At 44.4% G+C, this 144,179-nt stretch overlaps 1 protein-coding gene across 1 annotated transcript; it reads left to right on the forward strand.

Annotated features, from left to right (window-relative positions):
• The first annotated feature begins 13,521 nt into the window (after window positions 1-13,521).
• Window positions 13,522-98,608, forward strand: KCNK9 (potassium two pore domain channel subfamily K member 9). Its single transcript, XM_075743259.1, has 2 exons — window positions 13,522-14,113; window positions 97,405-98,608. Exons 1-2 carry the CDS (start codon window positions 13,522-13,524, stop codon window positions 98,244-98,246), a joined length of 1,434 nt encoding a protein of 477 aa, XP_075599374.1. The 3' UTR covers window positions 98,247-98,608.
• The last annotated feature ends 45,571 nt before the right edge of the window (window positions 98,609-144,179 follow it).

Raw genomic sequence — 144,179 nt, forward strand, 5'->3', positions numbered from 1 at the left:
ATCCCTGGAAGTGTTCAAGACCAGGTTGGATGAGGCTTTGGGCAATGTGGTCTAGTGGAGGGTGTCCCTGCCCATGGCAGGGGGTTGGAACTAGATGATCTTTAAGGTCCCTTCCAACCCAAACCAGTCTATGATTCTATAATTTCTCATAAGAACATGTTTCCTCACAAAGGAAATTCCCTGTTTCTAGTAGGAATACTGTAAAAAGAGAATCCTTGCCTCACATTAAAAATTTTTGTTGTTACCAATCCAGTAGAGAGAATTCCCTAAGATCTTACAGTCTAGGAGACTGCTTTGATCTTATATTAGAGATATATAATATCTGACAATTTTAGTGGTTTATCGTCTGTGTAATTGGATGCAGTGAGTGGATTGGGCCAAATTCTCAGCAGGTGTAAATCGACATAGTTGGCAGCTTTGAAGCTGTGCATTTTCTCCAGTTTCTATCAGCTAAAGATATCAGTATGACTGAGATCATCATGTAGTGGTTTGAAATCTCATTTGTGTGGTCCTGGCCAGGGAGCAGTCTCAGGAAAACCTGGTTCCCGTAGGTACTAGACAGAGGCACATGGGGAGGCAGATTTGGCTCCTGTTTATAGGCTTTGTGTCTGCTTTGATTTGACTGAGGTTTCTGATCCGCAAAGATTTTCTGTGTGCTCCTGGTCAGTGCTGTAATTTTGCTAAGATGCAGTTCTCTCTCTGTAAGACGAGGATAGTAATTCAGCACTGAATTTCTCCTCACTCAAGTGATGCAAAGAGAAATCCATTAATGTGAAGCATTTAGGTAATAGAGTAATGGTGGCTATGAGCATCACAAATACCTGGGTCTAGTCCTGCAGAGGGATGCACTCATATTTATATGGAGATAAGAGCCATATTTTTCTATTTGCTACCAAACCATTTGATGTTCTGTGTTGAAAAAGCACAAGACACGGAAATAAATATCCTAATTGCAGTTCCAGAGAAGAATCGTGTGGAAATAAAGAATGGAAAATTGGAAAGTGCTGTTTTAACTTCTGTTGTCGTTTTCTCTGCTAAGCTATGGGAAGGTTTTGAAAAATAAAAGCGCTGTTTTGTGGCTCCTGCTCTCCCTCTGTAATCATCCCCTCTCCTTTGCTGTAAAGCATCATGACAGTGTGGCAGTTAATAGTGATCTCACATAGCATTAAATTCTCCCTTCTTCCTCAGGTCCCTCAGACTCTGCTCCAGGTCAGGCCTGGAGCTCCTGTCCCATTCCTTAACCACACAAGTTGTGCTAGGATGGATTTAACGACATGTTCATAATAGATGTTTTGGGCTAAATCTTAAATGTCTTTTCATTCATTCTCAGACTCCGCTCATGCAAACTTCCAGTGAAACCAGTCATTTCCACCAAAACCAGACTTTTGATTTACTAGACTTCAAGACACACAGAGAATCAAGCATCTGCCCTACATGACGTTTGGGTATAGCATCGGGTTATAGGTTTTTCTTCTCGTATGTGAAGAAACTGAGGCCCAGAGGAGTGCAGGCAGATGCACCGTGCTGTACAGTCACCCTGTGCAGAGCCAGGAACACAGACTTATGGTGGCATCCCATGAAGGGCATCCACAACTTTTCAGTTGTGGCATGGCAGAAGTGATTTTTAGTGACGAATTGCACGAGCTGGTGGCATCGGGGGTCAGCAGGCAAACTGAACCCAGGAAAGTGAGAGACATGGAAATAGGTATGGAGTCAGGAGAGGAAGAGCAAGATAAACAGAGCACGAGGGCCAGAGTAACTGCGAGGTGGGAGTAGAAGTTGGATGATGGCGGAGGATGTGATAACAGATGAGGCTGCTATAAGAAGCCTCAACTATTAGTAGTATGTCAGTCTTCTGTTTTACTTAGCAGTGTGCTGGAAAGTGTGATGAATTCAATCTTGTGTAGCTTGTGGAAAGGCAGCTCTATGTACATTTGAAATGCAGAAGATGCCGCGATCTGGAGTGGATCTGAGCCCCTGTTTTATCTTGCACATCTGACATTTACTGTTGAAGGAAGCCTGCAGGAGGAAATGGAATGCAGTTTATTTCACGTTTATATGAAAAACATTCAATCATATGCCCTGCTGTTCATACAGTTGCTAAGAGGATGAGATTGATAGTAAGTGGTCTTATGAAGCTATCAAGCAGCTTCATATTCAGACCTCAGATTTCTGTCTTTTCAATCATCCCAAAACAGGCCTTTTCAGGACTTTCCAATCTACCCAATGGGACTTTTCAATCTGCCAGAAATTATTTTCCTTGCCAAGATGCAGAAAACCAAAAAGGCCCAACTCACTTCTTCGCCATCTCCTTTGCCTGACTCAGCAGGCCAGAAATACCATTTGCCATTTTCTTGTGCACTTTTGACCTGCAACTGCTGCCTGTTACAGGCAGGTAAGAGAGCAGGTTCAAGTGAGGAAGAGCTCAGCACCATCCCAAGCACACACGCTGTAGAACCAGGGCCAGCTCCAGCCTCGCTACTTGGCCAACCCTAACCACAAGCTTTTTGCTGGCCTAGCGACATTGCCCGGGGGTGTGAGGAGGTGTGAACAGTGACTGTCTAGCTACGCTGGCACCGAGTCCTAAAAGCAGTGCAGTTATACAGCTAAAGCTGTGTGCTGCAATCAGACAGCTTGCTTTGCTGATGGGGAAAAGCTACTAAGCTTGTGCAAAGCTCTGCTTTGCAGGCAGGAGTCTGCGGGTACTTGCAAAGATGCTTTGCCCCTATGGTTTAGCAGTAGGGAAATGCATCTGCTGTAGGCATAAATTTAATCCTAGGGAAAGTCTATTTAAGCAGCAAATTTCCCTCCTGAACAGTGTGTCCTGAGCAGTCTTTTCAGAAGAATGGTGGGAAGGGTAGTTTGGGAGGGGCATTAGTGTTAATGCCCCTCAGCTATCAGCACACACAAGGGTTCTCCAGTTGCACTCAGGGAGGTTGGGATCAGAAAACTGAGGAGCTGGTGGAGTCCTGGCTCTTTTTTCCCTCACACCATCAGCTTGACACACAAGCACAAGCAAAAGCCTCTGCAGTCTTATGTCCATGTAAGAAAAAAAGCCCTAGCAAGAGATGTGCTCAGAAATCTTCAAGGCACAATGCCTGTTGGAATCAGAGTTTGGGTCTGAGAGCCCACTTTATTCTGCCAGTACAGTGGTAACTTCACTGAACGTAATGTGCCTTTCCCAAGAATCCACTAGATTTTGAACACGGCATGACAGACTGCATGACATGACATCTGCCGCCCTGGGGAAACTAAAATGCAAGGGCTATCTGTTCCCTCCTCTACTTTGTTGCCTTCAAGAAAAAATGCCAAGGGGATTCAGCCAGAGTGTCCAGACAGCTGGAAAAGCTGCAGACACAGCTGAAGTGGACATTGATAAACATTTTCTGCAGCTCTGACTGCAATTTTTTTTTCTGCCCAGTGCCAAATGGCTGATTGCACCAACCATCTCCCTCCTAGCCCATCATCCTCAGCTCCTAATTTCTCTCTCCACTCTCTTTCTCAGTCTCCCACACCTTCTTTCCAATCTGCTTTTTTCCCCCATCTAGATTAGATCCCCTGCATGACAACCATCACCGTCATCCTCTTTGCTGTCTTCATGCATTCTGCCCTTACCACCGATCTCTTCTATCATCTCCCACATGCAGATCGTGAGCCATCAGTGGCAGCAGTCCCTAGTCATGGCTGGTCCTTCAAGATGGCCTTACTGAACTTGGTGAGCAGTCAAGCATCTCTAAATCTACTAGTAAGCATAGTTTTTCACCTCCTACTCTGCTTAAAAGGAGTGTGGATTGTTAAGCAAAACCATGGGTATCGGTGTGATGAGATGCGACACCATGCAGGTATAAAGGCAGCAGCACCATACAATGAGAAGTCATCATTTTTGGTAGTCAAGAGAGACAAAACCACAGAAATTATCACTCTATTTAGATATTATTATAACCTTATTCAGTCAATCAGACTGGCCTGTACTGAGCAACCACAAGGAAGAAATGCCATCCAACGTACTGCTGGGATAGTTAGGATATGGCAACCTGCATTTGGTTCATGCTTTGCCACTAATTCATTTGTTGGGCTTGTAACCATATAACAATGCTGTGCTTCAGAGCAACCATCTGCAAACGGAGTATAGTACTTACTGAATCACAGGCATGTTGTGAGGTTTCATCAATCAATTGTGGTTTTAAAAGGACTCTCAACTCCTGGCCCAAAAGTGTAAATCATCATAATTTATGTCCTTGTTAGAATTTTTTTATACAAGTCTTTGTCCTATTCTTTTCTCGTAACAAATGTACACCAGGTCAATTCTCAGTGGGTTACTCCTGATTTAAATGTGTGTAACAGAGCTGAGAATCAAATCCTTCATCTTCAGCCAGAGGAAGGCTTTTAATACTGTAGCCACTTACACACCCTCGAAAATGGAAACTATTTAAAAGCCTTATTTGACTTCAACAGCAGGAAAATGTGCACCTCACTTTCCTCAGCATCAATCCTTTTTAAAGCATATTGTGTGTTTACAAGCTGTCTGGAGCACTGAAATTGATTTTAGAGCTGGGCAGTTATTATAGGTTCATTTTCCCTCCCTCCTCCAGTTTCAAAATAAGTGATAATATGAGGTGGTGGGAAATTCTCTCCATGAGATGGTATTGCCTTTGCCCTGACTCTCTGAGTTTCTTAGGAAAGGTTTTCACTAGAGTATATATCCTGCTTGATCTCTACAAGTAAAACTATAATCTTCCTTTCAAAGAAACAGTTTAGCCTTGTGTGTATATACAGGTTGGAATTTATTTTGGAAAATAGCTGTAAGAAACTCTGGCACAGCTAACTGTAATTGAATTAGCTGGGGTTTAAGCTACTGCTATGCTCTAACTTGCATTTCAACACAGTCAGATACTGTAATAACAATATTTAGCATCAATTTCTTAATTACTAGTTAGTCCAGCCACTGCCTGATTTTGGTAAGATAAAGCTGACACTTCCAGCACGTCTGTGAAGAAGAGGGAAGATGCTGTTCTTCCACCTGCTCTACAACAGGTTGGCTTGCTTGGCCTTAGTCTGTCCTAGGTAGACTCCAAAGCTGCACCCACAATTGGAGCTTTCAGGGATGATGTTGGAGTATTCAGACCTTGGACCACTGAGGCAGGTTTGCAAGAGATGCAAGTGGAGGCAGTGGGGACACCCCATAGGTTGTCCATCTTCGTTTGTGAAAGATCTAGACGAAGGCTGCAGCTGGATACCCCACTTGCCACAGGCTTTCTCTATGGTTTTGGTAAATCTCTCTGTTCCGTACCTGAAAAATGGTATATACAGGAGGAAAATGTTTGCTGGAAAAAGTTTTTCCATTACTGGGAGGCGATCAGGTCATAAATGATGGGAATAGAGGCCAGAAAAAAATATGTTAGAACAAAATGCACTCTGAAAATTATGGAGGTATCTGAAGGGTGAGTGTATTCATGTGTCCTCAAACAAGGAAAAAAAATAGAAGGAGGTGTGGAAGAGCCCACTCAATCTCTTCCAAATAAAAAAGATTCATATATATCAACCACTTATTCAAAGGAGATAAAACCTAGGTCTTGCTGCTCAAGCAGTCAACACAGAGAAGCCAGTAAGGTAAATCAGCACATTTTATTCAGCCTTATTTGAAATAGTCCAAGTAACATGGAGTCTTTTCTTCTGGACAAGACAATTCCACAGCAAATATTCATGATAGCCCCTAGTTTCCTTGTACAGTGGCATCCCATCAGTAACAGTTGTAGCTTATGGAACTAGCCAGGAAGCCCCCTAAGCAATCAATTTCCTCCTTCAGTGGTGATGTGAACACAATGCACACTCCCACAAATTCATTCAGAAGTTGTTGCATCAAATTACAGTACCCGTTGCTACAGGAAGACTGTTGTCTCTCCCAGCGCTCTGGATCTTTGCAGCTTAGTTACCTTTGGTGATGATGCAGAAGGCTGTACCAGTACAGGGATCTTCCGTTCTACTTTGTCAGGGTTCTCCTTGAAGAGTTATTCAGTGGCAATTTTGGTACACAAGGTAGTAATCTAAAATATGCATCAAATATTACATTGAGGCATCAGCTGCAGCAAATGCAAAAGTGACAGTCAGACTGTGAGCATTTGGTAATCTACAAATAGATCTGGAAGTCACATTGGCTCAGGAAACTTAGGTGGAGTCAATTCAGGAGCAAATGCATCAATAATCAACACCTTTGCTGTATTAATTTCTTCAAGGCAGCCTGTTCCTCTATAGCATTGCTACAAGACGTGCATACATTACCATCAGTGACTGATGCTGTCCCCTTAGCTGCTCATGTTTAATGAAAGCTTTGTACCTATATATAAATTCTGTGTTTGAGTGAAACATCTTCCAAATCCTTCACAGCAGTTCTGGAAGAGACCTTTGGCTTGTATACCGAGAAGTGAACTCACCCTTTCCGCCATGCGCAAGCTCTGCAGAATAAAAATGATACATGAATATAAAAATAGAACAGAAGAGACTATTTAGGTTGGACCAGATGCTCACATTCCTGCCACCTAGGTTGATTTAATATTAGTGAATTCCCTGTAAAAAGAAACGAGTGTGGGAAAAAATACGAAGCGTAGGTCTGATCCTGTTCTTTTCTCCCACGTGTGAACTTGCTTCACACAAGCACCCTCTCCCTAAGTCAATGAGACTCTTCGTGCATGTTTTCTGTCACTGCTGATTACTTTCAAGAGCACTGTCATGTTGCAGGCACAGGGGAGATGGAGGCAAGAATTAAAGCACCAGTCCCCTGTTCTACCTTCTTCTGCATAAACACTGCTTGAGGAAGGGAACGCTATTAAATCATTTGAGACCTGCCTCAGCATATCCAATAGAGGTTGCACTCCTTTGAACATCAATGGGAAAAAAGTACAAAGAATAAAATGAGAGCTGCACAGGGAAGGTTCCCTCCTCCATCATTTTCCTCAGCTACTGCTCTAATGACACAGGTGTATTCACCTAGTAACCCGCGCTCGGCTTCCTCTTGCAGTCAGCCAAATAAGTCCATGGTCCACGAACACTTCAGTGACTGTGTAAATGCACACGGCTGGCGGAAGCAAAGGACAAGAGAGCTTGTGAAGCTAAAGGGAAGTCTGGCTCCTTACGATCCAGTCTCTAACGCTCGTCGTGATACTCTTTGCATTCTTGATAACAGCCTGATCCAAAGGCCACCAGAGCTGATAGATTTGGCTGTGATAGGCTTGGAGTCGGGCATCGCATTTTTAAACTAAGCCACTTCCCAGTTGTTAAAATTGCAGTGTGTACCTCAGTGCTGCAGCCGCATTGTGAAGGACAGCCTTCATTCATGGGCAGATCGTTTCGTGAATGAGTTTCTTAAACTTGCAAGGAAGAATTATTATGGAGACCTCTGGTGAGCTATTCTTAATCACTGAAAATGCAGTGTTTTTCTTACGCATCCCGAACCTCAGTGGGTGTTGGAATTGCTACAGATCCGAAGCACTCCTCTCATGTAAACAGTGTGGCAACAACCCCTCCTTCTGTGTGACCACCTTCCACCAGTAATTACCTATTGCCACTCAGAAGAACATCCACAGTGAATTTCAGCACCCATCAGGTGTTGATATGCATCTCTTGCTTGAGTATCTACGGTTCCTTAGGGCATGCAGCACTGGAGAGGACAATGCCTCAAATGTTACTTTTATTGTAGTAATTCAAAGAAATCCCCAGAAGGGCTACACCTCTGCCTTGCTTGTCTGTAGGCAAAGAATTAGGCCCGGAGCCGCTTACTCTTCTTGCCATGGCAGATAGATGGGGAAGCCACACAGAGCTGTCACGTTACACCCCTACGTGGGGATTGCGGCTAAACTTCAAAAGTTCTACCAAACCATGGGTAGCATGGAGAAATTACACAGTTCACTCTCTCTTCCAGCACAGGGGACCATCGAAGGAAGCCTGGTCCGAGCAAACAAGAGGGAGTGCTCTTCCTGCTCTGAATAACAGATCTTCTGAAGACCTCCGAAGCGGAGGATGAGGATTTTTGCTGAGGATGGAAAAATTGTAGCTGGATTCAGGAAGAGAGAGGACAAATGCCTGGGAGAAAGATCCATCATGGATCACTAAATAGAGCAACTAACTGAGGCTTGGAAAATCCCCTAAATTAAGATAGTCTGAGATTAGGAGAGTATATAAGGAGGTAAAAAAGAATCACATATACTTGTGCCATTTGCATTTCTCCATACATGTCTGCTACGGCCTCTGCAGAAGAGAGACTTCTGGGCTAAAAGAACCGTGGACCTGGACCAGAACTGCCATTCTGACCATCTTCATGCCACTGTTTCAAGAGAAAGAAAATTGTCACCTTGATTATCTGTGTAGAAAAAGAAACAGGTTAGATAATTTTCTTTCCAGATTTGATCATGTTTTTTGGGTCATTTTTCTCGTTTGGGGGCTTTTTTTCCTTATCTGGTTTGTTGTGACTCCTGTGGTTCAGCTGGAAGATGGTTCATGGATTGACAGTTCTCAGACCCTTCTGCAGAGAGAGACATTAGATCTCTCTCAAGGAGCATATCGCTGAGAGGTCAACATGAGCATTTAGAGAGCAACTGGAGAGGTCCACAAAAGCAACTCAGAAGCCACTTGCCCTTATGGCTAGCTCTTGCCTTACTCACAGAGTAAACTCAAGGTAAAACAGGAGACCTGCTATGATACAGCAGCACCCACACACTCTTACCTTGATGGAGGAGACTTCTAACCCTCACTGGCTTCTTGTAGAGGGAGAAGGTAAAATATTGGGTTAGCAGAGCTGCCAGCAGCCAGGACAACCACGGCACAGCTCAGGGCTATCTTCCAGCCTGCTTGCTCTCCTTCAAGTTAGACTAAACTGAGAGGAACTAAGATATGTGTTGACACTTTGAGTTAATCTTCCTTTTGGTGACTAATCAAGGTTTACTCCTTCAGTAGCTCTGTCTACAACCGTCCAGGCCCTCGGTCACTTTTCCACAGAATAAAAGACATTTTTTTTACCTTATGGAGAAAACTTCTGGCCAGGAAAGATCTTTTTAGCCACTTCCATCTATATTAAAGAGAGAAAAGCTCTTTGCTCATGCCTCACCCCTCCGATCCTTTCCAAGCCAACTTTACAAAGACTAGATTTCTAGATTCTTCATCTTTATGGTTTCCTTTTCCTTCAGTTATGCCGTGCACGCCTGGGTCCCGATCCTGCACTCAGGCTGACAATGAACTTTGTGTTCCTAGGTGTATGTGTCTCTGCCTCTCACTTGGGTGATGCCAGCTCAGCCTGGCACTCTGGCAGAGCGCGTGAACTGAGCCATTGATCATCCTGTCCAACGTCAATCCTTCTCCCTGAAGTCTGCCTGACTGTTCTGCTGTAGATGGAAGCATTGAAGGACACTTCTCTCTGGACGTTATTTGCTCTGTGGTTCAAAATACAGACTTCCATTGGTGAGTCTGGATGAGCAAAGACTGGTCCTCAGAGAGGTGGATACTTTCTTGGCAACAAAGTCAGCAAAAAAGAAGAAAATCCCAAATGCTTGTAGATGTAAATAGATGTTTAAAAAGTGACTGTGACTTTTTTCTAAGCAATGCTGAAACCTTTGCAAGTACACAGAACTACAAATATTTCCCATTCCAAAACCCCAGTAAAATGCTAATACGCAGATATTTGTCTATCAGCACTACCAATTTGCAGCTTGACACTGCAGCCTGACCAGAAGTCTGCAAGCTCATGGCCGTGCCTGTACCCTCTGTGACTGTCACGCTGCTCTGTGCCCAGAAATCCCATGGAGACCTTGTCCCTTCCCAGCTGCCCACAGGCTCCGCTTCGACCCCACGCTAACCACCACTTTCCAGCTAAAGGTTAATTACTCCAGGGGACGTTTCCATCCAAGCTGTTGCCCGCAGGTTGCAATCCCTGCCTGAGCGCTATTTTTAGACCAGCTCCTTCATTGCTATTGATCCCAGTCACCCTCTGTTAATTAGATACACACAACACACACAGCATTTGCAACTCATTTATCAATTCTGTTCAGCACCTCCCTCCCCTGAGATGTAATTTGGAGCCCTCCTTGAATCATGCTATTGATCTTTCCCAGCAACTTTGCTATAAGATTCTCTGTGTTGCAAACTATTTATAGATTATTCTTCTTCTCCTGCGATCCCTTGGGGAATCAGAAATGGGCAACGGTAATCAGACTTCTATTTTTAAGGAGTTGATCGAAACCAGATATTTCCTCTTTTCTCCTTCTTTCCCCTCCTTCCCCCTGTTGCTGTTATGCACAGGCCTCCTTCGGCAGGCGAGACCTTCCTGCTCAGTGAGGTGCTGTAACGATTCCGGCAATGCTCAGGTGATGTGATGCGGAATTTGGCCTGGGTGAAATCTTGTTCACTGAATTAATGAAATTAATTCCTCCTCCTCCCTGTGTCCAAGATTTTCATGAAGGGCTTTATGACCTGTTTTGTCTGCTCAGCTTGAGGTGCTCCTTTCAGAGGGCCCCAGTCTCACAAATTCCCTTCTCAGTCTGCAGATTTGATCCATTTGGAAGGGTTCCCATTGTCCCCTTGTACCTCAGGAAGGGCATCCAAAGGCCTTAGACAATGTGTAGTCAGGAGTGAGATAGACGGAGTTGCTTTTAGGGATGGAGGACGACAGTAACAAGCCTTGCGGTCCAAGGATTTGAGAAAGACCTAAATGAGGGAACACCACCTGAGGCTCAGAGAAGTCAGAAGCAGCTCAGTCTTCACTGAGTAATGTTGAAAATCCCAGCTCTAATGCAGGAGGGGGCCTACAGTTACCACAAGGTGACAAAAAAAGCCTTGTCTCAGGGAATACATGAAAGCAGCCCCAGGCTTCCATGGTGGCACCTGCTGTTGAAAATCTGATGGTGAAGTGGGAGAAAGGTGTGCCTAGAGGAGCTGGGCAGGATACGGGGAGGGCCACTGGCCTGGAGCCGTGGGTTCACAGTGGGCCTGGGGCGTCCATGGGGACTGTGGCCCCTGTCAGCGGGGCGGTGACTCAGGAGGCTGCGTGGTGCGGAGCAGGGCTGGTTCCTCTGAGCCTCTGGGAAGGTGGCACTGTGCGTGCATGTTGCGTGCGAGGACCTAGGAGCGTGCCTGTGTTTGGGGAGGTTGTGCTGGGATTGGGGAAGGGGCTGTGTGGTGCGCACGGGAGGGGGGCAGTGTGTGGAGGGCTGTGGTGTGTGGAGGGCTGTGGTGTGTTTGTGCAGTGTGCAGGGCTGTGTGTTGGGGGGAGGCTTTTGTGTGAGTGATCCTGCGGTGAGGTTGGCTGGAGACTGCGGGGGCTGTGTGTGTGTGGGGGGGGGCTGTGTGTGTGTGGCTATGGTGTAGAGCTGTGGTGTGGGGGGGCTTTGTGTGTGAATGGAGCTGTGGGGTGTGGGTGTGGGGCTGTGTGTGTGTGTGGCCATGGTGTGGAGCTGTGGTGTGTGGGGCTCGAGTGTGGAGCAGTGGAGGAGCCTGTGGTGTACAAGGCAGTGTGTGTGTGGGCTTAGTGTGTGAATGGAGCTGTGGGGTGTGTGTGCAGGGCCGTGGTGCGGAGCTGCCGTGTGTGTGGGGCAGTGTGGGTGCGGAGCTGCGTGAGTGGAGCTGCGGTGCGTGGGGCTGTGGTGTTTGGAGCTCTGCCTGCGTGGAGGGGGGAGGGCGTGACGCGAAGCCGTGCCGTGTGCGGCCGCGGTGTGTAGAACCGCGGTGTGTGGGGCTGGTGTGTGCGTGGAGCTGCGGTGTGCGGGACCGCGTGTGCGTGGGGGGAGGGGGGTGCGGTGGTGTCGGAGCTGTGGTGCGTGAGGCAGACCTCAGCGTGGGGCCGCGGTGCAGCCGTCCCCGCAGCGGGCGCAGCGCTGCCTGAGGTGCAGCCCGCCCGGCCGCGTGTGCCGCCCGGCCTCTCCCTCCGTCCCGCCGGCCCCGCTCGCTCCCGCCCCCAGTCTGGGGTGCGGCGGCAGGCGAAGGGGGGGTGTGTGTGTGGGGGGCAACCCACCTGTCCCGGCCGTTACCCGCTGGCCGGCTCGGGGGCTGGAACGGCTGATGCGCGCTGCGCCCGCCCCGCTCCGGGCTGTCCCTGAGGGAGCGCTGCGAGACCGCCCCGCCGCCGCCGCCCGGCCCCGCCGCGCCGCCACCACCACCGCCCGGCCCCGCCACCGCCACCGCCCGGCCCCGCTTGGCGGCCGGGGCGTGGCCAAGCCCGGGGGAGGCGGGAAAGAGCCGCGCCGGGGGAGCCCCTCGGTTTCTCCCTGACAGGGCGGCGCCGACGGGGTTAACCCGCTCCCCGCGGCGGGCCGGGGCGAGCTCCCGCCTCCCGTGGCAGCGCCGGAGCGGACACACTCGCACGCTCACACACACTCACACGCGCAGGCGATGGCTGAGGGGCGCGGGCTCGATTTTCCCCGAGATGATGTCAAGAGCTTGGGAGAAGGAGGAGGAGGAGGAGGAGGACGGTTGCTCTTTTTCTTAACGGCTTTGTTCTAAAATCATCCTAAATAAAGCAGCCCCAGCCCCGAGCGCCGGGGGAGCAGCCGTGAAAGTAGCGGTTTTTTTTTTTTTTTCCTTCTTTTTTTTTTTTTTTTTTTTTAAATTGTCTCCTCATCTCTGGCTTTGTGTCCGCCTGGGGCCGAGCCCCCTCCCCGCGCTCCCGGGCCGCTCTCTCCCGGGGGAAGCCGCCGGCTTTTTTCCGCTCCTCCCGGCAGCCCGAGGTCGGAGGCAGCGCCCGCCGCCGTCCCGCCCCGCCGCTGCCCCGGGCAGGTGCTCCGCCGCTGCCGGCGCGCCCGGCGGGCGCCTCGTCGCTGCGCTCCCGCCTCCCCCGCCCGCCGGCCGGGGCGGCTCCGCGCCGCTCCTCCCGCTCGGCGCGGTTCCTGCGGGGCGCTGGCTCCCCGCCGCCAGGGCCACGCCGGCGGCCCGGCGCCCCCGCCTCCCTCCGGAGCGGCGGCGCGGCCCGCCGCGCCCGGGGATGCTGCCCCCAACTCCCCGCCCGCCGCCTGACACCGCCGCCGCCGCCCTCACCGCGCCGGACGCCGCTCCGCTGCCCGCGCCGCGGCCACCTGCAGCAGCCCGGCTCCCCGCCGCCCGCCTCGCACCGCGGCGGAAGGAATAAAGCGCCCAGCCCGTCCCGACCCGCCCGGCCGGCGCTCCCCCAAGCAGCCGGGGCCGGGGCGGGCCGGGCCCCCGCGGGTCGCCCCCCGACGGCCGGAGCCCGGGCGCCCGCCGCCCCTCGCCCTCTGCGCGGCCCCCCGCGGATGGGCGCGCTGCCGCCGCCCGGCTCCCCCCGGCCCCGCCGCGCCGCCTGAAGAAACTTGGGACGGCGGCGGCCTCCGCCTCCCCGCCGCGCCCCGCCCGGGCTGCGGGGGACCCTTCCCCGCGCCGCCGCGCCAACTTCGCGGGGGGACCCGCCCGCCGCAGGACTCCGGCCCGGGGCCGCCGACCCCTAGGCGGGGCGCCGCCCAGCGCCCCCTTCCCGCGGCGGGGACCCCCTGCCCCTGGCCTCGGTGCTGGGGAGGAGCGGGGGTGCCCTGGATGGCCCTGCGCACTGGGACGGCTTGGTTTGGGCAGGTCCTGCGCAGAGTTTCCCGGCTCCAAGGCACCTGGTCCCGGCGCTCCAGCAGCCTCCTGTGCCTCTCCTCCTCCCAGGAGCCCGAGCAGGCGGGCGGAGAGCGGCCGCCGCCGCAGCACAAGCTGCCCCGGAGCAGCGGCAGCGGCAACGGCGGCGGCGGGCGCCGTCAGCCCCCCCGGCAGCTGCCCCCCTGCTGCGGCTGCTGCGGCCTGTCGGATCCCCGGGCGGCCAGGGGGGGACATGGTCCCCTCACTCGCCCCTTGCTGGCGGCCATGAAGAGGCAGAACGTGCGGACCCTGTCCCTCATCATCTGCACGTTCACCTACCTGCTGGTCGGGGCTGCCGTCTTTGATGCCCTGGAGTCCGACAACGAGATGCGGGAGGAGGAGAAACTCAAAGCCGAGGAGATCCGGCTCAAAGGAAAGTACAACATCACCAGCGAGGACTACCGGCAGCTGGAGTTGGTGATCATGCAGTCCGAGCCGCACCGGGCCGGCGTCCAGTGGAAATTTGCCGGCTCCTTCTACTTTGCCATCACGGTCATCACGACCATCGGTGAGTGTCTCACCTCGGGGAGGCCCTCTGGGTCCAGGGCCAGGGCTGGGGCAAAAGCCCCCTTGGTTGGGAGAAAGGGAGAGGGGCAGGGGGGCCGTGGCAGGCAAAGAGTTAGGTGCTGGATGAGTTTTTTTGTCTTCCCTCCTGTGTTATATAATTCATTGCTCTTCATGGGCACTTGTTGGACCAGGGGTGTCCCGCACCTCTTCCCCTGGAGATGGAGCCTGTGTCCCCTTGGGTGGGACTGGAGAGGAGTGGGACTGGCCTGGTGGGGGGATTGGTGCTGGCCAGGTGGCTACCACTGAACTGTGGCTTGGGTGGCAAGGGGGAGAGGGGAAGAGGCAGGGTGATAGTCTCCCGGGGTTTCCCTCAGGAAGAAGGAGGTCCTGTTGCCATGCTCCCTCCTTGCACCTTTGCTTAAGAGACATGGGAAAAACTTAGGCAAAAGGCGGTTGGATGAGGATGAAAACGATGAGGGCATGGGAACTGGATCAGCTGGGGAAGCCCTTGATGTAGCCAAGCGTAGCCCTGCTTTCGCAAACTTTGTTTTGGTGTTGGCAAGAGCTGCGGTGGGGGTTCCCACAGCTGTGGTCCCATCGCTGGGCCTCTCCTGGGCATTCTCAACCTGTTCCTGAAGTTTTTATTGCACCTGGAGTGTCTGATGTGCCAACAGGTCACAGTCGGCGTCTCCTCTTTGTACGCGCACAGTCCGACAGGCAAAACGATGCCCTCTGTCACATCCGTGCTGCCCAGCTTCCCAGGGTGGTTGAGGGACGGTCACAGGCTGTCATTTTATACTTCTCTGCTTCCCTCAGCTAAAGCGGGGTGTTTCACATAAAGTTTGCTTCCCTGCCATAAAAATAAATACCACGATAACTAGAGGCTGCAGAGTGCACGCAGAACTGTGCTACAACTCTGGCTTTGGCTTGATGAGCAGGTTTGTTCTTCCTGGTTTTGTGTTCATTAAGGTGGGTTCACTGAGGCAGCTGATAATGTTCTTCTCCCAGCGCTTATAGATGCTCCCCCCTTAATATCTGGGGAGATCCGGAAAGACCTCTCTAGCTCAGTGGCTCTTTGATAGTGCATTATATTGAATAGGTCATGAAAGACCAGCTCTCTTATTAATACAGAAAGACTCGATCTTTTTACCAGTTAGGGCTTGTTACAAGAAATTTGCACATTGACACCTGAAGATACTAATATTTTTTAGCAGAACATGCTGTCCCCTGCCCTTTGAGCAGTGTCTACTTACGTTTGTATTTGACTATATTATATCTGGGGCAGTAAAAAATTTCCTTTGAAAGACTCCCTGACAGTATAAAGCCTACTTTACCGTACAAAGATACGATTTTTAAAGGATATTTTCCTCTTCTGTTATTAGATATATTTATATGAAATGCATATATTAATAGGCTATAGAATATGAAGTAGAATGAAACTTTGGCTGATGACTTAGATTTCCTGCTGTTCATTACGATGTCAGAACTCTCCTTCCTCCTTTGGTCACTGATTCTCTCTTCCTCGATCTGTCTCTTGTCATTTATTTGTGCTAAGTGAATATTGGACTGTCATGCCCCTGTGGATTACAACAAGGATTCCACGCACACGCCTGTGTACTCATGGTGCCCTAAACTCTCGTCAAAGGGGTGGCTGCGATACTTTCTGCGTTCTTAGGCTGGGTCGGTGACAGGCTGTTTTTACAGTAGTTTGTGGTTTTGATTGTATTTTACCTGGAAACAAGTACAACTTCCTTGGGAAGCTTTAGCATTTTCTCCTGCAAAGAGCTGGGATTTGTTTGGAAAGCTTGGAGCACCTCAGCGTGCAGAGGATAGCATGCATTTCTGTAGGCAGAGGCGCTTTGGGATGTCAGAATTGTTTAAATTTAAAACGTGTATAGCAACGGGGAACCACTGGGAGGAAGAGTAATGATAAAGAGTGGTGCAGAAAGACAGACATTCTTTAACGATTGTTCATTTGGGAAACTCGGCTCCGGAAGGATACGTGATCTGTCTTTCAAAAGTTTATTAATAGTTACTATCTGCATCTTGCCACATGCACTTCTCTTTTGTGTACCATCTCTTCAGTTCTAAAGTAGCTTTGTGATGTTAACTGATCTACTGGTAGACTGTAAAAGTGAGCATGGAAGGATTTTTTTTTTTTTTTAAATTTCTTATTTATCCTTAAATAATTTGTTTCACAGAGGGGAAAAACCTACTTTCTGTATTTAAGTTCTTAGGAAAATAAGAGATTTCTTCTCTGTGTTTCTTGCACGGGGCAGTGATCTTAAATGCTTTTATTAATCTTGTTGATTATTATTTTGGATCTGACTGTGTGTACGCTCTCTCAGACATTTCCTTCTCCCTCTGAAACCTTCCAGACAGACTTCAAGAAACACATGCAGTGGTGTATGCGTTAGTGAACGTGTTGTAGTCAGTAGGTGCTCCTGCAAAAGTGCATCTAACCAACCATCGCAGGCTGATTTTTGAAACAGAGCGAATAAAAACCCTCCGTTGCCTAATCTAGAGTGGTACATCTATCTCCACAAAACTTCTCTGCAGAGAAGTGCGATAGGAATCAGCGGATCACAAAGCCTAGCAACATGCCTACGATAGCAGACTAATTTATGTCCAACTTAATTGTTCCCCTTGCTATTGCCGTGCTAGCAACATGTCTGAAGCGATTACCTCTTTACCGTGTTGATTTAAACTACCGTGGCTTTAATTTAATCACAGGCGTTTCTCGCTGGCCACGGACCATGAGCCAGCAGCGATCGGTAGCCCAGCCGGGACTACCCGGTTCTTGACCGCCGGGGCCGGGGAGCGCTGCCGGGCGGGCCGGGGCGGGGCGGCCCGTGGTGCTGAAGGGACAGCTCCTCACCGCCGGCTCCGGCCCCCGTCGGGCCACCTCGGCGGCTTGTTGCTTCCTGTGAAAACACATCGTTCAGGTCCTGCTGGGACGGGGGAATGAAAAACCTGAAAGATTCCCGTGTGAGATTTGGTCAGCTCTCATATTTTCTCTCATCTGTGGCATTTGGCTTTATTAGGGGGTGGTAGGGGGTTGTTGCTCACTTGTCAAGTTGAGAACTAAACGACGACACGAGGGCTGATCAAGTAAATGTAAACTGTTTGTTTTTTGGGTTTTTTTTTTCACCTGTGACACAACATTTTTTTCTACTCCCCAGGTGCAACGCTGTTGTTTTCTTTTTTTTTTTAACTGACCCAACAACAACAAAAAAATTAACAACCACAGGTGCTACAACATTCGACAACTCTGCTCTTAAAAGCCATTAGCAGAAGAAAAATACCCTGCTTCCACTAAGTTTTGATCATGTTTGAATTCTGTGAAAGTTTTTAGGTGATCAGAAAGAACTAATAAACTGTTCTTGCCTCTCACCAGTTGCTGAGTTTATTTCAGGACTGTTCTCACTTCAGAGTTAGCTAGTATAATTTCCTATCCATTTCCAGTTACATAGCCATTTCCAGTTACACAGCCAAAATGATGACAGAGAGTGGTTTAATCAAGTCCTCCATCTAGTTATTTGTCTTCTGTGAGATACACTGTAGAATACACCCCAGAGTTCATCAAGAGGCTGGATACGATGAATGAAAACACCAGCTTTTGAAAAGAAAAGGTAATTCCTAGGATTCCTACTAAGTTTTAATGCCCTTTTCTACAGGTTTATAGGAATGACTAAACTGCTTCTGTGTAAGCAGGTGTCAACACTGTCAAAATGTGTTATTGGTATGGATATCGCTCCATCATTTAGGCCTCAAAGGGTGATAGTCATACTTGATTTAACACCACTGAGCTCTAGTAAACACTGAATATTTCTGGAGGCTTGTGCAGAATGTAAAGAACTGAAAGCTGTTTATGTCACCCTAAAATGAACTGAAACAACAAACAGATTGAGGATTTTTATTTATTTATTTTTTCCTGAGAAGTGACTGTAAGGAGAACAAATTTCAGACAGTGTGTGCTGCGAATTGCTAGTCTCTTTTTCTAGCTTTTAGACCTTTATATTCAGTCTCAAACCTACTACAAGCAGTGACTGAGCTATCCTGGTGAACAGAGACCAAGTATTTTTTAAGAATGTGGTACAATACTTGTAATGGTGAAGGGAATATCCACTTATTGAGAGCTGTTGGCTACTAAGTAGCTAAATACTCAGGAACTATCTACATCCAGATGAGGAGATTGCATACTTCTGGTAGACGGTGGCCTGACAGGGAGTTTGGACCTGCATTAATGAACTAAGCAAACACATGCTTAAATGCATTTCAGGATAGTAGTTAAGTCTCCATATCGTTTTTCTGCATCACTTTACCCTTCTGTAAAATGGGTATAAAAATAGCAAGCTGCTACAGTGTTGCGATGTCTCCAATTTGAGTTAGAAAAAGATATAAGTGTTTTCACATGTAAATTATTTTGTCAGTATTGCTCCTCCTTTAAGACCAGCCTCTGGTGTTTTGAGTCTGCTCTTGGTTTTTGATGGATGATAACATTTAAAGGCAGTCCATTGAAAAGCTTTGAATAGGGTATCATGGCAGATGGACAATTTGCAATGGAAAGAAAGAAAGAAAACAAAGGAAGAAGACAAGACATGAAAAGGGAAAGACAGAGAACAAAGACACCAATGTTTTGGTCACTTAACTGCTGCATTCATGACTTACCAGGACCATGAAGGTCATATCTGATATATAAAAAACAAAAAAGGACAGAGTAAATTTAAGCCACTCTATTATTAATAAACTCAGGCGAAGGTAGAAAGCAAGATTTTCTGGTGATATGAATGATTGTAGATGCATTGGAGTAATGAATCTATTCAGTCACACCATCTGAAGCTTCAGTGGAGAATACAGGATGATCAGGACTCGTAATATCTGTTGGTGGTATCTCCCAGGCAAGGAGGAGGTCAGCTTCAGCGAGCCATATGAAGATGAACTGTGCATAGGATTTTGCTTTCTGGCATAACTAAAATATTCTGCAAGATCTTTTTGCACTATATTCTTTGTCTCATGGAGAATTAAAAAAAAAAAAAAATATACCCAAAATAGTGTTCTGCTAACACAGAGGGGACTTTGTGGCTGCTTTGCTCACATGTTCATAGAAACAGTTCTTGAGTTCTTGAAAACTGGTTTTGCAATGATACCTCACATTCCTGCCAGAGGCACGTTAGCAACAGCTTTTTAAAAATCACTGATAAGCAAGGCAAAAATACAACTCAGACTGATGCTGAACTGCAACTTCCTGCTGTATGGCTTACCAGCAGTGCAAATGCAATATCCAGGAAGAGTCTGAAAACAGTTTTGGGGAAGTGTTGAGAAACCTCCAGCCACTCAGCTGGGTGATGGTGTCAGCAGATTTCTTTAGCATAACCAGGCTTGCAAAATTAGTGTCTTGTAGTTTTTTAGGATTTGGTGCCCTTCCATTTCCTCCTAAAACTATTCATATCTTCTTTCTTTAACCGAAGCAAGTGGGATTTCAATTAGGCTCGAGGAAACTCTTTCCAGCTGTCAGGGTGGTTGTGTGCTGGAAGAGATTGCCTAAGGAGACTGTGGAATCTCCATCGTTGGAGCGTTTTAAAAAGAGTTTAGACAAAAATCTGCCAGGAGTGGTTAAGTTATAGCTGCTTTTGCCTTTGGGGAAGAAGATGGACTGGCTGACCTCTTGAAGTCTTTATCAGCCATATGTTCTATGATTTTCTGAATCTTCCTTTTTCCACGTCTCGAGCTCTAATAGTTCCTGGGCTAGCTTGTTTTTCCTGAGAAAGAAAACCAATGATCTTTGAAATTCCATTTTCTCCACTGTATGATCTTTGCTTATTGATTATTTTTCTATGCAGTAAAACCATTTACGTGTCTTTGCAAGTGTCAGCATAGAAATATCTGTGTTTGCCCACTGACAAGGCTGTAAGTTAGAAGTGTCGGTGAGTCTTTTGGGAAAGAAGTTAGCTGAAGAAGAAAATGATCCTGCTCATACAAGGATGGCAAGCAGAAATTTAGAGGGCAGAACTGGGAGGGAGAGGAGGTGTTCTTGACTAAGAATAAAAGAAGATGTTCAGCTGTTAGCTATGGGCTTATGCCTGCTTCCATTAAAAAGAATAAAAGTCCCTTTGCTTTCTCTGGGAACAGCATCAGAACTATGAGGCTTGAACTAAAGGAAAACTGATTAACGGAGAGCTTCCCTTTTGGACACCATAGGTTTTGGGATAGACGCTGCTGGTCTGGCACACAGAAAGACCAGAATGCTGTTGTCTTCCCTTGAAGGCAATCTGAGCTGAGGTGCTTAGTTCCTTCAATGCCGGAGCTTATTCCTTCATAAATGCTGAAAGCCATGCTCATGGCTTCGAGCTGGAGTTACGCAGCACTTTGTATTCAGAATGCTGTACTGACATTAGGTGATTCATCTTCACAACACCTCTGTGTAAAAATTATCCTCAATTTAGAGACAAGAAGATAAAATGACTTTCTGAAGATTCAGGTTGGGAACTATTTCTAATTGCCAAACTGCTCACTTCTCTCTCTTTCAGACCGCATGGCATTAGTTTATAGCCAGATTAAACAGCGAAGATGAACCAAAGGCAGAGATCCACAATGAATTCAAGGTGGTATTAGCAAACTCCTGCAGTTTAGGTCCTCTGACATGCAATAATAGCAGAACCTGGAGCTTTCTTACCTGAAGGAGCATATACAGTTCTGAGTAATTATCTCAGTTATTACTATGCGTCTTCTGTCAAAGGCCCTTTAGGCTTTTAGGTACCCAGTGTCTATGGATTTTACTGAAGATCCTTGACTGGATTCAGATGAAGGCTGCATGAAATATCCCCTTTCCCTGCAACAGATGCTAGCAAGGACGCTTGCTGGTGATGCAGAACTAATCCGTAAGAGTCCTTGCTGCTTCTAAGTTGAACTAAGAGGTTGCTGTGGACTGGCAACAGATGTCTGCTGTGTGCGGCAGGTCTATTCATCTCTTTTTGGCTTATGGATATTTTTGATAGAAGCCATGGACTACTTCCGAAATTTCACATATGTAGATTGCTGTGATGTAAATTAATTTGGATTTGTGACCTTCTCTGGATTATAGTCCATGGAATCTACTGGCTTCAGGTTAAAATGTACGGATAGAGTCCTTCCCCCAGGTTACCTATACCCTGCCAGGCGTCTGAGACTTGATTAGCTTCAACTAACATTGATATTTTTGGTGTTGTAGCTATGGAAGTTTCTTGACTTAAAGTGAGAGGGTTTATGGATTAGGGAATGTTAGGCAAAAAAACCCCCCAGAAATTCAGGCCTGTTGTAAATAATGGAGAGAGTGGTTTAGGTCACAGTAGTTTTGGATCAGGCCATTATTTGACATGAATTCTATGATACAAGGAGCTATATTCTATAGCAAACCAACTCCTGGAAAATATCTATAATAGCAGTTTTCAGTTTTGGGTTTTTTTTAATAATGAAGCAAACAGAGTTTATGGTGTTAAAGCGTATGTTGACTTTGGCATTTATACTGATTTTTATTTTTTTAATTGAAAGTGAAACACTATACTACATGCCTATTGTATACCTTAAACGTAGAGCAAAGAGAAATCTTGAGGAAGAATGTTGATGCTTTTTATTCCATTTATTTGTTTTGGTGGTGTTTTTTTTTATTTTTTATTTTGCTTTCTTTCATTGCTGCCAGACAGTTAACAACCTCTTCTGATCCACTGAGACTTTTTTTTTTTAAAGTGTATTGCACACTTACTTCTTTTCTGTTTCTGGGGAAGAACGTCCTAAGTTTCTGAGCAGTTTTTTTTTTTTTTCTCTTTAAGGAGTTAAGTGACCATTTTTTTAATATCTGGCCAATTGCCACAAGAGGCTTATGCAATCATCGGTTGGCTAAAGGATCCAGTATCCTTTTTAACTGCTTTCATTATGGAGATAATTAGGGCATGTGGGGGAAAGACATACCTCTACTAAGGACTCATGTATCTGTTACTTGTTAGGATGAATAGGAAGGAACAGGCTATATTGTCCTTTCAATTCCCTGACCCAGCAAGAAAGAAGAGTTTCAGAGAAAAGCAGGCAAGTAGTGGGGTTAAAAGATACCCGATGAGAAGCTTGTCTTCTTGCTCTCCCGTCACAGAAGAGGATCGCTCCCTTCGCGAGCGATGTGAGCCTTCTCAGACAGGAAAATTTAACAGAGAGTTTTAGGGCACAGATTGATGAATGAAACCTGCAGCAGCTCTCTCTAATTGTATAGTGCAGAAGATTAGCTACGAGGAAATGTTCATCGACTCCCCATTCAGGGATATTCTTGACATACTGAAGGGAAGGTAAAAAAAGAGATCTACTCCCAAGGCAATTTGCACTGTCAGCAATTTCCAATGTATGCTACCATTAATTCATTACAGACGTGTTTTGGGTGCAGATGGAATATTTTGTTTCTTCCACCCTCTTTTTTTTTCATGTCCTCTGAAGAGGATGTCTTCCTCCTATGTTTAAACCATCACAGGCCATTGCTATGAGAACTGTATCAGGAATTAACTGTTGTAACAAACCTGTGACCACCTGGAGTTTTGAGTTGTCACTTTGCTGCATTTCACACCAACGTGGAACTTTTCAGGACCAAACTCAGTAGGAAAAGGTGTTGAATACTCTTATTTCAAAGGCTTAGGCCTCCATTACTTGAACTAATGAACAGTTGCTGTTAGAATCATAGAATCATTTAGGTTGGAAAGACCTTTAAGATCATTGAGTCCAGCTGTTAATAGTTTGGACTGTATGGTGAAACTGGCCTGACTTCACTCAGTGAAAATAGTGTTATTGGCAATAATAATTTTTAAAAATCTGCAGTTTGGTACTTACGTTAACTTTGCTTTGGAAGCTAGGGGACCTGCAATGAAATGAACTCCAGCAGCAGGAAGGATGTGGAGCCCTGACTGTAAGGCTCTGCATGCAGGCTGTGTCGTACGAGATACTGCATCTGAAACGTTTTAAAACTGTTCGTGAAACAAAGGTGATTGAACTCACCATTACAAACTTGCATCAGAGAAACACCTCATAACCTGCAGAGATGACTTGAAGTCTCAGTGCTCCCCCACCAGTTTTCTGGCCTTTGGGAATTTTTTGGGCTTCCAGATGTAGACCAGGAGTTTTAGAAGAGTTCCTTACAGGATAAAGCATATAGTATTTTTTGCTGAGGACTAGAAACAGTAGAAAAACGCCCTTTCAGCATTATTCAGAATTGTGACATATACTAGGCTGTCAAAAAAGCCTGGATTGCCTTAGACCGCCAAAGAGGGAAAAAGCGTATTTTGGGACATGGAAGTCTGGGGCCCAACGTTTGGGGAGTGAGAGTATCTCGCAACATTTGAAGGGATCTACCCACCATCACTCCACCACTTCCTCCGTAAAAGTCCTTGATTTACTGTTTGTTTGCTCCTGGACACCAAATATGAGTTATCATTGCAGTCTTTTTTTCAATATTACTTAGGTGTGTTAGAAATGAGATAAAGCTAGTTCTAGGCAACTGATAGTTACAACAGCGACACTGGATCCATGCCATTAAATCACCTGCAAATCCCAGAGGTTTGACCTGAATTCTTCAGCTGACCTTTCACCTAATATATTAAGAATTCAGTGATCTTCTCAAACTTTCTCCTCCAGTGTTTCTTCTCTCCTTTGCTGTTTCTTGTGGGAATGAACATCGCAAGAAGAGGAAGGAGATGGTAGCTGTTCAGTCTGTACTGATGCCCTATCAGCTTTTGCATTCTTTTCTGATATTTTTGACTGACAAACAAATAAATGATCATCCAGTCTTTTGGCAGCAAAGGCTTAAGCTCATGATTTGCTCTTAAAACACATCCTGCCTAGTAGTAAAAGGCCTGTTATTTAAAGGGCACTTTTCAAAACAATTAGGGCTTTAGTAGCAATGTGTTTGCCTTAATGAGTGCACTCTGCCAGTCAGAGGAAACAACATAAGCTGATACCTACTGATGTAGGCCAACAGAGGCAAATTAGCAGTGTTACAAGTCAGTTCATGAATGTACTGCGCATCCAAGAGTTTTGTTTTAATGCTTGAGAAGCACTAGATATGATTCAGAATGGCTTCAATTTTGTTTTCTTCCCAAATATCCACATCCAATTATGTTTTCATTTAGAAGCTTTTGTATCACTCCTATGCTTATGATAGCTTAATCTGTATTAAGCATTCAGCTATGGTTTGACTTGTTGGACTGGCACCAAAGATAATTTTTCATGAAGCCTCAGTCTTACTACATTGCTGTTGTTGTACAACGTTTGAAGTCAATGTCCTTACGATGTAGGTAGGTCAGCTGCTGGCATTTTGGTATGACATAGGTTTCTTTTTTTCTTTTTTGAAGGTTTCAAGAGTTATTTCTTTTCTCAAGATGGGCTATAGTAAAGGCTGGTGGTACTGAAGAGGTAGATGCATGGGATGCAAGCTTGGCTCTGAGTATCTAGCGATAGGTATCACAGTGGAAGTTGCTGGCTCTTGAGCATATCTGGTCCCAATTTGGTTGACTAGCTGAAACCTGACTGCAGGTTGGGTGATGAGCAGTTAAAAAAAAGTATTTCCATGATCTCTTTGAAAAGAATCCAGTCTGGGGACCTTTTCAAATCTTATCAAAACCACGGTCTGTTCCTGAAGAACTGGAGTGCGGTACAGTGAATAAGAAAAGCTGTTAAACAACAGCAAGGGAGAATTAGAGTGGCCACAGAGAAAAAAAAAAAAAATCTTTCTAGCAATGATAGTAGTGAAACGCTGAAATGCATTGCCTGGGGAGGGTGTGGGCTCTTCTTTGCTAGGTCTTGAAGAACAGGATAGACAAGCATCTGTCAAGAGTGACCTATGCATACTGTCCTGCCTTGCGGCAAGGTATGGACTAGCCTCCTCCTGCCTTATTTTTAATGGTTCTGTACACACATAGGCTATTTGAAGTTTGTCTTGGATCTTGCTTGGGATCTATGTGAGTTTATCTTGTCCTTTTTTGCTGAAGGTTCCTGCTTCCCTGAGGGATTATCAGTGCATCCTACAATTTTGTCTCCAGCTGAATATCCGGATAAGAATCAAACCTCTTCTCTAAGCAGCAACTGTTCACTGTCAGCAGTGTCACCAGTTTTTTTATGGCTGCTGTTTGAACAGCTCTACCAGTGGCTGTTGCAGGGAAAAACAAACACGCTGCCTATCTTTAAAAAAGGGACAGGAGAGAACACGGGGAGTTAATGCTCAGTCAACCTAAATTTGATACTCAGAAAGATATTTGACCAAGCTGTAAAACAATCAGCGTGAAAGTACGTAGGGGATAACGAGGGACAAGCTGGAACAAATGCAAATTTTTCTTGAGTAAAACTCACGTTGGACTTCTCTGGATTTTTTAATTTTTTATTTCAATAGATAGCTGATAGTGGAGGAGCAGTAGATCTTGACATTTATTACATATGTGGCATTATAATAGCATTGATTTCTCATAATTACAGTAGAAAAACATAGACGGGATTGAATTGCCGCAGGTGGGTGCAAGGTCTTGATGCACACACACTGTGGATTGAGGTTGCGCTGTAGCTGGACTTACTGCATGTGTGAAAAGCACATACAGTCTGCACGTGGTTGTAAATGGGGCAGAAAATACAAACCCAGTTGCCCCCTGCCAAACCTGCTACCAGATAATTTCACAACAGGATAAAAAAAAAAAGCAAAAATATTTGTCAGTAGTTTTCTGTAAAATTGGATGGACATAACATGTACAGTCTTACAAGGATCTGTCTTGTGGTTGGTAGTATTCAATTTTTCCTTTAATGGCTTGTTTGGTAGAACAGAGAGAACACATATTAATTGTGAGAGGGGTGGCTAGTACTTTGGAGGGCAGAAGCAGAATACCAAATGATTTTGATAAATTGTAGAAATGGTCTGAAATCAATATGATGAAATTCAATAAAGACAAGTGCAAAGTATTATGCTGCAGAAGGAAACATAAAATGCACACATAGAAAAATTATGTGAACTGACTATATGCAAGCACTGCAACATCATGCTGATAAAGTGAATTGCAACCTAAATATGAGTCTATGGTGTGAAGTGTTCAAAACAGGCAAGCGCTGGATGTAAGTCACAGAAGGTAGCTATTCTGTTTTGTTGGTATTGATAAGGCTTCAGCTTGAGAACTGAGCCCAGTTTTGGGCATACAGTGTTTTGAGAAAGGAGCAGAAAAATCAAAATGCTAAGAGAAAACTTTTCCTGCATTCAGTGTGAAGTGGACAGACGTTGTTTAGTCTAGAAAAGAAATATATGAAGGGAGGAATAGTAACAGTCTTCAAATACGTGAAAGGTTGTTGTAAAGAGGACAGTGATAAGTTTTTTTCCTGTGTATCTACCCAAGGTTTACTCTTCAGCGTGGCAGATGTAGGTTCATTGTCAGCTGTGAAAACAGCAGTAACATAATCTGCAGGGAACCTCCAGAATGTCAATAGCAGGATATTTATCTGAATAGGTTAAACAGTTGTCCAGCACACATGGGCTTGGTATACTTCAGCCTGCCTCTGATCTGAATGGACTAGGTTGAGGGCCTCCAAACCATGTATTCCTAGGAGTGGGTGGTTGATAGCTCCTATACAGGAGCTGACCGATGAGTTGAGTAACCCCTAAGTGATGGACTGAGGATCTAAACATCCTGTAACAGGTAAATAGTTTATTGAGATTTCTCCCAGCCCTGGACTTCTGGGATTATATACTCTATGGGTGTTTCTGAGTACCGTGCTAAATGTACAGCAACATTTGCTATCTGGCAGTGGACTTCATTACGGTCAAGGCTGAACTTGCCTTTAAGAGAGCTGTTCTGCTAGACCAGGCATCAATATGCATCTTGCAACCCCTGTTCACTTTGCATTTTGGGTTACAAATTCTGTCATGCTGAAACAAAAGAGGTTTCTTCTCTTTCCCTAAATCCCATGCATACAAACCAGCAATTTCCATAACACAGACAATCACCCAATCTGTTATCTTGGCAGACACCAATGCCTTTCTACTTTGGAGGAAGGAAATCTATCCCATAATACACCTGTGCAATATATGGTGATGGTGATTTCGTTGCTAACCCCTGCAGCAATCAGTTTATGCCCTCAAGCATGGGATTTGATTATCCTTGTCATTATCCTAGCTACAAATGTTATTAGCAGCCATAAAATTGTCCATTAAAGGGAGAGGAATTACTTGCCTGCACCAAGGGGAGAACAGATAATTTACTACACAGATTTTAAGCCCAAATGCACTTTTTTTCCAAGAGCCCTCTACACCTTTGTAGAGCCTCCATTTTTGTATTTCAAAACCTCCTTCCTCCTCCATGGACTTCACATCTGTGTCTTTATACCATACCAGTGAGATACATACGTGCCATTCTTGAAACAACCCTGAGATCATGACCATATAGTTCTTCATGTTCCATGGCTTGGATGAATTCTTCCCCAGTTCTGGAAGTGCAGATGCCCAAACTTTGCTTGTGTTGCATAATTTCTAGACTTCAGTGTTGGTCTGGGCTTCATGTACACACAAACAATTCTGAATGCCTTGGGCTGACTTGGCACCCATGGGCTGACTGCACATCTCTGGTTGAGTGTAGGATCAGTTGATCTGCTCCTGGCAGGGTCATTTTTAGAGGTTTTCTTGACACTGCAGTACTAGGTTTTTATGAGAGGAAAAAATGATGCATCACAGGGGCCAAGAAAAGATGCTGTGTCTGAGTGGGTGAGATCCAGGGTAGTGTCTGAAAAATTTCTTTGTCTTCACTGGGACTGGCTGATTCATTCCCTTCCCACCACCCTGTTAATTCTTGTTCATATATCAGTTCACCTAAAGCTGGTTTTTTATTCCCATGTGGTATTGTGTTCCCACCCCCTTCCATCAACAGGGAGTGCGAGAGACCACCTACGTCTTTCCCAACAGACAAAAATGGTGGATCCTGACAGACTGGGCCAGATTCTGATCACAGTTGCTCTCTGTAAATCCTGTGGAACTTGGTTGTTTTGGTGTATTTGTTGGCTTTAAACAGAGATAAATGTGTGCAGAATCTGGTCTGGAGAGCCTGTATTTTGAAGGAAGCATCCCCTCCTACTCACCCAACAAATTCACACACACACGGTGTAGCATCAATATTAGCTCCTGTAGCAAATGGAAAATGTGTAGCTTGAAAGGAACAGAAAATGTTCTCAAACACAGCTTAAAAAAGTAAATAAACATCATATAACCAACTGAATCAATACAGTTCCATATTAGCCATTACAGATATCTCTGGCTTTGTCTCCATCATACTGCATGCATTTCAGTGCTGTGGAAGATGTATAACCTAGGGGATCTCATTTTAGAACTTGGAGATGGTATATTAACTGCAGGGTCTGGGATAGAAGACCTGAGAGAGATTAAATAACAGAAGAGGTTTTCCCCTTCTACCCCACAAAAGAGCATTAACTGAACCAAACAAGTGAGAATACATATCCAAAATGGATATATATTCATGGGTGGTACAACATTATTAGAAACAACTCCTCAAAAGCTCTTTTTTCCTGAGTCATCTCCACTGACTTAAAAAATTACTTTGAAAGAATGAACGTTAGGTTCAGGACATCCAAGAGGGGACAGCGTCTTAGCTTTCTGCATTCTAAAAGCTTTATATTCCTCAGCTGCTCTTCTGCTTGGAGGGAATCCTAGACAGAGGAATGTCCTTATGCTTTCCAGTCTACACCTCATGGCCTTCTTCCTTTACTCTTCACGTCTTCCAACACAATCAGTAATATTCAAGCTATTCTTGTGGGCTTCTCCATTGAATTTGTTAAAGCCAAGCTGCTCTTGGCTGCTGAAGGCATTCCCTCTTCTCTTCTTCCTTTGAGAACTTGATGTCCCTATTGATCCAGGAAGGAAGAGACAGGACTGCGGACTAAGCAGGTGGTTGATGATCTTCCCAACCAGAAGACCGTATCATCACCTATCTCAGTGGAAGTTGTATTAGATTTAAAAGGAGGAAATGCTCCTGTGACCCAGGGCCATTCTTTGGTTGCTTGCCTAATACACGGAATACTGGGAGAACATCCTGTGTCTTTTGAATGGTGACTTTTGCTTCCATTCACAGTGCAGAGCTCTTTGCCAAGGAGAAGCTGGCAAGTTTTCCTGCACAGCACATTGGTAGAGACTTTGAAGAAGAGGAAGAAGCTGAAAATGTCTGCTAGGACAAAAGGGACCATTGCTTTGAATCCTTCATTCAGGTGATTTCCTGAAAGAGAAATGTCTGGTTTTGGTGGTCTTCAGTCTTCCAGTGTTTTAGTTCTGTATATCAGAAAAGGTGTACATGCTCACTGAGTCTGCTGGAGAGCCACAGGAGCTGTGAGCTTCTCTGTTTGCTTTTCTATTAGAAAGATAGTATTACCTGAAATGTAGATTGATAGATAGACAGATAATTTATTTCCTTTTGTGTGTAACCTTTTAATGTGACATGCTCCAACCCTTTTACAAGTGTCCGTAGGCCCTCTGGGTGGTCCACAGCCTTTCATCTTGAAGGGGAAACAGAAGTCTTTTGTCTCTCCTCTGGCTTCTCCATCACTTCCCAACTGCAGTGCTTGATGTCGATCTTGCTGCTCAGAGTGCCTGCAGCGTGCGTGAGACCTGGGGGCCTGGGTTTCTTGTCTCTTTAATGGCATTCTGTGAGCTTGCGTTCAGAGAGAGACAGAAAGATCAAAGGCTGTGCAAGTGCCCTGTGCTTGATTTTGCTTACACCAATATGAATCGATTGACTTCACTGAGTTATGAGGGATTTACAGCTAGGGGAGAACAGATTCTGACCTAATGGCTCCAAAAGAGGCTTTTGAGAGTTGGATGAGCAATGTAATTAGAGCACTGGAACAGACGGATTTTGTGACTCATCTGTGGGTCTGCAGTCTTTTCTTTGCTTCTAGTAGGGTGCTCACTAATGTCACCACACTTTCATTTCATCCATGGGCTGATCTAATGAAGGACCAACCTTTGCTTGAACAGAGATCTCTATTCAGCTGCAAAGCATCCTCTGATCTTCATGTCACTGTGCAAACTTTATTTACTGCAGAGCACCCTAGGAAGGGACCAGCAAGCTCAGGGCCAGACAGTGGGGTAGTGGAAAATTTCTACTTTCTTCCTTTGTTGGACTAAAGCAGAGGATTAAAAGAAATGGAAGTGAGGCAGGGGCCAGGGAGAACGGATTGATGACTGAGCCCACTTACTGATCCCAAATATGTGTCTTAGCAAGGGGCAAAATGGTGGAGCACATGTGCCAACTTCAACCTGCTCTATATATCCAGCTGGAAAGCAGTACATGCATTTTGAAAACAGCAAAGCTCCTTTTCAGAGCTGGTTGGAGATCTGGAGATGAAATATTTTTGTTAGAAGATACAAATTCATTAAGAGTGCAGAGCATTAACTTGGAAAACTTTGTTGAGACCGTTCCCTAAGCTTGAGGAAGAGGAGGTAATAATGCTCAGTGTAAGAGGGACTAAGCATGTGTTGGAGGAGTGGAGGTGAGCATAGTGACAAGGCTCAGGCTTGTCTCCTCCAGGTGTCTGGAGGCTATGCTGGACACAAGGGCCTGATGGAGAGGTGACAGCAGTCAGGAGGTGGAGGTGGTGCAACTTTGGCTGCCAGTTCTCCTTCGGTCCCAGTGCAACAGTAATTGGAGTCAAGGGCCAGCTGTTGCTGTTTGGCTGGTGGTTATGACCATGACAACACAGCAGCAGGGTTGTGTCAGGGCTGAGTAGGCAGAAGTCTCTACCCTGCTGCATACACAGTTCCACCTCTTTCAGCTGAGCTCGAGCTGTGAGACCTCTTCAACACCAGGGCTGTTGCAATGGCAAACAGCAGTGGCCTTGCTTTGGTCCATCAAAGTAACAAGGAGAGGGTAGTTTCAGGGAAGGGTAGGGAGGCAGTGATGCAATGGATTAGAGTTTAGCATGGGACGGGAGGGGTGAATATCTGGCATCATTGAAGGTTCCTCCAGAAAGATTGGAAGCCATTGATATGGGGAACCCAATGAAGGTGCCTACCTTAACATGCAACCCTATCCTTTGTGCCTGTGTGCTATCTTCTGAAGCCTTCAAGATGCCAGTGTGCATCTGCTCCAAAATCACAACTTACTGCAGCTATACGTCTGCTAGATTTAACCTTCTAAGTGGGTTGCTGCTGGTGTGGTACTCAGCACAGATTGTAAGACCCACCTGGGAAGAAGGTGAATTGCTATGTGCTGAATTGTGTGCCTCACCACTTGGCAGTGACAATAGCACAGCTATATCTGCAATTGGATTTGATGTTGGTTTTCTTCTGACTTGCCACTCACTGAAACTTAGAGCCAGTCATGATGATTGGTCCTGTCCTTGGATTCAAGCCCTGCTGCACCAGGCTCTGTACCAGCATGAAATTCAGGATAATTTCAAAAAAGTGTCTAGAAGACCACAGAACTACAGCTCCATTTTCAAAAGTAGCTTTTGCACTTAGGAGGCTTGTTTCCAAGCCAAGTAAGCTCGTACCTGCCAAACACGGGTTTAGAAAACAGGATGGTTGGGGTGTGAAGTCATTTAAGAACATGTGAAAAATATGCCTTTCAGGGCAGTTTAAAAAAAAAGGCTACAGGTGCCTGGTAACTCCAAGTCCTCTGGAGCTACCTGTCACACAGACTTCCCTTGGAAGATTTTCCTCTCCTGTTATTCCTGAGGGAGTAAGTCATCACGTGAAGTATTAATGAAAGCTGCAGTAGGTGCTGCTCTGCTTGTGCCTGGAAGTTAAAGCTGCTCTTTCTGCATGCTGACTCATGAGGTATCAGCTCCTGTTGATATTCACAGGAGCTTGATGAATACCTGTAAAACACAAGAGTAAGTCACTGCCTTGGAGAAATTTCTGTTGCTTTGAGACAAGACACAAATGAGTTCAACAAGTAATAGGATGGAAGAAGAAATCATGAAAATAACTGTTAGGTTCTTCTGATTGCTCTCTTTGCTACTTCTCATTGCTACCATTACTGACTAGCTGAGGATTTTATCCCAAGAAAAATCCTGGCTTCGTGGGTTAGTTCAGGGACATCTTTTGTGTCCAAGAGGCTGTGAGAAACAATGCCCGGAGACATTTTTTTTGAAAAGCCAAAAAGTGCTAGTGACGGCTGGCACAAATGGCATTGCAGATGGGGAAGTGGGTGATGAGAAACGGGAGATGGGAAAGACAGAGCAGGGCTGTGTGGTCATGCAAAATTTGATGTTGTTGGAAAAGTAGAAGCCGACAGAGAGAAGGGTGAAGTTCTTCGGGTATTGTGCTGCTTAGAATGGAAGTGTTAACATCAGTTTTCTTTGATGTTTTTTTCAAGACAGGTGAGAATATCCCACCTGAATGGGGTAGTCTGCAGGTTATGCAACTGCTGTTTAGAACATTTACATCTTGATTGACCTACCCGGGGATACCAGTGGGAATTGGACTTGTCTGAGGGCTTTCTTTATGCTTTGCATGGTTGTGGGGATCTGGATGAGGGATACACTGTCCTTTCCGAAAGTCTGAAGATACAGATATTATTTTTTAAGCCTCCAGAGATAAACACTACCATACGTTTCCAGGCTATTTGCACTACACAACTATCTGTAATATGATCTAATATAACATCAGAGGTTCATACAGCTCACAAAGCTGCAACGTGGGCAGGGTTCGAGCATCCCAGCACAGTGTTGCCTGAGCCTACAGGGGGTGTGTGCTCTCTGCACTATGTTTAGCATCAGCCTTGTTAGTAGCACAGCTCTTTTTAATGGTCAGCAACACTTTTCAGCAAACTTTGGGGTTAAAACTCTGGTGGGACAGTTGTAAACTTCCCACTGTTCTGACCCCGTGAGGTATTTGGCTGTGGAAACAGTCATACCTCAGTAGGATTAGACAATGTCTGAGTAGAAATGCTAGACCTATGGCACTGAACCCAGGTCGTCAATCAATAATCTGCAATCCTAATTTTCCAAGCCCAGATACTTCTTAATGTCTTCAGCTGGATTTGTGGACACCTTCCAGCTTTAGGTGTTTTGAAAACAGACCTCCAAGGAGGGAAGCTGCTATCGCAAATGTGTGGCAGATAGGCTGATGCTTCTGTTTTCACTCTGAAAAGTGGGGGCAGGGCCGTGTAAGCCTTCCTGGAGCTGTTGTCTAGGTTAAACCATGCTCAAGGAGTACTAAATAATGTTGTTATTACTTGTGTGACTGAAGAGTGCAAAATTACCCCGGGGAAGAAGGAACCGGCCAAATCCACTCTCCTGGCTGCATCGCGCTGAAGAAGAATTTTGATGGTGAGCAGCGCAACTCCAAGCTGCCGTGAAGTTCAGCTGCCGTCATTGTAATGCTGGGGCAGACATGCTGCTTCCCCTCCGGATTGTGTATTTTGAGCACGTTTCAGTAGTGCTCTGAGTTAACATTTTTTTTTTTTCTCTTCCTCTACAGTGCCAGTCATTGCCTTTTCTTCATTTTAGTGATTAATTGCTCTAAATACTCCTGCTCCTGGACTGCGGGAGTACAATTTCTGAGCTGTATTTCATTTGAACTTGCTATGCAAGTACAAGCGAACTTGGGGGAGTGCACACTCCCACGTATTGCTAGGTAGAGATGGTTGCCAAAAGGACACCAAGTAAAAGAACAGTTAGTTCTTAAACAAGGGTATAATCTAATAAGCCAAAAAAGAGAAAATTACATACTGGAATCTTCAGTGCCTTCCCCCTCCCCCCCAGTTTCAAAATTTACAGCTAGTACAACCCCTGACTAGAGCAGTGATTTAAATATATATAGGCATCTGTGCTTCTAAGAAAAGGAAGTGTGTCTGTTTGGGGAGCTGTGTGGAATGAGTTGGTGGATCTCAGTCCAACTTCTGGCAGCCAGGTTTTCACATCACTCAAAGCCACCCCCTCGCCCAGCCCCCCCTCCAGGGCTCGTGCCAAGCTCTTCGTCCCTTCCTCATATGATCCCACCTGCCTTAGCACCTTCTGCAGAAACAGAGTGTTTCTTGTTTTCGGCTGTGGGTCCTTCTGCGCTGGTGCTGAGATGTGCTGCTGGATTGTCAGCCCTGCACGTGGAGGGTAGGGTTGGCTGTCTTCTTGCTCTCTCCTCCCATGCGGCCAATCCTTTGCACATCCTTGCGATCCTCAAGTGTTAGACACTTTTAGCCATCCCCATGAGTGGTTTTGCCTGGCATGTGGCATCATCTTTTCAGCATGCTGAAAAGATGCCGACTAGAAGGCACGGTGCTCTCTTGTGTTAGGACCATGACACGTCCCCCGTCACAGGGCAGGCGTGCTGACATGCACCTCTCCTAGGTCCAGTGTTCCAGACGTATCAGGAGCGTGTATGTTGTCTAGGATGTGGTAGGACAGCACCTCTTCACCTTTTCTATACCATGGCTCTGTTTTGTTACAGGCGAAAAGCTTCAGGACTTGTAACAAATTTAGCAGCTCAGAAATGGAAGGTTATTTCATGCTGCCTGGAGGTTACAATTTCCTGCTCGTGTCCTAGGTGGAAAATCCATGGCTTGCTGCTGCCCTCCTTCATCTGTTCTTAGCATGGCCATTGCCAGGACCCTCAATCTGGTCTTGTTTATGTGCTGCTTTCCAAACCTGACTGTGCGAGTTATTTCTTACGAAGCTGTGGCGATGCCTGGGTGTATTTAGCTGTTTAACGATCCTCTTGTGCCCCTTGAAAAGCACAACAGCCTTTTCTGATGAAAGCGGCACTCTGCAGACTGAGTGCTTTTACCTTGACTCAAAAAACTTAAAAAGAAATGTTAATTGCTTTAGTGGTGTTATTGTTGAAGAAGGCACGCTGGGCAGACTAGCTCAGAAAGATGAGTCCTGGTGCTGATAAGGGAGAGAGCAATCTATGCGAGTCTGTGAAAAGTCAGTAGTGCCCAGGGCAAATTCAAAAGTGGAATGGAATTATCTCAGTGATTTGCTTCCTTATTGCTTTTGTCTGGAGATGGCAGAACTGACTGGCATCTCAGGGCTGTGTTAACTTCTGCAATGCTTTGTCACGGGCTCTGGGCTTCTTTGGTGTGCTGCCTGTGCTGCTTTTCTCTGTTATGGCAAGTGGCTAACTGCAATGGAAATGCAAAGGGGAGAGGGAAAAGAGACTTTTTAGGGAATGCATTAGTTACAGGAGTCATGAAGGACATGGGCAAGGTACATGCTTGCTCTTCTCCTAGAAGCGAAGGTGCTGTGGATGGAACAGCACAATGATATTTAATATTCATTCAAACCTGGAAGATTGAATAGGTCAGGAAAAGGTGACACAGCTCTCTGGGGGACGGGGTTCAGACCCAGGATATGCAACCCCAGAAACATGAGGATGTCCCAGCACCTTCCCTTTCCCAGCTCCCATCTGCCATATAGCCAAATCAACATGGCCTTGTAGCTGCTGATGATTTGAGATGTAGATGATGTGTCTTCATGTCTTGGGCTTGCTCTCTTTGGTGCCCAGGTGACCTTCTGATGCCTCTGCTGTTTTGTTTTTGTTTTGGTTTTTTCCCTTTAATTTTTGAGCTCTTCCAATTACAACAGTTGCAGTTTTTCATGTATGCAAAAGCACCCTTCTCTTACCATCTCAACACCTAACACACATCTAGGCATCCTCGGGATCATAAATAGAGGTTACTTGAAGCAAGAGGAGGTAGGGAATGAGCACTTTGTACCTGTGCTATTAAAAATGAGCCATTCTATAGAAAAGGATCCAGCAAGAGAGAGTACAAGGGAGGGAGCATGATGCTGTAGCATGGTGATCAGATGAGGAGGAAGTCTGACTCTGTTTTTTGTCTGCACTGATTCTGGATTTTTTTTTTTTCATTAAATAATGTAACAGTCATGACAATCACATCTCCCAAGCCCCTGAGACAACATTTTGAATTTTACTCTGTGAACTGGACACATAAAGCATAGGCTTTGCTACACATCTGTTCTGGGTGCTCAAGTATCTTACTGCTTCTAGCCCTTAATCTGATGTGCCTCAGTTTCCTACAAGTGAAATAGGTCTAACAGTGCCTCCATCTTCCCCTACATGTGCAGTCTACACTGAGAAAGAATCCTCCCTCATCTTTTACTACATCTGTGCTGTAGATAATATATAGGTACTTGGATGGGGTTTTAAAAGCCTAGCTCAAATCCAACAAACTAATGTGCTATTTCAATTTCTGCATGCACCTGTTACTGTTCTCCAAATTCCTGGATTTTTTTTTTCTTTTACAAATTTATGCTCATTCTCCCCAAAGAGGTTTTAATGGGCAGAGAGAATTAAAGTAGACAGCCTGTAAAAATCCAGACACTTAAGAAAGAGCAGCAACCTAAATTATCATCCCAAGTTATCGCTGTACTGTGTTACTGCTTATCCTACAAAGTGCTGTGAGCTGTGAGGAAGCAGCTGGTTTGTAACGGTAGAACTGATTGGTATCAGGTAGAATCAGAAATGCCCCATTGTATGCTGTGTTGTAAGGGTGGTCTTCTGCGTGAGACCATGGTGGAAGCTCTCCTGGATCAGAGAAATACCTACTGTCTTATGTGGCCACAAACTGGCTATAAATGGCATTTATTTAACAGTATCTCCAACCATACTACAGAGTGCTCACAAAGATAACCTGTAATCAGTTAATCTTAGTGCTGGCTGGTGGGTCAGGAATAAAACTGCATAAAAAGCATCCTCCTAAACAAATGGGAAAGGAAAGTATCTTTGGTTTGTAGATTGGGAAATAAATTGGCCTGAGCCAATCTTGGAAAAAAGGTAGCCTTATGCTCTGCAGGCTTCCAGGCAGCCAAATCATCCCCTACTTGTTTTTTCTTGTTCTATCATTCACTGATAGACTCACGCCCTTTGCAGTACTCTTTTTTTTTTTTTTTTTTTTTTTTTGCTTTTTTTAACTGTATCTCAAGCTATCCTCCTGCCATTTACTTTCTTTTTGATCCTTAGCCCATGTTGTGTCTAGTTCATGAAATGTCTACCTTGGATCTGATGCCGAAGGGTTGGTTATATGGCAGGCAGCTGTTATGTGTCAGAACTGTTGCTGGTAGGTGAGCAGTGATGCCTATTAAAAAGTGCCAATTAATGCTTATGTGAACTATTCGATAGCCTACAAAACTGGGCGCTAGCCTGAGACATTCATAATGTTCCCAGAAAGATCTGGGCTTCAGGTTTCACAGGCAACTGAGAGTATTTAATCCTACCACAAGATAATGTTTTTTTGCTGCCCTGTGACTTTTTATTCAGGAGTAATGAAGACCGTGGCAGTGCTGTAATAGTGCTGTGGCAGAATGTGGCTGTTTGGGTTTAACACCACAGTTGTGATGGTATTTGCGTGGGTTTCCCCTGGTTTTCAAATCGGTCTTTTTTTCTGGGATGGTCCTTCTTTGTACTTGTCATTGCTCCAAAGAGTCCAAGCATTCAAGAGGTGGATGGACTAGTGTGGTAGTAAAGGTAGCGACTTGGGTGAGATTCATGTTATCGCTCTGCTAATGGCTCAGTAAGATGCATAGAGTAGAACAGGTCCAAGGGAGAGGCAAGGAAATAGTGTTATTGGAAGCTTGATGGTGGGACACCAGGATTCAGGTCCTTTGTGAATGGAGCTGTGCCACTCACTCTAATGATGGTGCTTTTCAGCCTGAAATTCCATCCTGCTCCTTAGAATAAAGCTGCACGCCAGGAGTGGTGTATTCCCAAGCAGCGGGGCAAGGGCTGAATTGAAACTTTTAATAAAAATACAGGAAAATTACTGTATATTCAGTATCTATCCTCATTGCTGCAAGGGAATCCAGCTGGGTGTCCCGTATGTCTCCCAGGGGAAGCAGCAACCATCTCTCCAGTGCTGAAGTTGAGCACAATCCCTGTGCAATCAGCTCTGTTCCTAAAGTGAGTGGGGGCTCCTTCATACGTCCCTGCAAATGTAATGGGAACCCCAGAAGTGCACCCTCAGGTCAGCTTCCCTTGGTAAAATCCTAGCAGGAAGAGAGAAGAGCGAATGTCTTGTTCAGCTCAAGTGATGGTGACGGCTCGGTCCTCACAAATTCACTGCAGGTATAGAATCATAGCATAGAATCATAGAATGGGTTGGGTTGGAAGGAACCTCAAAGATCATCTAGTTCCAACCCCCCTGCCATGGGCAGGGACACCCTCCACTAGACCAGGTTGCCCAAAGCCCCATCCAACCTGGCCTGGAACACTTCCAGGGATGGGGCATCCACAGCTTCTCTGAGCAACCTGTTCCAGTGCCTCACCACCCTCACAGTCAAGAATGTCTTCCTAACATCTAATCTAAATCGACCCTCCTTCAGCTTAAACCCATTACCCCTTGTCCTGTCACTATACTTCCTGATAAATAGTCCCTTGCCATCTTTCCTGTAGGCCCTTTCAGGTACTGGAAGGCCGCAATTAGATCCCCGGAGCCTTCTCTTCCCCAGGCTGAACAACCCCAGGTCTCTCAGCCTGTCCTCACAGGAGTTCATAGGTGGTGTGGGCAGGACACTGACTGCTCCCCACACTCCAGAAACCTTGTTACTGCCTCAGAGGGTAATCTAAATATCTATGACAACATTATGGCTGCTTGAGGAAGTTAGCTTTTTTTGGCCACTTGTGAACCAGGTAACTGTGAAAGAAGCCTAAGAAAACTGTACGGTGTTTTAAAAGCTGTGGGTGCAGTCACAGGGATCCTGGACATTTGGGAAGGCAGCTGGCAGGTGGGACCTGATGGGCAGATGAGGGCTCCTCCAGAGCATACCCTGGGCTGTTGATGTAGGAACTTCGTTACGACAATCTTTAGGGAGCCCAGTATTGTGCTTCAGCCAATTCGATGCCATCTAATACATTTTCCAATATCCTGTGAGCAGGAATAATGTAACTGTAGTGCTTTTTCTTTTATCCCTGACATTCATCACAAAGACGAAAGCAATGATGTTGTGACTCAGCCAACCTGAACGAGCCCGACAGTTCGTATCTCTGATGGGTTGGGACTGGGTTATGATATGGAGTCGTTTACTCTTAGTTGGCTTTCAAGCAGTAAGGACTTCAGAAATGTCCCTGGTGAGGTAGGGATGAGGGCACTTAGCAAAAGCTGGTTCTTATCTAACTGACAAAAAAAAGCTGTAAGAAGTTCCTTATTCCTGGTAGAAACGTAACATTGACACAAAGAAGATGGAGTTGGAAAAATGCCTCATTCCAAAGCGTGTTTATCCATGGTAAAGTGCTTCTATAAAAGGCATCTTGGGACTCCATGTTTATTCCCCCTCAATGACTTCTAGACTGGGTTTGCTTGATTTTCAAGTCCACAGTGTTGGTTTTTTTCTTACTGCCAACCATATAAACTCAGCTGGGTTCTGGAAATCAAACAGTACTATCTCCCTCATCACTGTCGCCTCCAGTAATATCCTGCAATCAGCACATGGGAAACAGCTTTCCTGGCAATATCTGAGCCAGTTTAGATACCAGTTCATTCCCCACCACAGTGACCCTATCATGCTAAGAACAGTAAAAAACAGTCCCTCTAAACAAAATCAGAAGACCTGATCTGGGGACATGCCACCTTGAGAAAGAAGGGGCTGCTTTTTACTTCAACATGGTGGTAACTGTGGACTTCTACCTTTTTTTACTGGTTCCCACACTCATATTTAAAGTTCACTGTGGTGAAAAGCTGATGTTTCTGTGCCTGTTTTGTGGTGGTGAAGAGGAAAAGCTCATGTATTTAGTATTTTTCCTCTTTTCAGAAGGTCATGAAGATTCTCCACTTGGTACAGTACAGAATCTGTAGGTTGGGATGTGCTATGTCCTGAAGGCAGCAGCTTGGAGACTGATTGCCAACGGGGAGCATGCAAAGGTGGCATTAGATTTCCATTTGTACCTCTGGGATTTTGGGTGGATGTCTGGGCCAGTCTGGATCTTCAACAGTGTTGTGGGGAGGAGGAGAATGATTTTTGTGAGTTGTTTCTGATGTGGCTTTAAATCCATTTTGTGATTCTGAGGGCTCTTGCTTGTGATCTTGCTCCCAATTTTGGTTCAAGCAAGCTCCGTACATAAAACCACAGAATGGCTTAGGTTGGAAAGGACCTCTGATGGTTGTCAGTCCATGCCTCTCAAAGCAGACCCAGTCCTGAGTTAGAGCCTTGTCCAGTTGTGTTTTGATCAGCTCCAAGGCAGGTTTTTTAACCAGCTGAAGATTTCACATCTTCTTGGCCCCTGTTCTGGTGTTTGCTGTGAAGATTTTTATCCTAATACTGAACTGGAATTTCTCTCTGCAATTTGTCTCTCATTCTGCGGTGCACCTCTGGGTGTACAGCTCTCTCTTTTCTCTTGACCTGCTAGTTATGTTCTTACTAATGCAAACTGGCGTGGTTGGACCTTGTTGCTGCAAGGGCATACCACTGACTCCTCTTCAGCTTGTTGTCCACCAGGACCCTCAGATCTTTTTCTGCAAAGCCGCTCCCTAACCAGCCACGACGATTTTCAGGCCCCTCATGACTATTTCCAGCACTTGCACTTCCAGAGGATCACAGGGGCAAGAGCAAGGGTCCAGGAATCCATTCTAGATGAATATTAGAAGAAAGGAATGGAAAACCTTCAGCAAGGGATCTGTCACCGAGGAGCAGAGCAGAGCTGCTTCCTTTTGTAGCTGAAGTGATGTTTTTTCCCTCCCTTCGTGTAGAGCTGCTAAAATATTGCACAGTATCAGTTGTAACAGCAGCGTTACAATTTGCAAACATGCTATGTTAAGCAGTTAGTGTGAGGCTGCGCGCCGGAGCCTGCAGGTTCCTCGACTGATTTCGTCTGAATCCTTGTAGATGTCAGATGGTTCTGAGAGACTATGCCCATTTTAAACAAAATCTTTGCTTTTACTGGGAAAGATAACTTTCGTTGATGGATTGTTACACTGATGCACAGGCCCAGCATTTGGAGTGAGCTCCTACTTTTTAGCCTGCGTTTTGTGTTTCATAAATTTCTTCAGTTCTTGCTAGTTTTACTGCCTCAAGTAAAGCGTTCGCATCCTCCCAGTATTTACAGTCTGTCATAAAGGCCTCACCACAGGTTACATTTAGTCAACCTATATATTTATTTGACTGTTTTAATCTCCCCTTGTTAGTCAGTTCTTTCATTTCCAACATGGAAATAATTTCTCATGCCTTTCTGTGGATTTCCTTCTCTCGTACAATTAATCATCCTCCCTTTCTGGGCCAGGGGTTGCTGTGGAGAAGCAATCACAGGTGAGCTTTTTGCCTCTTGGTTTTTACCGGAACATTCACGTCAATTATGTTTCATCAGTGATTTTAGTTTTTAACTTTGCCTTCCCTGATGAAAGTGTGAATGCAAGAGTAGTGCAACTACGTCAGCAAGCACTGCATTGAACTTCTGGAACCGAAAGCCACATCTGTAACTTAGGCTGAACTGGAGGAGCAACATGCTGACCGTCTCCATATTTCCCTCTGCTCTTCAGAAACATGGCTTTTCCCAAGCTCAGCTTAACTAACATCAAAGGCCATCACAGCTAAAAGCCCAAAGTCAGACCGACAAGGGGGATGGGGACAGGAGGGTCACAGATTTTCCTTCCCCATGGAGTGAGAGGATGCTTAACATATATGTATTTCCCAGTAGGCTCTTCTGAGCAAGAGGTGTTCAAGGAGTTGTGTTTCACTGAGGCATAGGAATTGGACTGATCTGGTCCTCAGATAATATTGATGGAGATAGCTGGGACAGGCACTGAGTGACCAAGGTGGGAGATGCTGAGATAATTAATTCAGCAGCCGTTTAAATTGCCAGAGGCTCTGAGAGATCACACAGGAGCTGGTGGAAAACGTGCCACCGACTTCAGCATTGCTGCTGGTACTCATGGCGGTGCCTGGGATGCATTGGCAGGGGATCAGGCCCTCTTGTGTGATCCTATACACGGGTACAACTGGTAGCACCCCAAACAGGCACTTGTTGAGAGCAATGTTGCAGGGTCTGATTTGGTTTTGCTCAGCTCCCGTTTTTCTATTTATTCTCGAGCTAGCCCAACAAAACGCTGTGAAATAGATACCTGCTTTTCCAAACTGAATTTCCAGGGGAAGAGGATGCTTATTTCTCAAAGGGAGAGAAGGCTGCTTTCCCCTCCTCTCCTGAATTTCACGGCACAGACAGCGAGATGGAGACAGCCCCGGGGGGGGCGAACTGCGGTTCCCGAGCTCCCCCCAGAGGCGCGCCGGCTCCCCGCCAGCCTCGGCAGGGTCCAATGCTCTTTTTTTCTTATTATTCCTCCTCTTTTCCTTTTATTTATTTCCCAAAGAAAGCCGTAGGTACGTAAAGATGTGCGTGTCCCCCCTCTCCATTTGCCTTCCCCGTGGGTGGATTGTGTTTGTAGAATAAGGCGTCCAGCACCGTCTGTAATGCAAAAAAACCTGCAACCCCCTGGTATTCTCCGATCAATCAGTTGTTTGCGAAGAGGAGAGGAGAGGAGAGGAGAGGAGAGGAGAGGAGAGGAGAGGAGAGGAGAGGAGAGGAGAGGAGAGGAGAGGAGAGGAGAGAAGAGAAGAGAAGAGAAGAGAAGAGAAGAGAAGAGAAGAGAAGAGAAGAGAAGAGAAGAGAAGAGAAGAGAAGAGAAGAGAAGAGAAGAGAAGAGAAGAGAAGAGAGACAGGAAAGGAGAAAGGAAAGGAAGGAAAAGGGAAGGAAAAGAGAAGGGAAGGGAAAGGAAGGCAAGGCAAGGCAAGGCAAGGGAAGGCAAGGCGAAGAAGAGAGGGGAAGGGAACCCTAAAAATGTTATTTTAAACAATTTTAACTGCTTTATTTTTGGTGTTAGCTTTTTAGGAGAGACTTCAAGTTAAAAGGGATTTGCAGATGGCTGAGTGTACAAACACTTCTCATTAGGGCTGTCTGGTTTAGTACAAGCCATCATTGGAGAGAGTGTATAGAAGGCAGAAGAGACACTTGAGCATAATCCTTTGAGGGATGTAGTTGTACTTGGGTTTTGCCTTGAATTTTGCCTTTGGGCATCCTCATACTGGATGTTCCTACTGACTCTGGTTCCCTGGCCAAACTGAACTCCCACTTTTTGGGAGCGCAGTCTCTCGTCTCTTGGTAATGCTTGTTTCTGTCTGAGTCGTTAGGACTTCTGCAGGTTTGAGGGATGCGTTTCATTAAGCTTTGTGGTTTTCTTCTGATTTTGCTGGGGAATTTTGGTTTGATTCCTCCTCTCATCCCACTCCTCTTCCTTTCCTCCCCAAAATGGTGGGTTATGGCAATAAAGAAAAATAAGAAACAGAGAATAGCAACATCAGTTAGACTGCAGTGTGGGGACTGTTTGGTCAGCCTTGTGAGTGGGTGCTGTGGAGGAGAGGGATGATACAGGCATTAGACTGGTGTTTTGTAGGGGCTATTCTAATTACATGGGTTTCATGCAATGGATTTTAGGAGGAGATGCTAATCTTTTCTCAGTACTCGCCTCCCAAGCCCGTGTCATGGTGTTTGGTTAGCATTATGGTGACAGTTGGATGGTCTCATTAGCTTCTCCAAGATGAAGGAGGAGAAGACAGAAATCTTTGTGTTGTCAGCAAGGCCTTGGCCAAGTCCTGGTGAGTCAGTGAACTGAAAGCATCATGCAGTTGAGGAGCTGTGGGGATGCCAATTTATTTGTAGAGAGTTCCCATTTCAGGATGGTAGCTTTTTGACTATCCTTTCTCAGCTTCTATTTGTTTTACTTAACACTCCATAGACACAGTCTTTCCTCCTTTTAAATTTATTATGTATTCAGCTGGGACATGCATAGACTCACAGATTCTTTATTGGATTTCTTTTTGGCACCTGGGCTAGATTTTTACAATGGGCTATGTACTTACTAAGGATTATTTTCTGGTATTTCCTTCTTCATTTTATGGAATCTGACTATACCTGTCCTGCTTGAGCACAAGCTTGAAATCACTCGCCTGATGTGATTCAAGTCACTTAACTGCTTGTAATGGGCAGGGACTAGCATTTGAGGCAGTTTCTTCATGTCTGGCGAGGAGTTTCTTCACTTGTAAGCAAACGTTTTTATTCCAGACTTGAGGCAGAGTGGGAACCAATGTGAGACCATTTGGGAAGTAGGACCTCAAGCCCTGAGTAACCCTGTCAGTGAAAATGTTCTCAGGATACTTGCATGTTTCATGTGGCAAGAAGATGTTTTGTGGTAGAGACAGCTCCATGCTTTGCATGTCACCCAAAGGAAATCTCTAAGGTGCTGTCAGGATGTTCTCCATCAGCATAGGACGAAAGACTAGGTACATTTTTAGGCATTATGTTTTTCAAATCAATGGGATTTATGCAGGATTTTTTTGTCCCTTTATGGTTTGAGTGCTAAAGACTGGAGCATGTTCTTCAGCAACTACATTTGATGTCAGTTCAGCTCCCCTAAAGTGTTATGGCCTGGGGTCACTGCAGCTACTGGTCAGCAGAATAATACTGGTAGACATCAAAGAGGCTTTGGTACCTTTTACAATAAAACATTTACTGGAGCAGACTCGACCTGAAATTGGCTGGTCTGACATTTCTTACCAACAAACCTGCCTCCTTCTCTGTAACCATGAAGCTCAGTGGGGACGGAATTGGAGTGCCTTTCTTTTTCTTCTTTAAAATATAATTTCAAAATTTTTGGTAAATGATAAAAAATTAACAAGGTTTCACGTAGTGATGTGTAAACAAGAAATGTAAACAAGAAATAAATAGCTGGTGGCTAAGTCCTCTGAATGCCATGACTAGTAATGCTCTGTTAGATTAAAAGGACAACGATACCATGTAAAACTTTTTCAGTATGTGTAGATCTCATTCAAAATAAAATATTACATTCAAAATGTGCTGTTTATTAGCCAGTATCTAGTTAAATTTTACCTGTTTAGTGACTATAAAACACTAGAGAATAAAAAACCCCTGTCCCTCATTGAATGTGTCAGTAAGTAAATACAAATCATATTATGTTCTGGTTAATAGCTGTTTAATAAAACAGGGTAAGCAAATGCTGCTTTTATACTTTGCATTTCAAAGACTATAAAAAGGCATAAAACACTGTGGAAAATACACATGTGTTTTGGATAGATGGACTGCTTCTAACTCAGGGAGATTTTAGTACCAGAAGTCATGAGAAAAAGTACACCGAAGTACTTTTTTAAATATATAGTCAAAAACATGTTCAAGATGACCAAAGAATTCCACAGGATTATGTGGAATTAGGTCTCTGTTGATATTTTGTTAAGGTAATGATTTTTTTTTTTACTTTCCAGACTGTAAAATTTCAATAAAATAAAGTGAAATTCAAGAACAGTGACATTCATATTCTGATGGAATTGACTCAAATAATCAATTCCCTTGTCTGAATCATTCAACTTTTCATCAACAGATTCATTTCTCTTCTTTTTTCCCTTGATTTGACTATTCAGAAGTGCCACTACTTTATCAGAATCATAAGAGACCATTTTTAGTATCTTCAGCAAAATGGTGTTTGGTGGGAAGAGGAGATGAAATAGTGAATCCTAACAAAGACAAACAAACTTTTTTTTTTTTTTCCTAGCGAAGGTGTAACTAAAATATTAGGTGAAAGTTATGAGATGTTTAAAATTGAAACAATACTTGCTGTTTGCTCTTTCAATTAGGAATGTCAGTCAATCATGATCTAACTTCCACTCCAGGCCCTCAGTACAACCAGTCACACACATGGCATCAGGAGTCCTAGAAGTACCTGCACTGACCTAGAATCATAGATTCATAGAATAGAATCATAGAATATCTCAAGCTGGAAGAGGTCCATAAGATCGTTGAGTCCAACTCCCTGCTCCTCGCAGGACTACCTAAAACTAAACCATATGACTAAGAGCGTTGTCCAGATGCTCCTTGAACCCGACAGGCTTGGTGCCCTGACTGCTTCCCTGGAGAGCCTGTTCCAGAGATCGACTGCCCCCTCAGCAAAGAAAGTTTTCCTGATGTCCAGTCTCAGCTCCCCCTGATGCAGCTTCATTCCATTTCCTTGTGTCCTATCACTGGTCACCAGAGAGAGGAGATCAGCACCTGCCCGTCTTGAGGAAGGTGTAGACTGTGATGAGGTCACCCCTTAGCCTTCTTTTCTCCAAACTGAACAACCAGAGTGACCTCAGCTGCTCCTCGCAAGTCTTGCCCTCAAGACCTTTTACCATCTTGGTTGCCCTCTTCTGGACACACTCTAATAGTCTGATGTCCTTCTCATATTGAGGTGCCCAAAACTGCACACAGTACTCGAGGTGGGGCCACACCAGTGCAGTGTAGAGTGGGACAATCACCTCCCTCGACTGGCTATCTGTGCTGTGGTTGATGCACCCCAGGACACAGTTGGCCCTTTTGGATCCCAGGACATGCTGTTGACTCATATTCAACTTGCTATCAACCCAAACCCCCAGATCTCTTTCTGCATGGCTGTTCTCCAGCCTCTCATTCCCCAATTTGTATATATGATAATTATTGCTTCTAACACAAATGTGTGATTAATTCATTGTTACCTTATGGTCTTCATTTGTTGGCGCTATCTGCCTAGCTCAGGAAGCCTTCCAGGCCTTATGGTTACATCCCATGGAGTCCTCTCTCAGGACTGTAGAACTAGTGAAGGGCCCTGGGGGCAGCTAGAGCTGCTCGGAGCGCCAGAAAGTCTGCTCCTGCCTATAATAAGAGCATCCTGTACTTGCAGCAAAATTAAACTAGTGCTCAAAAGCTGGAAAGAGAAGGTTTCTCCTGGAAGCCACGTGAGAAGTCAGAACTGTCGGAGTAGCCACACTGGTGTTGTCCTGGCTTTATCTTTCTGTCTAGAAACAGAGGGACAGACAAACTTCTCTGAAAGGTCAGCCCCTGACCTCACGATCCAGTTCAGCGGGTAGATTTGGGGTGGAGATCCTTTTAGTTTTTCTCCTTCTGCCCTTTGTTTTGTTGGGTCATTCTGGGCAACTGGCTTAATTTTTCTGCCTCAGTTTCCTCTTCTAGCTGCAACGTTACCCACTGCCCATCTTTCTGAATCCTTGCTGAGGATTATGTAGAAATACCTCCAAAAGTGCTAACTGATAACCCAAGTGATGAAATGCTGCTGTGCACAATAGTTCATTATTTCGCTGGATGAATTGGCTAGTGACAAATTAGCTAATGCTCAGAACAATTCACTCCAAGGTCCTACTCTAGCTGGGTTTATCAGCCATTGAATTATTAGCCCGGAATATTGTTACATATTAAACAGTGAAGCCATCAAATATGCATCAGGAAAGCCTCTGTTAGCAAGACAGGATGGGTGTAATGCTGTAAGTTGCAGCCAGTGACCACATGAGAACACCTCTCCTGTTTGGTGGCTGCCAACCATTTCGAAGGCAGATTAATGGCGTTTACTCCATTTAAGTGGCTTTGCCATCCTGTCCCTGGCTCCTGTTTCTCTGGCAGTGCTGCAGGGCTGTATGCAGTGACAGGCACGTTCAGAGGTTCTTTCAGCTTCAAGGTGGGATTAATTGTCCTTTGAAGACAGAGCTGAGGCTGAGGGTTGACCACACTCAGCAGCACTGGTTGCTGCCCTGACCACCTCCATCATTTGCGTGGGGTAGGAGTATCAAGCTTGCTCTGTAGACATTTCCCCCAAAACTTTCCTTCCTGCCCCCCTCTTCCCCCAGCTTTCAGTTCAGTGTTTGCCCCAGTTTGGCTTCTCAGCAGAGAAACCTGCGCAGTCGGGCTTGTCCGTACCAGCTTTTTCAAGCCAACGTGAGATGACCTATGTGATGGGGCTTCCTCTGGCTGCTGGTACAAAAGAGGTATTAGGCCCATGTCTGATCCTCACCGGTAATCTGAGGCCAGACATGGTCTTTTCTTTCAAGAACAGTTGCTGAAAAGATTTTAAGGATGTTGTCACAGCTACACTCATGGGCAAATGGAGCAGTTCGGCTGCTTCAGGCTGTGAAGATTTAATTGAGCTCTGAGGGAAGGCTCAAAGCTGAATTCAATCTTTCTCTGATGGAGAGCAAGGTCTGCCATAAATAAATTCTCCTGATGCTTGCCTTCCCTGCTTGCTGGCCATACCAACCCAGGACCAGCTCCGACCCAGTCCAGGGCAGAGTTTGTGCTGAGAAAGGGGCTGTTTGCGACTTCCCACAAGCAAATAAACTATTTTATTCTCTGTTCAGCATGTGAAAAAGACACTCAGAGCAACTGAGCTGCCATTTTTTAATTGCTGTTCCTCTGTAGCTAGAGATTGTGTTGAAATGTCATAGCAAGATTGTTCCTTATAATCGTGCAAGAAGAAAGCGTATGTGGGAGGGATGGGCCAAGAGAGAATAGTTTATCTGTTTTTCTTAGTAATATAAGGATGGCATGTGTATTAATTTTGGAGCAGGCTGTGGAGATTTGTCATAGGACCTCATGGGTCTTACTCCTGAATTTTACCCCTGAATAAATAAATACTCTAGTATGTTTTGAGTCTCAGGTCAATTTTTCAGCCTCCTTACTACCTGGTCGGTCCATCCCTGTAAGGATTACATCTGGACATCCTAAGGGACTAATCGTATGCTGGTTACTTGGAATCAATCCCCCTGGATTTCGGCACAGTAAACACCTCCTAAAATGCCCTTTAAAAAATGCCCTCGGCCCCATGTTGCTGTTGCTAGGTTTGGCAAAGACATCTTCAGCAGCCGGAAGTCCACTGCTGGAACATGGGTTTGTGGGAACCTCTGGAGATGGGCCTCAGAAACCCCGTGATATCATTAGGGATATGTCAAAAAGTGCTTCCATGGAAGAGGATTTTATACAGAGTGTCATGAGCTGACTCGGCTTTGCCTGTGCTTTGCGAACAGGAGAATTTGGGCTGTTCTGCAAAATAATATGTTTTTGTTTAGGATCTGTATTTATTTTTTTTTTATGGAGGAAGAAATACTGAAAATCTCTTAAAACCCAATCTTTCTCTCTTTCGGGCACTTTGGCAAATCCAAGAGGGTCAGATGTCTGAGTAAGGATCAGAACTGCAGGATATTGGTGTGAATGAAGGTTTGGAGAATTTGTAAGGCACCACTTTCTATTACTACAGGGAGATGCTTGCTGAGAAGATATTTTTGCAATCAATCACACAATCTTTCTATGGATTTAACAGGAATTCAGAGAGGTCTCCTGACATCAGATAGTTCATTAACATATTCCCAAACTTCAAGTCTTCTAAAGATTTTGTCTTTTTTTTTTTTTCGAGATCCTCCCCCCTTGTAACATGTCTGAAAGTATTTTCATTCAGATGTAACTGACGTGAGACCAACACTAAGGTGCCAGAAGTATTTAAACTAGAGAAGAGTTATTACAGAATTCAACCTTGAACTACCTGGGGTTACAGGAAAGCTCAGAACTAGGCATGAATTACAGGGAAATAGATGTGAGGTGAGTGATAGGTAATATTCTTGGAGGCTTTATGATTCCAGGAAAGAGGGAAACGTGAAGTGGAAGGTGAGCCAAAATTAGAGACCCTTCAGAGACACTAATAAATCTGAGGGGTGCTGATCAGTGCAAGGTTTGTGAGCAGATTCCCATCTTCTGTGCAATCGAGGGAGAATTCTTTCTAAATCAGTGCATGCTAACCTGGTTCTTACCTTTTATCATCATTTACATGGGCACAAAAGGTGACATAACTCACAGGAGTAATCTGTTTTGGTAGTGTTTTACCAACCCTCTGGAGAGATAAAAATGAAAGCAAACGTCACTGCGGCTATACTGAATTTTGCCCTGTGACTGTGGGATTTCATTGCACAGTTCTAGGTCTTAACATTTTGCAGAGTTCTGGGTCTTAATTCTTTTGCATTTGTGTGACACGACAAAATGAAAGGAATCTAAACCAGCATAGCCTCATCCATACCAAAACTTCCCCCAAATCTAGTGCAAAAATGAACAGGCTGGTGCCTGAACTGGAGCTTATGGATGCTGCACCCCTTCATATGCTGAAACGGTGCTGGGAAGGGATTACCTCTCCCGTAGGAGATCCGGGGTCCCGTGGTGCTGTAATTCTTCCTGGTGGTTTTAGGTACTGCATCAAATAATGCTCTGTGTAGCTTATTGCTGGAGCTGAGGCTCTCTGTGACCTTGGTGAGGTTAATCCTCATGTGTGCTAGTGTGAAAGCAGAATCCAGTCCATATGTTCAGCCTTGCATGTGGCTCCGGGAAGTGCCATGGATGGGTTCAATATTAGAGTCATATCGCTGTCTCCTTGGGTAGGAGGAGACAGCTTGGATGGAAGCTTGCCAGGACTGGAGGGGAAAATGTTAGCTGATATTCATGAAAGCAAGGACATTGATGATTTTTCCTTCTCCCACCTAGGTTAGGCACCTGGAGAACCTGAGGACTTTTCTCTTCCGTTTTGTTTTGTTTAATGAGCAAAGAGATGGAAAGATTGATTTTGATGTAAATGTCAGCTGACAGAATTATAGCCTTGCCAATGCCTTGGGTGCCCTTTTATTTAAAAGAAGCATCTGTGCAAGAATCAGTAACCGCAACAAAGCCAAGGTCTCAGACAGAAAAATGAAAGTGTCTCTAACCAACCACTGAATGCAAAGCACAAGTATGCCTGAATCTGCCTCAGAAACTTCAACTTCTCTTCAAGCTGCAGGATAGGGGCAACAGAGTTTCCTAATCCTCTGACTCACATACTAAATTGTTCTGCAAAGCCTGTGAGCCACGGGATGTATCGCTGTCCCTGGGAGATGAAGGGATGGGACGATTCAGGAATAGTTTACAGTGGGAGATGATGGTGGTTTCTCAAGGGTTGGTCACTCATTTGGCTTTGCTGAGTAATCTGATGCGACTGGTCTCAAGAATCCTGGCTAGTCTCAGGGGTCCTGTGTCCAGTTCTGGGCTCCCCAGTACAAGAGAGACGTGGACATCATAGCGGAGAAACTCCAGCAGAGGACCACAAGGGTGATTAAGGGACTGGAGCATCACTCCTATGAGGAAAGACTGAGAAAGCTGGGACTGTTTAGCCCAAAGAAGAGAACGCTCGGAGGAATCTCATCAATGTATATAAATACCTGAAGGGAGGGTGCAAAGAGGACAGAGCCAGGCTCTTTTCAGTGGTGCCCAGTGATAGGACCACAGGAGGGTCCATCTGAACATAAGGAAACACTTTTTTTACTGTGAGGGTGACCAAGCACTAGCACAGGTTGCCCAGGGAGGTTGTGGAGTCTCCATCTTTGGAGACGTTCAGAACCATCCAGACATGGTCCTGGGCAACTGGCTCTAGGTGGCCCTGCAGGGAGGTGGGGCAAGATGACCTCCAGAGGTCCCTTCCCACCTCAACTATTCTGTGATCCTGTGATTCTTTGTAAAACCAAGGGTTCAATTTACCGAAAGCTGTGGCTCACCTGACCTTGTTCCTGAAATGTAAGTGGCTCATGAACTATTCAGTGCTACTCAAAAGCCAAAGCCTGGCCTTTCTTGGGGTAGAAGTAGACTTCACCAAACCCCAGATCTTAGCCATTCCAAATGGGAAGGAGAGCACGTTTCACACCTGGCAGCCCTTGCAAGCATAGACCTCGCCTGCTGTAGAGAAGAAAATACATCTGTCTAACCACAGCTGTATGACCACTCCAATATTTTTGTTCAAGAAATCTCTAGTAGGGGGTATCTCAGCTTCTAGAGAGCTTGGGAACATGAAGCTAGCCCAGAGTACGGGACAAGGAGGTGTTGAGGGCTGGTGTTGAGGTACAGGCTCTGTGAAGTGACGTTTCACTGTGCTTTGCTCCCATAAATGAGCTTTGACGGAGGGAGTTCCCTGCGGTGGGGGAACCCGGCAGCACCTCAGGTCTGGGTAGTGGCAGTGTCCTCATCCGAGGGGTGAAGCTGCAAACTCTCAACCTTCATCCCAAGTGGGCTTGCTGGGAGCTTGGCAGCGTACCCGAAATAGCAGCACAACGTGACTGACTCACCTTATGTGCCACTGAAACACCGTGCAACATTGCAGGTGACCCAGTAGGGGTTAAGTAATACCTGCAAGCCCATCGATGTCTCCTGGAGAGGTCTGAACTACTGGCACCACGTAGCGCAGTGGAATAATGGCAAATGAGTTTTGATGGGAGGGAGGGTAACAGTAAAGACAAAAATCCCTTCTAGATCAAGAGGTTAATACAGGCCAGGCCAGTGAAGCGTTGCTGATTGATAGAGGTGCGGGTAGGCGATGAAAAATTCACAAGCTAACTTCTTGAGCCCCTGTCAGACTGCAAAATGTTGACCTTAATCCCCTGAGCCCATGACGCCATTGCCAGGCAGTAGCTGCCGAGCCTTTGCAGAAGAGCGAGGTTGGGTGCCGATGGTCAGTCTGCTTTCCCTGCTGATTTCTGCCTCTCACTCTGTGTCGTCGCAAACACGGCTGGATGTCTGATCCGTTTGCTCTGAAAATGCAGAGCCGAGGCCTCACGAAGGGTTGGCAGAAAGGTGGGGGCTAACTGGTCTCTGTGCTGGACCTGCTGAACTGTGGTCCTCACTGGACACACAGAGAATATGGCTCATCCTAAAAGGTCCTAAACCATCTCCCATTCCACATCAGGCAGGGGTCTCTGGCATATCAGTGGAATTGTAACTTCTTAATGTTTCTTTTTCTTCATTGATGCTTTTTCTTCTTTATAAAATTGCTGAAGATCCTTCTCTTTGTCTGAAGGAAGGGAATACTCACTAACTCTGCTTGATTAGATGAATACTAACCTAAACGGTTCAAAAGTTGTTGTTCTGAGGATGGAGATTTAAAACCTTGTGCCTCATCTAAGCCCTGATCTGGGCTATGGAAAAGTGTGACGTGGCCAATGGAAAACTGAGAAAACTCCCAACATCTCAGTCCTAAAGAGGAGAGACTGGTTGGAGGATCAGGCTGAAGATCAGCCACATCTTCCTCCCAGTTCTCATCCTGACTTGCCATGAGGTTGTGTAAGCACTCTCCTCCTCTCCAAAGCAGATAGCTCACTGTCTCACTGGTGGTAGAATGTCTGATTGCCGGGTGTTTATAAAATGTTGGAAATACTCCAGTGAAAGGCTGAGTGCTATTTCACTCCTTTAATAACCCACCATCTTGCGTGAGCTGTAACCCCAGTGACAATGGTATGTCACTCTTATTTTAAGCCTAATCTGATTTAAACTTGCTTATACAAAAGCAGAGAGAGAGATGAGGAGAGCTGACCCCATACACACCTACTTAGAATTCCAGTTTAAAGACAGGGCAAGCAAAGAGTAAAATCTGAGCAATGTCTTCAGAACTTGGTCTCTAGGGAGCCCTGTTTCCCCCCGCAGAATGAATGTAGCAGCAATGGGAGTCCCTTGTCTTGCATCTCTGGGCCCACCTCTTCATGTGCTCTTGGAGACACAGGTTGTTCCCACCTCTCTGAGATGCAGCCGTCTCCACCGTGCGCAGTCTCACCCATGCACATGACATGACAGGAAAAACCAAATCCAGCTGATGCTTTGGGGTCCATCAGCTGGCAACTTACACCCATCAGCACTGAAAATGTGGTGGTCTCCAACCGGTGTGCAAGGCACTAACACTGCAGATTTTGGCCATGCTGCTTGGCAGAGGGGTAAATAGGTACAAAGGATACAACTCAAGCCAGCTGGGGTCTTATTAGCAATGTCCAGCCCTGGTAGTGGTCAGACAGCTTGTGAAAGATGGAGTTTCTACTTGCAGAGTAAATCAAACAGATAGATGTGAGACATCCAGCTGAAAAGTCTTCTAACACATGCTGATTGAGTGCCAGCTAATAAAAGCATAGATTGCGTGGCTTCCATTGAACTGTGTGACCACGGGTCTCAAAGATTTTACTGCTAGAAGTCAGGGAAATCTTGGGTGCATAAAATGGTAATAAATCAGAGCCTGAAAGGTTTTTGGATTTAGCGAGGCAGTGAACAGCAAGGAAACAAGACCAAATATTTCCCCTCTTCCATATCTCTTTCTCTTCCTCTCTCCCTTCAGCTTTTGTGGTTGCCATAAGGAACTACTGAGAGAGGCTGCACAACATCACTTTACCTAAGATGAAATCCCCACCTGTTGGTTGGTTTTGGTTTTATTTTTTTTCTTTTTCCATTCTGCAGACACAAATTTACTATGACAATAAATCGATGACGGTAATATGCTCCCCAGTTTATCAGTGAATTCATGTATAAAAATGAATGTGAAATACAGTGTTCCTACTGCTGACTTGTAGTTTTGCAGCAAGGCAGCCAGAAACCATAGCTCCTCTTTCCATAGAGGTGGGGACCCCTCCTACTGGCTTCATTCATGTGGAGGTGATCGGGCTCCTCATAAAGCTTTGGGGGCTTTCAAGTGATGCGTCATTTTCAAATTCATTTCCTGCTTGGGTTAATAAACAGTTGATTCATCTCCTTCTTCCTAGTTACAAGCTGGATGCAATGACTCTAAATACTAGACTGTCAAGGTGAAAGGGAGGCGATCATGGGCAATAAACAGACTGCAGAGGAGTTCAATTACTTGTTTGCATCAATCTTCACTCCAAAGCTGTGTTCATATTGAATTGGAAAGGGTTTGGGCGGCAGGGTGAGAAGAGATGTGTGGGAGGGAATCCCTTTCCTCTTCCGAGTTTTAATTTCTGAGTACCATTGAACTATTCCCACAAGCAAAGCTCTGTGAGCCAGAGTATTTCTGACATAACATCTCCCCTGTGAGCGCATCTCATCAAAGCAACTAGAAGACTATCCTGACACTGGGCTTGTAGGTAATCCAGGATCCAATTTTGGAGAGTTTTTCCTTCTTTGATCTTGCTTTCCAATACAATAATTGGGGGAGGGACAGGGCAATGCAGACACTGAGAAAAGGAGCCAAAATCAACATAGCATTGGAACAAATGGGGATCGTAAGGCTGCAGCGTGGTAAGGAGCATGTCATGGGCATATCTCTGTTGTACCCCACTGAAGTTGGCTGGGTGCAGGATTTTGTTCCTAGGGACCATGTCCCACAAGAAAGGCACAGATCAGGGCAGTGGGGAAAATCTAGGTGTCTTGAAAGAGATAAGCAATTCAGTATTATGTGGGAGATGCATAGCTATGCTGTTTAGCATCAAAACCAGCTGGAGAAACAGAATAATAATGCAATTAAAAAAGAGTTTTTGGGTTTTGTGACTGAGATCTTTACTTCACTATGCTTTGCTTACTTCACTCCATGCTGTTTGCAAGTATACTGAGAGCCCCAAAGGATCAGGGAAAGCATCTTCCAGTCTACAAAGTCCAGTGACGATAAATCAATTTATCGTTGATCAATGACTTTCCAGTGTAGTGTGTGGCTTCTCTAATAAAACAGTTACAAGGGATCAGGGACATGGGGAACCAACTAAGAACCAACCATTAAAAGTGAAGAGTCAAAGAAAATTGTTTGCAAATAACTTAAGGTCTATTTGCCAAGTTCTTATAAACAATCAATATATTTAAAGAAAACCAGGATGGTTCCCAAACATTCTGCTAACCAAAATGGGGCTTTATTCATAATAAATACTATTTATGATGAATAATTTGACTAGGGAGGACTGGAGAGAGGCCAATGTATCCATCTATTTAATAGGAACTATGGGTGATCCAAAGAATTACAGACTTCTCAGTCTTATTTCAGTTGCTGAAAGAATAACTGAGAAATTAATTAAGAACAGGCAATAAAACACCAGGGTAAGTATAAGTTGAAAGAAGCAAAACACCATGGATTTTAATGGTAAAATTCTGCACGCTTTCATTCATATTTTCTAAAATCAAAGTAAAAATTATTCCTTTCACCAGCATTTCTGTAGCTGCTAAGATTGTGGACAAAGAGGGATGGGAACTTTCATTCAGTGTCGACAGAGCTTAGCACATTGCCACCTAATCTTTGCTGACGTCTTTGATCACTGCAGCACTTGAATACAAATAATAAGTTATTTCTCTAATGTTAATAACCCCTCAATTTCTTTGGAAAGATTAAGAGCAGAGCAGATAAAGGATGACTGGTAAATACAGTTAATTTAGATTTTCAAGATGTTTTTGAAAAAGCGACGTAGAAAAAGCTATTTATGGGATTTGGTGACTGTAGAAGGAGAAGGAAGGCAGAAGCATAGCTTCAGCGGTGGTGAAGAGGAGGGATAGAAAGAGGAGGGTTAAGAGTTCAGTTCTCAGCACGGCAAGAGGTTAATAACAAGGTCCGCCCAGAATCAGGTTTGTGAAGACCAGCGAGGAATAAAAGCAACTTCATAAAGACCTAATAAACCTCAAAAATTGCCAATGTGAATTTCAATATAGCCAAGCACAAGGCAATGCTGCTCGATAGGACTGATTTAAATGCTTCGTACGCGCTGATGATTTCTGCGTTCGTTTTAACCCTCCGGACCTCGGGACATCGTTGCCAACAGCTGAAAGAAAGGATTCAGGCAGTAGGCAGCGGGGGCTTGCAGCGGTGAAAGGACCGCTCCGCTGAGTTAAGGAATGCGTGGAGGAAGCTGTGTCTAATAATAATCCGATGAACTAATGCTTCATCTATACCACCTGCTGTATTCAGTCCTAATCGCCTGTTTGTTGGGAAGAGGAATGGTAGTGCAAATAGGAAAAAAAAAAAATGGGAGTGATCAGCAGCATGTGGTTCCTCTGTACGGTGAGCAGGGAAAGTGGTGGGGTTTAATCCGTAGGGAAAGAAGATGAATGAGTTTGAACTGACGTATTCTACAGGGTTAATACTCATAGGGAAGAGCTTGTCTGCCACTCTCTGGCTTTGCTTTTTGTCTTTTAATCCTTTTTATGAGGTGATGAGTACAGAGAAGTACAAAGACAGCTAAAGGCAGTTTGTTTCAGAGAGAAGTGTTCAGAGGCTGCGTGACAACTGTTTTCAGTTTGTGGACCTGGGTGGGAAGTGTTTCTTGAAGGCAGCTGTATATTTTTGTAATATATGCTTATATATATGGTTATATATGTTTTTTTGTTAAGGATCTAGTATTTGAAGGATCTAGTACTTTAGTACTCTAAAGGAAAGAAAATGTCCTGGGCTGTGAACATTCAAGAGGCATACCGATGTCAGACTGGGAATGGACAGGGATGTCAGGCCATGGAAATATCACCCTGTTCACAAGCGCTGCTATGCACAAAATCCCTTGCACACAGCAGCGATGGCAGTGTGGGTTACCTCCTTCCAAACTCCACGTGGTTCGGATTTCATGGCAGTTTTGAGCTCTAGGTTCTGGCTATCTAGAAGTTGCCCGTGCCAAGTGTGTGGCATCCCAGACCAATCTGAAATGCCTTGTGCAGGGGTGAGAGGTTTTGCCCGTGTATGGCGGCAGCTGGAAGAGACCCGGCAGTTTTGATTCAGTCTCAGGCTCAGGTTTTGAGCTCTTTGAACCCCAGGAATGAAACACAGGCAGGTCTGTTCATCCCAGCTCTCGGGCAGCAAAGCTCCAGATCAATTTTTCTGAAGAGGTGCAAAATGAAATCCACCCGAAGCTGAGGAGTGCCTTGAGAAATTGCGTGTGACCTGACACTCCCAAGTGTGTTGACACAGGCTGGGACACTGCTGCTGTGCACGCACGTGCTGGCAAGGGAGGGAGACCAAGCTCCAGGCAGCTGTGAGATGCTTGCTGATGGGCAGGACTGCTGCTGCGAGTGAGATGTCAGTTCCCTGCGCCATCCATGGGGACAGGTTGCTGGAGAACTCAACATGTGCTCTCTATTATTCTCCTTTTTTCTGAAGCCCCTTGACATGCATGTTAAGATGTGACCACCTGAGGTACCTAATAGGTCTGTTTTGCCCATAATGGTGTTTGCTGCCCCAGCCTTATGCTAACTGGAGTCCTCCAGCTGGTGCTGAGAGGTCATCTGCTCTCCTCCTGCCTCACCGCCTTTCTCCACAGCACTGTTGCTATTGCTATTAACCGAAAAGGAGGCAAATAGGACAAGGAAGGTCTAGCTGGATGCTAAATAAGCATTAAGACACTGATCAGATGTGACACAGGGATCACTGAGAAGGTAGGGAAGTGCTCCATCCTTCAATTATCACCAGAGAGCTGAGGCACAGAAAATATCCTGGCCACACCGTGAAGAAAAATTCAATGCCAGCAACTGACTCTGGCTTCCCTGGATGCCAGCCCTGGGTGTAAAGCAGCAGCTTGACTCTTCATCAAGGCTGCCTTCTCCCCTCCTGGCTGTTCGTTACCATTCCTCATTGCATCCTGCTTAGCGTTAGCATCCACATACGCTGGGGACAGGACAGGTCTTTCTGGGATGCTCTGTAGGAATGAGCCTCGCTTCAGGGCTGTTATGCCAATTGACAACAACAATGGTCCAGAAATAGTAATCCTTAATCATGGGTAATTTCTAAAATGAATCAAACACATTCTTTTCTTTCCAATGAATAATTCTCTTAGTACTGAGCATTATTAATGATAAGGACTTTTTAGTGTCCCTACAATATTTTTTTAAAAGGCATCAATCTCTCCTTTTAATAAATCCCCTTTGGAAATGTTCTGTTTAATTTGAAAACCTTAGGAAAAAAGAAGGATCTGGTCAAAAGCAGTCACTGCTGTTCAGCTTTAATCACATCAAGATGGTTTTCATCTGCAGATTTAACGCATGTGTGTGGATGTGTGGCTCAGATCCTTCCTTAGGCATGCACTGACTTGATAAGCCTTAATGGCCATGTCAGTGATCCACGGATGATAGGTCACTGGGAGATGGGACATTCTGAAACTGCACCTTTCAATGCATGCTGCTGCGCCTTTGGGGGGTTTCCGAGGAAGCCAAGGAACCAGCTGAGAAGCGGTGATTTTGTACCGTCACAGAGCAACCTAGAAACACCTTGGGCAGTGACTTTCATCATACCCCTGGTCTTTGAACAGCTCTGAAGGACAACTCTAAACTGCAGGAAGGTGAGCAAAATCAGAAAGCCAAGGGAGGTAGTATTGAATCACATTGCCCTGCACTGGTATTTCTTTGCTAATTGGGGATAAAGCTACTGTGGGCCTGCTGAGTAAGCCCAGAAGTAAATGCATGAGCATAGTCTGTACTGGAGACACTGCGTGGCATTGGAGGAGGGATGCCAGGAGGCATCTGGCTGGATGAAGTGCTTGGACTATGGCAGGGGGGTGGAACTAGATGATCTTTGAGGTCCCTTCCAAACCATTCTGATTCTATGACTCTAATAGGGGACGTAACTGAGCCGGGCTGGAGAGACGCAGGCAGTCACACACGTGCAACATGTGCACATGCCCTCACTGTCAGGAATGTAATGCTTTCAATATTGATCTTTCCTTACTGCCCTTCTACTCTTTCCTCCTGCCAGTCTAGATGAAAAAAAGCACAGATTGTTTCCTTAGAGCTGTGACAAGGGAAGACCAAAGGAGGAAAGTTTAATCAATATCATCAGGGCTTGAAATGCAGAAGGACTGTCAAGGAAAAATACAGATGCTTTTGGGTCTGCAGATGATATGGTAACTGCATGTTCAAAATGCCTGTGCGCACCAACGTGCCAGCTGCCCCGCTGCATGGGGAGGCACGATTTCATGCGGTTCCCCACTGTTGTGCCCACAGGACAAGTTGGTGAGTGTTGCGGTTGTGAACACTCAGTCCCATCTTCAGGAAGACAGAGTTACTGCCAGGACTTCCTGGCACTTTTACTGATACTTCTCCCATACAATGCCCTGACCACCTGGCACAGTAGTTATTTTACCAACTTATTTTTGGTAAGTCAGAAGTAAGAAGGCGTGGAATTAACAACAGAAAAGCTTTATCCCTTTCAGGAATGTGTTTCACCAGGAATTGAGAGCTTGTCCCAACGTGCAGTGCCCGAGTGCCAGAAGTCCATTGCCAAGGATGCAAAGCTTCCTGCTCCTGCGGCGTGGTTGCACTAAATACCCAGCGCGAGCAGCTGATCTTGTTTTTCCCCTCAGTTTTCAAGGTTGTCCCACAGACAGTAGTGAGATCTCGACACGGGGATGCAGCATTAGATTTGAACTCTGTGTCACTATGTACTTCACTCTTGCATGAAGTGTATGTAGGTAAGGAAGATATGGCCTCTTGTTAAAGACCCAAAAATGTGAGTTTGAGCTTCCCTTTATGCCTCTACTGAAGGTTAAACAAGTTTCATGGTGGTGTGAAGAAAAAGCCCCTCATCTGGAGAGCTGATAATACAGGTAGATAGCAGTCAAAGGCAATGGAAGTGAGGCAAGTAGGCATCCAAACCAAGAGCTGAATAGGAAAACTGACTGCCCTTCTAGCCTGTCCAGTGTTGGTTGGATGTTGGTCTCAGTGCTTGGGTCACTGCAACTGGTAGCCTTTGATAAATAAGATATAGGAAAGTGGTAGCCAGGTTAAAAAATTCATATCACTGTGTTTAAAGGAGAGGAAAAGGTAAGTAGCTTATGGTGAAGTTTCTTGGTGTGGTTGGCTTGTTTTTTTCAACATACTTTTTTACTTATCCTAACAGCATGGGTGCTGGACAGATGAACTGTGGTGTATGTGGCAGCGGTAAAAGGGATGGACAAAGGCAGGCAGGAACGTGTAGTTGGGGGCGTGGGAATCTTAAACTGGATTTGCCTCTGAAGATGTTGTCATCTGAAACTGCCCCCTTCAACTTCAGTGTATCAGGGTGGTCATCCTCCTTCCCCATATCCTGTGGGATAACCCAGCTGATTTTGTAGTAGTTTTCTGCAGTTAAGCAGCAGCTGCTCCTTGGCTTTCCATTTGCTCCTCTGTGCTGCACAGAGCATGTGGATCATGGGACAGGCCATTCCTGGGCAGTGCCCTGTTCTTCTCTCAGTTCTCTTGCAGCTGTGCTCCCCTTGCCTGGGATTGCAGTCCCTGGCATTCATGTGGGTTCTCTGCCTAGGTCTGCTTTCTTCCTGCTCTCACCCTGCCCATGAGGAAGAGGACCTCTAATTTGACAGGAAATTATCATCTACCTGTTTTGGGCATCATGCAAAACCCAAAGTGGCCCTACAGAATGCAAGAGACAATTACAGTTTTGTGGGTGTGATGGGTTAAGTAATGCATGGGGGCTTAGAGTTGCAGAAGGCAAATATCTACCGACAAATTCCTCCTATCCCATCCTCTAACTTTTGTTCTGTACGTGATCTCTGACAGAGAAACTGTTCTGCAAACATTATAGAGAGCTGTAATGTATTAAAATTAGGTTTAGATTAGCATCCTCCCACCTGGAAATCCAGGTGCTTTACTTATCATGAGTTGAGCTCTCTGGAGCTTGGAGACAACCATAAAGCTTCTGTGAACATCCTTAAATAGCTGTTCTGCACACATAAATGCTGCTCCTTTGAAATCAACTACCTAATTTCCAGAGCAAGTGATATGTATTGCTCTGCATAGCTCTCTCCTTCCCTGGGTATGAATTGCCCTATTCTTCTGCTGAAGAGCATGGACCAGGGCCCAGAGTGGCAGTTTTTGTATTACATACTTCTGTCTGGTCAAATGTTCCTTCTCCATGTAGTGGAAGGTGCAAGTGGGTAAGATAGAAGAAATGCTGTGCTGGAGAAAAAAAATAAAAAAAAAAAAAAAAAGGAAGGAAACAGCATGTGGAAGATTTGAAAAATAATCAGTGGTTGTCATTTGGAGGTGTCCAGATAAGATGGTGGAGGGGTAACTTGCAGTGTATCAGTGTTCTTGTAATGGTTTTAAACTGAAAGAGGGTAGATTTAGATTAGGTATTAGGATTAAATTCTTCACTGTGAGGGTGGTAAGGCACTGGAACAGGTTGCCCGGAGAAGCTGTGGATGCCCCCTCCCTGGAAGTGTTCAAGGCCAGGTTGGATGAGGCTTTGGGCAACGTGCTCTAGTGGAGGGTGTCCCTGCCCATGGGAGGGGGGTTGGAACTAGATGATATTTGAGGTCCCTTCCAACCCAAACCATTCTGTGATTCTATGATTCTATCAGTGTTATCCTAACAACTCTCCAGCTCATCACGAAGCTATCATTTCCCCAGGTGTGGAGTATATCAGCTATTTTTAAGGGCACCCTGAAATCTAAGCTGCGTCTTCAGCTGGTGTAGGGTGGCATAGCCACATGACCTCAGCAGAGCTCTGAGGATTTATTCCAGCTGAAGTTCTGGTTTATTGTCCGATTGCCGTAAAACGCCCCACACGTCGGTTCGAAGTGGTGAGTACAGAGCGCTGCATCTGAGGGAAATTTTAGGGGAAGCAGAAATAACACAAAACTCGCTTGCTGCAGCTGGCATCCTGCCAGGCTGCTGAGATTAAGCCGGTTGATAAACAGCATGGCTGGCGTGGCCCTGGTTGTAGCTCTCCCCTTAATCTACATGGCATGGTTCCTCTTGAGCAGCCTCCTGAGCCTTGGGGTCAATACCTCTTCTGAGGAAGAAAAGTGGATGATGGAGGGGCTGGTTGCCTGGTGTCCCCTTCTTCTGGCTTCTGTGGTGGGAGGCTAATTGCAGAAAGTTCCCAGCTTGGGGTGAAAAAAATGTGGAAAAGACAAATGGGGAAAAGATGATTGGATTTTGCTGTCAGCCTGAGGAGGTGAATAGTTGGAGTGTGGAGTTTATTGTGAAATGGAGGCCTAACCCAGTGGTCTTTGAAATCAATAGAAAGCCTCCAGCTGGCTTCAGTGTCTTTGTTCTAAGCAAGGGGAAGGTCATGGAAATAGGAAAGCAAAGTGATAACAGGCTTCAGACCTGGAGAATGCACACTTATCCTGGGCTCTATGGAGGTGCAGTTAGCTGTCTTGGCTCATGGAGAGACAAAATAGTGATGTTTGCCTTAAGGGAAATGATTTAAACAAACAAACAAACACACAAATAAACAAAACCAAGTAATACGTTCAGGGGAATTGGATGGAGGTGTCTGCAAAGGACGAGGATTAAGGCTTGGTTCTGCCTGTTGCACTCCTGCCCAAACCTGAGTTTAGAAGCAATGTAAAATAGTGCAAGGAGCAGATGAGCCAGTTCCAGTTCTACAAGGAGATGGTGGGTATCTTTAGCCAAAAGCTAAAGGAAACTAAATAAAAAACAACCAATAACTTCCTATTGTTGAGTCAAAGAACTGAAAAGATCTGTTAGAGAGTGTACAGGATGGAGCAAACCCAAGTTGGCAGTAAATTTAGGACAGACAGGTTGTTTTGGGAGTCTTTAATCTACCTGGATGTCTGTGCACATATCAGCCATCTTATATGTGAGGCATCCTGTAACTACAGTAGAAAATCAGAATAGCCCATGACATACACTGAGGGTGTTGTTTTGCATATGTACACCTGAACAATGCCTGTTATTATGGCGATGGGTAATATAGAAAGCATTTGTATGGGTTCCTTGACAATTTGTAATCCAGTGGGACAGAGGGCAGTCTGAGAGGGGGTCTTTGCCAAATGGATAACCTCTAGAGAACACCCCTACGGGGACTAATGGGTCTTCACTGGAGATCTTTGATTTATATGTTGAATTTATATTCTTTAAGAGAAATAAAATGAGCTCTGAACACCCAACCTCTGCAGCTAGGGTCTTTGGTGGCACACGGCTAGACATTGTCTCAGAAACTTATGGGCATATGAGTAAATACTCTGGATTTTACATTTAGTGAGGCCCATCAGGTATTTAAACGTGTATCTGCTTTTAAACAGCTAAATCCATTATGTAGGTGATATTAATATCCTTGGAACAGCCAATGAACTGGGGTGAGACTCACAAAATCACAGACTCATGGAGGATTGGAGGGACCTCTGGAGATCATCTAGTCCCCAGGTCAAGCAGGGTCAGTTAAAGCGAGGTTGCTGAGGGCCACATCTAGCTGGGGGTTAAATGTCTCCAAGGAAGGACACTACACAACCTCTCTGAGCAACCCATTCCAGTGCTGACCACTCTCACAGTAAGTTCCTTATGTTTAAATGGCATTTCCTGTATGCCACTGTGCCCATTGTCCTGTCAGTGGGCACCACTGAGAAGAGTCTGGCTCTGTCTTCTTTACACTCTCCTGTTAGATAGTAATACACAGGGATAAGATCCCCCTGAGCCTTCTCTACTCCAGGCTGAAGAGTCCCAGCTCTCTCAGCCTCTTCTGGTGTGACAGATACTCCCGTCCCTTAATCATCTTCATTGGCCTTTGCTGGACTCGCTCCAGTATGCCCATGTCTTTTGTACTGGGGAGCCCAGCACTGCATGTCTTGGCTACAACAACTGTCCTTTGGAGACCATCCACATTGTCCATCAGAAAATGATCAAGGGAGGCAGGATCTGGACCTGTGTGTCCCAAGTCCCAGCTCTGACAGCAAGGCCATGTTTTCTAGCCAGGCTTGGAGATGGTTCCCTTCTCTGGCTTCTCTTCCTTGCTGTAATGAAAACCTGGTTGGACTGATTATCAGAAGGGGAGAAGTTGATGAGTCACAGTCTTGTAGAGCAGTGCAATTTTGTGTGGAGTGCTGCACTGATCTGCCTACCTATCTCAGGCAAAGATTTATTTATGGCGCTCTCTAAAGTGATACTGTAATATCCTTTTCTAGCCCACATTCCCTCTGGTGCCTGCTCACTACGAGATTTCTTTCCCTCCCCCCCCCCCCCCCCCCCCATTGTGTTAAATAAGATTATAGTGTATTGAGGTTGAAGGGAGCGGGATATTGTTAGGATTTTTATCATCAAATTACTACTTTAAGCAAACTGGAAGTCTCTGATCAGTCATGTAGAGCACAGTGTACTGGTCCTGGCCTTGACGTCCTCTCTTCTTTCCAACCCCCAGCAATTTCAGTGACGATCCAGAGGTTACCTGAGGTAAAGGTGGAAAACATATTGGTGTGAACAGCTGCTCCTGGTGCAGGCTTCTTCACTCTCAGGGAGGGTTCAGAGGCAATAGATTTGTCTCAGTGAAACATTTTTCCTGCTTGGTAAGTCGTGCTTCACTAATGTACTCATCTACCAGGAGGCTATTTTCAGTTTATGCCCATTCCAAAACCAAGAGCACATCTCTCCACTCCTCCCCAGCCTCCTTGCTCTGCCCTGGGAGAGCTGGTGGAGGCATCTGATGCCTGCAGGGAAATGTGGATGCTTCACCATCTTCTTCTTCTTCAGTGCAGTGTGAGAAAAGTGATCTGCTGAAGGTGTCTATGGCAGGTAGAGCTGGCCGGCCACTATTTTCTCCTTTTCTGTTGCAGGCATAAAGGTGGTCAAGTCACAGTTAATTTTGATATAAAATTAGGATGCATTTAAAGGCAAATTTAGTGTGTTGCCTGGCAGGGGACCTGCATTGCCTTCGTCACTGCTAAGTTTAGTTTGCAAAGTGCAAGCAATAAAGTGGTACCTTCCCTGCTTCAGAAGAAGTCCGACGTCTCTCTTTCTACAGCGGATAGGTGGATGCATGGTGGTGATGTTCCTTTCACCTCCTGAAATACTAAATTTGCCTTATTTTGACTCATGCCATCCTTCAATCAGAATACAGAGGCTATTCAGTCTAATACCCCAAAAGTTAACCCAGACGCAGCAGTGAAATGGTTAACAAGAAGGGCAGGGGAGCACAGAGAGATGGAGATGAAAGGGAGATGAAAACGGGATTATCCAGGACAAGTTGTTTCGGTTTGTTGCAGGGGGATGAGTCACTGGTGATGGTGGCTAATGTAGATTTCAAGAGATGTGCGTCTTTCTTTCCGAGTGAGATTTTCTATGGAAAATGTGGTTTAAATGTGGACTAATGTCAAACGATGCAATGGGGACAGTGAAGTGCATATGTTAAACTGAACAGCTCTGCAGCCGGCCACCCGGTGAAAGAATTGATGGGTTATTTATTGCAGATTATATGACAGGGGAAGAAATCTGTCTCATCAGGGGCTAGAGAAATTAAATGTTATTCTCCTGTCACGGTAGGTGCTGAATTCAGTCTGTTACCTCCTGTTACCTCTTTTGATGAGCATGCAAAGCAGCCTGTTGCTCAGTGGATGAGGCCAGCTTTTTGAACTTGTAGCTGACTAATTTTCAGGGCAGCAATAACATTTCTGCTTATGAATTTCAGGGCATAAAATATTTTCTGCATAGATCAAGAAAGATGACATCCCCGCCACGTAAAATATTGATTACCCATTATGGAAGTGTTTTTACATAAAGAGAGCTTCTTTGAACCATCAGATAATGGTGCTATTAGAAGCATGGTACTGAAGCAGACCTGTGTTTTTTTCCCCTGTTTTGCGCAAAATTTTGACTTCCATAGGTTACACCTCTATAGGGGTATCCTATGCTCTAATGGCTACCAAAACCCAGGCCTAAAGGTGCTGGGCTCATGCCCATGGCCTTTGGGGACCATTGCTATACAAATGATTAATAATGATATCAACATTTGGCAGATTTTGGCGAGAGTGCTGAGGGTTGCCGTATGGCCATTCTTGATGCGTTACGTGGTGCAGATAAGTGCTAACACGTACCGAAGCAGGTAGAGCTGAAGAGATGTGACTGATGCTTTTCCAGTGGAGACACAGACTAGAAATACAAATCTACCCTACGATAACATGCAGCTAAGTTCTTCTGGGAATTTATGTGCAAACTGTTTGTTTTTTCCTGAAGAGACATTTCTTCTACTATAAAGAACCTGGTGGCTAGTACCGGACAATGGGGTTCATTGCATTTGGCTCATAAAAATATTACTTATGTATCAGCAAAGATTAAGGACCTGAGTCTGCTCCTACTGAGATGGCTGCGAGGCAGCTGAGTACCAAGCACTCGTCATTACGAAGCGATTTGGTAAATCTGAATGAGATCAGCAGTTGTTGAGAGCAGCCTAAAACCCACCACAGACGAGGCAATCTGAACGCAAGCTGAATAGATGGACATATCGCTTTATGCAAGAGACAGTCATACGGAGTCAGGACATGGGCAAAAAGCAAAGCTAACCAGCTTAGGAGACAATTAGGCTGTAGCTGAGCGGAAGGATGGTTGTGTGATTTAAATACGGGCAGAGCTGTCGGATCAGGGTTCTGCTCCGAACTCTGCCGCAGGCTCCTCCGTTCGCTGTTGATGCTCTCCCCAGCGCAGCCTTGTCTCTGCTTCAGAGCTGCCGGAGTACAGGGATGGCCATACGGGGAGCAAAATGTTTTGCTAAAGACTTTGAGATCATTGCAAAACCAGTCAGGCCTTGGTTGAGAGAGGGATGCTGGCAGCAAGGCTGGTTTCTACAGTATCTGTAGATATATATGCATATATGTGTGTGTGTATATATATATATATTTATATAGCTGTGTGTGCATGTGTAATTGTAAGGCTGTCAGTCTTGCCTCTGCCTATCGCAGACTTGGAGGTGCTTTTCAGGGGTGGTAAGGGAGGTAGGAGCGTAGCTGTACCCTCACCTTCTCCACCCTGATCTCTCCCGATGTCTCTGGCTGGCCACGGAGACAAGATGAGGGGACCTGCACCAGGGTCTCCAGCAGGCTAAAGCAAAAGCTGAGATTCTGCCTGTTTTATAGCAAAAAGTCTTGTAAAACAAGGAGTTAGTGGTCTCTTGGGTAGAGGAAACTGCTTACTGCGATCATCTAGCAGAATGGTGGCCCTTTTGAAACACCCCTGGTATGTGGCAGACCCGTATTGGTAAAATAGATCAATGACCCTCTCCAAAAGCAGTATTTGTCAGCAGGTTTTATGCCAATGTGTCCGAGTCAGTGTTCTGTGCATGGGGAGTTTCTGGGTTTCCCGACGCAGCCCCGGTGACCAGTGAAGCCCAGTGGTGCAAAAGCCAGTGCTGGTCTTCAGAGGTGGCCAGTCTTCACCTGGAGGTGGCTGGCTCACCAGCGCTGTGGAGGGGCTGAAATCTTTTGCACAATGACCTCAGGAAGCTCAAAGTCACTCGTGCTTGTCTCGTGCACATGGAAGGCTATCTAGGAGCACAGAGTTTGCTATGGAAAAGGGAAGGGAGAGGGAGGGACAGATGGGAAAGAAAGTGGCAGGTGGGAGAAGAGAAATAGGGCAAGTGCAGGACAGACTTGGAGACAGTGGTGGCCAAACATGCTAGCCAGAACATGCCAGGAGGAAGCAGAGATCATGACCAGCCATGAAAACATCCCCGGGAACCCTCACCAGTCATTTCTCCCTGGAAAGACAAAGAAAGTAGGAGGCTCACTGACTTCATGTCATCCCAGGAGCCTCCAGCACAGCGTCATCAGCCGTAGCATGTCATAGCTGACCTTCTCTACCCTGAGTCAGACTTTGTCCTCTCTTGGTTTGGAGCCCCTCTCTCAGATGGACCAGAGAAGATCAGACAGCCAGGAGCCAGAGCATGAAGGCTTGACAGGCCGTGACGGCCATGTCCTGCATGGCCAGGAGCAAAAATGAATGTGACATGGCTCTCCAGCCAAATCACGAGAAAATGAGAGGAGCACTAATTTGTCAGTTGGGCAGAGCTCTGGTGACGTGAGGAATGGGAGGTGACACCCCGTGGCATAGACACTGTTAGGGGGGAGAACGGCGTGTCCATGTGCTCAGCCCTTCTCCTTATCTTTATTTCTGACCGGTCCCCCCTCCCACACACATACCAGAAAAGATATGCCAAATAAGCTGAATTAGCTATTTGAATACAAAAGCCAGTGAAATAGTAAGTTTGGCAAAGAACAAGTTTTCTGGAAATCAATTACCTAAAATTCAACCTCTGGCTGGGTTAGGTCCTGCAGATTCCAGTACAGCATTTGCATTGCCTGATGGATTTCTCGCATTGGGGATTTTCTTTCCTCATTTTAATTACGGCCACTTTCAACAAATGCAGCAAGGAACACCCTTTAAAACCAAGTCAGGCAGCTCTTCCCCATGTGCCTTTCAAATACGAGCAATGAGGCCATTGATCTTGCCACCTTGTTACATCCAGAGATCATAAAACGAGACTTGTATTTAAGCGGATTATGTAGTTTTGCTCAGTGGCTTCACGTGGAGAGCAGAGACCGTGAGCCAAGATTTCTGGTTCCCTGCATTGCCCGTTGGCAATGGCTGGGCTCTTCCACAGCGTGTGGCATGGCCACCTGTTTTATTATTTGGTAGAAAGCTGGGACTTCCTTCGAATGCACCTTCCTAGGGACCTGTCCTGGATCCCTCACAGAGAGCTGGATTTCTTCCCTGTTTATTTCTTTCCTGTTTTCTTTATAAACTTCAGTCTTTAAATCTGCAGAATGCAACTGGAAGGATGCTACGCAGAGGAGCTTAGAGATTGCAGCTTGTGTGTGAATCCCCCTGGACTCTTGGCGTGACCTCCAGATACACTGTAGGTGCTAGGAGATGAGTAGATGGCTTCATGCCATGATATAAAATGTGCAACACATCCTGCAAGCAAAAAGAAGAGACCGAAGGTATTGTACCATATTAAGAAAGGGGAGTCCTCCACTCGTAGCTTCAGTAAGGGCAGGTATTCAGACCTGCTTATTCTGTTACCAAAAAAAAAAAAAGTGTATTACCAGGAAATACCCAAAAAGCAGTGGGAAGGCAATGCAAAACACTAGTGGAGGGTTAAATCTGGAGGGTTTGTCCAAAGGATGAGTAAAAGTGCTTGTGCTACCTAGCTACAAAAAATGTAATGGATGTAAAAACTGAAGAAAGAGGGGAATGATTTGGCTTAGTCAAAGGGCATAGCACTTAGCAGTAATAGGGGAAAATTACGGAAGGTTAAAATCCAGGTTGAGTACAGTACAAATTTGCAGTCAGATGTGTTAGTTTAGAGAATAACCTCCCATGGAGATGTGTGGCACTTAGTTGGCATTTTGTAACTAGGTAAGCGCACAGAAGGGATAAGGGTGAGTGACATCTGGAGAAAGGAATGGTGTGTGAGCAGGTCTGTTGAGATATGAATGCATGTGAAGCTGCGGTGTGAGGACCCATGGGTATTTTGCCCGTAAATAATATGAACAGAAGAGCTGGGAGAATCCAGTGGGATGACTTCCCAAGCAACTATCCCCAGGAAGACTCTTATGGGAAAAATCACAAATCAGCAGGGTTTATGGAACATTTTTATGTCCAGTGCTTGCTGTTCAGAGATCCCACAACCATTTTCATGTATTGGACAGGCACCACTATTCCCAATTTACGGAGGCAGTAACGAGAAGACTTGGAAGGCCAAGAGTCTCTGCAGTCACTTATGTGGTTAGCAGCTCACTCGAGAAAAAAATACTCTTTCTTATCATTTAGGCTTTTGTCTGAAGTGTACCATCTCTGAAGCTCCTATTTTTTTTATTTTTTATTTTCAATTTCCAATTGGTACTGGAACCTACTGTAGCAAAGTGCTGCTGGGAAGCTGTCTCTTGGAGGGAGGGTAATCTCCAACTTTATCACAAGAAAGATTGCACCTGTCAGATTTCCAGCACAACTTTTGAGACCTTTTAAAATACTTTTAAAAATATTTGAAGCTCTAGATGGTTCTCCAGACAAAAGGAGAGATGTCTGAGGTCCTTTCAACAACCACCCTGGCAATTTCATCCAGGAAACAGCAGCTTTTTGACTTCCTGTTGTACCTGTTGTTACCCCCAGTGTGAAGGAGCTGCTATATTCAAAATTTACAGGAAGCCACAAAGTTCACATGTTCATTCATTTATTTTTCATCCATGCAGTGAGCAGGAGGCTGCCAACAGCTGTTCCACCAGGATCCAGGGAGGGAGGCAATGGCAGCAAGTCAGGGGTTACAAATAAGTCTCTCCTCTGGTTGAAAGTATAGCAGAATTTCCAGGTGAACAAGTCAAAGGCAGAGACATTTGTAATTTCTAACTAGCAGGTCTCTAGCTTAATCTAATGAAGAGTCAGTCTGGAGCCCTGAAGAAATGTCCAGAGAACCACAACACTTTTAAGTCTGCAAATTTTCGAGCAATTGTGAATTTGTCCTAAGACAGAGAAGTCCAGTGGTGACAAGAAACTACATTTTCTTTTCTTTCCTTGTTCATTTGATTTTCCTGTTTATTCTTAGCATCACATACAAGACACACTCATTTTCCCAATCTCTTTAAAACCCTAGAATCCAGTTCTGCTCATTCTTCACTCTCTATTTATTTAATATGTGCAAGCAGAAGCTGGTTGATAAAACATGCTACTGAACTGAATGAGGCCATGACAGCAGAAAATGGGTTTATTTTTCTCCTTAATGACAATTCAGATAAGTAGGCAATGACTCCTGGAGGATTTTGCATTGAGATCATGGAGTTACAGGCAGCTTTCCTCCCATAGTTCCCCTCAAAGCCTCAGCCTTGGTCCTAAGGTGTCATGTTCATATGCTTTGACCTCTTGGTACCAATGTTGTTACACAGCGAGATGCATTTAGGACTTGGAACAGAGCAGCCAGGAAGGTCTCGGTGTTCAAAGATCCCATGTTGATTATCAGACCCACAAATGTCAGTAAAAAAATACTACCTAAGCACCACACCTCTAAACCTGAACCAAACCATGGAGCCCTGCCCTTCCTCTCAATCTGTGTGTAGTGTTGATTGATGACGACGAAGGAGAAAGTATCTCTCTTCCCTAAGGCCCATGTTCCAGCACACTGGTCTCCAGATTAGTATCTGGAGAGACAGTGCCTCCAAGTCCATGAGCATACAAAGGCGCTAGTGTGATGTTGGTGCAAAGACACGCTTTGACATACAGGCAGACGGAAGCCCAGGTACCTGCTGCAGTTGGTGGCTGGCGTCATGGCTAACACACCAGGAGTTTAACCAGCTACGCAAGATTAGGTTAAAGAAAAGCTACGTAGTGGCAAGACTTCCGGGACTGGCCATTGAAGAGGATGTATAACACACATCTGTTATGTGTGTATAACACACATGTCCCCAGATCTGTATATGACTATATCTGACACCCTTTACTGCTTAACTTAACTGCACTGACTTTGCAGGAGCAAATATCTTAGGCATGCAAACAGCAAAATCTCCTTCCTGTCTGAGATGGGTTTTTTTCCTAAATTGGTTAATGCCAATTGCCCATGCTTCCTGATAAGCTAAATAACTGCAGTTGGGATCATCTTCATGGAAATTTCCATATGCCCCTTGCAGAGAAGCCAATAACCAGCTGTCAAGCAATGAACCTCAGCCCAAACACCCGACGAGGACGGCTGCTAAATGGGTATGGAGGGAGTGATGACTCCAGACCCACATCCGACTCCTGCCTCTGTGTGACTGCAGGGTTGCATGACTGCTTGCACAGTGGGCTTGGGCTTCTGTCCCAGCTATGCAAGAAGCTCCCAGGTGAAGATATGTGAAGTGCTGCTGTCGGACTGCCCATAAATTCAGCCCAATTAGAGATGGGGAGGAGCTCTTCTTCATTTGGTACCCATCCGTTTTTCAGTGCAGAGGTGGAATGAAGTGCTGTGATCATCAGTGCTGGGTTACTGTAGCTCTTCCTTTGTGGCCTGCAGTCTTTGAAGGTGGTCTTGCCTCCTCCAGCCCCTATAGAGCTCCCATGATAATAGCAAGGTGAGCTTTGTTATTGTCACTTATGAGCTCCACAGCAATACAATGTTTATTGCAGCTTTGTTCTTCTTTTCTTTGAAACGTAGGCTAGTGTCTCCCATTTCCTTTATGCTACTCAAGGAGTAGTAGAGATGGTGCATGTAGAGTAGAAGTTTGCAGTTACCTAATCTGCAGCTTGAGACAAGTAATATATGTCATTCAGGAATATAGAGAGATGTTTTGTTATTATTTTATTAAAAGTGCATTTTTTGGTAAAGGGGATCCTTAGCCAATAATCAAATAAGAGAAGCTGCAGATCATTAGGAAAACAATAAAGGATCAGACTAATGACTCTTAGGGCCTCATTTGCTCTCCAGTTAATTAAACAGACAACACAGATGCTGCTGCTGTTAATAATATCATTCAATTACTGTGCTGCTAAGTATTATGGTCCCTAGGAAACCATTACCCAGTGCTGATTGAGAAGGGGAACTGTGAAGGGCTACTTAGGGGACAATAAACCATGTCTCCCTTGAAAAGGGGGCTGAAAGCAGTGTTTACTGGAGACACTAGGTGCTCTGGTACAAGTAAGTGCAAGGTTGTTTGAGGTGATGGAGGAGCTGAAGGGATAATCAGAAAAGCTGTGCTGCTGGCCCAGGTGTGCTAATGAAGCTCAGAGCAGCCCGTCAGGGGTGAAAGGGAGGCATTTTTGTGAAGAAGAGGCTGGGGAGGAAGGCTCTTTGCTTGTGGAAAGAAGAGAGTGTGTGTGTGTGCGCACGCGCATGTGTGTGTAGCAGCCGGGAGCTGGATGGTGAATAAAAGGGAATTGGAATTGGAAGTGAATGTATCTCAACACCCCTGAGTATACTAACTACTCTCCGAGGGGGATGTCATAAAAGCCTCACTGAGCAGTGCACATAATAGGTTCACTTGTCTGATATTTCCCCTCTCCTAGTTTGAGAGCGAGTGTAAAATCCAAGGCTGGCAGTAGAAGACCTCATCTCAGCCCTTGGGACTCATCAAACTCAGCTTTCTCACCCAGGCATTGCAGCCACAGGGACTATTGAGCTGAAGGAGCACAGCACAGTCCCGGATGGCTCCTGTTCATGGCACAAACCTGCTTCCCCTGGCATCCCTGGAGTGCAATGCACAAGGGCGTGAGAGGGCAGAGGACAGGTGTTGAAAGGAAACCTTGACCTTCCTCAGAATCCTGCTGTCTCCTTGCACCCTTTCCCCCGTCCTAATCTATCAGGTATCTCTCATTTCACCCACAAGGGCCAGAGAATGCTCATTGTTTTCTTTTTTTCTCCTTTTCTCTGTGTTTGCTTGTGCAAAAGGAGCCTTTGTAGTATTTATCTATACTGTGGTAGCAGCTGGAGACCCTGACCAGGGATGTAGAGGGACTTGTATGCTGTGATGCTCAAGCTGGCAGGTAACAACAGCCTGGGGTTAATGGTCTGCATGCCTGGTACTTTCAGCTGTTCTTTGGTCCCCAGGAAATGCCTTGGGTCATGATCATAACAGCTTAAGTAATATGAAGAAATGTGTTGGAAAATGCTTGGCGGTAGCTCCGTGTAAGAAAACTGCTCCTGCACGGCTGCACTGACCTTTTAAACACAATGCCGAGGAGTTAGCTTCTGTATCAGCCTACCTCTTTGTGGGTTCTCAGGGTCAGTGAGCGAATTTGAGGGTTTGGGGTGCTAATACTCCATCCGTAAGGAGGTGTGGTGGTGTCGGGGGCTGTACTGCTCTGGGGTGACACCGAGCTGCGTTGTAACTGGCTTTGCTCCTTGCAGAGGGATCCTTCACTGGCCTCTCCTCAAACACCGCACCAAGATCACGGTTTCGGTTTGCATGTTAAAGGCTAAAAAGATGTATGTTTGTGCGTGGATTTGTCTGTGATACAAAATGGTTCAATCCCAAACCAGTAAGAAGTTAATTATATTCACTTCTGAAAGATGCACTGGGGAACGTGGTCAATTTTCTTTAAAGCTCAATTTAAAAAAAAAAAAACAAATACAAACCTGTATGTTTTTTATTACCCAAACTTGCATTTATTCATTCAGGTTCTCCTTTGTCACTATCTTAATATACTATGCCAAAATAATTTCAAATGGCTTTAATTCTGTACCCCCACTGAATTATTGTCTGAGCTTCTCAAATCCAGAATGCAGAGACTGTTCTGGCCCTTGGGACCTGTAGCGTGACCTGGCAATGAGCATCTCTTTGCTCTTTGGCCATGAGCAAGGTATGGACTTGGGAACACGCTGGGATCCGAGATCTGGGCATGCACCAGTGTCTCACCAGCCCTTGGGCTGGAAGGAGGCCATGAAAGACCAAGGTCAACCCAAATCTGGTGGTGTTGCTAGGGAGTAGACCTGCTACTTCGTCCTCAGACTGGGACCATCCAGATGTTTTCAGCAGCTCCAGCTCACCTGTATGCTGTGAGGGCTATGTAGCACCTCTTTCTGGGGAGTGGGGAAGTGTCTCAGTGGCCAAGACACTCCATGTTCGTTGGCCCAAGGCAGTGGCCAAGGACAGTGCAGTGTAAGACTGGATCTCTGAGGATGTGTCCTAGCACTGTGGCAAACCCAGGCAGAGAAAAGTTAAAATACATGGATACAGTGAAGCAAAGGAAATTTGGACTCAGTTCTGTGCTTAAAACACGGTAAATTGGGACTAATGTCAATCAGGGGAATTAAGTGCAAGAACAGCCCAGCCCCTTGTACTCACCACTGCTGAGAAAGGAGATTTATTGTGAATGAAATAATATTCTCCGGGGTGCTTCAGTGTAAACAAAGTGTCTCCTCGTTTCCGCATGATTTGTCTCTGCTGGCACTGACCTGTCAAAAGGCAGCTCCAGATCTTCTTCGCATCAGTGGGATGGGGATCAGCCTTGCAAGGCAAGGACACACTGCTACGCTTGCCCGGTGGCTCGGGGTGCGTGAGAGGTGGGAAGCAGCTGGGGTGGCACAGGTGAGCGGGGCCAGGTCCAGGTCCATGCTCTGTGTCTGGGGAGATGGAAGACTTTCCAGGATGCTGTTTTCCTTGTGTTTCAGGTCTTTCCCAGCCTCTTAGAAAGGGGCTGGCAGCCTGTGCCTCTGAAGACACTTGCCTCCTGTAATGTGACGGGTGGCTGGTGATTGTGCAAATATTCCTAATGCTCCCACTTTACTTTTTGGTGGTATCAGCCGTGGGCCCCTCCTTTATTATGGATATAACAGGGACAGACTTTTTGGTAGGGCCTATTGCAATAGGACAAGGGGTAATGGTTTTTAACTAAAAGAGGGTAGATTCAGACTAGATATAAGGAAGGAATTTTTTACGATGAGGGTGGTGAAACATTGGAGCAGGTTGCCCAGAGAGGTGGTAGATGCCCCATCCCTGGAAACATTCAAGGTCAGGTTGGATGGAGCTATGAGCAACCTGATCGAGTTGAAGATGTCTCTGCTTATTGCAGGGGCGTTGGACTAGATGACTTTTAAAGATCCCTTCTAACCCAAACTATTCTATGATTCTATGTGTTTGTGACTTTCTGGCTGGCTTATCACTGGCATCCTGTTTCTGTCCCAGGAGTAGAAATATTAATTAAGATCATCCCCATCATGAGGAGCTCCATGTGTGCTTGCAGGGATGGGACCTCTCTCTAGCAAGGCTTTGGCTTTGGTACCTCTGCCGGTTGCCCGACCACCATCCCATGGCTGCAGCCTGCTGAGATCTGTGGGTCTCTGCCCCCACCTCAGCTGCTCCTTCCTCTGATGTTTCTTCGCTCACCCCGAGCCCTAAAGGCTTGTCTTGCACATAAGCTGCCACAGACAGCTCTTTAACCAGGGTGATAAACCACAGCCATTAACTCTTTCTGGGCTGGTCCTCTCCCATCCCGCACAACGTGTTGACATCTCTTATTTAATCCTTCAGCATTCCTCATTTTCATGAGGGATTCCCTGTGGGGCATATTAATTGATCTCACTGGAGTGCAACAAGAAACACACCTGCAATTATTTTATTTATTTATTTATGATATAAGGGTGTTCGGTTGCTACATGTGAGGTTGTGGGGAGTTGTTCATGACCTGTTACCAGTTCTCTATCCCACTTACTGGTCTCTATCTGGACTTTGCCTGACCGTTAAGTAACCTTCTTTCTGCTGAAAACCAAAGCAATGTATTCTTCTAATATATAGCTCAGGCTCATCCTACCCTTGTGTCGCGAATGAGATTTTGTTACAGGGCTCTGATTTAGCAGCAATTTAGGATTTATTAATATTTGAGATGGATCACAATATTAGGTTGTATAATTATTAACAGCACTTAGTCACCAGCCAATTTAACAGAGCATTTCAGTGGGATTTGTTACAATCAAAATAGCAACTTAAAGATTCGAGAACGGCAAGGGTCACCCAAAACCTACAGCAGGGTTGTGCACGCAGATGGGGGTTAAATCAAATCATATGTACAGGCAGGCAAACAGTCCCGCATCAGATTACACACACAGGCAGACAGGCAAATAGTTCCGAACCAAATTACGCACGCACACAGCCAGCCAGCAAATAGTTCTGAACCAATTTGATCTCTGAATCCTGGTGAAACCTGCCCTGAGAGGTGTCCCAGCTCAGGGGAGATCCTGGCTCACAGCCCGCTGCAGTCCCAGAGACCTGCAAGGGTCTTGCTTTTGGATCACTACCTATAGGATCCCGAGACGATTGGCTTTGGTCAGCTTTCTCCATTCTGGCCGCAGTTCGTGCTGAGTCATTCTGGTGGACAATTTGGACAGTGGTGGCCCAGGTGGGGCCAGGGGGTGCCCAGCCACCCCAGCTCCAGGCTACTGTGCTTGGAGCCGAGGTAACAGCAGAAAGGGAGATTTTCCCAAAGCGTGCATGGCTTATCCTGGTGCACGGCTCATCCTGATGTACCATTCCGGCAGTAAGCGGCCCAGGTGTGGCCAGAGTGTCTGGTGCCCAAGTCACTGCACTTGTATCTGAGAGAACAGCACCGTGGGGCTTGTCCTGAGATCTCAGAGTGGCTCGGGGGGCTGCACCACCACACCTTGTGTCCTGGCTGCCTTCTTTCCGTGCACATCCAGAGAATCCTCTTCTATTTGTTTTAATGTTCATCAGGTGGTTCACATCTTATCCCTACATGTAAAAACTTAGCAGACAGGGATTTGTTGATTTGTCCTTTTCTCGTTCCTTTTAAATGTCCCTGTCAATGCTTCCCTTGCAATAAGTATTATTGTAATCTTGCAATAAGTCGCAAGATCTATTGCAATAAACATTATTGTAATCCAATCCTGATATTCTTTGTGCATTTGTCATGGAGACAGTTCAAGCTGCTTTTTTATCACCCCTGTATTCTTCATACCGAATGATTCAGTTACTAATCCCTTTAATTTTTCACCATTGTGCTTTGGAAATTAAGGACTTGGATACCTGCTTTTGCTTATCCATATTTTTAAATTAAACAGTACTGGTGAACACTTCATTGAACACTTCTCCATAGTGTCCTCACTGTTCATCTAAACCAAGTATAAAATAGAATTGCTTTTTACTGGCTCCGGTGCTATTTTGGTGGGGGAGGAAATCTGTTGCCTATTACATCAGGCAGGACAGAGCTCAAGTATCACTAGTAACAGTAATTCTCTACTTGCCATCTAGAAAATTGCAAAATGACACATTTCCCAGTATTATTTATCTTTCTAATAATTTCCCAGAGATCTCTTGTCATGTCTGGAGCCCATGGCAGAGATCCGTAACAGTTTCTCAGAAATTTAATTGTATTCAGATGGATACTGTTATATGCATGGTCTTATTTTTTAAATCTTTATGAGCTACTGTGTTATTCACCTGCACTGCAGTTTTGCCATTACAGCTTTTATTTCTCTCTCAGATCATATCCCCTAGTACTGTGTACCGATCGTATCATGTTCCTGTTATCACAGGAATACTCGTTTCACATCTGGTACCAGGAGTTCTTGTTCTTCCAAGCATTCACATTGCGTACCTGCCATTTTCCATGGGCAAGTTTTCCTCATATTTTTGTTTCCTTCTCACTTTCTCTTGTTCCTTCTACTTTCTCTTCATATCCTCCTTTCTCTTTTTCACCTCTCTGCTCATTTCATCTCTTTTTCATGCCCTTTCCCATCTCATCTTATTTTGCTCTTTTCTTCCCCCTCGCTTTTTCCTCTCTCGCTGTGAAATAGCTCCCATGTCCTCATAAATCCATTTGTGCTTGTCTCCCTGCTTTACGTTAGCCTGCGAAGGAGTTGCAGGGAAGAACCACGCTTTAAAGGCATTTAAGATGTGCTTAGTCTATAAAATATGGAGCACGCTTGAATACAGTGAATCTGTCTCTGCTAATGTCCCGGTACATCAGCGAGAGTTAAACAATCAGGGTCAGCGCAGTTCGGAGGCTGTGTGCACACTGGATTACTCAAAGCCCTGCACGTCACGACACTTGTTATCTCTGCCGGCCGCGTTTAACTGTTTTGCTTGTGTTCCCAAAATCCCGATGATTTTTACACCCAACTGCCCACCCCAGGCTACAGTTGGAGGAGGGAGAGGATGGATCCAGTCTGGGAAATGGGGGAGAGGGTGTAAGAGCTGAGAAATGATGAGGAGGGGGACAGGAGAAGAGGCTGGAAGGTGTTGAGGGTGGAGAGAGGAGGTGAGAGGGGAAAGTTAAGAAGGTTTTGGGGGAACTGTGACAGTCAGGATGGCGTAAGAAGGGCCATTCGGACACCTGAATGGTGCCAGAGATGGTACATTGGCCAAGACCAGCTCTAAATCTGTGCTGTATTGCATTTCTGTGTGTGAGGGGGCAGGAAGGAAAGGGAGCACAAAGCGAAGAGGAGCAGAAGTATGAAGAGAAAGGCATGGGAGGAGACCGAGAGTTATAACATGTACAGAGTGGGCGGGAGGTGGAAGAGGGGCACCCCTGATCCCCCATGCCTGTCTGTCTCATAGCAGGGAGCCACTGTTCTCCCCCCTTCCCCGAGTCCCACTTGGTCTCTGGGGGACGCTGGCACCACCGTGACGTTACCTGCCTGCTGCACCCTACGAGCGCTGCCCGGCCGAGGCTTCAGCGCTCGCTCCCCCATCAGCATCAGCAGCGCTGGCAACAGCAGCAAAGCAACCGGGTCAGCCGCTGGCAAGCTGCGATAGTGAAAAAACACAACAACAACAAAAAAATCATATACATAAGAAAAGGAAAATGAAGCAATGATGGGTTGGGCAATTAAGCTAAAAGCATTTGAGAGTGTAATCCAGCTCTCTCTATCAATAATTCAGGAGTCCAAGATCAGTCTAATTGATTGAACACCTTCCACAGTAGTCAGCCACTAATAAGACAAATGAAATGTCTTTTTTATTGTCAAATCTCCGTCTCGCATTTGCACAGGCAAAATCCTGCAGGGCTTTTCATTTGAGGAGCTTGGGTATTTTTTTTCTCTTGATGGAGATAAATTGCGGGCCAGTGTCTGTTTTTAAACAGCACTAAATTAAGCTGGTCTGCTCCTTTGGCTGCGGGTGGGTGGAGAAACAAGCTGTGCTGAACAGGATTCACACGTAAAACTTGTGTGGGTCGTCAAAAGTTGAACCCGGTTCCCAGAGGACGTGTTATCACTGCGTAATGAGTTGCGTGCCTAGGACACTTGGCTTTGACAGACTCCAAAGGACTACAGATCTTACCCTAAAGCCAGTGTCTCTTACCTCCCTTCCTCTAAAGAAGAACCACATTAGGATCCTTGGTTTCCTAACAGTGGTATTGATTCTCACCTTTTGATGTGGCATAGATGTTCAAAGGGGGCTGGACAAATGTTTAACTTTTCCAATTTACGTGAGCAAACCACATTGCAGGTTGTGGAAAAAAAAAAAAAAAAAAAAGGTGGGTTGAAACTGTTTTGTGTTTTATAGCTTTCTTCCAAAATCATGCCAAATGCAGCCATTTGAGAGACCTCTGTGATGACAAAGTAGGGCATGCCTAGCAAATTTGCTTGATTTTGTTTCCTTTGGACCAAATCCCTGATTGGGGGAGAGATTGCCCCAGCAGGTTGGAGCTGGTGGACACCAGCTCCGGAGCATTGACCATCGCTAATCAAAAGCTGATTTGGAGAAGAGGTAAGGCTTGAATTGCTACTGATGTATATACAAGTGCCTACCTGCATGGTGAAAATCTGTGTGTGAGCAAGGCTTCTTTAAGCCCAGATACTCACCAGTTATGCTAACACATCCTACTGTATGCACAGAGGCTCTGGGACTGGATTTTTAGCCAACATAAATCAAAGTAGCTTCTCTGGGGCATTCTGCTGACTTATACAAGCCGAAGATCCAACCCAGGGGTGAGGGAGCAGCTCTGATTATGATGTGTGTGTATGTGTTTAATTAGGAAAGACCACAAGCTGTGTGCATGCTCCGGAGTCCCCACCGAGTTAACCTTTTCGCTGGTGTGGCACAAGTTACCTTCTGAGCAAACCCAAAGTCTGGAGATTGGGTAGCGACTTTCCTCGTTTGCTATTATTACATGAGCTTCCCCACGGCTTGCTGGGGTGGGAGGGAAGGAGGGAAAGTGCCTAAGAGCAGTTTCTTTTTGCCTGTATTACCTATGAAACATTACCTAACATGTTTGAATGTTTGATCTAACCAAGGAGTAGTTGTTTTACTTCCTAATCTAATAACTTCATGATGTCTGTCTCCTCTTAGCTTTGCTCTAGCTTGACTGTGCAAATGCCACTTAATTGTGTTCTTGTGAAAACTAAAGGCCAGTAGCTTTGCCAAGGATGGCTAATTTCATAATGCACCATGCCAGAATTAATCCTGTCTGCAAAGATAAAGCTGATGGTTTATAGCTGGCAATTATGGTCATAGAGCAACTGTTGTATAGGGTGGTTATAGGTTACAAAATTCTTTTAACTATTGTGCAGTGCCTCAGGAGACGGGTGTTTGCTATAGGCAAGACAGAGGACAATGAAGAAGGGTAGATGGGAATGAAAGAGAGGAAAGTGGGCAAGAGAGAGGAGGGAAATAGGACCAAAAAAAAGGGGGATAAGAGCAAATGGAAACAAGTAAGGAAAAGGCACGAAAATAGCGTGGGAGTGACATATACATGGAACAAGGGAAGAAAGGAATGGATAGAACCAACAAGAAGGGAAAGGGTGTGGAAAAAGAAGTAGAAAGAAGCTGATGGGAGAAATAGAGCATTGATTACAGAAATCTACCTGAGATTCAGTGCAGCCAAAGAATTTATTTTTTTTCTTTTGAAGGATATTTTCAGCTTCTCTATGTTTTGGCCATGTACTACTTATCTGCCTAGAAAGAAAAGCAACTTCGTTACCCAGTAGATGTGCTGATGCTCGCTGGAGTCTTCTCCTTGGGACAGGTTCTTTCAAGCTGAGAGCTGGTCCTCTGCAAAGATAAATAAAACAATGACAGGTTTATAATTCTGCTGCTGCTACACAGCCAGGAAGTCAGGAGGTCTTCAGCACTCAGAAACAGCCTCAACCTCAGTGTGAGCACTTCAAGCTGGTGACAACAGCTCCATCAAACTGCTTACGGTTTTGCAAAGCAAATGAGACCCAGCAGCAATTGAGGTAGCAAGTCTGGAAGTGGAGTTGTTACTTACAAGACTTGCAAGCAAATCAAAAATAGCTATTGATCTGTATTGGGTTTGCATGGCAAGATTTTGGGAGCCAGGGACGGCAGGGGTGGCTTCACTGAGAAGAGATCAGGAATTTTCCCTGTATTGGACAGAACGAGCTCCATCCGGCTCCAAGACGGACCGGCTGCTGACCAAAGCTGAGCCCATCACTGATGCTGGTGCCACCTCTGTGATAACACATTTAAGAAGCAGCAGCTGGGAGAGAGGAGTGAGAAAATGTGAGAGGAACAATTCTGCAGACACCAAGGTCAGTGCAGAAGGAGGGAGAGGAGGTGCTCCAGGCACTGCAGCAGAGATTCCCCTGCAGCCCATGGAGAAGACCGTGGTGAGGCAGGCTGTCCCCCTGCGGCCCATGGAGGTCCATGGTGGAGCAGATATCCCCTGCAGCCCGTGGAGGACCCCACATCAGAGCAGACTCCCGGCAGGACCTGTGGCCCATGGAGAGCAGCCCATGCTGGAGCAGGTTTACTGGCAGGACAAGTGGCCCACGGGGGACCCACACTGGAGCAGTCTGTTCCTGAAGGACTGCATCCTGTGGAGAGGACCCACACTAGAGCAGTTCTTGGAGAACTGTATCCGTTGGGAGGGACCCCAGGCTGGAGCAGTGGAAGAGCGTGAGGAGGAAGGAACAGCAGAGATGAAGTGTTACGGACTGACCACAACCCCCATTCCAAATCCCCTTGCGGTGAATGGGGAGAAGGAAGTAGAAGAGTTGGCAATGAAGGAGTGAAGTTGAGCCTGAGAAGAAAAAGGGAGTGGGGGGAAGAGTATTTTAGTTTTGCCTTTGTTTCTCACTATCCTACTCCATTATTAACTGGCAATAAATTAAATCAATTGTCCCCAAGTTAAGTCTCTTTTGCCCATGATGGTAACTGGTGAGCAATCTCCCTGTCCTTTTTTCAAGCCACAAGTTTTTTCATCTTATTTTCTCCCCATCTAGCTGTAGAGCGGGGGTAACATAGTGGCTTGGTGGACACCTGGTGGCCAGCCAAGGTCAACCCACTACACAATTATGTATATGGATTGCCCGAAACATGCAGTTAAGGAAACTTGACTTCCACAGAACTGTTCTAAGATCCTTACTGAGAGTCCAAACTTGAGCATGTGTTTGCAACTCCAGTCCCAAACTAAAGAGTGTGAGGTAATACCACGCTGGAAGTACAGGGTATGCATGTACCCTGGTCATGCATGGGAGGGATAGTGCTACATTGTGTAGAGGAGTTCAGGGATGAAATAAAATGAAAAACACCTGGTTATATTAAAATAGTATAGTAGGACACTGTTATCCACCCAGCAAAAGAGAAATGGTAAGGGGTAGAGGTTTGAAGAAGTTTTGGTAAGTGGCTTCCCATTTCTTCCTTCTCAGTTTGACTATTCCTGTTGGCTGGGAATAGAAAACTGAAGTGATGGATTGCTCTGATTATGCCTAGTCAGGTGCATTAAATGGTGTCTCACTCCGCTGCCTCCTGCAATCTTGCTGCTCGGTGTGCTTATCAGGGCTGATGTGGAGAAGGTAGATGTCTGTAAACAATAAAGAAATAAAAGGGGAGGTGAAAGATCTCAGACTGGTCTCAGCAAAAGGATTTTTTTGGGAACTGGAAATGTGTTGAGGAGATTAAACTGAGCCACTTTTAGAATAACTAATTGGGATATGCCTGTCAGCTTCAAGACTCAGTAGCTACATGAACCCCATCCTGCTTTTCATGGGTCATTTGTTGGACAGAAGCTTGCAGTATATGGAAAGTTTCTTTTTAGCATCCATCTGTTTTATGCTAACATGGAGCTTAGCTCAAACGCTCATCTTTAGTGCTTGAGTTATAATGCTGTGAGTTCATAGTCACCAAGAAAGGTTACTCTACTTTCATTAGTGAGACAAAATAAAATCCCATAGATTTTTATTACTGCAAACCAAAGACAGGTAGGTTCAAGATGCAGTACTTTATTCCAAGTTTTGTGTCAGTGCTGTCTACAAGATCTGTCTAAAATTGTATGAAATACTATTCAAAGTCTGTACAAGTGGAGCATCGAATTTCTGTGTTTCTGTATCTAAATTTGGGTTGTCGATGTACAAGAAAATTGAATTCAAGCTGGAAAGGTGCAAAATGCTATGAAAGTGAAACTGTCTAATGCAACAGACTAGCAGTGGCTGGTTTATTCATCCTAGGGAGAAAAAAAACAAAACCCAGGCTGGTGAGATAAGGCTGATCTTTATTAATCTATGGGAGTAGGGAGGACAAACTGGGAGGATTGCTGCTTGAGCTAAGGACTTTACTTTTATGAGAACAAACAGACCATGAACAAGTTTGGATTGAAAATAGGAAGACTTGTAGCTGTAGGAGAAGTGAGTTTAGGGACAGCCTTACAGCTTGATGAGTGGAGACAGAAGCCCTAACTCAGGTGGACCTCCAGCTTTTTAGGAAGGGGATTTTCATTGCATGTGAAAGCAAGTTCTGAGTTTAATATCTCTTAGGCTTAAGTTCCTAAAACATCTGACTTCCCTTGGGAGTTTCTGCTGGCTGGAACAGCATCCCACGAGAAAAGCCTCTGGTTTCGTCTTGGTGGGGAAAGGTACTGGCAGTCTCTACGCTCCTGGTGTGTGCTTGCTTCTTTGAGATAAAAGTTCCTATCAGAAAAACAGGAGGAGGTGGCTTCATATGAAAGTGCCAACCCAGTGAGTTAGACCAATCTAGCTCCAGTGGTGTTATCACCCTGATACTGGAATTCCACCAAATCTTGCCGTAGACAACCCTGAACAATGTTGCAAAACTTTGACCTTCATATTTTAGCTCAGCTCTTCTAAGTGCAAGGATAAATGTACCTCAAAGTTAGCACTGGCTCAATGGAAAGCTGAACAGGACAGTAGAGTTGCGCAATATATTTCCATTAACTGTCTTCGTTTCAACTTCCAAAAATGCTTTCTCAATCAGAATTAAACTTCTTCCTTCACAGAAGTTTTGGTTGAATTATTTCAATTTTTCAAAGACAATTGACAGAACACACTTAAAATTTGTAACGGAAAATTCAGAAATCTGTTTTTGCTTGTATTCTCATGCATAAGACTGTTTGGGGAATAAAAGCAACAGGAATAAAAAAATAATAATCATGCATTGGTAAAATAAACTCAGTCCAAAGCACTTGAACAAATTTGGGGGGTTTTTTGTTTTGTTTTGTTTTGTTTTGTTTTAACAAAATACATGTACCCCTTTGATGAAATCTATCTATAAATCCAACTGAGTCACTGCTCGGTCTGTATGTGATGTAATGGGGGAAATTTTGATGGACTCCATTTGCTTTGACTGTTAGATCACTGAAGCCAGGTTTCAACTAATAAAGCTGCTGGAAAATTAAGAGTGTCTGCAGGGAAAATATCCTTGGCCAAAACTGCAGCCAGCCAAAGTCAGAAGACGTGTTTGGGAGTGCTTTTCTTCAGAGAAGGGTACAATAAATGCAGTAACTGATGTAAAAATGTCTATGATTGCAAAGATGTAGAAGCAGGAAAACTTGTGTCCGTGGTGGTCATGAAGGGACAGAAAATGAGAAGCAAAGGAAAGGGAAGAGGAACTGGTGGTTCCTCCACACTCAACTGTTCACCTGCCGACACAGACGCTACCCTGGAAGAAGTGCTTTTGTATCTGTATAACTTTGTCTAGATCAGAGCTTGTACCACTTTATCTGTATTAGTAAAAGTCATGTCTCCTAATCGATTTGCTGGCATGTTTTTCTAGCAGGGACTGAGTTGAGCACAGTGGGAATTGCTAACCCTTCCTTTAGCTGCCCTTTTGGATGAGGGAAGCCCTGGTTTCTCAAACAGCAGAGAAGAGAATCTGCTCAAAATACCATGTGCCTATTAGTATTTTCTATAAGTTTGAAAAATATCCTTTTTTTCTTCCACATGGGAACAATTTGCAGTAGATACAGCATGAAATAAAAACAGAGAGGTGAGCAAACTCATGGCAAGTTGTCTGTGCTGTTCTCTTAATTGCACGAGAGGAGAGTCGTAGAGGGAAAATGCAATTGCTTCAGTGCAAACACAGCTGAACCGCTTCCCTAAATGTCACCCTGCCTCTCTCACTGCATGTGCTGCGTTTTACCAGACCAGCTCTGACAGCATTTGATGTCACACTGATTTGCAAACAAAGCTCTGTGGACTGCAGTGGATAATGACATCACAGGTTCAGAGGATGTGATTACTACGTCATTAATGATTCGAGCCACTCTGCTGCACACCGGCCTTTGGTAACATTTGCTTAGCAGCGTTTTTGTTGCGATCCAGCTTCTGAAGCCCTGGCAGTGTCAGACTGAGAGCTCTCTCAGGCATTCGGCAGGTCTGAGCGCAGAATCCTGTTAACCCTGCCAAGGCTCAGACTTGATGTGTTCGTGATTTGAAAAGAACTAACCCTTCAAACAGAGAGAAATCGGAAACTTCTCACGCCCCTTTTCACAGCATAGTAAAGGAAGAAGAAACCCATTCATTTTTAGCCTCTTGTTAAGACGTGAGCCCCTACACTTCTTGATGTATTTTTCCCCGATCCCCCAGAGTGCTGTTTGCATCATCCCGCCAACTCTGCAGGTGGTGAGTCCTTCATCTTCCCCCTCGTGGAAAGGTTTCAGGTCATTGCCAATAAACTGAGAGCAACCAAAGCAGTTACAGAAAAGTATTAAAATTGCCCAAGAAGGCCATTTATAGAGGGTATTGAGGAAAAATAACATTTACTGCAATCACAGTACGTGAAGTAGAAGGAGCCTTTGGGATGTAAAGAAATGACGGCATCAGGAAAAGTTTGCTGTACAATGAGGACATAGTGTTATTGTGATGACCAGTCAGACCTACGTACCCAAAGAGGATATTTTGCAGTCCGGGGAACTGATAACCCTCCTACGATGGTCCTGTATCTATAAGGACCGTGCACAACTCCAGCAAAGATCGTGAAAGTTTCTGAGGAGCAAGAGGGATCTCAAACAAAAGCAATAAAAGTGGTCACATAAGGACCTGCTTCTGAAGAGACATTTAAAATCTGAATCTAGGTATTTGTTGTAAAACACTTATTGTCTTCCTTGCTGCAGGACTCTGCCCCAAAGAGCATTGTTTATAGCAAATGTTGACTAAGGGATGAAGCTGTGACTATCTCCAAGAAGTGTAAAGGAGTGAGTAATAATGGAGAGAAATGGGGTGTGTTGGATTGAGGGCTAGAAAAGAGCGCTGTGATAAAAGGCAGCATAGAAAAATACAGGCTGTGTATCAAAAAAACCACTTCCTAATAGCTGGATCTGATAGAAAGGGGAATAATTTCCTAAGGGAGAGAGCAGAAACCCTGTTATTTCAATCATTTAAACAAAACTGGACAAAGCCCTGGAGAGTATATTGTAGGGAACAATCATACATTGGCCCCTGGGAATGGATAACATGACCTGATAAGTCTTTTCCTAGTGGTTGCTATGATTCTCTTCAGATTGAGAAGTTGTTCTGGGCATGATTTGTCTTGGGACTAGATGTGATGTGAGCCTCAGGTCAATCCTCTGACTGTTTCATAGAACCAAATGTAGAAAAGGAAGGGGAGGAAAGACGTGCAGGGGCAATCAGAAATAGAGAGCACAGGAAAATGTTGACTCAGAAGTGCTACAGGGCTTTGTGCAGTCAGGTATCTCAGTGCTACAGAGATATAAAACACACTCTGGTCCAGGTTTTATGCTGAGCTGGTGGTGTGCAGGCTGTAGAAAACCTGATCATTTGGTGCTTACCACAAAGCTCACAAGATGTATGAACCCAAAGTCACGGTCAACCTGCTTGTCCTTGGACTTTGGAGGTTTGTTTTTCTTGCTGTTACAAGAATCCAACTTGTTAGTTGATCTGTCTTGCTGTGTTCCTGCGATGCACACACGCTCTCCTGGTGGTGTGCCTGGCTGCCGATTTGTACCACTGTTGATGTCTTCAGAAAGGTGGCCAGGCTCAGCTGCAATCCAGGGCACTGTCCACTCCTGCCCAGCTGGAAATCCAGAACAGAGCCACTGCTGGTTTCAGGAGGAGTTGGGGAACAGTATACCAGAAAGATGGCCCAAATCACTGCTGTTTTCAGTGCCAGTCTCCTCACAGAGCTGGAGAGGAACCTCTTCCCTCTTCCCAGCTTCTTTTCTGAGGCAGAGGAAGTCCCAGAGATGAGTAGAGATAATGTCATGTCTGGGCAAAATTAACTGGCGAGGTTTGGCATCCTTGGTTTCCTTGGGGGTGGTACACCGGGTGGCAGTTACCTCGGACGCTATGTCATCTTATTCAAAAGAATTGCCAGTGATTCCAGACATGTCTTAGATAAGCAGTAAAAGTAAAAAGGCTGTCTAAGTTCAACAAGAGGAGGTTTGAGATGATCGGCTCTTCTATGTCATACAGATGAGCAGGAAGATTGTCAGTGGTTTCATGTGGCCATTTGAAAATTTCCACTTTCCTTCATTTACTGACCTTTTTGTGACAATGGAAAAGGTTCACATGCAAAACTAAAAAAGAACAACCCAAACAAATTCAGACCTCTCAATTTTTTTTTTTTTTTAAGAAGTATTTTTAAAGTTCTGTCTTTTGCTAGAAACAAGTCGTTTCTTGAGCAGCAGCAGCAATAGTCAAGCCTGGTTCCCTGTGAAGTCTGAAACAACCCCCAATTCTCTTGAACCCTAATCTGCATCCTCACAGGTTGTCTTACAAGGTGATGGAGATATCCTATTCCTGCAGTTCTCTCTCATACCCCTACATCTCACCCCATCTTGCAGGACCCCCAGCTCCTGTTTCTTTCTGTAACTGGCCAGAGGAAGAGCTGATCACATTGCCACTGAGTCTGCGCAACGTGTGTGTTGATTTTTTGGCCCTTTTATGTGTATTCACAGATTGGCCAGATGGCAGATCCAGCAGAACAGATTACTATCAAGTTTACATTACAGCTTCTTCTAAGTGGTGGAAATTGGTGAGCATCTTCAAAGCTATTGGGGAGGAAAGACAGACGGGCAGACAAATAGATACAGGTGGCTCATCTTTATCAAGAAGTGAGAATAAAACCAGAACTATTTAGGGAAAGAAGAGTTTCTTATGCCTCGGTTTAAACTTGTAAACATACTCCTTCATGCAGTAGCCCAGTGGGTATCTGAAAGGGCCAAATGCTGTGACCTGCTCTGTGCTTCCCCATTAGGCAAAAGGAATCTCTCTGGGACATATTATTTGCCTCAATCTTCTAAGAATCCAAGAGAAGTCTCCTCAAGAGGGTCAACTTCTTGTGGGGAATGCCTGATGATATTACATGTGATCTCTCGAGGAAACCAGCCAAATCTGAAGTCCTAAGTCCTACTCTGAATCAGAAATGAGGATGGCAGTGCATGACTGTTTCACAAAAAAAAATATTGCTGCCTTTGGACCTCTGTCATTTAATGTAGTGTGAGAATCATATTGTCTTCCTGAGCTGGACCCACAGGAGGACTACCCAAAAGGCTGTCACAGCCGATGGCCTCAGTTCTTGCTCCATCATGGCTGTAAGAGTTCGGGGCTCTGTTCTTAAGCAGTTGCCCAAGCATGCTTGATGTAGTAGTTTTCCTATGGTTGTATCTTCCAATGGGACATGGTTTAACAACACCTGGCAATGCCCAGGGGAGGGAATTAATGCCAACAGGCAGTTTGGGCAATGCAAAGCTTTCGCCATGCTGGTATTTACTGCAACTTGGTGTGGCTAGAAGAGAAGCTACGGGAAAAAAATTACTATCAGTAATGCTCCAGAGCAGGAGGTTCAGGTTCCATAAGGCAGAAGGTATTGTGTGATGGCTGCAGACCAGACCAATGGAGGGAGTGAGGAAATGTGGTGGAGTGGCATGGAAACCAACATTGTGCTGACTCAGCAGTAATTTTACGTTTTATAAGTCATTTTGGATGAGACCTTCAGCTCTGTTGCTAGGCTGTCATATACTGGATTTCCTGACAGGCAGTATATTCGGTGTGCCTGGTGAGCTTACAGAAATCACTGTGCTGGGGGGTAATTTCTGAGGGCAAGGCAGTTTTCTGTCCTGGCTCAAGATGTGCATGGGTCAGGGCTGGCCTCCCGCCCGCACGAAGACTGGCTTTGGCTGCGCCTTCACCTGCTGATCAGCGGATCACAGGGAGAAGCCATTTCTTCTCCTCCTCATTTCTTTGCTGGACACTGCCTGTGCATACATCTCTGCCTGTTTAGCTGGTCAGAGCTGCTTTCGAAGCTGTTTTCCCTGAACGTCTTGAAAGCTTGGTTCCAAGATCAAGAAGAGGCGTCTGCGCTTGTGGTGAGGAGAATAAAGTGAGGGAAGCCTGCTGCATTCCTGCTACCCAGAATAGGATGTCTTCTGCAGGTCTTGATACAACAGAAAGCAATGTAATTTTAAAGGAGGCATGGCCTTACCTCTGCAGTCAGGACATGGAAGCTGTCATAGTAGAGGAGAGGTGAGCCAGGGTGAGAGGCTGTGCCAACCTTGTCAAGGGTTTTTGGATTTGAGGTTGCACCTGGGGGTTGGCACATCCTTCCTTCTCTCACACAATGTCCATCTCTTCACAACATGGGACGACAGCAGCCCATATTGCTGTGTTTTCCTCTAAGGAGCCATATGCCGTGCTTTGACCTGACATTAGAGACTGTCTTTTGAGCATGGAAGGGGAAGATGTCTTTGAGGATGGAAGGGGAAGTTGTGCAAAGTAAGACAGATTATTCAGTTGATGTGCTGCAGTGAGATTGATTAACAAAGGAATGAAGAAAAAGGGAGTCCTGGAGATGTTTGGGGAGAAAGGCAGAAGGATTCAGGGAGAGCCCAGACATCTGGGAGAGAGAAGAGGGAGCTGCCAGCAGTGCTCGTGTGCCAGGAGTTTGGTGTAGTTACACAGGTACATCCAGGTATGGCACATCCACGATGTGCCCTCGATTTCCTTACAGGAGAACACCTTTGTCCTGGTAAATGAGTTACCACCAGTTAGTTAGATGAAGTATCTCCCTGATCCCTACTGAAACCTCTTTCATCTGCACCACGAAGGCCACACTGTTTCTTCTCCCTGCTGAAAGCACGAGCAGCAAATCCAGCAGAGAGCCAGCCTGTTTTTTGTGGCAGTTTCTCTGACGTAGATGAACCTCTGAAGTGAAGTGTGTGACATCAGGAAGATGTTTTAATCTGAATTATGCTTGCCCGTCTGAGTAACAGGTGCCATTATCCTCTTTTCATTATCTCATGGCCAGGGCTGCTGCGAGCATGAGTAAGACAAGTTTGAGTCATGGGGATGGAGTAGTTCATTTCTTTCCAGAGGGTGTTTTCAGAGATGACCAGGCCCGAATGTCCATCATGGGCATGAATGATGTATAGATGAATGAGGGGAGAACACTACTCCTGAGAGAAGTAAAGCATCCCTCATGAATAATTCAGTGTTGCTTTGCAATTCAAGACATCTAAAACCTGTTGTACATTGAATGTGAATGTGAATGTGAATGAGGCTTAGCCACTCTGCAGCTACACGCTGCCCTGAATGCGACCTATAAATAGCTTACCGCTGCCACATTTGATTTTTATTTTTTAACACTGACCATGTATTTGGCTTAGTACCAGCACACATCTAGAGACAAACCTCTCCCAGTCTCTGACAGACCCCAGTGTAGAAAAACACCCTTTGCTTTGCACTACACTGGCTCCATCTATGCTACTGAGTAGAGCAGGACCTGTGTTTTGTAAGACACGGAGGCCAGCAGAGATGGCATGGAGAATGCTAAACACACATACTGCCCCAGGGTGGTGCTTAGCTGCAGTGGTCCCTGGCCAGTGTTAACCTCCATGTGTGGACCAGGCATGGACTTTGCCTGGGACAGTGCTGGTTGGTCCAGAGTAAAGCCATGAAGGGAACTGTGCTAATGATTTAAGTGTGGACAGTCATGGGTTGGTGGTGGAATCCATCCCTTGTCCCAGTTAGTTTCTAGAGTAGATACCGCCTTGGAGTATTGGAGGTGGTTACTATGTAGATGCAACACACTGAAAGTATTCAGGATTTTTTCCCATAAAGTTTTATTTTTGTTATGGATTTACTTATTCTGGGCAACCTATATCATTGCAGTGGCATGAAATTATTTATTGATACCCTTTTTGCCCCAGAAGCAAAGTGTTATTCAAGAGAATTTGTGTTAGAGGACAGACGTTATGGGCCTGTCTATGCCCTGCAGCTGAGCGTGGTGCAAAGATCACTGATGTAGATCTAAGCAAGCCAGCCTGCCCACATGAGGCTATACAGTGCCAGAGATACCTGCTTAGGGCCTGAATGCAGGCACGGCATTTTTGTTGATAAAATGTCTATAAAATCATGAGTGACGCGAAGAAGGGGAATATGGAATGATTGCTCCTGGTCTCTTCCCTAGAGGAGGTGGGGACATCAGATGATAGTAATGAGAGAGAAGTAAAGAAATGATGGTGATTTTTTTAAAGAACACTTGGTTGATCTATGGACATGGTTGATATATGCCACAGGATGTTGCAAGTGCTAAAAGTTTATACGCATTCAAGGGACAATGCTCAGGCTCATGGAAGAGAAATCCATTGTGTGTTACTAAAACCAGTGAAACCATATCTAGCTTAGGAGATCCCTGAGCTCCAAATGATGAAGCTGGGTACATGAATACTTGGGGGAAATGTCACATATAATTATATCATTCCTATACTCTTCCCCAGCGGTCTGCTTGTGGTCGCTGTTGGATTCAAGGTAGCTGTGTGCTGTGTTCCACTGCATGCTGTGGTTTTGGCCTGGTACCTCAGCACAATGTCCCTTTAGAACTGAGAAAAAGCTATTTGGGTTGTCCTCCCAAATGGAGCTCAATAGATTGTAATGAGGAGTTTCCCTCTATGTCTCACCTGACAGGCACCATGGAAAAATAAGCCTTGAAGGAGGCTGAGTGGGTTTTCCCCAGACTTTCATAGCTACACCCTGGCAAACAAGAAAATAGTATTCCCTTTTTTTTTGGAATTACATATAGATGCACATGATCTTTCAGAGTTTTCCACCAGAGAATGGACAAGGCCTGGAGAAATCAAAGGCAGGGAAGACCTCAACAGAGTACTCATTTGGCGTCAGCCCTTACGGTCCGACCCTCTGCCTCCCTTGCCTACACCTTCCTGCAGTTCTGCTTCATGTCTGTAGCCCAGCCCTTCCATAACTGGGAGGAGACGGCTTTTGCAGTGCATTGGTGCTCTGCAGTCCAGAATTGGAGTAACACTCTGAGACAGGACATTCCTTCACGCCAAACTATTCTTTTGGTACCAACCCAGATGAGCTCTGTCTTGAAAGCCTAAGCAGCTGGGAGGCATTATAAAAGAGAGAAAGTACTAATGACATCACTTCCAAACAAGGTGAAAGCTATTTAGACTGTCCTTGATCGTTCAAATTATATCTCATTAAATATCAGACAAACCTGCCTGCTGTGGTCATATTGCTGTGTTGTGGGACCTCAGCAAACTGGTTGGTATACTAGTGTAGGTAGTATTTACGTAGGCACGGTCCAACGTAAAGTTCTGTCTATACCTTTCTCACTGTTATCTCAGCCCCGTGGCTTGTTAGGGGATGCATTTGCTATATCTAATTTTAAGGTCTTCTGTTTGATCTTTCTTCTTCTAACAGAAGAATGAGAAATACCAATGTCATGCTTAACCTTTCTCTTTCTTTTTAAGCCTTTCTCCTTCTCTTTAAGACTCACATGGAGTCAGCTCTTCAGGCTCTGGTAAAGGGCAGTGGCGTTCGTGTAGAAGAAGTTAGACTGAACTTTGGTAGCCTAAATCTGCTACCAAGGCAGTTGCTTCTGCTTCTGCCTTTACTTGACACAAGTAAAACCCAATTACTTGGAGAATGACCCTGTGCACTGCGGGGGGATATTTCCCGGCGTTACTGATCCTCTGTGCCCCTCTCCCTCTGGCAATTACCGACCTTCTCATTTTCCCCAGAGGCAGTCTCTGATGTTAAGAAGACAGTGGTTTGTTTTAAATTTGAGATTTACTGAATTTCAGAGGACATGCACTGCTGGAGTTTGCTTTTCATGCGTTGCTCTGTGTATTGCTGGATAGATTCTGTAATGCAAAAGTAATAGAGAGTTAAGTCTGTTTTTGGTGTGCTTTGAAACCCTTGATTTCGGAGTGCTGAAGGCAATGACTAAGGGGCCTATTCCTTAAAGCCATGTTGTACTGCAGAAATATACGACTCTGATCCCCTATCCGTGAATCTATTTGTAAAGTCTTATTCCAGCTTCATGAATAAAGTCCTTTCTTTACCTCAGCTTCATGGTGAAAATACAGTAAAAGACATTTATCTGATATTGCGGAAAGTAAGTATGACATGGGGCAGAAAGAAATCAGAATTTCTGGATATTCTGTCTACCTGTGTGAATTGGAGAGAAATTATAGCCTGCTGGTCTCTGTGCTCTCCTACCTATAAAACAAGGATATGGATATTTTCCTAACTTATGGGAAAGCTGTAAGTCCCAAGTTAATTACAAAGTCTGTGACAAATCTTAGAAATTCAATTGTGAGATAGTGTGTAAGCATATAATATTAATGTTTTATAAACCCCCTAAACTGTCTGTGGATATCTTTAGTGAGAGGGATATAGTGATATCAAATGAAATCTTTTTTTCACTCCAGCCATTTTCTTTAGAACCCAAAGTGAAAGCTGTTTCCACCAACTGCCATCTCTGCAACCATCTGGAAAATCACATTTTCTGAAGCTTTCCTGCTCTTTATCAGCTGTAACTAAAGCTATAAAATGGGAAGATGTCCCTAGTTTAATTAACACCCCTGTAGTTCAAAAGCTGATCTTAGTAATGAGAGGCAATTATAGCCTTTATTGAGGGACAGTCAGGTGGAACAAACCCGGCATCAATCTATTGAAGACACTTCCCTTTCCAGGTAATTTCGAAACTGCTTTTTATGATGAACGGGCTACCTGGCCCAATACAACAGGTGAATCTCTTTGTTTTGTAACCTGAAAAGAACTTCCTATTTTGATTTATGTGCTTCTTTCGTAAACTGGTTTTTGCATCCCATTCATCTGCCAACAACTAGCAACTGAGCTAAGGAAATACCTGTTGCTTTTTAGGGGATATTCTTGCTGGTTTTTTTTCATTGTATTTTCCTGTCTACTCTTGCTTTTCATTTAGAAGGTTGCCTAGTGTTCATATTTTTGTTCTAGCAAAACTGTAGACTCTGTGGTGTGCCCACATCCTGAGGGCTATGCAGAATTCTGGTCTCTGCATCTCAGAAATCTGTGGTAGAGCTAGAGAAAGTCCAGAGAAGGACAGCGAAGTGATCAAGGGAATGTGATTTCTGCTATATGAGCTAAAAAGGCTGTGGCTCCAGTTCAGGAAGGAGACAACTGAGGGCCAAGGTAAAGCTGAGCCTCGCTGAAGTCATGCAAAAGTGATGGATAAGGTAGATGTAGAACTTTCATACCAGACCTAATGGGCTCCAGCTGAAACAAGGAGATCTGCTTGAAATTATGAAGTACTTTTTTACACAGCAGATAGTGAACTTCTAGAATCTGTTGCCACAGGAGGTTGGGGCAGTAGGCAGTGTCAACATGTTAAAAAAAAAATAAATTTAGACAAATTCAGAGCAGCAGGTCCATAACCTAAGTCTAAAGGTGATGGCCAGGGCTGAAGCAGTACAACGGGAATGATCTGCAGAGAATGGCCATGCTCTTCTGGTCTGCCTCAGTGGTATTTCAGGTGCTGTCTGGCTTCTGATCTGTAAGAGTGTGGGTCTGCTGTACGCCCTGTGTTTCATCCGCCAGCCCTCTGTGGGTACCCCGATATCTCAGGGGTCTCAATGCTAGATGCCTCTTTCTGGAAAGCTGATTTAAAACCTCGGTGTCTACAATGCACGCACCTACACTGCAGTTAGTCACTAAAAGTGGAACTCTACTCATGATTAAGATGCCTGCATTCGGCTGTTTGCATGGAGTTGGCTACCTGTGCAGTAGGTTTAAATTCTTCTGCAGTCAACAGACGTCTGGTCAGTCCAATGGGGACCTAATGCATACAGTCAATGAACAGTTGGTACTGTCATTTCATCTCGCCATAAGGAAGACTTGGAGTGGTCAGTTAAATAACTACTGGCTGTTTCCATTAAATCTTTGATGACTATAAGGGGAGCTTGGACACCTAGCACACATGTAGATACCAAAATTTAGGTATATTAATCTTGAACTGAGTTCTGTCCCAAAATTTCCATTATAATGACTGTAGAGAAATAGGTGTCTCCTGAGAATAACTCATTGACCTGGTTTACACACCTAGGTGTAGATGAGATAAACTGCACTAGGTAAGTGCAGTGAATATGTCTATTCATTGACTTTAAGGGGAGCCTAGGTAGTGGTACCTACGTGGTCAATACACACCACGTCCAGGTGAGTCCCAGCCATCCCATTTTGGAGACTTTGGTACTGTCATTTAGAACCCTAGCTGTAAGAAATGTAGATTTTTAAAGCAGTGTGATCTGAAAAAGTGAAATTATAATTTCAAAACAGACCCCCACACACTTACGCTTTAGTTTAGAATAAAGGTTTAGCCACGATTTTACTGTCTGTAAACTACACTGTGAAACAAGCTACATCCTCTGTCCTGGATTAGTTTAGTATCCTGACAAAATTGCCTTTGCCAGACTAGCTGTAAAAGCTGTAAAACGTTAAAACAAGCTGGTAAGTTGTTTATTCTTCAATAATTAAAGACAGACCAGGCATTAAAAGCCTGAAGTCCTATGGTGTTCCAGCAGTGAGTGGCTTTCATAGGGTGTGTAGGAGAAAGGTTTGTTCAGTATGGAAGAGCTGGAAAGGAATTTCTTTGGTCGGTGGGTCTGTGGATGTTGTTATCTCCATGATGCCAGCAGACACAGTATCCAGGTGCCATCAGTGTACTCCCATTTTAGGACAAGGCAACACCAACTTCTCTCAGAAATACTGTGCACAAGTCCACCTATTTCCAAAATTTCCACTATTGCAGGTGGTACAGGATGGGCTGAAATCTCTTTAGTGAATCAATGCAATATAATCTTGTTTAGGAGACTGCAGAGTTATTTGAAGTAGGATGGATTGCCCATTCTTTCATCTTTCCCACTCCTGAGGGAAAAACTTTGTTGTTTTGTTTCTTATTTGCTTTGGATACAGGTCGTGGGCAAGGAGATAGAAAAATTGGGTGACTGCAATGTTCCTGTAGCTTTGGATCTGGCTGCAGCATCTGCGTCTCTGCGATTCATGTGGCTCGGGTGAAAGGGGGAGCTGTGGTCATCACCTGCCTTGCTGACTGTCCTGTCTTTTCATTCCCCCTCCCAGGTTATGGACATGCTGCCCCAGGGACGGATGCAGGGAAGGCCTTTTGCATGTTCTATGCGGTCCTGGGGATCCCACTGACACTCGTCATGTTCCAGAGCTTGGGCGAGCGCATGAACACCTTCGTCAAGTACCTCTTGAAACGCATCAAAAAGTGCTGTGGGATGAGGAGCACCGAGGTCTCCATGGAAAACATGGTCACTGTGGGTTTCTTCTCCTGCATGGGAACACTCTGCATTGGAGCAGCAGCTTTTTCCCAGTATGAGGAATGGAGCTTTTTCCATGCTTACTATTACTGCTTTATAACATTGACTACGATAGGGTTTGGAGACTATGTGGCCCTGCAGACCAAAGGGGCCCTTCAAAAGAAGCCTCTCTACGTGGCTTTTAGCTTTATGTACATTCTAGTGGGGTTGACAGTCATTGGGGCATTTCTAAATCTGGTTGTTCTCAGGTTCTTAACCATGAACAGCGAGGACGAGAGGCGGGATGCCGAGGAACGGGCGTCCCTGGCAGGGAACCGCAACAGCATGATTATCCACATCCAAGAGGACTCCCAGCATGGTCGGCCACGGTACAAGGCCGAAGTAACAGACCTTCAGTCAGTTTGTTCCTGCATGTGTTACAGGTCCCACGAGTACACCAGCCGGGTGGTGTCCCACCAAAATTCGTTCAGCTCAAAGCTGAACCCCCAGTACTTTCACTCCATCTCTTACAAGATAGAGGAGATCTCGCCAAGCACATTAAAAAACAGCCTTTTCCCATCTCCTGTCAGCTCCATCTCACCTGGGTTGCACAGCTTTACAGATAACCACAGGCTGATGAAAAGGCGAAAGTCCATTTAAAGGGATTTGTCTTCTTTTGCTTTTCTTGTTTTCCCCAGTTCTTCTCCGTTGTTTTGGGGTTTTTTTGGTTCCTTGAGTGAGACGGAGCGAGGCCAAAGGGAGCAGAGAAAGCCAGTCCTCCTCTGAGACTCAGCTCTTGAGCATGAAGCATGGATTATTACTGTTCCAGCAAAGTATGCCTTACATTACCCCCTCGGTGGATGTCAGAGGATTCAAGGTGACGTGAAGTGGGTACCAAATCCAAAGTTGCACACACAGCTGGGAGCCTTCATGTGCCACTGGCACTCCTGACCTAATAAACTATTTTCCTCACGAGCAGGTTGCAGCGTGCGTGCGTGCTTGTGTGTGTGGTGGGGTGTGTGTGCGTGTGTGTGCGTGTGCAAGTCCACAACTAGTGCCATGTGACAAAAATTAAAGCATCAGGTATTTTTTTTTTTCCCTTGAAGCAATTGTGTTACAGCCTGCTTTTAACTTTTAGATTGCTTCCAAAAGGAATGGGGAGGGTGGGAGGGGAGCCAATTTCTTTTGTTTTTTGCCAAGACAAGCATGCGCCATAAGCAGTCAATATACCAGGTGTATCATGATAAATTTTTTAATGCTAGATTTTAGATTGTATTATCATTAAAAAAAGGCAGGAAAAGATGGATCATTTTAGCTTGCCAGTTCAAAATTAAAAAAAAAAAAAATAAAATAAAGCATGCACTTTGTAAAACTGGTATGCATATAAAAACACAAGAAAAACTAGCAATGGAATTAATAATCAAAAGCAAATAATCCTATTGATTTAACTATATTTACTTTTATCATTTTCAATTGTTCCAACAATTTGCAAGTGGAATTTTTAAGAGAAATTGGGAGAATTGTTGGAACTAAAGAGTGTATATTATGTTATTTTTATTTATAAAAATATTATTATTATTATTATTATTATTATTATTATTATTATTATTATTATTATTATTTTGTGCAGCAATTACCTGCATGAATAAGAATTATATTTTTTGGAATGCTTGGATTAGGATGGGTATAAATAGGTGGATGTATACTTTTTCTTACAGAATAGTGACAGGGCATTCCTTGTTTTAAATAAAAAAATAAAGATGATATTGTCTCTAAATGCTTTTGATTTGTAAATAATGGAAAGCCTTTGTTGGTCTCAGGAAGAATTCAAGGGACAGTATCTTGTGTTTGGCTCACTGGGAACTTGTGAGATTAGACGTGATATTGCTTTTTTGCTAGGCAGACAGGCAAAAAGCATTTAGCAGTAATGGGCACAAGCAGTTTTACTCCAGTGTTTGGAGGGTAACGTTGGGAGTGATTGCGTTGGCAAGTTGTAGTGGATGATGTTGAGACCACGTCGTAGAGTTGTTCCTTGGAGATTGTCCATCTCTCTCGGTTGCTCATCTGGACCAAACAGACTTTACAGGACCGAATTAGAGGCCTAATCCAGCTCCCTTCTAAGACAACAGGAATTTGCAATGATTACATGGGATTTAGCGCTTTTGGGAGATTTATCTTTGATTTGACAGGGGTAGGACTGGGAGTTTTCTAAACCTGCACCTTTGTCTCAGATTTAATCCTATCTTTTAAATCGCCTTCTGTGTTAACTTGCCGTACAAAACCCATCTTTTTTTGGCACTAATCACCTCCTGCTAATTCTACCATTTTGTGCTCTCAGTGTAAAAGCAATAATCCTTTGTTTTTTCCTTTTCTCCTTAAACTAGATGGTGTGTACAAGCTCCAGCTCTGAGCTCTGTGTGCTGATGGATGTCGATATCCTTTCAAAGAGGCATCTATAAAAAGCATTAATAGGGGGAAATAAGGAATGTTATTCCTCCTCTGTTCTCTTCTCTCTGGCTTTAAATTATTAGCTATATCACATAGCACATTTCCATTTCTGTGTTTCAACAAGTAAATGAAAAGCAAGTATCCATGACTTTGACTCCCCTACGCAGCTTCCTTTGGGATTACAAATTGCCGTGGCATGAAAACCTCCATTAAGATTAGTGAAGAAATAATTTAGGATTGTTAATGAGGATGGATGAGGATGGACTTTTCCAGCCTAACACATGGGGATAACATCCTTCAGCACAGCAGGAGAGCATGCTGGATGCATTAATGATATGCTGCTGGTACCATGTCCTGAGGCAAACGCTGATGGCAGAAGTATTGAAGCAAGAGTACCAAGAAAAGCAGTTTTGGGATGCGTTAAACCACCTCAGTGACTGCCACCTAGAAACTAGTTTCCATGAGGGTGGCCCATAGGGTTCACAGCTGTCCAAATTCACTTTCGTAGTCTTTGCTTGTGGCATCCCAGAAGTTCAAATAAATGTAGGTTTCTTTTCCTGCTAAGGAGATGAGAAAAAGTATGCCTGGAATATACACAACTACATCATGTACAGCTGCTGGGTATATTTGATACTGGAAAAAAAAGCAGGAAAAGTTTGGGGTTTTGCAGAACTCCAGTGAAATTCTGTCTGCCTCGCAAAGGAGAACTTTTGTAACAGGACTTTTAGCGAAAAATTTAAACAGTTTTGTGAAAAAAGGTTACATCATACAAAACATTGATTAGCTTTTTCCTTTTTTTTTTTTTCCTTTAAGAAAAGAGGAAAAGTCTATTCTGCTGCATATAAAAATAATCTTTAAATGTCATATAAATCATGTCAAACTCCAGGAGTTCAAAGCTGTTATATACTCGAACTAATTTGTTACTAAATCTTCCCTCTGGAACCATAAATGAAGAGTAAATTTTAATACATGGGGTATTTAACTAGGGAACAATTTACCTCGGCATTTCACGGGTTATCTGCCACTTTGCATTAAAACTCAGTGGCTTGATAAAGCTCTGCTTTAGCTTAGTCAAAGTTTATGGATGTGATTGATGAAATCTATGTATGTTGATATGAAGAAGCCAGAGTAGATGTCCATAGTGATAATTTAAAAGCTGTAATGAGTGTGTATGTGGGGAAGTGTTTTGCTAAAATGTATCTGCATTCCTTAGGACTTTAAAATACTTTTACTTATTTTTATTTTCTGCCTGAAGAACCCGCAATTCTGTCCAATCTATATTTTTGTTACACATGAGATTTTGAAGTGGCAAGACCAATTCCTTTGCAAGGCTGCACACATTCAGACATTTGCATGAGTTCTTGCAGGACTTTGCTTTGTGAGCCACCACAAATACAAGAACTCTCATGTGTATATATCAGTACACCAGGCAAAATATGCCTCTCTCTTTCATTGTTTTTGTGGTTCTTGACTGATGTGTGAATAATGATTTGGACTGTCTGGAACTGGAGCAGACAGTATCATGAAAGGGAAGCTTCTGTCCAAGGTTAATCCCAGCTTTTCAGTTACACAGGAAAAATCAGTCAGTGAAAGGTGGGCTGATTTTCATCTGCTCTGTCTCTGATTTCTTACTGCCCTACATGGATACTGGTTTTCTTCCCATGACACTGCTTTTCACAGAATATTTTCTCTGATACAGCATTAGTTTTATTCCACTTAAGACATTATTTCTTTCAGTTCAGCCTCTCTTGCTTACTACTCGCTGTTTTGAAATTCAGCTAGAAGCAGGTAGTAGTGGTGCTGCTTATGACAAGACATCCTAATATCCAAAATACCTAACCTGTGTTTCCGTAGCACACAGACGTCTGCTATCACTTTGTGATGCACTCTCATTCCCCAGAGTCTCATTTCCCCTACCCTTCCCTATTATTAAGCATTAGAAATAATAATAATAAATCAGATTAGTCTATTTATGTCACACTAATGTGCTCTTCATCAAAACAACACAAATTTAGCTCCCTGCTGTCGACTTTGATTATATAACAACCCTATTATCCTATCATATTTCATATTATCATCAAAGGGAAAAATCAGTTTGATCAGTGAAGCACCAAAATAGCTTTGACTGAGCATGCTGTGATACGGCAACGAAAGAGGAAACTTAATAGAACAATGCAGACACAACTCTCTGCTTGGTCTTCATTACTGAGATCCTGACTGATCTAACTGGGGCTGCTTTGCCAGAACTTTGTACGTATGTATGCTTTACGGGGATGACTGTCTTGGGACAGCTCTAGAAGGGGTGTTTAGATGTTACTTCAAAGGTCCAAAAGGGCTTCTTGGTTGTTAATGAATGGAGAAGGTGTACAGTGACCTTCAGCAATAGACTTCTGTTTGGACCCCTCTGTAATAGCTCACAGACAAAATCAGCAACATTATTAAAAAAAAAAAAAAAAAAAAGAAGAAGAAGAAGAAGAAAGTGACCAAGTTATTCTACAGTATTGTAGGTTGTCTCATTAGTTTCCTAGTGTTTCAACTGAAGAAATGCCAGGGCAGTAATCAAGATTATTGCTAATCAAACCTGAGCAAGGTAATTTCTTGTTTTCTCTGACAGATGTGAAAGCTTTTGTTATGGAAATAAGCATCATTTGTTGCTAAAAGCTTAAAAAAGAGCAGTCAGTGGAACCAAGATGAAGAATGAAAATGTTGCAGAACGATTTGGTGTGTGCAGATCAGAGGGCAGAGGCTTGGGTGGAAGTAGCTTTCAGTTGAAGTTTATGTCCTCATTTAGCTTTATGTAATATTCCTGTTAATAATAGAATCTAATTAAGACAGTCATTTAAAGTCTTTATGAGGAAGCCAGACCAGAGAGATGTGTTGGAGTGTGTCCATTACAGTAATGTTATGGACTTTTTAATGTATATTTCAACAAGACACTATTATTGACTGGAATATTGCACAAATTACAATGAGAACTACATGACCACTACTTTCAGCAACTAGAGGTGCATAACACTTACAGAACTGAAAAAGAAATACTGCCTTTCTGACCAGCCTGCCTGTCGTCTAACTTTGATACTAAACTTTGTTTCGGGAACTTCAACAAGATAAAGCGTATGAAAAAGATTAGCCATCATAACGATACACCAAAATCAAAACAAATAGAATAATGGCATTGGATGCAGAGAAATTGATTACAGATGGAAAGCACTCAGGGACTCTTATGCTAGTTAATCTGAGCTCAGAGGATGAATTAAACCCATGAAAACCGATGGTTCCCTTTGCTAAAACGCAGTTTACAGTTATTGAAGATGTAGATAATGAATATGGCAGAGGAACTTTCACCCAAAAAGTAGTAAGAGAGCAAAAAGAAAGACAGAAAAAAAGAATTGTTCTCAACAACAGGAGTAGCTATTTCCAGTTGAAACCACCTCGAGGTGATATGGAAGACTCTTGTGCTTTGACCTGGGTGGAATCAGTCTGGGAGGCTGACTGTCCTCTGCTCAGTCGAGATCTACGCCACAGTATTTTGCTGATTACTGCTGATAAGGAGATTCATGGCGTTCCCGATTCTCCAGTCAGGTTTTTGCTGCTCTCTTCATTGAAATCAGGATTTTATTCAGCCAGCCCATCCTGAGCAGTGCTGGTCCCTGTGATATATCATGTTATTGAGGCTGTTTCCTTTACTGGTGCTCCCAAGTGCAAGGGCTCAGTAGGATGTAAGCAAACTCTTTCCTTCTCTAAAGTGTGGAGTGACAGGACCTCCCTCTGAAGCCAATGGACGCTTTACTAAAGCTAAACTTGTTCAGACTGACCCTAAGTCTTTCATTTCATTGGAAATTGTCCTTTTCCCCAAAGAGGCTTCTCTAAAGCCCCCGATTGATTCTCAGTCAAACCTTATCATCCTTTGCACAGATTTCCAAGTCGCATACATGTACACGTCAGTATTCCTTTGCGGGGAGAAGTCCATTATAAAGCTTAAAATTGAGGAGCTTTCAGATTTTTGTGTCCCTGTTACACTGGGAGCTCCACACAGTTTCTCCTTGTGTGCTGGAGAATGCAGACATGGTTGGGTTTGCATGTAACCCAGGTGGATGTTGCAGCTGCTGAGCTGGTGTTGGACTAGTTTCTGCAGTTGGTGGGTTTATATTGCTGTGAATTGGTAAGCTACAGAGAAATCAAATAGCTGTAAGGTGATTGTTTTTCTCATGCACATCTCCAATATGGTGACCTAACTGATTTGAGTGCAGCGCAATGAGTCCTGATTTATATTCCTTTACTGAAACTGGAATGTGAGCCTTTTTCTGTTTACTGCTCAATATAATATTGGTATGTCCAACTAGTGCTTGCCATGAACAAATTTTCCTAAACCCAATGGAGACCAGAAAGACCTAAAGACAACAGTTAACCTGTATGATTTATGCAACTGTATTTTGCTTTATGGAATCCAGTCATCCAAAGCTGCCTGCTAATTTTAGTCCGGAAATACTATCCCTGGAGCCTTCAGCCTTCATTTGTCTCTCCTTCTGTGAATATTGTAATTAATAAATATCCCAAAGCCCTCCCTTACCTTGCTTTCTGACCATGTAAGGAGTGCTACCATACATTAACACCCACAACAAATTGGGGAGGGAGAGGAGGGAAAAAAAAGATTAATGTTGCAATTTTATTGCTAATTAATATTCACAGTTCCAAGCTGTGTTGTCTTTTAGTTCACTTTGAGAAATGCAGAGCAAACAACAGCATGATAACATTTATCATAGCTGGCTAATTCACAAGTGGAGCTAGCAAATATAATAATTGAAACTATGCTCTATAATGCATCTTCCTCATGAATGAGTTTTGATACCACTAGCCTGGCTTTGATTCATTGTTTATCTGGTCTGTGGAACAGCTTGCAGTAATTGCTGTATCCAGAGCACTACACTTGAGGCTAGAAGAGAGATCCATTTCACAGACAGTGGCCCTCCGGCTTTCTCCATATGTCCCCCCCCGCCCCTTTCCTACCCAGACATTAACTCATTAGCTTGCCATTTCATAGATGGGTGTTCAGACCCAAGATCACCACATGTACTTTCCCCCCCTCATCTATTAATGAAAAGCATTATGCTACAGAACTGCACCCTGGGGAAGGAAATGTTCCACTCTAATTACTACTGACAAAAGAAATCTACAGATTGATTAAAAATAATATGCAGGCAATCAAATAGGAAATGCAACGTGCATGGGTGAGATCCACTTCTACCCTGGCGAGGATGCAATGCATTAGCCTGCAAGGAGAATTTGGGAGCGGGTTAGTTTGGGAGAAGGCCATCAGGAGAAAGGGCAGCACAAATGACATGAGCAGGCAAAGAGACAGAGTGGTTTGGCTCATTGTCTGTAGATCATTGGTAAGGTCTGTGGCATGGTTTCAAATTAAAGAGTGATGGGTCTTCTGGGGTTAGTCCATTTGCTAGTCATCTGCCAGCATCCTCCCAAGCAGGAGTGGCAGGACTTGTGGGAAGCACGGACCATGGCTGGTTTATGGTGGAATGGATTGTGATTGGTGAGACCACATTACCGATGTTGGTGTCAAGCAGGAAGCAGCGAAAATTGGGTCTTTAGAGCATCTTCCCTCTACTATTCCTTGGAAGAGATCATTTACACCATCCCTCCTATGGCCTGCAGCAAATCCGTACTGTGGCTCAGAAAGACCTGGATTGTGGTATCCTTGCTCATCTTTGATAGCATCTCCTCAGAGCTGTGCCATGTGTGAGAAAATGCTAAGCTTCTCCAGCTGGGTTCAGGAGGTCACCACACAGCAGAGAAAGCTCTTCATATTGACGGTGTTTGGACAGTTTCTACATGTCAAAACATAATAAAAATTGACCTTTAGAGAAATAACATTAATTCATTCTTGCTGGCTCTCCCTACAACATGGGTATACAGCTCCTTAATCATAATTATTGTTAAGAGGCTAATTAATCTGATAACAGTATTTAATTAGATTAGCTGAAGTAGAGTGTGTAAAGGATTTTGGTCTCCCAGAGTCTAAATTTGCAAGTCTACAAAATGATTTCCAAATGGCCTGTTTGGTAATATCACTGCTGACATGGGGGTCATGCCACAGCTGTCCTATTGACAAGCATCATCTTGGCACGTTGACCAGAGCTGGTCATGGGAGTATCTGGGGAAGGGATTTTAGCTCAGATCCAATATATGCAGTGAGGCTCTTAATTTCCACTGAACTAAAGAGGTGCTTACATGTCTTCATGGAGATAGGCTTTGGGCCTGATTTTGTCTTACCTCTAGAGGAAAGGGCCAGTGCTGTGTCTCAAAGAGATGGGATGATGCAGATGGTTGAGCAAGGGGCTGTATTTCAGGATGGAGCATGGTTCTGGTACCCATTTGGTGCAATGGCCAAAGTGTCTCAGCTGTGCCATTTGGGATAGATTATGCTTCTAGGAGTAAAGGTTGTTGGATACATGTCCAAACATGTCTGGACCACCTAGGGAACGGGGAACGTACAGTTGAGTTTCTGTGTCACAAGCTGGATTGATGAGGACACTGATACTATGGCATATCCTTCTCCCAAACCCTCTCTGAGCAAGGTTAAAAAAGGCAGAGCAAAAGATTGGATTTCTTCCTGGCCTCTAGGTGAGGTGATGGAGGACAGGGTTGATTTCTAACTTGCACACAGGCAAGAGCTCATGGCAGCATTCTTCTTAGGAACCAAGACAAAGAACTTCGGTGACAGAGCCTTCAGAGAGCTCCATAGCCGTTTCTTCTAATGTTTCCTTTAAAGTACCTAGCACGTTTCTCTGACCTCTCTGATCTGAAGCTCTTCTGAGAGCCCTTTCTGAATGGATATGTGGGTGAATTGTAGTTTCTTGTTCAGCATGCAGCAGTGGGCACATCTCATTATCTTCTTCATGCCAGTCATCCAAATGGATCTGTGGGGCATCTCTATACTATTCATCATATATTCATCTGGTGGACAGGCCACCAGAACCTGGCCAAATTCTTCTGGTTGCTCTGTCAGCTGTCATTTTGCCAAAACCTTGCCCAAGTGCAACACAGGAGCAAAGACGTATACGTGAGATCCTTTTAGCAATGCACCGTTAGTTGTTACTGTTTTTTATCTTCACTGTACATTCCTTTCATGTTCTTCAGCATCTAAGCCCCAGTTGTTCTACAGTGACTTCTCTTTCCATGTGACTTCTATTTTTTCTTCGTAGAATTCCTTATTGTCACACACATTTTCCAGAAAAGGTGGATGCCATATTGCTCCTTTTTAGCCTATCTTTTCAGTTCCCAACATGGACAGATACTGCTATCAGAGGCAGCAGTAGGAAATTCCTCTTCATCATTGATCCTGTGCCCTTTTTATTCTCGTGGGAAGATTAGTATAGCAGAATCTGGTGTGGTCACCACCAACCAACACAACTGGTATATTTGACACAATTTAGTGATCTCCTCGTGCCAGTTTACCTCCTTTTTGACTGTTCAGCTGCATTTACATCGTGGCAGATACTTTCTGTGTTAAGTTGTTAGGGCAGGAATACTATTCAGCTATTGTAGGACAAGTATACTACCTGCGTAACAAAAGAGGGATCCAAGGGTCCAGGTTACAAGTTTAAGACTCTGTTACTCTAGCAGTTGGCTTTATTAAGTCATTTTCTGGGTGCCACTATGGGTACCACTCTTTTGGACTTTAACAAATTTGGTTAATCCACACAAAGTTAGTTTGGGTGTAAGTAATGTTGGGTTGAATCCTGTAGGAAAAAAAGACTGGTATATACTCCAGAAAGAGTCCTGTCTACAATAAACCTTTTTAACATCTAGCTAATAAGCATAAATTATGAGAGACTGGCTCATTCTTTAGAATGCAAATCTAATCTGTCTTTCTTTTACAGAATGTAAATTTCCTATAATATGCTATACAACCAATAATCCATCTGTTCTTTTTTTTGCAAGGTCAGGAGTGAACTGTGGAAGAAAAAACTGTTTTCTTTTTCCTCTTCCCTTGACTTGTTAAGATTTGTGTGGCTGTTTGTTGCCATTGACTAAAACTTTGGAACCTAGTGATATGATGGCAAAGGAAATTATTTGGAGCTGGATAGGTCAATGGGGAATGGGAGGGGGGCTTAAAAGTTGTTTCCAGTAGGCCAAAAGAATGTGGATACTGTCTCTTCAAGGTGCAATTTCTTACTTCAACAAACTGTTCATCTATGAGAAACAGGGATAAAAGTGTTCAATTTGGGACCTAAGGAGTTTATATGGAAATTCTTGGATTTCTTCCAAACACACATACATGTTGAAATTAAATTGTGATTCCTACTTTGGAGACTGAGCCTTCCTGCTCAGACAGAAGCGTGCGTGTATGTGTGTGTTTGTGAGTGTGTGTTGATGCTACGTCTCTTTTGGATCTCTTGACACTTTTTGGTGCATTTTTGTACTTCTTTGAATGTGCATATGCGGACTTACCGATGGTGTATTGACGGCATTCTAAAGGCCCTCAACAGCCTGAGATAGAGCAAAACTCTCTAAATTTCTGCCCTGGTTGATATATTTTCTGTGCAGCACACAGAGCATTAGAATCATGGTCATTCAGCAAGAGGAGCTGCTTGGCTGTGGAGACTGCACTGGGAATTTACCTCCTGGAAGCTGTTTTCTCTGCTCATTTCAGACCTCTAACTTCAACATAGTTGTTGAGCTGGTCCTAGCAAAGGAGAAAGAGCAGGTCATAAGCATCAAGATGCAATTTGTTAGACCAGTGATAACTTGATTACAAAGAACCAAATTAAAGACTTCTGTGTTTTCATTTCTTTTTCTGGCCTTCTCCATAATGGGAGAGGATGCCTTCACACATGGCCTTAGAATGCCGTACTGGAGTTAGAATGCAACAACAGTCAAATGAAAATAAGATGTATTGCAGCTTACATAAAGAATGAAAACTGTATCACACAAATGTTTACAAGTCCAAGTAGACAGCGAACCCCTGTACAATATGTAATTTATGCAAGGGATTGCATCTTTCTTTTGTAATGAATGCACTAAGCAACCCTGTATATATTTTACAATGTCTTTACAGAGGAAAAAAAAAAAAAGAATCATTTACTGTAGTGTTGTAAAATAATGCACTTTTCTAATTTTTTCATTAAAAATCCTATGGCACGTTTTCAAATGTATATTGTTTCTTTTATATTGAATGTGGAAATGTTAACTTCCTGTAAAATTGCACTACAAAAGTAAAATCCACTGATGGAACTTATTTTGTTAAAGAAAAAGTCCCTTGACAACCAACAGATGTTTATGATTATACGATATGTATGTGTATGCATATATGTGTATATAGTGTATATGCAATGTATATATATGTATATGCACACACACACATATCTGGTGATATGTATATATATATAAAATGATATAGGTCCAGATTTATATATGATTGTATTAATATAATATCTATAGATTGATAGATATATAGATATGTATATATATTCATTCATACACACAAGAATCACAATGTACAAACCCAGAAAGGATTACTCATTAAATTTAAGGGGGTTGGGGGGGGGGAGAAAGATGTCATATACAGAAGATATTTTGCATTGCAATAAAAGCTTTTTTGACAAAAGTACGTGCAGAGTGAAGTATGAACCTTCATCAAATACCGAACCATGCTGTTCCTCGAAGACTACAGAGCAGAATAAGCAGAAGGAAAGTGCTTAGGGGAGGCCTAAGAGCAGAGTAAGCGCATGGTGGACTGGAGTTAGCTGTTGAGAATCTCACCTTACCTTTGTAGAGCTGAACGGCAAGATCTTAGGATACCAAAGTCAACAGTGTAACTTCCCCTGACTTGAGGACATCGGTGTTTCACTCATTAAATTATTAATCTAGTGCCAATCTATAACTGGCAAAAGAGGGGAAGTGGGTGTCAGTGCCAATTTTAGCTGGCATGTGTTGCTGTGAGACACAAGCATGATTTCGCATTTGGGATGAAGTGTCAGGAAACTTTCACTGTTGTTGCCATCCAGGTAAGTCTCAAGTGAAGTCAGGTGCAGGACCTCACTTTGTGCTTACAATGTGATTTGTACACACTCCTGCTCACAGAAGAATTCTAAAAGTTTCCAGAACTAATATTTCATATTTGATAAACATAAATAGGAAGAATCCCTTCTTTTTTTTTTTTTTTTTTTTCCCCCCAATGAGGCTATGGCCAGGAGCTGATCCCAGCTGCACAGTGACAGAGAACGAGAGGCTTTGTATTTCCTTCCAGCAGCCTTGATGAAAGAAAATGTCTACATGAACAGTGAGAATAGTTAACCATTAGAATAAAAAATTGGTTGCAGCAAATTTGCCATGACATGCGGTGATAAGAGAGACCAACTACCTTGTGGACTCTTACAAAAAGAAAGCATTGCCTTAATGCAGAAAGCACTTGGTAGAAGTCACTGTTCTGCATTGCACAGAGGGTGAGACTAGCTTGTTGTCATACCCTTAATCTGTTCTTGCTGTCCATGAGGCTTACTTATAAATGAGCAAAGAGCCAACATATCCTGTGTGTTGGGACGCAGTCAGTGGTATATACACCCTATATTTAGTCCCTTGGCCACATTAAAACATTAACAAAAATTGCTTGTAAAAACTTAATTTTCTGATGGTGAAGACAAGAGTTCTTATGGCACAGAAAGGAGAAAAACAGCTTTAACAATAGAGATAAATATACCCAAGCGATCTCACATGTGTTTTCTGTGCTACATGAGATAACATCTCTGTTACCAACTAAGATCAACAATTTCTTTCTTTTTGGAGTGGTATTTGCCAGCATATTTTATTATCTCAATTTATCCAGCATGCACAGACAAGCCAAAGTGTCATTGAACCCCATCCACCCCTTTTGCAAGAAAAAACCCCACCTTTTAGAGTAATTAATTAAGCAATCAATAATATAGACTGGAAGAACACATTTTAAGGAGCTCCAGGTAGTGCAGCATCATGCCCAGGAGAACTTGAAGAAGCACTTGTGTGCTGAACTTTTCTTAACAACCAGAGGAATGTTAGCTTTTAGGGGATGGGGGGAAAAGCAGAAAAAACCCTCCAATCTTTCATCTATAGGCATTTAAATATCTCTATAAGTCTGAATCAAAGTCACAGATGCCTGCTTGTTCAGGGTTTGGCTGCTGCCATGTGCCTGGGTGCTTTCTCAGAGGAGGAAAGAAATGAAGCATCCTGCAGCAAAATGCAAGAGCCGTCTCAGAACACATCAACTGCTCGGTTGACAGAAAACAAAATATTTCAGTCGCTGAAAATGGGTTTGTGTCTGTAATCATGCTGTGACCAAATCTCTGCATCTTTCTCACCTAAGGCAATGTCTTCAATTCAGCTTGCCCGTTGTAAAAACAGTGACTTTTGAGAGGGGACAAATGAGGGAATTTTACTGGAAGTGTACAAAATAATGAGCAGTACAGAGAAGGTAAATGAGCTCTTCCCTGTTGTGCTTTTTCACTCTCGTAGGACAAAGCAATATCCAATTAGGCAGAAACCAAAACATTTAGAACTGCAAGAAGGAAATATTTTTATTTTTGTTATTAAAAAAAAGGTTTTTAGGGAAAAAAAAAAAAAAGCCTAGGATCTTCAGAGCCAGGAAAAAAATACTATTTGATTAAAAGGCAGAAAACAAAAGCTCTGGAAGACCTGCAATCAGTGTATCAGTCCAAGTTCAGACACTGAAGGAGGTATAAAAGACTAGTTGCTGCTTATATTCAAACTATCCTTGGCTCCAGTATTTTACTGCTGGGAAATTTTGACTGTTGAAGGAAAGGAAGAAAATGTTCCCATGGATGAAGTCAATGTACTGTGCCAGTTACATAGTGGCTATTAATGGAAACTCTTGGCTTTAACACTTGGTATGGATTCAGATGAGCTGCCCTGTCCTAGCACTATGGCTATTTGTTCCAGGTCTGGTGAGTGTGTCACTTGGTTTCTAGAGAGTGGAAATGCTAGAGGTAGAAACTACTGACGTATGCCACCTCAGACTGTATGGACTCTACCTAGAGGTTAATCCTTCCCTTCTTTGAGAGGAAGAAAAATTCCCTTTGAAAGCCACATTGCTTCTACATACCTCATGCAGTAATGGTCTTGTGTCACAACAGACTTCAGTTTCATGCTGGACGTTCAGGTCATATGAATGAACTTGATGTTCCCAAAGGGAACAACCCACAGCCGTGACATCTGACTTATGTTTGAATAAAAGAGAACATGTGGTATGTCTTGATCACAGGGAATTTCAGACCTGGTCCTTGGCTTTTTTCCACTTTGCACTTGTTTGCTGGAGAGGAACACTGAAAAAGGAGACACTAGATTGCTGGTGCATAGGGCAAGAAGAGCATCTCCTCCCTGTGTCATACCATAGTCAGCTTAATCTGATGTCCTTCTCTAGACAAAAGCCAGCAACTGACTCTTCAAGCATGGAGGAACAGTTTACACCATTCTCTGGTGTCGGGTACTGCACAGTCCATCATGAGGAACAGCTTTTATCTTGTGTTTCTCTGATGAGTGTTACCAGCTGCATGTTGAATAGTAGGATGCAGAGACAAACTGCAAGATGCTGACACATCTGTGGAGTTTTAGGACAGAGCTTTGCTGTGTTGTGCACAGAAGTGAGAGGAAATAAGGCCAGCTTGCAACATGAGTGACCCTGGTCTCAAACTCTGAGTTACGCCTCTTGATGATGTTCATATTTAGTGTGATTGCTGTGCTTTCCTTTTACTTCATAAAATTTAAGAAATTCCATGTATAAAAAGGGGGCTGCAAAGACATGGAATCACCCTGCTCCTCTAAGATTTCTTTGGGAATGTTGTCCCTGTCTCTGTTTTTGAAGGCATGAATTGAAATAATCTTCCCAAGAGGCAAAAGGAAACAAGGAACAGACATGGAACAAGATGACAACCTCCTTCCATTTTAGACTCATGTTGCCATTGTGAAACGCTGTGCAGTACAAGTGACCCCAGTTTATGTTTCTGTGTTAGTCTGTTTCTCCCCACACTGTGCATGGGCTCTGACTATCATGGTATGGACTCTGCATTTCAGAATAAATCTGATATTGGGTCACTGAATTTATAGTACTGTAAACAAGAGGAATGTTTGGACTGATGGGTTAAATTAATCTGTATATTGGTGCAAGAGCCTGTGGGATGGTATGAGCCAAACTGTTGGGTGGTAGTGTAAAAGCCAACATCACTGAGATAGGACTCAGCTGAATACAGATGTGGTGAAAAAAGGAAGGAGAGGGTAGAGCAGCAATTAATACAGTCTGAATTATTTAACTAGTCAGATTTAATAATAGAGTTGACCTCAATTTTTCAGCATTGTACTAACCAGTTTAAGCTAGGCATAGCCTACACTGGGGCTGAAGTTTGCTTATGGGTGCAAGTTGTTAACACCTTGCTAGTTCTACCCATATTGTCTTCCTGCCTGGGCTACTCGCACTGAGCTGGTAAATCTCAGCACTGTTCACATCACCGACAGCCTGATTCTGCTCTCCTTGGCTCTGATTTCATGCTCATGAAGTCTTCACTTCTTTTCCTAATGCTAATACAACTTGCCTTTTCCCCCCCCCCCCCCCCCCAAAAAATGTCTGCAGAAAAGACTTTTCCATTCACGTTGTAAATTTGCCTGCCCAGAAGATGTGGTTACCAAGGAAGAGCCCTCCTGCAACTATAAAACATGTAGATGGTAGATGTAGATGCTAATAGCTTCTGGCTCATTAGCACAAGAGCAAGTATCTGTGGGAAGTAATTGCTGTAAGGGTAATAATGTAGGAAACATCCAAAGCATCAATCTCTGTGTGAAGGTGAATCCCCAGGTGCTAAATCACTGAAATTAATCATCCAGTGCTGTTACAGGCAGTGATTAGTGTCTGCTCTCCCGAGGGAGAGGGATGGAGAGAGAAATCTAGAACGCAAATCATGCCATTTTTGTTGTCCTGCAGACATTCTCCACCTCCTTGCAACAGCTTGTAGGCCAATACAGCTTTGCAAGAACTGGTCTTGTGAGGATTCCCAAACACAAACAAGTCGATCAAGTCTGGCAGATATCCACTAACACAAAGAGCAACAGGTGATTAGATGCTGGTTTAGTAAAATGGAGAGCTCTGGGAGCCTACTTGGCAAGTGGAATCCCAAACGCAGTCTGTGGCAATTGCAGTTGGGTAATTTCAAGATGATTTCGGCCTGCCTTTGATTATTTAAATCCATGCTGTGTTGATATCAGGAGCAAAGGTCTTACCACTGAGTAACCATCTAGTTTCTTGTAGCAGAATTTTCAAATTTGCCATTACTTCCTCACGCTCCTTGAGATAATCAGATAGAGTCCAGGGCTGAATGAGTTGTAGAGACAGAAGGATTCTGTTATCTTGAGCTACAGTAAAAAAATATAATCTTTTGTGTGTCTAGGCCTTTGATGGAACAGGTAAAGGGAACAATGGTCTGGAGGTGTTCCTGAGCTCTTCAGACTTCACACAGAGGGTTTGCATCCAATCATGAAGTTAGTGTCTTAACAAGCTGTCACATATCAGGTGAGCTGTAAAACCTGGCCTTGGGTCTCTCCTCAGCCCATGGCCATGCTGTGTGGAGTTTTCCAGTCAGTTGTGATGGAGTGTGTGTTTCTGGACAAATACACAGAGATATTTATTCTACCTCATATTTATTGGGGAGCTGTCTGGCCTGCTCCACTCCAGTTAAGTCTCTGTAGGAAACTGGCGTACTCCTATATCCACTCAAAGACCTTCACACAAGGAAGCCATCTCAAACCCCATTCTGGTCAGGATCAGAAATATTCTTTCCTTTTCAACTGGTACTAGCTCTTAACAAGTTTGGGATGCCCAAAGACAGTTAATGAGCCCATCTGAGGAACCAGCAGAATTAAGGGGCAGTAGAAGTGGGGGTGCTGATCTCCTCTCTCTGGTGACTAGCGATAGGACATGAGGAAATGGAATGAAGCTGTGTCAGGGGAAGTTCAGATTGGACATTAGGAAAAGTTTCTTCACTGAGGGGTGGTCAATCACTGGAACAGGCTCCCCAGGGAAGTGGTCACGGCACCAAGCCTGTCAGAGTTCAAGGAGCATCTGAATGATGCTCTTAGTCATATGGTTTAGTTTTAGGTAGTCCTGCGAGGAGCAGGGGGTTGGACTCAATGATCCTTGTAAGTCCCTTCAAACTCAAGATATTCTATGACTCTAAGGTTGTTTCAAACACACGACTCTTCAAGGCAGACTCAGACACACTGGGAAAAATGCCTCTTATTCTTACTTTGGTCTTAAATTCATGATTACATGTTATTTTGACTGCAGTTGTGCTTAATGCCAAGCCAAAATGGGGCCATTCAGCTTGGCATTGTACACAGACAACACTGAGGCAAATTGCTCCCTCACAGTCTTTATAATCTAATATGCTAATATGCACTACTCTCCTGGGAGTGTTACCATGAAGTACTGGGGGGAAAAAAAAAATATATTTTGCTGCTCCAGTACCTCAAGTAGTCATCAGCAGGTAACTCTGCAGATGATGATGTGTCAGAGAGGGAGCAAACACCAACTTAGGGCTGTTTGTGGTGAAGATCATCATTCAAAATCAACTCCGAGAAGGGAAGGCACATGTAAGGAAGGCACCACAGGGATGAAAAGGGTGGGAGAGCAACTGTCCAGAGCAGGTGAAGAGCCAGCACCTGTATTGTGTGTGTGTGCCCAGGCGGAGTAGGAGGGCAGGAGGTGCTGCAGGCCTGGAGCAGGGATCCCCTGCAGCCCTGGAGAGACCCCGCTGGAGCAGAGACCCAGCCTGCAGCCCGGGGAGGGCCCCACGCCGCAGCAGGGGGGTATTTCCTGCAGGAGCTGCGGCCGTGGACAGCCCAGGCGGGAGCAGGTTGTCCCTGAAGGACTGCAGCCCGGGGAAGGGCCCGCGCTGGAGCAGGGAGATGTGTGAGGAGGGAGGAGCGGCCGAGAGGGGCTGGGATGGACCCACCGCAACCCCCATCCCCACCCCTGTGCCCCTTGTGGGGAGAGGAGTCAGGGGTGAGGGGGTGAAGGTGGGACTGGGAAAGGAGTGGGGGGAAGGTGTTGTTTTTGTTTCTCACCATTCAATTTTTCTTTAATTGGCAAGAAATTAAATTAGTTTTCCTTGGTTTGAGTTTATTTTTCCCATGGCAGTAACTGGTAAGTGTCTCCCTGTCTTTGTTTTGACCCACGAGATTTCTGTTCTTATTTTTCCACGCTGTCCTGTTGTGGAGTGGGAATGAGAGACCAGCTGAGTTGGAGTTTGTCCCTTAGTCAAGGTTAACCCACCATAGTGCCCAAGTTGAAAAAGCCTTAAACAACCTGGTCTGGCTTTAGCGTTAGCCCAATTTGAAGCAAGAGGATGAGCTAGACATGTCCTGAGGTCCCTCCCAGCCTGAACAAGACTGTGACTCTGTGTTTGAATCAGTATAACATAAAGGAGACACCTGGAATCAAGACTTGTCCCATAGATATAACAGCAGTGACAAAATGGCTACTGAAACATAGTCTTTCAATATCAACAACACTTCTCCAGAGACACTAGGTCTGTCACTCCAGATGGACACCGAGGAAGATCTGACCTGATGTCCATAAATTAGGAGGAAGCTTAAATGAAGCATAATCGAAGCACACTTGAAATAAATCTCCTGTAAAGCATAGTCTCTCGTGGATGGTTTCATAGCACTCTGGACTTCCCTGGTAATGACCACACATTCATACCCATCTTCCACCAGGCCCAAAGCATCATACATGCAGCTTCACCGCCTCCCAGGGAGAGCTGTGTGCAGGCTCTGGTAGGTAGACATTAATCATTCAGGATGGCGAAGTGACGGATGGCTGAGTGAACAGGGCACAGTGTGCTTTCATTCTCAAAGAAGGCTGTGATAAGCAGGAGCCAGGGTTGTAAGGACATGATTATTAGTGTAGCTGTCTGATTACCAGAGAAACAGCAACAGAAAACACAATCTGGTTTCAACTGCTACCCGAACACCTCTTCCCTGCAACAGCTGAGGGAAAGGCGAAGTCATGCAGAGGATGGATGGCCCTGCAATGGCTGCAGCCCTGTGAGCTGCCTGCGAAGCAGTGTTACATGCTAGGCAGAGTGCAAGACAGAGGGAGCTGGGTTTTTCCCTCTGCTTCTAGAGGAAGAGGTGATCCTGTACATAAGGACAGTTACAAGTTAGTCTCTCCTTGCCAACCTGACTCCTCACTCTGTGGAAATTTGTAGAGACATAAGCTCTTTGACCATTGCCTTGGGAAAGGACTGGGGAAATCAGGGGTGTCATGGAACGAAACCACTGACCACCAGAAATGAAACCAAACTAAGTACAGTTTATTGCACAAATGTCCATACAGTTCTCAAACAAGTTCAGATGCCACCGGAGCTGGCTCACACTTAGCTATAGCACAACAGCAAAACCAAGTATGGGCAGCACTGCAAGGGTGACCTAAGAGCTTTTAGGGTTTAAAGAGGGGGAGAGGAAGGGGATGATCCATAGCGCCATTCACGCACTAGTTAAAGTGAGGGGGCACCCAACCTCAGGGAGTATCCGAGGTAGACATCCCTTGCCACAGGGAAGACCTCACATCACAGACACATTGCTCCAAGGAAAACCCCAAACACCCTCTGCCAAAACTCTATTTATAGACGAGCCAGATCACAGCTTGTGGTCATACATGGTAACTCACTAGACACTTCTTCAGAGTGAGGCACCTCATTGGTCAAGAGCCTTGTCCATCAACTCAAGGGGCCTGGCCTGTGGGCTGAGGGGGGCACATGATGGCGGTCACTAGGGAGTGATGTGGCTCAATTGTCAGTAAGTGTCTAGTGGTGTTGGGGCGGGTGTACCTGCAACAAGGGGCAAGGAAACAACTGCATTTATCAGTGTTGCCTCATCTTGCCTGTCCCCTGGGAAGATGCCAGAGGCTCAGTGGTGGGTCTGGAATATCTCCTCAAGTCAGGGGGAATTTCCCTGGGTACTACAACACTGACGCTAGTGCAGAGAGCAATACTCCACCTCAGAGAGACAGGCCGTTGGCAGGCAAGTGTCTGGGTCATAAAAGCAGCATTCAAAATGATCCCAAAAGTTTTCCTTAGCAGAAATCTCAATACAATGGGAGAGATCAAGGATGTGAAAAGAAATGAGCTGCTTCTAGCCACCTCCTAAGATGGACTTAGGTCTCTGCTGTGGCATATAACTTGAAGAGAAACTGAGATCCTTTACAGACCTCAGCAGGCAGAAGGGAGAAACAGTGTCGTACACAGACCCTTTGCCGCCTCCAGCTAGCTGACTTAGATGTTGTAAATACTTATCTCCATCAACTTTATCGAAAACCATGCTCTGGCGCCCCTTATTAGAAGGCAGTCTGAATATATCACAGTCTCATCAGCTGGGAGGCTTGTGCTGCAGCCTCTGCAAACAGACTCAACTCTCCAGTTCAGTGGTGCTTGACTGGATTGATTCAAAGAGAAAGTGACCACAGATGAAAAAAATGATGCTGGTGTTTTTGTGAAGACTCTCCTACACACCCCTATCAAATATAAAAAATGACCTTTCCCAAAATATAGCTGGGAGGCTGTATGACTTATACAGCCTAGATACTCTTCCAGGAGCTGATGTCATGGCTCTGCTTGTCTCCGGTACATGTTGCCTTCCATTTTGGTTCAATCTGTTCTTCATCTGTGCCATCCATGGCTGAAGGGCAATGATATTTCTCATCTACTTAACTTCTGGACAGGAAGCTACATGAACTCATGCACCACCTCTAAGGATGCTTCTGAGGGGATATGCTGTGGCAGTGATTTAGAGCTGCAGAAGAAAGAAAAGAAACATTTGCATTCAATTTTCAATAAGCAGATGGTACACGGCTTGTTTTATACCGCAGTAAATTTTGAAGTCCCTACTGAAAAATAAGAAAAGCATGCGTATTCACTTTTATTTCAAACTTTCCCTGTTTCCATGGCAATATCCCAGTGAGGTACCAAGAGTAGATGCTGGGATATGAGGTATTAAACAGTTCTTTTTCTCTGCATCATGAAAGGCAATGCTGAAATCCACGTGTAAAGAAAAGCAAGTTGGGAAATGATGCAGGGACATTGAAGAATTATTACACTGAGGATCAGAAAATTTCGACAGTCTGAATCCACACAAGGATAAGCTAGATTTGCCCTTTGTTTTAGCCCACTGTAGCTCAAACGATTTTCAGTAAAGCTGTACCAGCACTAGAAAGATAGGACCATTCCTACATTACATAGGTGGTTATGGAGAAGATGGAGCCAGACTCTAGTTGGAGCTGAGCAGCAAAAGGATGAGCAGCAACAGACACAAGCTGCAGCAAGTGAAATTCCCATTAGCTACCAGGGAAAAATGAATTGCAATGAGAATGGCCAAACCCTGAACAGGTTGCCCCAGTACTAACCTTGAAATAATTCAAGCCTGACTGGAAAGCTCTTTAGCAGCTTTATCTAACTTTGAAGTTGGCTTTGCTTTATGCAGAGGTTAGATGATCAAGTTCTGCTTCCAGCCTAAATTATTTTGTTATTTTATGATTGCCTGTCACACTTCAAGAAGCATCCTTTTTCTTATTGCACTGTATATTCAGTCTAGTCCATATTTAAGGTAACTGAAATGGTGGTCCTTCTGTTGCATCTTTTGCAGAGCGTTCTGCAATTTCATAGATTTTGCTTATAATGAATAGGTAAGTCAAATTTCCCCACTGCTCCTTTCTTCTCAGTTTTAGTATTGCCCTTGGCTGACACATTACAGTACACTTGACAGCTCTGTATTTACTATTTCCTTAAATCATAGAATCATAGAATCATAGAATCATAGAATGGTTTGGGTTGGAACGGACCTCGAAGATCATCTAGTTCCACCCCCCTGCCATGAGCAGGGACACCCTCCACTAGACCAGGCTGACCAAAGCCCCATCCAATCTGGCCTTGAACACTTCCAGGGATGGGGCATCTGCAACTTCTCTGGGCAACCTGTTCCAGTGCCTCACCACCCTCATAAAGAAGAAATTTCTTCCTAATATCTAATCCAAACCAACCCCCATTCAGCTTAATTACTTAATTACTTCAGTAATTTGAGACCTTTCATACTATACCAGTCAGACAAGACACCTTTTCAGACAAAATGTGTAGCCCAAGCATCATTAGCCAACTGCAACAATATAACAGGATCATATGATAATTCACTTTGGAAATGACCTCAGTCTAGCCTCATGCCTGAAACAGGATGTGAAGGAAGCTGATTTGTACAGATTTACTGATTCGGGGAAGGGTATGGAGTATCTTAAAAGAGTCAGAGAACCTGAAATTTAACAGGCATCGGATTGCCTTCTCTAGTAATAGTGAAAATATACCTAGTAATCTGTTGTTGTTGTTGTTGTTGTTGTTAGTAGTAGTAGTAGTAGTATGCAGTGAAGTCCTAACCTTTTAAATGAAGAGGTATCTCCTTAGATAGATGGGGAAAAAAGACAAAATGGAGATTAAAAAGGGGTATATTAGATTCATTATTTTACAAACTGACAAATCACATGACATTTCTGAAGGATGCATGCCGATCACAGAGCTGGAAAACACACTCACGCTGTCCTCAGCCTCAAACCAGTTCCTATAGGTAAGACCACTCTCCTCTCTAACGACAGTTTTTCGTCTCTGAGGTGCATGTTTGCCCCAGCAGCATTCTTGAAAGCTTAGAATCCTTCAGCAAGGAAGAGGATAGGAAGAGGCTATTGCCTGTGACCAGGGAAAGAAATTGAGATCTCTTCTTTTCCCTGTCTGCATGTGGTAAACCTGAAGTTTATTCTTTAAATGGATCATACCCATGAATAGCTGTTTTTTTCTCATTTTCAGGTTAGGCCAAGATTTCAATAACACTGTCCCTGCTGTTAATGTGGAGGGAAATGAATGAATTAAAATCTCCACAGCAATTTCTAAAGGCATCTGTAGGTCTTTCCTCACTGTAAAGTCAGTGGATCAGACTTACTCAGCCCCTACAAACTGATCTTTAGTGATTGGCCAGCTTCTGTAATAACTGAGCTGCCTACCAAAATGAAGAGTAGCTGATTTTCTGAGCTCTGCAAGTCAAAGACTGTCCTGCTACAGGGCCCAAGAGGTTTGGTGTATTCCTATCCCTTTGTTCTTACTGTACTTAATTTATTACTTTCATGTTTTTATTATATTCAGTTTTATCTTATTGATATATTTATTACGGATTGATTATAGACTAAATATGTTTCTCTAACATTATAGAATTTTTCTAATGAACGTACAATGTACCACTTCTCCAAACACAGCAGGTATCAGTGTCTTTGCTCAGTTCATAACCTCTTTGCAACCAGTGCAACACCACATCCCTCCTTGTTTCTCTCAGAGTCATACCGTCAGCATTTTTCCTGCTTCCCCTTCTTTTTCCAGCCATCCTGTGACTGCTTCTGTCAAGAGAGGTCCTGTGCAGTGCCTCTCCCATCAAGTATATCAGTCCCTTGTGAAACAGCCACTGCTTTGTGCTTTGAACAGTGACTGATCACTGAGCTTGTTTGCTGCTTTAGTTAATCCTGGAAGAAAGCTGGTTGTGATGCTCACAGCCTTCCCAGTGGTTCTGTCTAAACGTTGGCACAGAGGGAATGTGGAAAGGGATCCTGAAACAATGACATTGATTATAGTGAATAATTTAAGTATAATCTGAACCTGTCTTCCCAGAGAGGGAGGCACTAACTGGACTCTCTACAAGCCTTTTAACCCATCACAGGAAGGGCTAAAGAATCCCCGTGGGTCTAACACTCAGGGAGCACAAAACAGATTCTTGGCCTGCAGGATAACCCATCAGAAAAGTGAGACAGAAACCCACTTGGCACAGCCCCAATACAGAACACCACCTTCTGTAGTGCGAAAGAAACCACAGCTTGTGAGGTGGGCAGTGATCTATAACACTGGGAGCGTCTGAGTTCTGCAAGTCATTTGGTTGAGACCATTTTAGTTCTTAAGAAGAAATTTAGAAAGAGCATGAGTCTTGTTCAAATTCCAGGAAAGGCATTTGTAGATTCAAATTATATCCACTGAGATCCAGCCACATCATGAGGATGGAAGTGTTTTAGCAAAAGACACAACGGAAAATGTTTGGCTAGACAGGTCCTGTTTGAACACTGACCACCCTCCAGGAGTACCCCAAACACCAGACAGCACCAACTGTTCAGTAACTATTTAGGAAAAGAAGTACTTGAAACAAGCTCTTTCTTCTGTAGCAACAGATGGCTTGAAGATGCCATGAGTAAGAATTCCTAATGAGGTCCTTCTAGTGGAGCTCCTGCAAAGGGCAGAGGAGGGAGAGTAATGTGCCCTAGATTCACAACAGTGCTCATCTGCCCACACGCTGTCCTTCCCTGATCAGCTGTAAGGGAAGGAGCAAAATCTCACTGCCTCCTTGCAGAGATTAACATCAGTCAGCAGTCAAGCCAATGAGACAAGCACAAAACTAAGCAAACAGTTTTAAAAAAAGACATGAGCTGTAAGATGGTTTGTTTTCCAGGTTCATTGTTAGTCAATTTTTGTGGCATGTAGAGAACTGGGATGGAGCTTTCATATTTATGAAAGCAATGACGTGTGCGGAGTGCTGTGCAGAGCGTGAGGCAGAGAGACCCCTTTGCCATCTCTGCTGCAAAATCTCAGAAAATCAATACTAATAATATTAACACGTAAGGAGGCTGAAATAAAGTGTATGCACCAAGGCTGTGGTATTTAAATATGGTCTTTTCAGTGAGCAGTGGAAGATAACAAGATATGACAGGGAAAGAGGTTCTCAGATCCAGAACTAATAAGGAACTTAGACCCCTGAAGTTACTTTCTGTATCTAATTTTCACTTTTCTGGCTCTAAGAGTAGAAGTGAGATGTCCTGCATTGGATTTCTGGCTGTCCTATATTATGAACACAACACAAATTTGAGGTTGTGCTGCTTTTCAGAGGGACCTCAACAGGATGGAAAAATGGGCTGACAGAATTTCTTGAAGTTCAACAAAGGGAAATGCCAAGTCCTACCCCAGGGGAGTGACAACCCCAGGCACCAGTAAAGACTGGGGAGCAAGTGGCTGGAAAGCAGCTTTGCAGAAAAAGACATAGAGGTCGTGGTGGAGAACAAGTTGCACATGATGTGGCACTGTGCCCTTGGGGCAAAAAAAGGTCAATAGCCTCCTGGGCTGTATTAGGCAGAGTGTTGCCAGCAGATCAAGGAAGATGACCTTTTACCTCTATCCCGTGCTGGGGAGACCCATCAGGAGTTCTGTATCTGGTGCTGGGCTCCTCAGTACAAGAGAGACATGGTCATACTGGAGTGAGTTCAGTGAAGGGCCACAAAGATGGTTCAGGTAGTGGAGTATCTGACATAACAAGGAGAGGCTAAGAGAGTTGGGACTATTCAGCCTTGAGAAGAGAAGGTTCAGGGGGATCTTACTGACTTCATCTGATGGGATGAAGTAAAGAAGATGGAGCCATTTTGCGATGTTTGAGATGTCCTTGGTGGTGCCCAGTGACAGGACAAAAGGAAATGACAGAAATTGAAATAGAGGAAATTCCATTTAAATAAGAGAAAACATTTCTATTGGAAGGGGGAAGATGGGGGAGAGGGGCACACTCTGGAACACGTAACCCAGAGAGTTTGTGGAGTCTCCGTCTTTGAAGGTACTCAAAACCTGAATGGACATGGCCCTGAGCAAGCTCCTCTAGATGATCATAGAGTCATAGAATCATTTAGATTGGAAAAGATCATCAAGTCCAACTGTTAACCTAGCACTACCAAGCTCAACACTAAACCATGTCCCTAAGTGCCACAGCCACATGTCTTTTAAATACCTCCAAGGATGGTGACTCAACCACTTCCCTGGGCAGCCTGTTCCAGTGCTTGATAACCCTTTCAATGAAGAAATTTTTCTTAATATCTGATCTAAACCTCCGCTGGTGCAACTTGAGGTGATTTCCTCTTGTCCTATCGCTTGTTACTTGGGAGAGGAGACCACCCCCCACCTAGCTACAACCTCCTTTCAGGTAGTTGTAGAGAGTGATAAGGTCTCCCCTCAGCCTCCTTTTCTCCGGGTTAAACAATCCCAGTTCCCTCAGCTGCTCCTCATAAAGACTTGTGCTCTAGACCCTTCACCACTTTGTTGCCCTTCTTCGGACATGCTCCAGCACCTCAATGTCCTTCTTGTAGTGAGGGGCCCAAAACTGAACACAGCACTTGAGCTGTGGCCTCACCAGTGCCCAATACACAGGGCACTTCCCTAGTCCTGCTGGCCACACTGTTTCTGATACAAGCCAGGATGCTGTTGGCCGCCTTGGCCACCTGGGCACTCTGCCAGCTCACATTCAGCTGGCTGTCAACCAACACCCCCTGGGTCCTTTTCCTCCAGGCAGCTTTCCAGCCACTCTTCCCCAAGCCTGTAGCAGCGTTGCCTGGGGTTGTTGTGACCCAAGTGCAGGACCCAGCACCGAACCTACTTGAATCTCATACAGTTGGTCTAGGCCCATCGACCCAGCCTGTCCAGATCCCTCTGTAGAGCCTTCCTACCCTCAAGCAGATGAACACTCCCACACAACTTGATGTTGTCTGCAAACTTACTGAGGGTGCATTTGATGCCCTTGTTCAGATCATTGATAAAGATATTAAAAAGAACTGGCCCCAATACTGAACCCTGGGGAACACCACTTGTGACTGACTGCCAACTGGATTTAACAGCCAGTTTCTCCAGAGAATGCCATGGGAAATGGTGTCAAAGGCTTTACTAAAGTCGAGGTAGGCAACATCCACAGCCTTTCCCTCATCCACTAAGCAGGTCACCTTGTCACAGAAGGAGATCAGGTTAGTCAAGCAGGACCCGCCTTTCCTAAACCCATACTGACTGGTTGTCCTGTATGTGCTGCATAATGGCACTCAGGAATATCTGCTCCATAACTTTCCCTGGCACCGAGGTCAGACTGACAAGCCTGTAGTTCCCTAGATCCTCCTTCCTTCTTGTGGATGGGCATCACATTTGGTAACCTCCAGTCAACCAGAACCTCCCTGGTTAGCCAGGACTGCTGATAAATGATGGAAAGTGGCTTGGTGAGCACTTTTGCCAGCTCCCTTAGTACCCTTGGGTGGATCCCATCTGGCACCGTAGACCTGTGTGCGTTTAAGTGATGTAGCAGGTTGCTAACCATTTCGCCTTGGATTATGAGGGCTTTGTTCTGCTCCCTGTCCCTGTCTTCCAGTTCAGGGGCTGATGCACAGCCCTATGGACAAATTAAACATATCAGATTTTGAAAATGGGACAGGACCGTAAAGTTCAAGTCTTTGGAGAATAACATCTCTTTAAAAGAAGGTGTCCATTGGCAAATTATGTACCAAAGAAAGAGTAATGCCTACAGAGCCAGTAACAGCTGCTCTACACTCAGTGTTCAAAGAACTGAATGTCTCTGTCCAGTTAGTTTCCAGGGCTGAGTCTCTCTTCAGACTCAGTTTTTTCTAATGACTTTCTCATATTTACCATAAAGAACCTTACCAACTGGGGTGCCGTGTAATTAGGGGTAGGGTGGGACAAGCACGTTTCTGCTGATTTTTCCCTCAAAACCAGAATTCATGGATCATTTAATCACAGATTCCTTAACAGCCCAGTATGGTCTTGATCAAAATCCAACAGTAGACCACATGCATCAGTACCGTTTATTTAGCTGGATAAAATGAGGTTGTCAATTTACATGGCTTTGTGGAATCTGAAGATGAATAACGAGTCTTCACTCTGGCGTTTGACTGTAGTCGTTGCAGGAAGGAAGAACATTTTCTCTCACACTGACTTAATAATTTATCCCCTGACCACAGAAATATTCATTATTCTTAATGACATTCTTAAAAATGCCCTTAATGATAGCCCCTGACCACAGGGATATTCATTAAATATCTTTATTGACCATCTGGGCAAACAGAAATTGCAGTAGGCTATGTCCAAAAGACATTACTCTTTCGAATGCTAGCGGGGCTAGGCCATGGTATGAAGATAGGCTGCTGCGACATTCTTCTTGATTGAGGAGGAAATCTTTGGATCTGAAGAAACTGCGAACTTAAATTATAAAAGAGCTAAGGGCTCTGTGCATGGATTGCCTTTTGTGAGGCAGCCAGATGGTGAATGGGTTGTGTGAGTCCTTGAATAAGAAGGCTGAGAAGCATCTTTCAGCTTATTAGCTGAATCACAGAGTGTGAAAGAAACTTCGAAACCTGCTAGACTAGGAAGTAGCATATTTATAGAAACATCTCTATGAACTGTATTATCAATTCCTACACTGCATGCTCTATCTGCTATTACTACTATTTGCTCTTACCTTAGCCTAGCTCGAAATAAAGTGATTAAAGATAATGGGCTAACACCAAGGCTGTTCATGCTTTTGCCATACCAGTCTTTAAAATGAAGTTGCTGGGATACTCCAACAGCATTCAATTCCCGGAAAAATCCCAAGAGAATGGGAATGTATGTCTCCTCACACTCCACAGGATGCCTGGCAGCATGGTACTTGAGAGCAAGTAGAATCTGCTTATGGCCTCTGTGAAGCCAGAAGGTCTCTGACGTCCAGCAGACCCAGGAGCTTTGCGTTGAGACCATTGAGTTTGCAAGGGCTCTGAGGTAGCACTGCAGAGACATAGGCACCAGGCTGATATAGCAGGAACAGACTCATTCCACTAAGACTGTCCTGAGAAGATGCTCCTCTCCCTGGAAAAATTTCTTGGCCCAGAGCCCAGCTGCTTGGGTTACTGGTGTAGCCCATGAATAGTCTGGGTTTGGGGAGGCTACAGCTCATTTATTTCTGTTTGCCAGAGAACCAGCACCAGTGAGTGCAGCACCTGCTACAGAGAAAGTCTTGCTTTTTTCATACTGCAGTTTTGTAGCAGATATTGCTACCAGCAAAACAAAAGTAGCTGGGCTTATTGGGCCTGATCATGGAGGTATATGCTTTTGGGATTTTAGATCTTTCCCCAAGTGTCTCAGTACTTGTCTTGATGCCAAGGTTAAAAAGGTTAGCGGTAGTGTGAGAAACAGTTACATCCTTAATCAATCAAAGACTATTCTGTGAGAAACAGATCAGTGTACTGCAGAGGATTAGTCCTAGCAAAGGTCCACACCACTGCAGAATAGTAAAACCATCTCCTGCAGTCCTCAGGGGATGTTAAGCTAACTATCCCTGTAGTGACCCGAATTTCCTGGCAGAGAGATTAATTCACTTCAGCAATATTCCCTGGGGAAAAAGAGTACCAGAGACGTTAAGAACTGGATGGGGCACTGTCTCTGTCTCTCATTATGGTGGATGAGACTCAGCACACAAGGTGACGAGTTGGTGGTGGGAGGAAGACAAGGGAGGGATGTACCAAGGCCCAGAGAGCATTCCCCTTACTGGGAGGTCGGGCTGCCAGTGTGGGGGCCAGCTCAGCGCCAGTGCAGTTGAGGGTGTCCCTTCCCATGCAGAGACATTGCCAGGGAGCTCCATGGTGGACAACCCAGGCTTGCTGTGTACTGCTGGGATGGAGGGAGAAGGAACAAAGGAGAGGAGCCCTTTGTGCAGCCCCTGGCTTCTACAAACACAAACCAGAGCTGGAAATTGAACTGCTGTTTCCTAAAGAGTAACTTCTAGTGAAGATCTCAGTGACTGTCACAAGATAGACACAGAAACATACAGTCCGTAGCAGACATAGAGAAGGGTGCAGTATAGGACAATGGTGGTAGGAAGGCCAGAAGGCGCAGTGAAAAGAACAGTGGGAAGATACAGCAGGATGGCCGAGGGCGATTAGCATCAGACAGGGAGCTGGGGACAGGTCGCAAGGGAAGAGGAGGCACAATTTATCACTGCATAGTCTCTGTTTCAAGCCTTTTTAGTGTGTGGTATCAATTACCACTTATCTGTGCCCTGTAGCAAGATGGTTCCTGCTTTTCTCCCCAGTCCTACGCTTTCAAAGTCACCGCTTCCCCCACTGAATTGCTGCTGAGTGAAGGAGGGTAATCAGCATATGACATATAACCTTGGCAGACGTTATAAATCAGGTATATTTTGTGGCCAGATCTCAGTATCAGTGGGATTTGGGGGCAGGGGAATACGAAGTTTCAGCACAGGAGTATGGTATCATGCCATGGTACAATGAGTGATTGTTTGGGGTGGTGGTTCAGTTCACTGCTGCTCTCTTCTGTCTGGTGAACACTACTCATGGCCACAGTGCGAGGTTTATAAACAGGAATTAAGAACTGCTATGAAAGTAGGAGTGACCTGGTTACTGGAGAGAATTATTACTTTTTGGGTGTTTTGGTATTTGTTCCTTTAAAAGCAGTTGTGATGTTTAAAATCAAGACAGAAGCTACCGCTTTGCCAGAAAAAGGCTAGGAGGTAGAAAAAAAATTAAAAAATAAAAGAGAGTTGAAAACTCAGAATTGAGGGACTAAATCTCTCCCTTGTAGGCATCCCCTGAAACCATATGGGATCCCAGGCTTTTGGTTTTGAATGTCTGTACTCTGCCGAAGGCAAAAGACAAAGCCAGATCTCCTGGCGCTTAGGCAATGCTTGTGGTCCCTTATACCTAACCCAGCACTGCTGAGCAAAAGGTCTCCATCCATCCTAAATACTAGCTGCAGATTCAACAGAAAGAGGCATACCTTGATGTCAGGAAATTTCCAAGTCAGAAATTCTAGGTCTGACATGATTTTTGTAGGTCCCTATGTGGACTAACACCTTCTGATCTGGCCCTTGATTTCAATTCACCTTCACCCATGCAAACGGCACAGGAGATAGAACAGTCTGTTCCCTGGGGTCAGGTCTGATTCCAGACTTTTGAATGTCAAGGTTGACGGTATCAGATACTATCTCTTCTCAGTTTCCTGGCTTTGTTATGCGGTGCCAAGAGGGTTTGGAGTGGTGTTTGACCTTCAGTGCTTGCCTTGCCAGCCTACTGAAGCAGCTGAGGTTTAGCTGCCTGAGAGGAGTGAAATATGAAACTCAAAATCATTAAAACAATTCAGTTTAGTAATTCAAGCAGCAATGTAAGCAAGGATGAGCGAAAGCCAAGACCTCACATCCAAAGCCAGATTTTGGGTGTCTGGGGATGCAGAAGTCTGTACTATGTTGTATCTTGCTCCCTCAGTGGATGTTTTCTGGGCAAGGCTAGTCTTTCTGCCTCAAAAGTAATTTTTACACAGCCAGGACATGGTCTAGTTCTTTAAATGCAGTAAAGATTGTCCAAGGAGTCATCAGTACCACATCTCTCTCTGAGACTGGTGCATTTACAACTTGTTTATCTCCCTTCTGCAAGATAGATATTCAGCTTTTGCAAGAGGATGTGGCTAAATTTTCCCCAAAGAGCCAAACTCAGCTCTGGGAAATGGGCTTGCAGGAACACCCTTGCGTAGGGCTGACAGGGGGAGAAGACATGTCCGATTGAGTAGGGTGTTTGAGTTATTGGGGAAATAATTTATTTTTTTTCCTGAGGACTCCCTTCCCTTCTGTGGAAGTTATTGTTTCACTTGCACTCTTTGTCTGCTGTTCAAACTGATGCATAAGCAGTTTGCAAAGCGCCTAACACAGATAGAGGTATCTGAGTCTGCTGTAGGTATTAATGGATAATTGAAGCAAAAATGCAAGTGCGTGCTAAGCATCCTCCAGTGTGTAATTCACTGATGACCTCACTTCTACAGAAACTCACAGATCACCAGCTGATCCAAGGTCCATTGGAGAGGAGGAAAAAGCCCACCCACATATACAAACGTAGATTTTACCTTGTTTTAAGAATTCCTGAAGTTTACAGTGAGATTTGAATGAAAAACATTATTTCTGAAAATAGTAACTTCACTAGTTGAAATATAGGAAAGCAATGCAATCTCCCTGCAGGTGCAGATAACCTTCTGGGACTTACACCTGGGACAGAGAAGGTAAAGCATAACTCACAGACAATGGAGAAAGGATGAAAAAAAATCTCCGAAAAGCTTTCATCAAAGAAAATTGAATTTAGGGGATGAATTTACCCCATAAATCTAGGAGTAAAAATAGCCAAGGCTGGCTGATAGTGGTCTGAAAAATGAGTTCAGTTAGAACGGTCACAGCTGTGATGGATAGGGGAGCTGCTTCTTATCAGGTCAGGCCAGTAATGGAAAGGCAATGGGATAATCATCAAATAATTCTTTTTACTACCTATCAGTTACACATAAGTGGTTGCCTTACAGAACCAGTTAACTGGTGACAGTAAATCTAAGCAGAGCCTGTACGCTTCAAATGAGGATCTCCTTGTGCTCCTCCCTTACTCGTTCGAGTGCATTTTGTTTTTCCATCTCTGGCGTTGCCCAGGTTAGCTCTGACTAAGTGCTGTTGCCATCTGATAGTGTCTTGGTACCTATGGGAAGCATGCTAGAGATGCCATACTAGTTTCAAGCAGACATGCATCACCAGCAAGTCCCCCTCCCCAGACTTAACTCGTTTCGCCAGTGCGACTAAGCTGAGATGCTTTAAGAGATTTATTTTTCAGATAAGAGTAAAGCTGAAGTCATGACTATGGCTCCTAAGAATAATGCTCTTGTTACTATTGTTATTGCTCCTGCTACTACAAATGCTATTACTAATACAGGTGATATAGCATTCCCAGTAGCGCTAATAATAAAAGCAACAAGGAATAATAATAATAAAGACATTTCCCTCATTTTTCCTGAGCACTAAGACTTCCCTGGCAGGAACAAAAAGGATATCACTGACTCCCCAGCACCATCTGACCTTGGATAGCTGCAGTTTATCCATGTAGGAGTTTCCCGGGATGCCACTTTGGAGCTAGTGTTCTTTAAGCTTGCTGCAGAGGTGCCTTTAAATTGGGGCGTGAAGAGGGTGTGTGTATGAAGATAAATAGGCTAGTGACAGAGGCTGTTTTGGGGCTGTAAGTAATTGCAAACATACTATTAGAGTCCAGTGATAACATTGTGACCATGACCACGTTCACATGGATGTGCAATATGTCTCTGAAGCTCATTCACAATTTTCAGATCAGAAATGTTCCCCATACAGCCAGATACCTGGGTGCTCTCTGTGTTTCCAAGTTGAAATATACTCTTGGTTTATAAAACATTGATCCTTATGGTATTGTGGTTCAACTATTGTACTGAGACATAGTGTATACATAGAATAGCCAGGCCAGGATCTTGTCTGGCCCCTGACGCTTCCTGTTTCCAGTTTAAAGGAGATAACCCCAGAACTGAGCAGAAAGGGTGGCTATTGGTATGGCACAGTCCCAGTTGTTTCTGTCACTTGGGGTGTTCTTTAGAAAATAAACTTTTAGCATAATGGTGTGTGCTTGGGCATGATGGGGTTGCATCCACCGATGAAGTTACCGAGCATCTGTGAAGCAAATGGAAACCTGCAGCCATGCCCTGTGCTCCCTGCTGTCCTCAGCTGCAGAGTAGAAGACATTGACCTTTCTCACTGAGCAGGGGCTGTCTTTTACCCTACTGCTTAATAACTTGTTCAGTGAAATCCTGTTTTTATTTAGGGTTTGCATGCTCCTGTGTTGCTGATACAATAATTGTTCGTAAAAGGGAAATGTTCACTTCTGCGTGTGTCTCCTTTTCCTTTTAACTCAAAAAAAATCCGCCAAAAGAAACTACGCACCATTTCATTACTAGTGATTTTTTCTTTCTAGTTTTCATCAGTAAATCCTCATCTTCAGAGTTTCAGCTATTCACAAAGCTTTGCAGTTTTCCTTTCAAAGCATCATATTATTCTGTGAAACCTGAGCCAACTCATGAGTTTAATTAGTTATGTGACTTAAAGGAAAACATGGTTGCAGTTTCCTACATGCCATGTCACACTGCACATCTGTCAAATAGGCTGTGGGAGTCTTCTAAGAAGTGCTTGCCCTATTATTCGGAAAGCCAAGGCCTTTTGTTCCCTTCAGTGGTGGCTTGACTTAATAATTAATACTTATCACTTTGTAAACATGAGTTAATGAATCCTCAAGGCTGAGGATTAGCGCTTCCCTTACATGAGGCAGGAGACTGGGCCACCGAAAGCCCTGTTGTGTCTTCTTCTCCAGTTACAATGTCCCAGGAAGCTTCAGGACTGTGATGTCTCTATACAGGAAACTGGCTTTAGACAATGAACTGAAACAGGAGGGCTTTTTGTTTAGGGACAGTAGGAAGAAACACTGAGCACAGTGGAAGTGTGCTTCTGGACCCTGATCTTCTTGGTGGTGGAGCAGAAGGCCATGATACACACTCTTTCCAGATATAAGCAGGAATTCATGCTGCTGTGAGTGGGGCTGGCTAATATAAATTCAGTTTCCATGTCAAAATTATTCTTGAGGGACCATGACTCTCATGGCAGGTCCTCCTTGACCTTTTTGAAACTTTGATGTCATAGACTGAGATACATAGTGATTAGTCAGGCTTGTCACTCTCTCTCATCCCATAAATCAAGACACATGGTGGATCCTTGAAAAATTCAATAGTTAAGTGCAGGTGCCAGAGTAAAATAGAATATAGAACTCAGGTCAAGGAGAAACAAGCCAAGTTCTAATAAAAAACTCAGTCAGATACTAATCCCTTGAGCATTTCCTCTTAGGAATACAAGATACCACCTGTGCTCCTGCTCCACAGAATAACTATATGCAGATTAGAAAGATACAGATTATGCCAACAATATATTCCTCTTCTCTGCCTTTTCCCACACACCACAAGCCCCTAAACATTCACCAGTGTTCCTGTACCATAAGACTTTCAAAGTGCAAATGCCATACCTAGAATTGGGACATACTGATAAGATAAGCAGGAGAAATTTGGTCTCAGACCTGCTCCATAGTCTTGCTTTGGGATAGCTCTGTGGATGGTTCATCAGCAAAAGTTGGCAGACAAATACTGTTTATTTTTGAGCATGTCCCTAGAGGAAACTTATGTTCCCAAGGTACATAGGTTAGGTGAGGCCTGATCAGTGGCTTTCAGTGTGTTGATGATGCCTACGCAATGGCTTGGAGTGCCTGCATGGATAGGAGAAAAACTGGATGTCAGTGGTTTAACCAATTCACTCAAAGCTCTGGCAGATCCAATAAATGGATCCAAATCTTCCAATATCCTCCTGTGTCAATGCACCTAGCTGGACATAAAACTGAACCACAGTTGTGATCCTCTGCACTTTCAACCTTTTTTACAATTGCATCGAGGGCTAAAACACTGTAGCCAAAACTCTCTTTCTTATCAGGCTGTGGATGACTTTAACCTCTTGCAGGTCAATGCAAAGCTTGGCAGGCAAAGGACTCCAGGGGACGGGGAGGCCTCTTCTTCAAAGCAGCTTAATCCTACTAAGGAATTGCTTCTGAGCCCACTGCTGAATGTCATCCTCCCCTGCCTGCCTCAGCATTCTGGCGAGGAGTAATTCAATGGCTTAAGCTTCTCCCTGTGACTCGAGCTTCTCCCCAATGATTGCAGTGATGACGCAGCAACAGCAGCTCATCACTGACTCACTCCATCGACGTCTCTGAGAGAAGCAGGGGCAAGAGGGAGACCTGCGTTTCCTTCATTTAAATTCCAGATTTTCTGTGAAGTTGGCAAAGCATGCCTGAGACCGTCTGTACAGAAACCTTCACACTCACTTCCTCTGGGAAGCTGCCTGTGGCATCCAGCACCCCTCTGAGTCAGAGCTGGTAGCTCTTCTGTTTGTTTGTTTCGCTGGACATAGACAAATGCATCACATGGGAAAATGGGAAATGCAAATACGTTCAAAGGATAGTCACTGGCACAGTGGTGAATGCCGTAGCTTTTCACACAACACAAGGGAAAACAAGACTTAACAATAGCGAAATTAATAACGTCTATGTGTGTCAACGCACCACAAGCAACCAGAAACAGCTGCATGTTGCAGTCTTCCCCACTTCTCTGTCGCAATTGCCTTGGGATCTCTGATAAATCACCTTTGTCTCGAGCTGAATTAAAAAAGGCCTCTTTTGTCAGTGCATGTGTTGTTAGGATGTTCCCAGTACTCTGGCTCCTCGTCTGCAAAGCTACCATGCAGTGGAGCCTCCTGGAATCCTTATCTTCGTGTCTGACACAGTTTTGCCCTGAACATGTTGTGCCTTTGCAAATTATAATCCGATTTGAAAGTGATACTTATCTTAAGTGGGCTAAATGACTTACAGTTCATAATCCTGGACTTCAATAAAAGTCTAGGCATCAGACGCACAATATCTCTCTGTCCAGAATGTAGTGTTATAATTTGTCAAGGGCCCTTATTTGGGAGAAGGGATTGAATTCCTTGTGTGTAGCACAGACATCATCACTTGCATGATCCCCTAGCTTTCAAGTCATTACACCACTGACTGCTCCATTTCTCAAGCGACTTCTACAACTTCGTTTCTGTGCCTGATCCCAGGAGTTTTATTTCTCTGGTTCACAGAGCATCACAGCAGCAGTCTTCGTCATCAAACCACTGGTGACATCGATGTCTCAGAGTTCAAAGCCTTATCCAGCTCAGGTGTCTCTGCAAAAACACTTCAGCCAAGGGTTTTTGGAACAGAAAGGATAGTGTCATGCTCATTAAAACAGAGGCTTCTCTATTACAGGGTGTTTTTCAGTATTTTCTGCAAAATGATATTCTCATCCATTAATGGGAGTCGTGCAGACCTCCAGACATGCACTGTTGTTAGTACAGTGGACAAGCATTTGGAAGACAACCTTGGTGTGCTGGTGTCCTGATGCTCTGCAGCAGCTCTTGCTGTCACCAGGTGGATGATACAGTCCCTGGGAGGGCAAATGTTGCTGGTAGGGTGTTCCTGGTAACTGGCCCTTGTTGGTGTAGAAGCTCCTGTGATAACAACAGTGACCCTGGGAAGAATCTGGAAGGGCATCAGATAAATTGTGACTAAGTCTGACTACACAGCCATGCCCTGGCACTGTACAGATTGGAATTCTCAAAAGTATTTGCTCCAGGGCAAGGAAATTCAAAAACTGTATTGTGAAAAGAAAGCAATGTTTAGCATTGGAAGGCAACACCAAATATGTTTGGCTATAAAGACCCTGAAAATATAAAGCAGAGAGAGCAATATGAGGCAGGAGCAGACAGATGAAGAATCACTGAGATGGATGTGGAAATTTGAGTTGAATCTGTGCCTTGCTGTGTCCAGACAGCCTCGGACTGAGCGAGGGCCTGCTCGGCAGGAGATCAGGGTCCCATCACATTATTGAGTGCAGTCACCTGCAAACACTGTTGAGTTTAGCTCAGTGAGTGCCTAAGCTTCAGATAGACATTGGATTAGCTTGTGAGTACATTGCAATATTTTGCCATAAAGCAATATCCCTTCTCCAAATCTGGACAAACTTGAATAACCTTTCCCAGGCAGCTCTCTGCCTGCTTTTGGGTCTTTTCTTTTGCAATCTGAAAAGAAGACAAGTGTTTCTAGTTCTAGGCTGACACTGTCCAGACACATAATGGAAACAATGTGCTTTGTTTCTGCTCCTCTGGTTGTGGCACATAAGACATATTGAAACAGGTCTCAAAAAAGCTGCACGGAGGAACAGAGTGAAGTTTTTTGCCTCAAGTGGCTCCTGAAATGAATCTGTCTTCCTTTACTTTGGGCACTGCCCTTGTGGTATTAACAGGGTATATACTCCACTGCCTTAGGGCATGGGAATGACCTATTCTGCTTGTGAGACCCATTTTATGTATATTTTTCACCACTATATGAATCCCTGCAGCAATGGCTTCCTCACCTCTCACAGATACCACCTCTATTTTCTAGTGTTACCACCGTGCAAGGCATCACACTTCAAACTAGCTGCTGGGGAAAGTCTTGTCCAATAATTAGATAAGAGTGGGATGAAATCCCAAATTGTATGGGGTTTAATTTTTATGGCGAGCAGATTTGATTCCTCCAAGGACATTTGCTTGAAACCGTTAAATTAGAATTTTGGAAATAAACTAGCTGGAGATTAGCTCATGGTTTGAAGGCAAAATGAGGTGTCATTACCAAAAATGCAGTATAGACAGTCTCTAGAGATGGGAAATATCAGGTCTGAATCTGGAGGGAGATTTGGAGATTCTGTTTAACCCATTAAAGGTTTCATGGTAACGCTTAGGACAGCTGTATTATTCATGAGTGGCTCTTATACTCCTGGTTTATTTATGCCACAAATTCTTACAGAAATATTATGAGTTAGAGAGTTATAAAACATTTTATGGTCTGCACATCCCACTATAAATTCAGGTTGCCTTAGTTACCATCTGGCTAACTGCACAGGTGAGAAAAGACAGAGAGACCAAGAGGGAGAGAGAGAGATTAGTACTAATACATTTTTAAAAATCTCGAAAGATCTTCTGAATTGTAATGTTGTGATATGATAGAAAGCTTTCAAGACCTGCACAATACAAGAGGACTATGAAAGCAAAGATTCAGACTGGCAGCTCTCTGACAAGATAGTGAACACACTTATGTGTCTTTTTATTAAGAAAATCATGAATCTAAACCTGAATACTGCTGAATCAAAAGCTTTAGTGAAGCTAATACTCAGTTCCTTCTTGACCACTTCCTGTATTTGGGCTGGATAACTATGTCTTCCCTGGTAATAAAATGTGCTTCAGCCTCTGGTTGTGAGAGCAGGTGGCATGGCAGAACTTGTATCCATATGATTAAATCATCTTCCCACCCTCTTACCAAAACTGTGTGTTGGGACCAGTCTAGTCTATGCCACCTCTTGACCCTAATGGTTAGGCTGCACTGTCCTATGAAGCAGGCACAGGCACTACTCGTGTTTGTTAGTTTTTATGGACCCATATTGTCCCATGAGGTAACCTGATGACTAAGCAGTAAAGACTGGATGCAGGATAGCATGCTCTGGTCCATGCTCTAGTTGATTTAGTGTAAATGTAGGCACAGGGAGAAAAGACATGTCATGAATGCCTTCAAAAGTGGTATGGCTACTTGAACAAGGCAGGCTGGAAGGGTGGCACTGGTATTCCTGTGAAGTTTTGTGACACAGTTGTGAGTCATATAATAGTTGATGTCTGTCTGAGAGCAAGTCCCAGCTGCCAGAATCAACAGCAAAGACTTCATATTCTCAACCTTCATTCGAAAAGACAAAGGAGAAGATTAAATCATATAATTCTAGCACACACTGTTGCGAAGGAAAGCTTGCATGAAAGGAGGTCCCCCTGTGAGCAGAGAGGCCAGCGTTTCATAAAAGCTGTTCTTTTAAGCCAAGCTCATAATCTTATGAGAACAGACTCATTTCTTTGTGAGAAGAGCAGTACTGCTAGCAGATTAGATGCCTCTGACTCCTAATGTTTCCTTCATTCAACTGCCTTATGCGTCCATGGTAAACCAAATCTTGGTGGGTTGTTGGGGTTTTTGGGGGGTTTTTTTGTGAGGCAAAATGCACCTAAGAAGTTTGGAAACAAAACCAGAAGTGTCTGTCCAATGTCAGTTATCTGCATACAATCTGGAAAGGTAGTCATGGCTCATTAGGCCCATGTATTGGCTTTTTGGTTAACTGCTACTGAATAATATAATCATATAGGCTGAGAGCTCTGTACTGACTCACATACTAGTCTGAACCTCCAGGGAAGCTGCATACAGATGTTTTCAGTCACTCTTCTCAAAATGATACCCTGGGGATCTTGGATATTAGTGATGATAGCTCATAAGTGTGTCCTGACAAAAATAGTTTCTCTAAATTAGAATGAGGAGAATGGGTAGAAATCATGATACATTTATTTCATCAGTAGGAAGTATGGTTGTATGGACACACTGGCTGTTTGTTATTCAATATCCCCTAATCTCTTACAAGTTTTAACCTGATGGCCAGTTTCAACCAAACCTAAAAGAAAGTTTGAGATGTCAGATCTCAATTTTCCATATGTATAGGATAAATGATACTAGTAATGTTCTGACAGAACAGTTGTAGGCATGGTAACTCCTACTAGAGGTAGATGAATTGACACAGGAATACAACTTTAGGACTTGGGTCCCACGCCTATTGGTTTCCTGCTCAAGGGCCTACTAGTTTCTATATGAGGTAGCAGAGGGTAGGATCCCAGACACCAAAATGAATTTTGGGGATAAGTGGAAGAATTTGTTTGAAAAATGTATTTATTTGGGGTAGGAGTGAACTGCCGTATTTCAAAAGAAGCTGTATCTTCTTACCTAAACATGTTCAAATGTTTAGGCTATCCTATTTTATGTCAGAGGTATGAAATATTTGGCCACCTAGATCAGATTCTAGCTGGTGTGTTGCATGTCACAAAGGTTTTTTTGACTGTTCTTGCCCAACCAATATTTGTTGACTCACTGTGGTGGGTTAACCCCAGTAGGTAGCTAAGCACCACCCAGTCACTTGCTCACTCCCCTCCAGTGGGATGAGGAAGAGAATTGGAAGGGCCAAAGTGAGAAAACTTCTACGTTGAGATGAAGACAGTTTAATAGGTAAAGCAAAATGATATAAGGAGTTTATTCACTACATCCCATTGGCATGCAGATTTTTAGCCTTTTCCAGGAAAGCAGGGCTTCATCATGTGTAATGGTTACTTGGGAAGACAAATACCATCACTCCCAATGTCCTCCCTTTCTTCTTCCCCCCAGCCCCTTATATGCTGAGCATGATGTCATATGGTATGGAATATCCCTTTGGACAGTTGGGGTTAGCTGTTCCAGCTGTGTCCCATCCCAACTTCTTGTCACCCTGAGCCTATGCACTTGTGGGGTGATGTGAGAGGCTAAAAAAGGCCTTGATGCTGTGTAAGCATTGCTCAGCAATAGCTAAAACATTGGTGCGTTTTCAACACTGTTTTCATCACAAATCCAACACATATCACCATATAAGCTACCATGAAGCAAATGTACTCAATCCTAGCCAAAACCAGTACATTCACTAAGGAACTCAAGCATTATACGTCTTGATTAAAATATGCCCCACATCTCTTTCTTCAATGGTAGTCGTCGTAATGAACCATAATATGTAAGAATATCAGGAACACCATGTTGATGTGCTTCTTGGAAGGAAGTAGGATCTTCCATTCAGGTGAAAGGGAGAGGAGTTACCCAGGCAGGAACTTGGTCTTTTTAAAAACATGTTTTAAAACATGCATAGATGTGGTGCTTAGGGACATGGTTTAGTAGTTGAACTTGGGAGTGCTAGGTTAACGGTTGGACTTGATGATCTTAAAGGTCTTTTCCAATCAGAACAATTCTATGATTCTTCCTGCAGTAACTGGCTGGGTGACAGTATTAGCTTTCCCCATAATGTAATGACCTTGTTTCATGACACCTGCATTCAGGGAAACATATGCTTCTTGGGATAATAAGACCAAGCCAGCTCTTTTGGCAACTGTGTGTGTTGAAGGTAGAGTTACTGAGGTTCACTGGCAGACAGAAGACCTGGGCATCAATCCTTATACTCAAATCTGGCACTGGTTCCTCTGGGCTTCTTTTTAGAATCATAGAATGGAAGGGACCTTAAAGATCATAGAATCATAGAATGTTTTTTGTTGGAAAAGACCTTTAAGATCATCAAGTCCAATAGTTAACCTAACACTGCCAAGTCCACCACTAAACCATGTCCGTAAGCAACACAGCTACATGCCTTTTCAATACCTCCAGGGATGGTGACTCAACCACTTCCCCGGGCAGCCTCTTCCAGTGCTTGACAATCCTTTTGGTGAAGAAATTTTTCCTAATATCTGATCTAAACCTCCCCTGGTGTAACTTGAGGTGACTTCCTCTTGTCCTATCGCCTGTTACTTGGAAGAAGAGACCAACACCCACCCCGCTACAACTTCCTTTCAGGTAGTTGTAGAGAGATGGTCTCCCCTCAGCCTCCTTTTCTCCAGGCTAAACAACCCCTCAATGTCTTTGTTGTAGTGAGGGGCCCAAAACTGAGCACAGTGCTCGAGGTGCAGCCTCACCACTGCCAAGTACAGGGGGACAATCACTGCCCTAGTCCTGCTGACCACACTATTTCTGATACAAGCCAGGATGCTGTTGGCCACCCGGGCAGACTATCTAGTTCCACCCCACCCCCGCCATGGGCAGGGACACCCTCCACTAGACCAGGTTTCTCAAAGTCCCATCCAGCCTGGCCCTTCTCCATCATGAATGCAGTCATAACTTATCATCTGACTTATATGTTGAGAATTTCCTAAAGAGATTATAACATAAAAGTAGCTTTCAAAGCTTAAGTAAGAAATATTTATTCTCACTGATCACTGAATTAGGGGACCAAATATTAGATTGGAATACAGAGTTGAGTACAAAAGAGTCCCCAGTACTTTCTCCATGGCCCCCAGCTTCCTTTGCTGAGTTGATGTCTAAAATATACTGGATGGATATTTTTTCTAGCAGTGTTAAACATAGATGAGTAATTCTTATGGTCTTTTAAAATAGTTCAGGCAAAGAACTACCTATCTGCACAACTAATGCACTTATAACTACTACATCTTGAAATTGCCTGGCTTCCTTTAAGGGCTCCTTGTTCCAGCAGTTGAAGCTTACTGAAACAATAAATATGGAAACACTGTCATTTCTGATGGGGTGAGGAGTTCAAAACTGGTTAGTGTTAATTTACTTCTTGAGGTGGTTTGAATTTTGACAAAAATATAGTGTTTTGCTGTTGCTGTTTCAGTTTGCTGGCTGAGCATTTCTTTAAATGCTTACTGCCTCTGCTCAGCAATATAAAAGCAAGATTGCTTTTTATTGCAATTCTCTCCCAGCACAAGATTGTGACTGGGTCTCCTATAGACTTAGCTAAGCTTGTCAATCTAAGAACTTAATTTTTAATTTTCCAGGAGCCCTCAGGCCATATTTCTTGCAGTAGTCCTCTGTCTCCCAGGAGAGGCAATAGGTTCACCTGTAAGAAGGTGAGATGACAGAGGACCAGCATGCAGGTTCTACAGGGGCTTGTGATGCTGTGGTAGGTGGGCTGCATGCTTTCCCTTGTGTCTCATTCACAATGGGACTAAGACAGCAATCTGCAGTGTCCCAGGGCAGCAGTACAGCTCAGGGAATTTTATTTGCTCTTCTGGGGACTATTCTGCCCCGACCTTGTCCACTGCTCATTCCAGTGCTGTTTCCTTCCCCTACTTGTGGTCCTCCATTCCCCAGGCGCCTCATAGTATTTCCACTCACAGGCTGATTCTTGTCCCTTCTGCTCCTCTTGGCTGCCTGGGTTTCAGCCACCCTGCTTTCAGTCCCGTAACTGTCCCCACCAATGAAAAGAAGAAACCACAGCAAAAAATTGGCCCATTCTTCCAAAAGCTGAGATGGAGTATACTTGCTAGACTGAGAGTTTTAGAAGGACCTAGAGACTCTGTGCAACATATTCTGCTGAAACTGCAGCTCACAAGGTGCAAGGAGAGTGGACAGGACACTGCTGATAAGTGAGGCATGGAGGTGAGCGTGAAGGTGTTAGGCAATCATCGTGAAAACACTGAAATACTTACTTTAAATCTCTGGAAGATTTCCTTCCCTAGATTTACTTTAAGTTACTTTAAATCTGCTTCTTTCCTTTGCATCATTCCTTCAAACAGCAGAAACAATTTTGCTGAAATTTTCCAAGGACACTGCTTTTTCCACAATCAAAACATATATTTAAGAGAAAATGTTTAAGCCTTCCAACCTCCAAGCTTGCTGTTTGTAAGTAACAATTCGGGTGTGATAAGAAACTTTCCGTTGATCTCAATGGAAGTTGGGGATAAAGAGAGAAGGCTGAGACAGAAACACAAGGGACAAAGAGGAGAGATCAGTGAAAATGTGTCAGATCAGTGAACATATGCAGTCCTGCCTTGACGGCTCACTTTTGCTTGTTTTCCTCCAGCAAAAAGTGCCTTTTTGTGCTCTGCAAGTGTAGCCTGTGTCTCACTGAAGAAGCTGAGAGGGGGAAGGGAAGGCTCAGAGAGGAGCTGAAAAGTGAAGGGAAAATTCCACTTATGATTCATTTCTGTGCTTGGAACTTGAAATTCAAGGTTCAAACTTCATTTAAAGGGATATGATTAAAGCTTGGGGAGTTTCCTAAGGGATTTCTGCGTACAGAGATGGATAGGGGTGCCTCACAGCACTTGCAAAAGGACCTAAGCAGAGTGGGTGCCTAATCCTCTACAATTCCCTTCCTAGGCTCTTTTGTAGATCATACTGAGTTCCTATCTCACATCTTACTATGCCTTTGTAAACCTTATGTAATCCTGCATTCACCAAATTCCTTGGTTATAAAGCAGGCAGTTATTTGCAACAATACCCTATGACAACAGCAGATGTTTTCAAGCAGCATTTCCCCAGAATAATTTCCTTTCTATAAACTGTTTTATCCTCCCAGTAATAACAGCAGCCCTTTAAGAAAAGCAGAGCACCAGAGCATTGCTGATACTGAGAATTCCCTGTATTTGTGCTGTACTGGGACTAGTATAGTATGAGCTGGCTCTCACTTTACCCAACACAACTCCAACATGGTCTCTTACTATGACATCTTCTCATCATGCCACTTCTCTTTCTCACTTCCTTCAAAAACTCAGCACTTCAGCATCCAGCTGTTCTCTAGTTTTAGTAAGACTGAATCCAGAAATGATGTAGGTGCGTCTTTTTCTTTCCTAGCTTCATTGTTTGAAATGGCAGAATAATTTTTGCTGAAACTTTAAAGATATATATATCCATCTATATATCTCTATATTTATATCTCTTCCATTTTGAGGCCTATTTTTAGATGCTACTGCAGGGTACCATGAGCTACTGAAGGTGAGCAATGCATTACAAGTTGATATATATTGCCTCTCCCTTGTTTCTCATCTTCTACTGCAACCGTAAAGAAGAATGTGGCTTGAAATGAAGTAAATTTGAGTAACTCACTTTATGATTACTTGGAAGAGTCAATCAGTTTTTCAAAAAAAGTTGTAATTGATTTTATATAGGAAAGGAACTCTCTAGCTAGAGGACAAAGTAGAGAGAAGTCAGTTTTATAAGAGTATTGTATTTGTCTGAATATCTTTATAGAGCTGCCTGAGTCTCAGACAGTGTGTGGGGGAACCCTCAAACAAAAAACCTGAGCAAAATAATAGAAAACAATTTTCACATGCTTTTACCCCTGTACAGCTGTGAGCAAGCTCAGCCTGGCAGAAGTGCTGTGATGGCTATGAAGGTGTGAAGTGAGGAAAGGCTGAACTGGTGTTGGGAGAGAGAAGGGTCAAGGGAATCCTTGCTGGATGTTGGGATGGCACTTGTGTGGCTGTGCTGAGTATGACCAGAAGTCACTTTGCAAGAAGGTGAAATGGAAGTCTTTTTGCGAAGAGAATAGACAATTCACATCATTGCCAGAAGAAGATAGATGGCTGAAGGACAGAAGGTCTGGGGCAACCAGAGGGTGCAAGTTATTTATGTGGAAGAAGGTGGGACTGGATGGTCCCAACTTAGTACAAAAAGACGGTGAGTGATTTTGATCTGAAGCAGGGGTGAAAGAAGGGATGATAAGTCCCGATCTAATCTGCACAAAAGCCTCTCCTGACTCCCACCACCCCTCTAAAAATTCTCTTGCAGTGTTTCTCTGTGTCATATCTGCCAGCCTTGAGTGGTTATCCTAGAATACTTCACGTGGCTCTACACACTTTTTGGCAACTGAATTGCTTGGTCAAAAAGAGCAATTCAGTTCATCCTAAAGTAGCCACTTACTGACTGGTCAGCCAAATTGCTCTTTTGAGTCCATTCACTGTACTGACTGGATTGGACTAGGTTATAATGAGAGTCTGGACCTCTACCATAGCTGTAGACATGTCTTTCTCAACTGGGGCTTGGTCCCACCTGAGATGTCAGAGGACAAAGGAACAACAAAGGACCCTGCTGTTAGCACTTCTTGGTGCTGTCTCATCACATTGGGTTTGGATTTCCACTGGCGTGTCTTGCCAAAGCTGTACCATGCCAACCAGTGGTGGCCTGCAAAAGGACAAGGGGCAATGGGCACAAACAGGAACACAGGAAGTTCCATCTGAACATGAGGAAAAACTTCTTTACTCTGAGGGTGACAGAGCACTGGAACGGGCTGCCCAGAGAGGTTGTGGAGTCTCTTTCTCTAGAGATATTCAAAACCCATCTGGATGCGATTCTGTGCAACC

This window comes from Balearica regulorum, chromosome 2, assembly GCF_011004875.1.
Source record: "Balearica regulorum gibbericeps isolate bBalReg1 chromosome 2, bBalReg1.pri, whole genome shotgun sequence".
Classification (NCBI taxonomy): Eukaryota; Metazoa; Chordata; class Aves; order Gruiformes; family Gruidae; genus Balearica; species Balearica regulorum.

Bases quoted from the DNA above. Each gene is read 5' to 3' on its own strand.
- KCNK9 (XM_075743259.1), top strand. From the start codon at position 13,522: ATGGCCCTGCGCACTGGGACGGCTTGGTTTGGGCAGGTCCTGCGCAGA. The intron at 14,114-97,404 runs GTGAGTGTCTCA...TCCCCCTCCCAG, and splicing joins CACGGTCATCACGACCATCG to GTTATGGACATGCTGCCCCA.